The 109183-nt window shown below is 37.2% G+C and overlaps 2 protein-coding genes and 2 long non-coding RNA genes across 13 annotated transcripts; all 4 read left to right on the top strand.

The window, feature by feature from the left end:
* The first annotated feature begins 7867 nt into the window (after positions 1–7867).
* On the top strand, positions 7868–70368 carry OtopLa (Otopetrin-like a). Of its 10 annotated transcripts, none has more exons than XM_069499249.1 (16): positions 7868–8141; positions 53988–54143; positions 56533–56696; positions 62063–62247; positions 62343–62572; positions 62883–62966; positions 63515–63629; positions 63721–63881; positions 63961–64126; positions 64212–64376; positions 64498–64875; positions 65148–65364; positions 65592–65876; positions 66549–66786; positions 67051–67218; positions 67631–70368. In XM_069499249.1, exons 2-16 carry the CDS (start codon positions 54015–54017, stop codon positions 67769–67771), a joined length of 2826 nt encoding a protein of 941 aa, XP_069355350.1. In that variant the 5' UTR covers positions 7868–8141; positions 53988–54014; the 3' UTR covers positions 67772–70368. The 10 variants fall into 10 exon arrangements, with proteins under 10 accessions (XP_069355350.1, XP_069355351.1, XP_069355352.1 ...); XM_069499250.1 differs by lacking the exon at positions 7868–8141 and adding an exon at positions 28338–28356; XM_069499251.1 differs by lacking the exon at positions 7868–8141 and adding an exon at positions 33164–33371 and having other exon boundaries at positions 64215–64376.
* Positions 70369–72607: 2239 nt separating this feature from the next.
* LOC117982776 (uncharacterized) lies at positions 72608–81373 on the top strand. The gene is made up of 4 exons (XM_069499032.1): positions 72608–72825; positions 72917–73333; positions 74743–74950; positions 76071–81373. The coding sequence occupies exons 2-4, from the start codon at positions 72973–72975 to the stop codon at positions 76414–76416; spliced, it is 915 nt and encodes a 304-aa protein (XP_069355133.1). The 5' UTR covers positions 72608–72825; positions 72917–72972; the 3' UTR covers positions 76417–81373.
* A 1082-nt stretch (positions 81374–82455) lies between these two features.
* LOC138402464 (uncharacterized) lies at positions 82456–83206 on the top strand. Its single transcript, XR_011236845.1, has 2 exons — positions 82456–82845; positions 82927–83206. It is a non-coding gene; the product is annotated as an uncharacterized lncRNA (long non-coding RNA).
* A 5265-nt stretch (positions 83207–88471) lies between these two features.
* LOC138402445 (uncharacterized) lies at positions 88472–91148 on the top strand. The gene is made up of 2 exons (XR_011236822.1): positions 88472–90787; positions 90869–91148. It is a non-coding gene; the product is annotated as an uncharacterized lncRNA (long non-coding RNA).
* The last annotated feature ends 18035 nt before the right edge of the window (positions 91149–109183 follow it).

The following is a 109183-nucleotide window of genomic DNA, read 5'->3' as shown; positions in this document are numbered from 1 at the left end:
TTTCGTGTAGTTAAATACCTGGACAGTGACATGGGCTACTATTAATCCCAGAAAATCAAATATTCCCATAGGATTTTAAAAAACCTAAATCCACGCGGACGAAATCGCGGGCATCAGCTAGTTGGAAAATAAAAACTAGAAACATAATATATATACCTAGGTCCTAATCGAAAACGTTTCATCGATTACCTGAGTATGCCAAGTTGTTAAAGAGATTTTTTTTGTAGAATTACCTTAAATATTTTAGGCAGAATATAAGTCTTCTTCTTCTCTTCCCACTGCTGCATTCGCACTGAGTTACACACCTTACGACTTTCATTTACGAACGGGTCAGTATTTATATTTTACAGAGCCATTTAGTTACTCTGCTCTCTCATAAAGGGGAATGGAAATCTCCAGGTCGAGAACTACGCTATCCAGCTATCAATCTGGAGTTTATTTTGCTATACTTCTTAAGTAATATGACAAAGAGGTAGGTACCTAAAAGTTTTGTGAGTGTGCATGTAATCTCCGGAACAAATGATCCAATTTTGAAAATTCTTTCATTGATAGATCTACATTAGCCCGGATTTCTATAGGCTATAAATTATATATCGGGAAAACATGTTTACTATAATTTTAAGCCCGAAGTCCCAAGCTTGACATCCCTATTAGGATTAATGCAAGACTTAAGGGCCTTAAGGCGCTACGTGAGCGTATGAATGTGTCGCCTACACTATGGGAAGTGGAAACCTACTCACCATTATGTGAACCTTCGCAACCGATTATGGCTTTATGCTAATTTCGAACTAGGTATCTTCAAGTTTGAACTATGTACCTATATGGTAAATGACAATGATTTATATATTGTGGAACGAATAGGACTTTTTTTCTCCAATACAAGCTAACCATTAACTGCAATCTCACCTGGTGATAAGTGATGATGCCGTCTAAGATGGTAGTGGACTAACTTGGACGGTGTATGGCAGTTTTATTTAACCCTTATCGGTTTATAAACTGCATCGTAATGGAACGCTAAATCGCTTGGTGGCATCGATTTGCGGATAGGGTGGTAACTAGCTTTTAGATTTGTCAATTTAGTTGAGAGATTTGTGAAACCTGTAGTATGTGTTCCGCTATAAACAAGTCCCAGGAAAATTTATTTCTTTCCTTCAAGCAATAAAAATAAAACCTGTCTCTACTTCAAGCATAGTCGTCGATATGTTATGACCATGACATTACCATTGAATTTGTTACAATCTATATGTTACGCCCTTATAAACAACTTCATCAGTGAACAATCATGCCATAAGTTAGTGAGGTATACATAAAAGATTGACAGTGAAATGGTTAAAGCATCGGCTGTCTCTTTCTGTGAATTTACTGACTGCATTATAAGAACGCCTAGATATTCTACTGTGAACACTTTTTGTATGTATGGTTTATGTATGGTCCAACTGTGAGAAGTATTGCATCATCACTAACCTCTTAGTTTTGATTTTAATTAACATTGACGTATCTCCAATACGCCAAGTCTGCCAATCCGCAATTGGCCAGCGTGGTAGAAAAGAAATACTTATGTCTATTGTTTATCTAATCTCACTTCGGATTTGAACCTGTAGCTTTTCAAACCTTAATCCAGTACCTAATTATAATTTATTGAGTGTAAATTCCTACAGTTTTCTAAAGAAAGTTCGTGACAAAACAACAATAGTCACTACCCATATAAAAGCGAAAGTGTGTTTGTTTTTGATTAATTGGTTATTTCGTTTGTCCTTCAATCATGGCGCAACGGAGAAACGGATAGACGAGATTTTTTACATTGATATGGATACTATAGTTAAATATCTGGACAATGACATAGGCAATTTTAATTGTATTTAAACCTATACTTAAGTACTCTAAAACTTTACAAATGTAACCAAATATCAGTTGGGATAATAAGCAATTTTGAAAATTATATATTCCGAGAAACATCACGCGATCAATACACGATGTGCTCAGGGTATAGGAAGTGCAATGGCGGTTGCTTGCGCCACCATTCAGCCATACCTCAGTGCTCATACTTATGGAGACGGTTTATATTTTGTGGAAATAATGAATAAATAAATATCAACGCACAGACCAAACTACTGGACGGGTCGGGCTGAAATTTGGCATGCAGATAGCTATTATGATGTAGGCATCCGCTAAGAAAGGATTTTTGAAAATCCAACCTCTAAGGGGGTGAAATAGGGGTATGAAATTTCTGTAGTCCACGCGGACGAAGTCGCGAGCATATGCTAGTTTTAGAATGGATGCGTTGCTTCTTTTCGACTCCGCCGCAATGCTTAGAGCTTACGAATTTACCTACTTCATGTATGTACTCAAAATCATCATCAAACATCATTTAAATGAAAAATAATCGTCTATAATATAAAATTAACATTTTTGGTAAATGTTTTGTGCTATAAACATTTTGAAAAAATGTTCATAATGAGACAAGATGGCTCCTTATTTAGGACTTCTGTCACATGACATAAAATAAAATTCTCCTTAAAAAAATCTGTTCCATAGGTACAGCACGCGGCAGAAACTAATGTAATTCGGCCATCAGAATGAAATTTCGGTTTTTAAGAGCGTTGTCCCTGTCACTTATACCTATATGACGTTTTGTCGGTCTCAACGACAGAGACAATTGCTTTACAAATCTGCTATCTCCTTCTAAAGGTCGATATAAATTACTTTCTGTGGCATACTGTATCAAGTATTAATTTGCTTATAATAAGAAATTTTAATGCCTTATCCATTTAGTGATAGAGGTATGTATTTCTTCGATGCGTCTCTTCCTAACCTACCCCTCGCTTTGATTCGGTCCACCCCACACCCCAATATTTGAGTTTACCGCACAGCTCTATTTAGTTGCATAGTTTTATCAGGTCGGGCTTATTTTGGTCACGTGATCCGGGATGAGTACTTATCTTGTAATATGTACGAATTGACAGTTTAAACGTAGCATATTCATATTAGCTGTAACATAAAAATGCAACTCCTCAATATATCGAAGTAGGTTGCCTGCACATCGGATTGAAAGAGAGGTGATGCAAAATTATGTAGGTTAAGTAGTTAGGCAATAAGATTAAAACAATAGTATGTAAGATTTCATTATTGGTATTGTTAGCGCATAAGGAGAGTAGATCATAAGACGGCTCTCAATAAACATCTTTCACCGTTGCCGCATTTAATTATTACCATACGGCCACAACATATCTCATGGCGACCCTTGCCAGTCGGTGCATGCCTAATCTAAGTGCGTGCACCGGCTGGGCACCGATCAAGAAGAAGACTACAAAATTTTCAAAAGAACATCAAGATTCAAGACTCAATTAAAACAAAAAGAAGAAATAAAAATTCCACGGCCTGTATTAAAAATCAAGAAACACTAACATCAAGAAATAAGCCCAAAAATGAATCGCTTATGAACAGAAGACAATCTCAAGCTTCATTGATCGGCCCAGCATCATCGTGCGTCCAGGGTTATCCCGGCCACAACTAGGAGGTGTCCAGGGTTATCCCGGCCACAACTAGGAGGTGTCCAGGGTATTCCCGGCCCAGTTCGAGGAGTCCAGGGTTTTCCCGGCCCACTAAGATGCAGTAAAGAAGAGGCGCAGACTCCAGACCTCCGGACCTGACGACCAAAACCAGTCCTGACGACGACGGCGACTACACGGCGGTCACGAAATTGATTAATAAAATGCGTCGCTAACAGTTAAAGTAAGTGCAATTTATCTCTCGTAATGGGCAAATAGGTAGAATGTGTAGGTATTGTAATTTTTTTTTGGATAAATAATTTAATTTTGTACGTAGGTTAGGTGAATATTGGTTTTTTAAATAATAAATAATACTTGCTCCACTATCTACTCATAAGTTCCCTTCGTGCTTCATTTGTAAGATTTTATATAGTGTGTAGGATAGTTTAAACTAATAATAGATAATAATTAATAAATGAATAGGTCCTTAATTCTTTCGTAAATATTCGGTGTTAAAATCGAAATATAATAATTCAGAGAATTATAACGGTGTCATCGCGTGGTCAACGACACACGCGTACCCGAACATTTTGTATTGTTATACGAGACAATGGTTTTGCTCGAGATGCAATTTGCAAATACAAGGAAATGAATATGAAATAAGGAGAAATTTTTCCTTACAGACGTTTTTCGTCTAGTTTCGTGCTAGTTTTGACGATATAAGACTATACCCGGCTTTGACAAATTAGGACTCTGCAAACCAAAGGCTTGATCACCCTTCGGCTGTAGAAGTGCTATAGGTATAAAATATACAATATTTATTTTGGGATTGAGACATACTGACGTAGGAAGATGATTATTATTTATTTATTTGGACGCGATGTTTTGCGCATATTTAGTACCTCCTCATTCAACTATATATTTGTCTAGACTCTTGATCATTATCTACCGCGCTGGTGTTAGTGAAAGACCTAGAATTTTTATGAAAAGTTGAATGTTATTGAAATACTTATTGAAAGAAATAAGTTTGATGAAGACTATAAGTCTTATGAAAAATGCTTGCAAGCATGTTATGTTAAATATTTATTAGGAGAGAGTACGCGCCGCGTTTGTTGATTTGTTTATTTGTTTATTTATTTGTATTATGTGAAGAAGTAACTTGAAAGGAAGATGAAGACTAGGAGAGATTTATTTTGACTGTCCAGGAAATATAAATACCTGAGATGTTTACTTAATAATAGGTCTTACGACGATGCTAAAACGACAGCTGTATACTTATGATGACGACTATTTGATAGGTTATAGAATCTTTTGAAGTCGATTTGTGAAATCGATACCTCAGCTTATACATATCTAATACCTATGATGCTATTTTGAGATTATTTTATTACATATGATGGGATTTTTCGAAACTTTTGTAAAAGTTAAATCCTTGACTGCACTTAATAGATTACGATTTTTCTATTTATAAGTAAGGTTGAAAGTATGCCCATACGAAGTAAGAGATAAGATAAATTGCACTTTAAGCACAGGAAGTAACTAAAAAAAATGTTTCCTTACATAATTTAATTTTATTTAGCATTAGATTTTATTTTTGTGATTGTCATCATCTTTTCTTCTGATTCGATGTAGCGTCTAACATTTTTTTTCTTTTAAGGGGAGGGGTAACCGCATACATTTTCAGGGGAGTTGTAATATGTACGAATTGACAGTTTAAACGTAGCATATTCATATTAGCTGTAACATAAAAATGCAACTCCTCAATATATCGAAGTAGGTTGCCTGCACATCGGATTGAAAGAGAGGTGATGCAAAATTATGTAGGTTAAGTAGTTAGGCAATAAGATTAAAACAATAGTATGTAAGATTTCATTATTGGTATTGTTAGCGCATAAGGAGAGTAGATCATAAGACGGCTCTCAATAAACATCTTTCACCGTTGCCGCATTTAATTATTACCATACGGCCACAACATATCTCAATCTTAGTAGTCTTATCTCATAAAAGAGAGAGAGAGTAAGAGATACCTAAGAGTTTACACAATAAGCAGAAAGAGAAGCGTTTGTTAAATTTTAGACCGTATAGTAAGGTGCGAGCTAGCTTTTGCATTGAAACAAGAGTAGGTACCTACCTAGCTATTTATTTAAACGTCTTTGCGGACCTGTAAACTAGGTATACCTAAGTATTCTGTGGTTTTATCTAAATAATACTTCTTGTAATCTCTACATAGGTACTTAGTAATTAGTACTTAGTAACAAAGAACGGGACGGTGAACGGATGTACCTAATACGGTTTTCATCAATAGATAATAGAGAATTCCACCAAGAGGAAGGTTTATAAGTAGGAATAGGTAGTTTAATAATTGTTTTGTGTCAAATAGTTGAAATATGACGATCTTGGGACTTGGATTAATTACGATAATAATTGTTCAAGATGTCAAACGAAATCAAGCCGACTGAGAGCTTTCATCGTAAATGTTGTCTTATTCTTTTGAAATATAACAAAATAACCAACTGATACTACATTAGTATCTACATTGCAACCGTGCGAAGCCGGGGCGGATCGCTAGTAATGTTAATAAATGAATGAAAATATTTTAGGCCTTACTCATTTTCTATTACTTATTCGAAAAGTGAAATATAATTTCTTTCACATTTAATAGTTGACACGTTTTTTGAATTCAATTCAATGATATCTATTATTAACTTTAATAATGGCGCCACTAGGACGGACTACTTTCATTTCTTGATATCTAGGGCGTACGAAAAGCATTTTGTTCTATTTGGATACAACTTAATAATTGGTTTGGAACTTGGAAGGCATATCAATTTGACTGTCATCATCATCATCATCATCATTGTCGTTGGCCCACTACACAATCAAGGGTCTCCTCTCAAAATAAATGGATACCAGAGGGTAGAGCATATTCCACCACGTGGCTAAGTGTGGCAGAATTCACACGCCTTGGAGAAATCTCAACCACGCAGCTTTCCTTCATCGTTAAGAGCGGTTACGCACTCATCCGATCCGAGTCCGTGAAAATACGGATATAAAAACTCGGTACGAACTCGGATATTTTTTACGCACTAATACGATCTCTGATCCAAATCCAAGCTATTCAGTGGACTTCTTTGATATATCTAACGTCATACAGTTGAATCCGAGGCACATCCGAGATATTCTCACGAATGACGGAAGGAACTCGGATGACGGAAGTCGGAGCTAGTGCGTAAGCTACCATACAAATAGTTCTATGACTACTTGGAAACGTATTTTCACGGATTCGGATTGGGTGCAGTGCGTATTCGCCCAAGCGACTGTATTGTTTTAATATAACCTAGGCCTAAAATGTTAATTGCGTACGTCAAGTTGACTGTTATTTAATTTTTAGACTGTTAGTTAATTAGTGTAAGTCTTTGCGTAGCGTAGACTTTGTTTTTTAAAAAACATGTTTTTCAATTAATTGATTAATTAATCATTATCTTAACAATTGAAAATGGAACGGGTTTATAACGTGTAGTTAATTAAAAATTCCTCCGCTGTATCAATTTACTAGCTAGGCCCTTTCACTGAGAGCAGTCGTTCATAACGGTACACCTGATATTAACAGACAAACACTGCCCATAACTTACTGCCTACATCATATTTCAATCAATCTATAAGGCAGTTACTTACTCAACAAGTCCTCCTACTCGTACGTTACCTATCATGAAATTGAAATTTCAAATAGGTAGCACTAAAAAATATAAAAAAAAACAGAACCTCCGATATCAGTGAAAAAAGGGCTACTACATCCATCATATCGAACTCTATTGTAATTTTGGAATACTTAGCAATATTTAAAAAATAAGAAGAACGACCGAATACTAAAACCAGCTGAAAAACATAGAGCGTTCAGGAACGTTCCAAACGATGGCAACTTTTGACATATTATTATGTTAATTTTATTGTATGAAAATGGCAAAAAACATGAGATAAATAACAAAAATAAGACAACCCAGCAACCCAGAGACATTTCTGTATTCGGGCTTAAGTACAATAAACATTTATTTAAATAAACAAGATGTCTCTAATTTTATGAAATATGTACCTAAAGAAGGGATGTTGAGATTTAAAAACAATTGCCTAGCAAAGTACTTAGCTAAAATAAGCATAAATGTAGAAACTCTTTTGAATAAACAGGCATCGCCATCAAAACGTACGGAGTTTTACTCTACACGTGAAACCTGAATGGACGAAAATCGATGGGAAATAGAGGGAAGCTATAGCTATAGAGGAATTTTAGTTACGGGAGGAGGGTTCGCGTGTCTGGCTTCCACGGCACAAAGGACCCCATAGGCTTGTAGCTATAGATCCGTAGCAACAAACAACGAGAATCAACCGCGAGTTGGCTCCGAGCTTTGGTCTTGAACGCGCGCTAGCACCACGAATTGGAGCGCGCATAAATAAATCTAATTTAAAACTATAATCACGTATTAAACGCGGCCATTACCGGCCGTCACTCTATGATCTTTTGTTAAAAGTGTGCCAACCATAGACAAGCGATTTCGAATTCGGAACGTTTTCGTGTAGACAGTGAGTTCGCGGCTTTACAACGTTGAATGGACAATGGGACTTTTCTATTAGTGAGTTTCGAGTCGGGAAAATGAAAACGTAAGCATTGTGTTTGCTGATTTTTTTACCTTTTCTTAGCTAGACTTTATAACGTTGTATTGAGATATGCTCCAAGATGTTGTCTAGTTTTATTTTTTCAGCTTATATTATACTAGCTGATCCCCGCGGCTTCGCCCGCGTAGATTTAGGTTTTTAAAGATCCCGTATAGCCTATGTCACTCAGGAATAATGTAGCTTTCTACTGGTGAAAGAATTTTTAAAATCGGTTCAGTAGTTCTAAAGATTACCCCCTACAAACAAACTTAACGACATTACCTCTCAAACGTCCAATTTTAATCATTCAAAGACCAAATATTATCTCCATAAACTGTTCTTAGTGATGAAATCATTTATTTTGATAAGGATTAATAGCATGAGTAAAATAAACGCGTTTAAATGTAGTCCAAAAAAAATTCAAGATTTTTAAATAAAAAAATGGTTGCTGTGCCTCACTCGACATAGATGGGTATAGTGTGTCGCGGACTTTTTTGTAGATATTTATAAGATCTACAATTAATTAGAACATTTTATGGTTCTATCTTTTATAGTTTAGGCAGCGTACGCAAAATAAGTAACTTTTCTGGTTGATTTTTTACACCTTGTGTCCGAAAAACCCAAATATCTTACGGAACCCTATTTTTTTCCAAAATAAAATATAGCCTATGTTACTCGTGGATAATGTAGCTTTCGAATGGTGAAAGAATTTTTAAAATCGGTCCAGTAGTTTTTGAGCCTATTCAGTACAAACAAACAAACAAAGTTTTCCTCTTTATAATATTATTATTATTATATTTAAATAAAAAAATGGTTGCTGTGCCTCACTCGACATAGATGGGTATAGTGTGTCGCGGACTTTTTTGTAGATATTTATAAGATCTACAATTAATTAGAACATTTTATGGTTCTATCTTTTATAGTTTAGGCAGCGTACGCAAAATAAGTAACTTTTCTGGTTGATTTTTTACACCTTGTGTCCGAAAAACCCAAATATCTTACGGAACCCTATTTTTTTCCAAAATAAAATATAGCCTATGTTACTCGTGGATAATGTAGCTTTCGAATGGTGAAAGAATTTTTAAAATCGGTCCAGTAGTTTTTGAGCCTATTCAGTACAATCAAACAAACAAACAAACAAACAAACAAACAAACAAACAAACAAAGTTTTCCTCTTTATAATATTAGTGTAGATTGCAGTCATAAGATTTATGCTTAGTATCTAGTATACCTACCTAATTATTATTTTAGAATTATTTGTCGATATATCATTAAAGTCTTTTAATGATGTGCATGTTACTTTTAATTTTAGGTATATATACTTATCTGTCTGTAACTAAATGTAGGTATTTTAATGATGTCTTGTTATTTATTTATGCATGCATAACGCTAAAACCATTTTGATCGACCCCCCGGTCGAGAAGTAAGTTTTTTAATAGGTATGTTCAAGAACTTCTCTGTGGTGGGTAAACTTATACTTAAGTTATGACTCAAGGCGTTTGAGTCGTAACTTATAACTTATTTTGTTATATTAGTGCAGACAACTGCATTTAGTAACACCAGTTTTTATCCGACATCTAGATTCTAGGTTTTAGGTTATCGTATTTTTGTGGTAATTACTTACGTCTACTGTGCTGTGTTCTGTTTTATACTTAGTACGACTGTTTACCGACTACGATAGCCTGCCACTGGTGTCGTGGTTAAAAGTCCTTTTTCATTCTACATGTCTGTAATTAGTTACATGGGAATGAATAGCCAAGTAAATAAGATGTTTATACCTATTCTTGTTTCAAGAATCCTACTCATCTGGGGGTCACTGTAACCGCAGATTGATATAGACGCTGGTAACGGCGCCCCACCGCAGAACATCGATCTGTGATGAAGTTGTCGAAGCAAACATTTATCGTAATAAATATCAATCATTATCAGTACCTACCCTTATTATAAATGCGAAAGTGTGTTTGTTTGTTGGTTTGTCCTTCAATCACGTCGCAACGTTGCAACGGATTGACGTGATTTTTGCATGGGTATAGATAAAGACCTGGAGACTGACATAGGCTACTTTTTATCCCGAATGATCAAAGAGTCCCCACAGGATTTTAAAAAACCTAATTCCACGCGGACGAAGTCGCGGGCATCAGCTCATTCAATATATAGCTCATATTCAAGTCTATTGAAGAAGGAACAAAGGACACTGGTCAATAAAAATGTGCGATAAAATCTTTTAATGCACTGTAATCATAGACCACCACCTATAGACGCCTAATAGCGAGACATCAGCGATCGCCAAGCTTAAGCAGTTGCTTAGCATAAAAGTCGGCCCAACCCCGTTCGGTACCCTCATTCCTCACATTGTCTTGATAACGTGACTTTTGAGTAAACCAATCACAACAAAGCATTCTCCCCTGTCCCCCGCCAACATTTTACGATTTTGTTTTCATGCAAAATCTTGTATATGCGGACCTACTCTTGAGGTTGAATTCTCTGTGACTGTAATACATGTCAATGAATGCATAGGACTGTACGTAGGCAAATTTTAATTGACTCTTGATCAGTCTTGACCGAATTGCCACTTCGCATTTAAATTGCGTATTGTTGTCTCATATCAAGGCCTCTAGTGCAAGGCTGGCTTCAGTGATTTCACCTTTTTAGGGCTCCGTAGTAAAACAAGTAACCCCTTATAGTTTCATCCAGTCCGTCTGTCCATCTGTTTGTGTCATATTCTCTATCTATATAGCTCAATAAAACTCTATAGATAATTCTAATTAGATTCTAATTAGAGATACAAAAATTTTTTTTTTCTCCTAAACATGGAAAGCGGGAGTCAAAAATAAGTTTGTGTTAAGTAGGTATTTTAAAACCATTAGGTTTCTTAGGCCGATTTTGAAAAAACTACCGTTTAGGAAATAATCACCGCAAAGTTTTTAGCAACTAGCATGGCTACGGAACTCTAGCTATGCGTATTATGACAGACCACTTTTTATTTTATTTTCTCATCCATTAATGACATACATGTTGCATTGTGTTCTTCTTTCACTATACATTTTCTAAATAAATAGCCTACCTTTATCTCCTATGTCGCATTTAGTAAGTATACATGATTTTCATTATGTTGCCTTACACAATTTTGCTTTTTAGAAATGGGCTATAGAATAACGTACCTATGCCTAACTTTCTGCTTATAATCATCTACTTTTAACTAAATTATCTATACTTACTCAATATAATATTGTATTAGGTATAGATAATATACCCGAACCAGTTACAGAGGTAGATTTTTTGACGATCAAAACCAATTTTTAGAGCCTCAATAGCTCAACCAGTAAAGGAGTGGACTGAAAACCGAAAGGTCGACGGTTCAAACCCCGTCCGTTGCACTATTGTCGTACCTACTCCTAGCACAAGCGTGACGCTTAGTTGGAGAGGAAAGGGGAATATTAGTCATTTAACATGGCTAATATTCTTTAAAAAAATAAAAAAATAAATATTATAAGTTTATTTGCACAAGGAATCTTTCTACCTATTTCCATTTTTATAAATTCGCCAATTTGCTACAAACTAAAACTCTTAAAAACCTGTCAATTTACCCATGTTCATATTAACGTATTTTATTATAACACATATTATCATAAAATTCAAGGTTCGCGACTAAAGGCTTTTAACCTAACTACCTACCTACTTATCCAAGAAGTTCTCACAATTTGTAAACGTATTGTTTCTTTATTTTTCTGCCACAATGACGTTCATTCTATTGTTTCATATCGTAATCGTTTTAATTCATATGTGACACGCTATGTTACGCTTGCATGTTCTTAATGTTACACATTTTTTATTAGCTGTTTAAAGTACCTACGTCAGAAGTTGGAAATCAGTAGAAATAATGCCAGTTGTCCACTAGCTATAAAACTTGCGGCAGCTATCTCTGGAAATTCATTTTCACGTCATTGACACTGACATGACGATGTGGCTAACGGATCTGTAATCTGTCGATAAGTTACGTATAAGTTGTAAAAAACCGGTCAAGGCGAGTCATACTCGCGCACCGAGAGTTCCGTACTCGTGTATTTTATTCGACAATTTGCACGATAAATCAAAAACTATTATGCATAAAAATAAATAAAAGTCTGTTTTAGAATTTACAGGTAAAGCCCTTTCTTATCATACCATAGGATTATGTAGAAGATAACAATACAATTAAATCTGTTGTTTTAGTTTATTTTGATATCGTGTACAACATAATTAGCCACACTGATAGCACATGATATCTAACTTCTGCAAAAAACTTGCCAGTAGACACTGCCTTAGAACTATGAAGTAGGTATGCGATTTTTATAAGGCTTCGATTATTGTTTGTATTATTATTACGTTAAGCTGAAGGCAATTATCACCAGGTGCAGTGTGATGATCGCATATTAAATTGTTGTTATTATCATCTTATGCTGCAATAATTTAGTTACTTCTAACTAGCTCATGCCCATGCCTTTGCCTACTTGAAATTCGGGTACGCTGAAGTTAAACCGGAGTTTAACTCAACCGAATTTTGACTTAGCAGTAGTCCTACTTTGTGGCAGTAGGTCTGAAAATAATAGGTAAGTATTAAGTATGCTTTAGAACTGTGGAAGTTATTCTCATTCAGTTTAGTTTTCTACAAACAACATACTTATTTAGTCAAAAACAAAATCTGTTTATATAAAACTAAGTAAAGTATATCAACGCACAGCCTAAACCGCTGGTCCTAGAGACATGAAAGAGTGTGTTCTTTGTAAAGAGTAAGTATCCACCAAGAAAGGATTTTTCGAAATTCCACCGCGAAGTGGGTTAAATGGGGGTTTGAAATTTATGTAGTCCACGCGGACGAAGTCGCGAGCGTAAGCTAGTATTTAACATAAAGCGCGTGAAATTGACTCGCACTTACTCCAGCAATGCACGGGACTACAAAATACTTAGTAGGTATGTACTTACATGGGCATGATATTGTAGGTAAATTGAATACCTATTTGAAAAGAGCAACTGTTGAGTTTCTTGCTGGCTTTTCTCGGTGGGAAGGACATTATAAACCAGTGGTACCTAAATTCAGTGACGATTCAAAACCACTTGTAAATTCTTGTGTAAATACCTAATGTAAAAGTTTATCTTAATATTTTTCTATTTCTAAAATAACATAAACAGACAAACTGATATTATAGATTTCTTGAGTGTCTTTGATTTGTATTGATTTTAATTGTATATATAGTCAGTAGGTATCAAGTTCAAGTTTATGTGGTTGATATGAAAATAATTGCGGATATGCCAGTAGGTACTTACGTAATACTACAACGAGGAACTTGTTCGACCAGTATGCAAGAATTTGTGAATCTAACACAAATTATACTTCTCAACTGGTATTGCAACCAAGGCCAATGGTTCATGGTCTGCTCAATGGTGTATTTATAGTGAGAGAAACGTAATAACGAACACTTTTGTGTTTATCCATACCAATATTATAAATGCGAAAGTGTGTCTGTCTGTCTGTCTGCTAGCTTTTCACGGCCCAACAGTTCAACCGATCTTGATAAAATTTGGTATAGAGTTAGCTTTTATCCCGGGGAAGGACATAGGCTACTTTTTATCCCGGAAAATTAAAGAGTTCCCACGGAATTTCAAAGAACCTAAATCCGTTTAGAATAATATCTTAGGCGATATCACGAAATTAAAATAACGGCGACGGCCACGGCAGTCCGGCAGGGACAGGAGTGTAGAAGGCGAGTAAAGAGGCGCGAGGGGCACAACGGATCGATGTGACTTTTTGCGACCTGGGAGAGTTACATAGGCTACTTTTATACCGGAAAATCAAAGAGTACCCACGGGATTTTTAAAAACTTAAATCTACGCGGACGAATTTACGGGTATCGGCTAGTACACTTTATATATCGTGTTAAATCTTAAATGTAGGTTTTCAAACTAGTAGGTGCTCTGGTAAAGGCACTAGCCGCAAAGTGCCGCGCGGAGACAGCGCGGCTGCAGCGCTGCGGCCGAGCTGCTGTCACTAGGTTCAAGCATCATTTATGTTTGTAGCTACTTATGTTTAGTTTCGATCGATGAACTGATGCGCGGCTGCGCTTTTACAAAGCAGCGCAGATGCAGCCGCTGCCTCCGCGCGGAATTTTCGAATTTGAAGGCGCTCTTAGCGCTGTAATCTAACTAATGTACAGACAAACTTTGTCGACGACAGGGTTAACTGCTGCCGTCGAATGCGACGACGACGACAGTCTTAAGTTTGATAACCTTGGTGCCGTAATTAACATTTAAGGCCAATACAATAGGTACTGTGTCCTTTCTCTCGAGTGACATAACTTTATTTAACCGATAGTTAACCAGTACAGCAGGTACCTAATTGTAAATGCCATGGTTAGTGGTTACGCATATTGACTGGTTAAAATATACCTACTGACTCTAGTTATGTTGAAAGTGGACGCTATATAGCTTTGTTAAAAACAAGAATAACATAGAATCGTGATGAAAAATATAGATAGGTACCTACTAGTTACCTACCTACCTACCTAAGTAATATTTTATTTTAAAATATTCCAAGTTTTGTGTTTGTAAAATAAAATAAATATGAACATTTGGCCTGAATAAGTATAAAAAGTCGTATTCATTACCACCAATGCCAGTAAAAAATACTCCTTCAATGGATTCGGCAAATAATGTAATTGCTGCTTAGCCAACTATAGGTAACTACCTACTCGGGAAAATGAATTTGTTATTGAAATATGTACTCTACTGCTTGTTATTTAAGGGTTATATTACTGTCATTGGAACCGTGTTTAAATATTGTATATGATCAGCCCCTCGTTGTATGTGAACAGAGAGTTGATATTATACTAGAGCAGTAGTCTATTACTGCTCTAGTATAAGGTACTACTGCTTCCTACTCCTTGCGACTTGTCAGATGTCGTCCGTCCATCTAAATTCTAGTGGGAGGTCTTTCAACGCTGCGCCTTCCGGTGCAAGGTCGTAAAAAAACGTCCGGAAAATTTCCGTGGTGCGCGCTAGTTTAAAGTCTTTGTAATCGCATCCACAGGCTTCGAACCAATCATCGCATCGATAATGCCCAACTCTGAAGTACTACCTAGCTAAGTTTTTATCATTAAAAATTGACACCGTAAATCTGTCAAGAAAGCGTACGTACTAAATAGCAGATTTACTTATAGTTTACTTGAAAAAACACTTATAACTAGAGCCACTACGTAGGTCTGTTGCTCCATGGTTTAACCAGGTTAACTCAATGACTATACAAGTGCGAGGTTGGCGTCTCGCTGCTACTATCGGCGTCTAATTAATCTGGCTTGGAATCGGAGGGTTGTGTGGGGAGCGCTTTTTGTTCTCTCTATTTCGACTGCTCTTGTTGATAAATTAGTGAGTAACACGTAGGGGCAGGTCTTTTAGAGTTTAATGATGGAATATAAGCATGTTATCCATACTAATATTATAAAGGGAAAGTATGTCTGTCTATCTCCAATTTTTATGTATCGATTTTGACGAAATATAGTACAAAGATAGCTTGTGTCCTGGACACGAACGTAAATTACTTTCTATATCGGATAATCAGAGTTTCCACGGGATTTTACTATTAAAATTTCTTTCACATAGAAAGCTACTTTAGTCGGCAGTAATATAGGGCTATATATTATTATGGATAGATAGCTATAAGAACCTAATTACATCAAATTTCACCAGAGCGAAACCGGGTGGATCTTGAATAAGTCACGAAACAGTTGTATGAAAGGAAAGCTTTTATCTAGATTGCCTTTTATACACTTAACTTATTTTATGTCACAATAAAAAAGCTCTGGAATTATATGAACTGCATTAAATAATACCGTATGCGATATTGTATGAATCCAAACCGAATGTTTAAAAAGCTGCCATAAAAACTTTTCTCCCAGCGCGCAATAAAATCTTTTTAGGTCATCGTTCATGCAATACAGTTCTCAATCCTGTTACGCTTTGGGCGCTTCCAAACTAATTTTAAGCTCAAATTGCAAACTGAATAATAATTATATGATGAGTAGAATGATTATTTAATCAAACTAGCTTATGCTCGCGACTTCGTCCGCGTGGACTACACAAATTTTAAACCCCTATTTCACCCCCTTAGGAGTTGAAATTTAAAAAACCCTTTCTTAGCGGATGCCTACGTCATAATTGCATGCCAAATTTCAGCCCGATCCATCCAATAGTTTGAGCTGTGCGTTGATAGATCTGTCAGTCAGTAAGTCAGTCAGTCACCTTTTCCTTTTATATATTTAGATAAACTTTCACAAGTGCTTGTGCAAGTGCAAGTTGAATCAAGTGAATATATCACTGTAAAGGTAGTAATCAAACCAAAGTAGTAGTCAAACCAATATTCTTTCAAAACCCTCTACTAGCACGTCGCATAGGTTTGCTGGTGGCCGGAACTTGTAACCATGATCATCATGATGAGCAGGACGCTCACCCGCACCGCAGAAAACGACAGGAGGTAAGAAGGAGACGTTATGCTCACCTTCTTCCGCCATTACCATAGAACATAGGTGCAAACCCGTGGCGGTCCAACGTCGTCATACTTGACGTGAACTGTGCCGCTGGATTTTTCAGTGGCTATCCTGGCAGAGCCAGTGAGGTTATGTCTTTCATACTCGCTTTTGTGCGGGATGTCTAATTGCATTTTCCCCAGCGATAACAAAAACCCGGCCAAGTGCAAGTCAGGCGCGCGCAACGAGAGTTCCGCACTACAGTCGTATTTTTTGGACATTTTGCACGATAATTAAGAACTATGATGTTTAAAAATCTGTTTTAGAATGCACAGATGGAGTTCTTTCATATGATACACTTGATAAACTTCGATGATGTAACCACAAATGCACGGGTTTCAGATTTTTCCCCTAATGTCTGCTATAAGACCTACCTACCTGCTAAATTTCATGATTCTAGGTCAACGGGAAGTACCCTGTAGGTTTCTTGACAGACAGACAGACAGACATACAACAAAGTGATCCTATAAGGGTTCCGTTTTTCCTTTTGAGGTACGGAACCCTAAAAAACATACCTAATATATTCGCAGACATGCCATACAATGCTGCCGACTTTGCAATCAATGATCATCCATGTAAAGCCGGCGGCTTTGATGTGTATAGTCCTTGTATTTCGGTACAAGGTTTAGTCAATCAATAAAGGAGTTCGCTTAGAAATTAGAAGTGGGTATTGACAAAAAAAGTGTAGGGTGCTCTGATAAGGGTCAAAAAACAAAAGGCGAACCCTACTCACCTTCAAAAGGAGAGCTTTGAAAAATTAAGATCAAATTCAAACACCTACCAACTAAATACCGAAAAGTGACAAGCGTTTTACACACTTCACATTCTATTATCACAAGCGACAAGTTAGGTAACGGAACAAACGGTACGGAACGGTAACGAAAAATGGTTTTACCTTTTTTTGTTCGTCCGCGTGGAATTAGGTTTTTTAAAAATCCCGTGGGAACTCTTTAATTTTCCGGTATAAAAGTAGCCTATGTCACTCTCCAGGTCTTTATCTATGCCCATGCAAAAACCACGTCAATCCGTTGCACCGTTGCGACGTGATTGAAGGACAAACCAACAAACAAACACACTTTCGCATTTATAATAATATATTCTAAAATGTTTTGCATTCCGCGTGTCATTGCCGACAAATGTGTAATTAATAGCTATTTTTATAACCTAACTAGCGACCCGCCCCGACTTCGCATGGGTGCAATGTAGATACTAATGTGATGTCAGTGAGGAGATTATAGGCGCTGCGCACGCCTCGGAAACTCTCAAATGAGAGGATTTTTCCGACCTAATTCACATTATTTCAATATCCCTAGGGATCTCTATTTTTTTGAGAATTAAACTATACCTATAAACCTTCCTCTTGAATCACTCTATCTATTGGTGAAAACCGCATTAAAATCCGTTGTGTAGTTTAAAAGATCTACGCGTTCATACATACATACAGACAGCGGGAAGCGACTTTATTTTATACTATGTAGAGAAGTAGTGCCTAAACAAAAAAAAACTCTAGTGTTATCTAATAGGTACTAAGATCAAACACCGCATTTTACTGTCTTTTATGGCAATACTACAATAGAAGTAAGCTGTAATAGCCATCGATCGTTTTAAATCCCAGCAACAAAAGCCCGTATCGGGCTACAGGTGGCGGCGTTGTTTTGGTTCGGTCGTTGACCTCGGGGCGGTTTGCACCCTTGCACTTGCCAAAGGGTGTGCGTTGCCAAGAATTTGATTACGACGCTCTCTTGAATTTAGGTACAGGCAGTTAGGTAACTCGTACCCATATTTTTATGATGTACCTACTTACTTACTCACAAATTTTGATAGAGAAACGTAAAGTATTAGGTAAATAATAGGAATACAATCTCAATTCCAATTTTCTCCATTTACGTCTTAGAGTGATCACGCACTCATTCGATCTGAATCCGTGAAAATAAGGATATATAAAAAATGTTTATCTCATAAATGTCATAAGCTACCATATAAATAGTTCTATGACTACTTCGGAACGTATTTTTCGGAATCGGATCGGATGAGTGCGTAACCACCTTATCTTTTTTTTATTCTTTAATATTAATTATGTTTGAACCTCTACGGTAGTTCAGATGTCAGTCAGTTTTTAGAATAATAATATCATAAGAAGGTTCCTTTTACATATTCATGAGGCTAATTAAAAACACTGCAAATACACGGGTTGAAAAGTTTGTAAATTGATATGTCTTCATAAGAAATGACCGCACACATGCATCTTTCATCAATTACATTATTGTTTGTCAATACCAAGTCAATAAACACCACTCAGCTGTAATTTAAGATATGAGATTGAGAACATAATATTTCGAAACTTGCGCAATCCATTTCTTTGGATGATTTGGGCTGATTTAAACCAGACACTAAGCGGAAAATTGAAAACTAATTCCGCGCACGGAAATTCTCTTTGGTATTTTATCCGGACAGAAAGAGCACTTGCTTAACAATTCCTTACGAGACATCAGAGCGAAATCCGTACGTGTTTTCCGCAGATTTTTCCAGTCTTAGTCAGACACTTGTTGAGTTGGTTTAGGTATAACTTCTGCTATACTTACACGATCAAGCAGTAAACTAAAATAAAAAAAACTTTTGTCGTTGATTAAAAAGGCCATGGCCTATGCAATTTCCATAGCTATGAAGCATTGAATATGTTTTACTTACGGCAATAAACTTGCAGCATGAGCTGTCAATGGAGCATCAATATGCAACATGTAGGCACGCCCTGCCGGATATTGCCCCGCGCGCCGTAAAGTGTACCTAGGTATAGGTATACCTATATCAGACCTAATCACACCTGTACCTCCATAATATTATGTACAATATTCATACATACTATATTATGGAAGGCGATGATGGTGCGAAAGAGGGTTTTATAATATTACTTATCTTGTTATCCTTCGTAAACATTGGTTGTTACATTTCTTTGACGTCTATAGACTCTTTTTGCAAAGGGTGCCTCCCTCGCTTTCATATCTTGTTAAGGTTAAGGTATTTGGTCTCCGTTTTGGTAAAAATAAGCCATCACTAACCATATTATAAATGCGAAAGTATTTCTTTGTTGGTTTGTTCTTCAATCACATCGCAATGATTGACCTGCAATTTCGCAAGGATGCAGTTGAAAAGCTGGAGAGTTCTGACGACCTCCCTGGCGCAGTGGTGAGCGCTGTGGTCTTAATAGTGGGAGGTCCCGGGTTCGATTCCTGGCAGGGGTTTGGAATTTTATAATTTCTAAATTTCTGGTCTGGTCTGGTGGGAGGCTTCGGCCGTGGCTAGTTACCACCCTACCGGCAAACCCGTGCTGCCAAGCGATTTAGCGTTCGGGTGCGATGCCGTGTAGAAACCAAAGGGGTATGGGTTTAATAAAAACTGCCATACCCCTTCCAGGTTAGCCCGCTATCATCTTAGACTGCAATCTGAGACTTACCACCAGGTGAGATTGCAGTCAAGGGCTAACTTGTATCTGAATAATAAAAAATAAAAGAGTGACATAGGCTACTTTTATCCCGGAAAATCAAAGAGTTCCCACAGGATTTATGAAACTTAAATCTACGCGGACGAAGTCACGGGCATCAGCTAGGATTTATTATTAAAAAAAATACTAGGTGAATCATGGCCGATGGTACCTAGTAATTCAGATAATAAAGAATAGGCAGCCTTTTTGCTTAGTTACAATCCATATGACTACCCTAAAATATACCTACAAGAGCTTAGCTCTCAAATTCTCAAATCCAATTCATCATTGACCTATGCCACAGAGGCCCTAGAGAGTTGGAAGGTCAGATGTCCCAATGTCGACATCCCGAAGGAACGTACTACACAAAAACTTTGGGATTTGCCATTGGTTCAACTGACACATACGAATTTGGTTCAAAATCTTACAAGTGACAGAGATCGTGCCAGGCTTCTAGCATTATCCGAAAAGGAATCTGGGTATTGGCTGCATGCCTTGCCATCAAAAAATCTCGGCACACTTTTAGATAACGAAAGTTTTCGTGTGGCTCTAGGTCTCAGATTGGGAACACCACTGTGCCATCAGCACAGATGTCCGTGTGGAAAAGAGGTTGATAAATTTGGAATCCACGGACTCTCTTGCCAAAGGAGCTCCGGTAGGCTGTTTAGGCATGGCTCTCTTAACGATACAATTAAAAGAGCTCTTGCCACCATAAATATTCCTGCGCTCATTGAGCCGGCAGGGATTAGTCGGGATGATGGCAAGAGACCTGATGGATTGACGCTGGTTCCCTGGGAACGGGGACGGGCGCTAATGTGGGACGCAACTTGCGTTGACACATTGGCCCCGTGTCATATCAGGAAGACAGCATCAAGACCGGGAGCCGCAGCAGAAACAGCTGAAAACGGCAAGCGGCGCAAGTATGCCTCTCTTATAGAGAGTTACATTTTTGTGCCGTTTGCCGTGGAGACCCTGGGGCCATGGAGTCTTAGTGCTAAAAAATTTTTACGAGACATTTCACCGCGATTAATAGCCTCAACTGGTGAGACAGAAGGGCTGGCTCATTTTTTGCGCAGCGGATCAGCCTGGCTGTCCAGCGCGGAAATGCAGCCAGTATTCTTGGCACCATTCCACGCGGTCATGATTTATATAGTAATTAGATAAGGCTAGCTTTAAGTTTTATTGTATTAAAAAAAAAAAAAACCCTACATAGGTATATAGCATGCGCTAATAGACATTGTCGTGTCCGAAAATTAAATAAAAGCGAAATTATTATCCAACTGACACAGCGGGGGCGTAGAACTTCGTTAGGCTAACGTAGCAAATATAACTATTAAGGTGACGCAGTACGCTCGACCGAACCTATTTGCTTTTCACTTGACATTGTATGAGAAAGGTGAGAGGCACGATGATTTTCACCGAAATCAAGGGTTTAGGAAAAGTATTTTTGAGAAAAAACTACTGAATTTATGTTTGCAAAGTAAAGTTATTTCAACTAATGAATAAATAAACTATGTCTAATGATAATTTTTTTTAGAATTTTCATATCCCTAATCTTATTTATTTACGCCCAAAGTTGTCATAAATTTAGTGTAAAAAAGGAATCTTTTGAGGCTCTTAACTTTTAAATCAATATTTTTTTCAATGTTTTATATATCAATGAACCTAGATAAAGACGAGATAAATCGATATAATTCTTAGTTTTGTGCGTACAATATCGAATATTGTTGTATTTTCCCTCCTACGTTTGTATGAAGAAAGCAGTGAAGTGAGTCCCCTTAAGCGTTTTCATAATTTGCATATCATGGCGACACAATGATGTGTGGTATCTATCGTACGCAACAGGTCGAAATGGCAATCGGGGAGGGAACGTCCCGCTCATCTGCATAGCCCCCGCGCTAACCCGGTGCGGGCAAGTGCGGGGCGTCCCCCCACCTCATACCTCGATTGTCATCTCAACCTATCGCGGATTATACACAGTGTCACCAGAGCCAGGATTGTACGTTTTGGACCAGTTTTCTTTTTAGTTAATTAAAGATGTTATCATACAGCCAGACGCATTTTATTATGATTACATGAGCCGGTCGTTGACTTGCTTCCGGTGTCGGACCGACTTGTGTTTGGTCCCTTTGAAATGCAGATAAACTAATGTTATTAGTTATTACTTATTAGAAAGGGCATGTAATGTATTTTCCAGGGTCGGTTCTATCTTATGTAGCGCCCAGGTACAATCAATACCCTTCTAGTAGGCGCGCGATTAAAATGGATTAAGTAGGTACCTACTTACAGATTATTTCCCCAGCGATCGGAAATTCGGGTGCAAATGCTGCAAATGGAAGCAATAGCCAATACAGTTACTTCGCTTCCTGTCTTTGAGAGTGCCGAGAGCAACGCATGCTCTTTGGAGACTCTTAGTCCCTGTGCTGCACATCATGCAACATACGTGGGAATTGCAATCCAGAAATCTGGCGGAACTGGCTCATTTGATACCTACCGGATTCGGCAATTTTTTGCGAATCCGGTAGACACGAATATCGTTGATCTTTTCATGCCGAAATCCAATTACTCAAACGTCTTGGGTACTTAAAAACTTCATTCATAGGTGATAATCAGATAAGTGGTTATTTTTGGAATGCTATTTTTTGCGAAATGCCAGAATCAGCCATGTCAATGTGACTAAAATAAAGAAGCTTAACCGGAATTCATTGGCTTCTGATAATTCAGACGATATGTATCATACACAACCTTAATGCGTTGCATGAAGGTTGAATATGACACATATCGTTTGAATCGTTCTCTTAAGAAGCCCCAATTTTGACTATGAATTCTATTGTTAGTCGTTAAAAGGAGTTCCAGCAGATATTGGGTCGAAATATGCTTACATGTCAGCCAGTTCAGATAACATTGCCCCGGAGTGATAGGACTAAAGTGGTCGTGTTATAATGCTACTGTTATGGCAGCCGGTCACGTAAACTTTACGTGCCACGCGAGAAACTGTTTGTTTGTATCTGCCGACATCGGTCAATGGGTTTATACTGTCGGCTCTAAAGGCATCGACAGACGAAACGCGCGACTGAAACGACGCGTCATTATAGCATCCCTAGATATTTATCTATACTAAACATCTACACAACTTTTAAAATTTTTTTACAAAAAAAAAAACCGACTTCAATACACAAACATTAAAAAATAATTTAATTTATTATCGAATATATTATGTATACAAGAGTTAATATAGTTCCATAATAATACTTTTTGGTGCTGGTGCCAATTAGCTTTAGATCGAAAATAAAACCCGATAAATCAAAAAGTTATTCCATCGGATAAAAAAATCTATATCCACACGGAAGAAGTCGCGGGCCTCAGCTAGTTTATTCCTAATACTTACTTGACTGATATGAAGCCCACGGCTTCATCCGCAACGATTTTCGGTTTTTAAAATCGCGTGGGAACTCTTTGATTTTCAGGGATAAAAACTATCCTATGTCCGACGACAGTTTTTTTAATATTATATCTTATGTCCGATGCCAGAGTGCCGGGCTGACGGATCTCTGCAGGGTCAGACAGACACTATTTCGAATTAAAATAATTCTTAGGATTTGTATGAATATACAGACCTACATGATTGGATAGTATGGATAAATATCTAGTGACAACGTGATACTGTAATGCGTCCCTTTGTTGGTGCGTTTTGTCTGTTGAAGCCTTAAGAATAAGTGAGCCCATCCAGTTTAACATATTGAAAATCCCGTGAAAAATAAAAGTGCGAAGCATGAAGTATGAAGCACTGCATTGTGCAGCGGCAACAACGCGACTCCTACGCGCGTTTCTCAGTGTGAAAGCCTTTATAGTTCATACAGTTTCTTGAAGAAATAAACAATTTCTAGAAGCGGCGTGTAACACGCTGCCGTCGCGAATTTTGTCTGTCTAGGGCCTAAACATAGATGTGAGCGAGATAATGCACCGCGATAAAAATGGATCCGTAATGTGTTTTTAGCTCAGATAAACATCTGCCCGTTTCCTGGTAGGTTAAGACGTTTCACGAAAGAGTGACGAAAGGTTAAGAAAGGGTATTATTTTTATTACACTACTAATATATAAGAAGAAATATTTATTACTAGATGATGCCCCCCGACTTCATCCGCGTGGATTTAAATTTTAAAAAATCCTGTGGAAACTTTGATTTTCGGGGTAAACACAAACTTTGATTTTCGGGGACAGACAGACATACCCTATTGCATGTATTTATTATCTCTCTCTCTCTCTGGTCGTTCCTTCATTGCTGAAGATCGTGGTCCTGGCAAACTTCCCTCGAATGGATTATTATCTGTTTCCACCGGCTTTTGTTGGTGGCCATCTTAACTATGTGATAAAATCCACACCAGCTGGATCCCTTTAACTAGTCTGACCACCTAGTTGGTGAGCGGCCTCTCGTTCTTTTGCCCTCAGTATTGCCCGTCACTATGAGCTTTTCTAAGCTGCCCTCCCCCCGCCGTATGATGTGGCCGAAATAAGAGAGCAGTCGTTGGGAACGTATTTATTACATTAGCCTAGATTAGTTAATACCTCTCTTTTTTATACGGAATGATTGCTGCAGCTTCTACATAAAATAATGTAAGTAAAATTAAAAATTTAGATTTAGCAAAAAGCCTTTAGGTACTCTTTGGTCTACCTGCACATGTAAACATCTGACTTTTTACGATCGGGTTATTGTTAGCCGAAAAAGATAAAAACCGGCCTAGTGCGAGTCAGGCTCGCGCAACGAGGGTTCCGTACTACAGTCGTATTTTTTCAACATTTTGCACGATAATTCAAAAACTATCATGCATAGAAACAAATAAAAATCTGTTTTAGAATGAACAGGTGAAGCCCTTTCATATTATGATACCCCACTTAATATAGTTATCTTACTTCGAAAATTTAAAATACTAATTATAAGTTCATGACCACAATTTAATTTTTTTTGTGTGATGTAACCACAAATTCACGGTTTTCAGATTTTTCCTATAAGACCTACCTACCTGCCAAATTTCATGATTCTAGGTCAACGGGAAGTACCCTGTAGGTTCCTTGACAGACCGACAGACAGACAGACAGACAACAAAGTGATCCTATAAGGGTTCCGTTTTTCCTTTTGAGGTACGGAACCCTAAAAATGATCAAAGCGATGTGCACCTGCACTGTCGAGGATTTTTAATACAGCAGGTGCAATCGCAGCAACTCCAAACAAAATAAAACACCGCTTTATTTTTAAATGGTGCGTTTTGTAAGTTTTTCGGCGAATGTTCAGCTTGCACATGTACTTTAATAAAGTATATTAAGTAAACAGGTGTCTGAGCTGAGGTAAGGTTCCTACTACACAGAAACAAATGCTTAGGACTTTAGCTAGATATCAGGCCGCAATTACACCTGTAAGTTTTAATCACGTAAGTAGCTTAAACGATTAACTTACGACAAATTTACTAATGTAAACACTCTTATGTTTTTAATATATAAAAGGACTGACTGACTGATCTATCAACGCACAGCTCAAACTACTGGACGGATCGGGCTGAAATGTGGCATGCAGATAGCAATTACGTAGTAGGCGTCCGCTAAGAAAGGACTTTTGAAAATTCAACCCTTAAGGGGGTGAAATAGGTGTTTGAAATTTATATAGTCCACGCGGACGAAGTCGCGAGCATAAGCTAGTAACTTATAAGTGTCATTTACCTTAGTGAATGTGTTGTCAATTAATAACGTAAGCTACTTTCGTGAGTAAAATTTACAGGTGTAATCGCGGCCTTATAACAGAGTAAGTTACTTACTGTCAAAAATACCATACAATTTTTGATAAGTAACAACGTGTGGTATGGCAGATGATGTCCAGCACGTATTAGTGGAGTGTAGCAGATATAACTTGCGGAGGGAGATGCTGGTGCAGAAATATAACATGAATAAATATGACATAGGTGGTTTTACGAGTCTTCTCAGTGTACCGACAACAGAAAGTTTAAAATCAATTATTTAAATATTCCTGCATAAGCAGTAATATCTCTTCGGGTCTATCTGTTGCACTCCATTATGAAATTTAGATTGTAATTTAGGTTACGATGGGGCTGGCGTGTCCGTGTCGGGCAAAAGTCCCAATAAAATAAAGATTAAAAAAAAAAAAAACGTTGCTAAGTAACCTATCGACAGATTTGAGATAACAGATAGGATTCATCTTTAATTTGGGCCGTTACATAATAAGCTTTGATAATAATATAAGTCATCGGTTGTGTGACTTTTATTTCAGTGACAGCGTGTGACGTGAGCCATTACGAAACTATGGGACAATCGGAACCCCACACACGCCGCCCCCATCTGTTTACTATGGTGAATTACATCTTACATCCGATAATGCTAATGTGGACAGACTTATGAAGTTTGTTTCTATTTTCTATTTAATTTATTCCGTGTTTGATATAATTAGTATGTATGAAAAACTAAATCGAAATAGGTAGATATACTTTGTTTGAACTTTGGCAAAACAGAGATTATAGGTATTCCTATATTATTAACATAAAATTTATCTGCAGGGTAAGAAGACTATGGTGGTAGGTTAAAAAGAAATTAGTAGGTATACAGCACGATTACATTTCGTCAATTTAGGACTTCGACTGGCGTACGCTCCTAAAAGTACGTAGGTACTTAATTACCATCGATTTAGAAAGTAATCATTCATAGTACTTAAAAATTCTTTGGTACTTACCTACATACTATCTAATAATATCAAATGTCTTTGGCTGTTTGACATAGAGCCTACTATCATAATAAATACTATCTGTCCCGGCTATACTCACGTGTGTAGTCGACGTTAGCCCGACTAGTTTCGAACCCATACTTCTCCTCCTTCAAGGGAGGAGAAGTATGGGTTCGTAGGGAGGGAGGGTCCTTTTTCAAGGGAGTCCGTCCGCGCACGCGCCGCGGTTTTGACTGCCGCAGTCAAAACCGCGGCGCGTGCCTCTAGTCGGGCTAACGTCGACTACACACGTGAGTATAGCCGGGACAGATAGTATTTATTATGGAAATCACTCACGGTAGTTTAAACGCTAAAATAGCCTACTATCAATTCCCGGTTGAATCATATATTTTAGAAATATTTAGGTAGGTATCTTAATTTTTTTTTTAAAGAATATTAGCCATTTTAAATGACTAACATTCCCCTTTCCTCTCCAACTAAGCGTCAAGCTTGTGCTAGGAGTAGGTACGACAATAGTGAAACGAGCGGGGTTTGAACCGTCGACCTTTCGGTTTTCAGTCTACTCCTTTACCGGTTGAGCTATTGAGGCTCACAACTAATTATGTTTAATTTAACATAGTATCACTCTGCCTTACTCTACCTCTGGCTATCTGATAAGATTACAATTTTCATATGCTGCATGCATAATCCTGTAAAATACCTTCGTATCTCTAATATTTTTGGGTTTGAAAGTTAAGTCTTGAGTTAGGTACTCTGTAAGTTACGTTTGAGTTCTCGTTCCTGCTTGCAGAGCATACGTTTTATAGTATGCTATAATGGTTATAGCATACTATAACCACTTACTAATCTATGACTTTTAATATAGGTAGGTCGCCTTCAAGTCCAGAGTAAATAGGCATCTTCTAGGCAAGCACGCAGCTCGCTCAATTTAAGATTGCATCATTACGTGCTAGTAAATCTGATTGCAGCCTATAAACTAAAAAAAAAAAACTTAAAAAGTATTATGTAGGTATTGTAGTACCTACCTAGAAGGTATATCCATGTTTTACTAACGTCTAGACTCAAAAGGCAACGCCTCACGGAAGGAGCCGACGTCGGCCGAAAGTTTACGTTGTTTTTTTATTCTGTCTCGCTTACTCCAACAAAAACAGTAAGCAGTAAGCTCAAAGCTCCAATGCTGTAAAGTTCCCATAAAGTATAAACACTGTAGTAACACAGCCGTTTTTACTCGTAGTTCATGTTTGTTATTAAATAATATTATCGAGAACATTGCTTTGTAGTGATTTATTTTGAGTGTAAATAACGTTCGTACCTACTATTTCTGTTGCGAAGTACCTAGGTAAAACTTGAAAACTAACTAACTAGTGTGAACTTTGTGCATTTTGTTAGTAGTTACCACGTCATGTGGGTACAGTCTGTGCCTGCCTTTCATATCGGAAAAGTGGTTAAGTTCACTGACACGATGTGAGTTTATCTTGTTTAATTACCTATTATTATATATAAATAATCTTCTATAATATAAAAATGAATCACTAAATGTGTTGCTCATCGCAAATCTCGAGAACAGCTGAACCGATTTCGCTAATTCTTTTTTTATAATATTCCTTGAAGTACGAGGACGGTTCTTACGGAGAGAAAAATTTAAAAAATTTGAATCGACTGGTAGGCGGAACGAAGTTCGCCACGGCAGCTAGTTATACATAATTATTAACCATTTTATCAATGCATTTTGTTATACCTACCACTTACCTACTTCAAAAAATTTACAACTTCCTAAAATTATTTTTCGTGAAACTTTTGGCATTCCCTTGGCCTTTCAGTGGTAGCTGGTAATATTATCACGAAGTAAAATTACGGTCTTAATTTCGTATTTTTTATTATTGTGCGTTTACGGTTTTAAGCTAAGCCCTCAAGTTTTACTTTAAAGTTACCTACGAAATTGAACCTTAATAGGCCAAAAGTGTATTTCAAAATCAGTTCAGTAGTCCCAAAGATTACCCCCTACAAACGAACCTCTTTATAATATTAATATAGATAATAATAGCTTTAATAATCCGTCAATATGTATATTGCTAAAATATTATGTGTTATTTTATTATTTATCTCAGTATTTTTTTTCTATGAATTAAGTTTGTTAAGTCTACTAACAAAAAGTCCTGCTTCATTAATGCCAAGGAAGACCTACTTTAACGACCAGGTTTTAATTAAAAGCCTTTTAAGTATAAGCCATAATTCAAAATCCGCCACAGTATTGTCAATTGGCGCTTTACCTTTTGAATACGTATTACTTTTAGTCAACGAAACTAGGTCTTTTTAATTTTTTATACCTTTTCTTCTTCGCTGCTAATCGCGGTTGCGATTGATGATATTTCAATTGCAATTTAGCTATTGCTTTTAACTTAGTCATCATCATCATCATTATCAACAGATAGACGCCCACTGCTGGACATAATTATGTCTATTGTAGACTTCCACACACCACAGCCATGCGCCGGCTGAATCTAGCGGCTCCCTGTGACTGGTATGATGTTCGTTTGTCCACCTAGTGGGATGGCGGTGAGATCTACAACAAGAGACCTATGTCCAGCCGTGGACGTCTATTGGTTGATGATGATGATGAAACTTAAACATAATCAAAGGAATTTTACAATTTTTCATCTGAAGCAGGATCATGTTCGCGGCAATGGAGTTGTTTATTGTGGTTGTAATACAGCCAGAGACACGTGTCACCATAATAGTTTGGACGGCAGCCAACGTTTACCCGGCGATAGTATTAGCAAGAATAAATCCGCTTTTACCGGACATTCCTACCACGCTCTTTTATGGAATGGGTATTGTACTTTTTAAGCACGACAACGACGTTTTACGTAACTATAATTAGATTTGCAGCTCATTGGATAGTTTTAATCTGTGTCTACCTACCTTCTTATAGAAAAAAATACATTTTGAGCCAAAATCATAATTTACTTCAGTATTTCATGTAGGTATAATATAGAGAGAGCCTGTGAGAGTCAGACCTTCGTTATTTTATAAAAGCTGAAAATTTCTCTGCGCATTGTTCCCAACACAGCACAGGGAGGAAAGATGAGCGACTATGAAATTGGGATCATCGTGGCTTTGGCAGATATATATATAAAATTCAAAGTCCTGACTGACTGACTGACTGACTGACTGACTGACTGACATATATATCAACGCACAGCCTAAACAGCTGGTCCTAAAGACATGAAATTTGGAGGGTCTATTCTATGTAAAGAGTAAATATCCACTAAGAAAGGATTTTTCGAAATTCCACCCCTAAGTGGGTTAAATGGGGGATGGAAGTTTATATGAAAGTCCGTCATTTTTCAAGTTATTTGCATGAAAATTGGTATTTGGGTTCTCGGTCACAAATGAAGAAATACGTGTTTCAGGATTTTTGGAAAATTCACCCATAAGGGTGGTAAAATAGGGGATGAAAGTTTGTATGGGAAAGTTTTAATTATTGATATTATTAACTTGAAATTTGGAACGTAGGTTTTTTCTTGAGGTTAGGTGTCACCACATCAATGGTGTCAGCTAAGAAACGACTATGAGAAAATCCCCCCCTAAAGAGATGAAATGGTTATTCGGTGCTGTTCAGGGTGCGCGTCCTGATTTTATAATGTTTGTTTCTAAAAAAAATGCCATTTGTTTCCTGTAGGCCACGCGGGCGAAGCCGCAAGCAGAAGCTAGTCTATAATAAAAATGTGTAAAATCTTTCGTCAAAGTAATAAAGTAAATGAAACGTAATCCGTAGGTACCCTTATTATAAAAACGACGAACATAAAAATAAATAATAATATCGGTCTCCCTACTAAGGTCAATTGCGACACCCAAACTGGTTATCCATAATACTTTGTACATACTTAATATGATGTAGTTTATGGAAATGCAATAAATGAAAATTGAAATTAAATGCGAAAGTGTGTTTGTTGGTTGGGTTGTCCTTCAATCACGGCGCAACGGTGCAACGGATTGACGTGATTTTTTGCATGGGTATAGATAAAGACCTGGAGAGTGACATAGGCTACTTTATTCCAGAAAATCAAAGAGTTCCCACGGGATTTTGAAAAACCTAATTCCACGCGGACGAAGTCTTGGGCATCAGCTAGTTTTTTATATTTTCTTCGGAATAGTATTAGAAATCACGTCATACATTGCCAGATTTAGTGTCTGGCAACCCCCTGCCAGACAACCTTAAACTTTAATAATTGTTGAAGGACGCAGGATAAAGTATGAAATTCCTGGAAAATCCTGAACATTTCTTTCAACTGGCAACCTTACTTATCTAGTTTCAAGGCGGACAACATAATTGCCCCTGTGATTTAACTGTGCCTTGAATTTTCTCCATTCCTCGACTTTTCTCTATAATGTCCCTCATTATTTTAATATCTACGCACGTTGCCAAGGGCTTCTGTATCACATTCGATATTCAAACTACAAAATACTTACCTATTAGTTATCATCCCTCAACATTTTTGAATTTATTTTTCTATCCTGTCTTTTAGCTACACCCGTTTTGGGTAGTGTGTACAATCGTGTCTGTCTGCTTGCGATTTTGACGTGTACCTATACAGGGAAAGGTTGTATACCGGAGACGGACCTATGTCATCTTTTTATCCCGGAGTTTAAAGAGTTCCCGCGGGATTTTTAAAGGCTCATCCGTTTAGTTTTGTCCAGAGATAGCTTACATCCCCAAGACGGAAATAATCTACTTTTTATTCCGGAAAATCTAAGAGTTCCCACGAGAAGTTTGATCGATTTCACATATTTTGGTACAGAAATTGGTAACAGCCAGCGTAGAATACTTCTTAGCTCAGAAAATCAAAGAGTTCCCATTAGATTTTTTTAAACCCAAATCCACGCGGGCGAGACTATGGGCATCATTTAGTGGTGAAAATATTTTCATTCTTCTATCTTTAGATAGGTAGGTACCTATAGGCAAGAAATAGGCCAGTGCGTTTTGTTGTATACCATTTCCGGAAATACCTAAAACGCATCGAGAAAAGGAGGACACGCAGTCGTCATTACTAGGAAGTGGATTGTTTGCCGACGATCGACATTTTGCTGCCTGTTGACTGTTTACAATTTATTGCAGCCGACTGTACCTACTATTTATGCGTTCTTGAAATAACTGAGGACAGTTTCTACTCGTAATATGGCGGTAGCGAGAATTAGGTCATGTACGAGCAATATGCTTTTCATACAAGGTATTATATACCTATCTAGTTTATTGTCAATCAGTACCCTTATTATAAATTTGAAAGTGTTTGTTTGTTGGTTTGTCCTTCAATCACGTCGCAACGGTGCAACGGATTGACGTGATTTTTGCATGGGTATAGATAAAGACATGGAGAATAAGTAACATAGGCTACTTTTTATCCCGGATAATCGAAGAGTTCGCACGGGATTTTTAAAAAACCTAATTCCACGCGGACGAAGTCGCGGGCATGAACTTGTACTTACATATTTCTAGAATGATGATGGAGTCCTATTATTCCCCCGTGGAACTTAGGGCTGCAGCAGCTGTTTTCCATATCTCCGTCTTTGGCTACTTGCCTTGTCATGGCTCTACATCTACGAGAGTCCCACTCTTTTAACTCTGCCTCAATGGACCTCCTCCAGGCGTTAGTGCCGGTAGATATATATACCCGGACTCCTTTGACCCACAGCCAACAGGCTGCCATTTGAACGCCACTTGAGCAGCATGTACCTCCGCTCTTCGCCACCGCTATTCGGTTACCCATCCAGATACCAACTGGGGTCAAGAGTCGAGACTGATAAACGTTGTCGCAACTAGACTACACCACCTTCATCTTAAACAAAAATATTTTTTTCATTTACGACCAAAAATTTTTCAACTGATCCGATACCATAATATTATGAATCATTGTACTTAACTCAATCGCTTATTTATTATGTTAAGCAATTATCACATGATTTTAACGAGCAATTGATTAGATATCGACATTTGGCAGGAATTCTTTCATTAGGTACCTGCGCTAATACCCACTATTACCTAATTTATTAAGCAAATCCTCATCCTCGCAAAATTAGGTAAAGTATCTGAATCCTGCGTTATACCTGCGATTGTGCAACACGAGGCTAAACTACTTTTTTGTACCGAAGTTGCGCACATCTTTACTGTCGTGCGGCAACAGTTCAGTATATCGCTGGCGCTGAAAGGCGCACGGTTGAATAGTGGCCCAGCCCTCACCGCTATTTGCAGAACAATACAGGCTTGATGTGCGCATGCCAGTGGGAAAGCGCGGGAGGGAAAACGCGCGAACGGTACGACCGTGCCAGTCTAGGCCCGCGAGCGCGATCGGCCGCGCGGCGAACAAGCCAGCCACGCCTGCGCCCTGGCGCTCGACGTACGCCGCGCTCGACGCGGCGTCACGTTTTCCGAATCGACCGTAGATAACACAGCCGCCGTGACTGAATTTCAGTGTCAAAAGGTTGGTGACCCACATAGTGCAGTCCAAAATCGACCCAATACATACATGTGCAAAGTCCTTTCTGCTATCCCGAGAGGATTATAACTGCCACTTCCAGCGCGCAAATTCCTCGTGAGCCTCAAATGTCAAAGTAATTTTGAAGTAAAAATTCGTGATACCACACCAGATATCACATACGACTACAATAATTGTTTATGATATTTGATACTATCTTTCAAAAATAACCAACAACTATTATGTAGGTATATAATTTTATATTTATATGAACCACTTGAACTTTTGCAAATGTTATTAAGTACCTCAGTATAAGCAAATTATTTTTTCTTCCTATAGAGGTGTGTCAGTTTCTAACTCAATATTCTAATAAAAGATCGTCTTGAATGCGACAGTTAATCGAATAATGAGTAAAAGCTCTGCGTGTAGGTATTGTTTAGTTATTCCGTACGCAGCTTCTCAGGATGACCTCATTTTGCGTAAAGCTTCCGGTGGTCCTTGTAAACTAACATTTAAACGTATTTGGGCCACTCAATTATATCGATTTCTCGGTTTTCACTTCTTGTTACTTCGTCCAAACATTTCGTAGGTACCTATCAGTACCCTTATTATAAATGCGAAAGTGTATAATCACGTCGCAACGGAGAAACAGATTGACGTGGTTTTTGGCATGTTTATGCTCAAAAGACCTGGAGAGTGACATAGGCTACTTTTTATCCCGGAAAATCAAAGAGTTCCCACGGGATTTTTGAAACACTAAATCTACGCGTACGAAGTCGCGGGCTAGTTCACTATAATTTACAGGCTACTTGGAATATAAAATCATCATTCAAATTTATAAAAAGCGATACGCCGCGACCTAAATGTCAAGTCTGAAACTGTATTTAGAATGCATATAAAACAGAGTAAATAAACCACACCACACCAAGGGATATGTCATCTACCAAAAAGTAAAAGCGTAATGGTTGAATGCGAACTATGAATTGATGAGATCACCGCGTGTATCGGGGCTAAGAAAATATAATTGTCATCGATGTTTATTTAGATAATGCATCAGCTTCTTTTGACATTCCGACTCTATAATATCATTTATTTACTATTAAGTTCGATGCGATAAGTAGGTACGTCATAGTCAGTTTTACTCTAAAATGCATTTGTTAAATTTCGACATGCTCACTGCTTAGACGTGTAATTAGCATCCATCTAGTCTCTTCAGGTTTCAGCAAGACGGAAGTTCTAAGATGTTGCGCGAACTCCTAGACTTTTTCTATCTTGTTCTTCGGTAAACAAATGATTAGATAGTTTTCTAAGCTAGACAAGGTGTCAAATTAAGCATTTTGTAGGCACCTCATTTCAAAAGCACCGCAAGTCAAAAGCTATCATGGCAACCATTATACAGTACGCGCGGCGAGAGTTTGGCTTTGACCGTTATTGCGCAGAAATCAGAAATTGGGTATCAACGGGCAATTAGTGGGGTGCGGGGCGGGTGTGTAGGCGCACGCGGTGCTCTGATTGGCGCTCCACTGCTCCAGTCGTTCCCTGCCTCTGTTTGTACAATCACGTTCACAAGTGAATTGCTATTTTCGTTAATTGTTTATTATATAAGAATCTGAATAGCACTGCTGCTAAGACTTTTTTTAATGTTAACTTTTGTATTTAATAATTATTTTAAGTTTTCTTTTGTTTGTATGTACCAATTTTACATGTATCTTGGAATAAATAATTTTATTAAAAAACAATTATTTAGAATTTTCATCGCTGTCTCTGTAAACTTTAAAAGGAAATAAACATTTTATATAAGTAAAATAACTATCAATAGTTTTAATAAATGAAGAAGTTTATCTATTTCGTATTATTTTCTAGCATTATTACCACTGTACATGAATTTTGACCCACTCAAATATCCAACCTGGTACATAAAAAAGGAAAAGTATTGTGTGCGTGACAGTACCCATGCGCAGTAATCCCCTCCACCCGAAGGTCAAAGCCAAACTCTCGCCGCGCGATCTGTACATACCTATAGTCCGCGACAGGTCGGTATATGAACGAGGGGGCGCCCCGCACACCCGCACGTCACCCGCACCGGGTTAGCGCGGGGGCTGTGCGGATGTGCGGGCGTTCCTCGCCCTGTTGCATACTAGTTTTTCACACTGATCTAGGATGCTATCTATGATCTCAAAATACAAACGGCACAAAGAAATATGTAATTACAAAAACAATTTATGTTTTAGGCTTAGGTGGCTTTGAGTTCTGTTCTGTTCGTGCGTAGCTACAGTTACTTATTTAATCAATTAACTAGCTAGTTAGTAACTATTCACGTAGGTAGGTAATTATTTGTTGTGTACCTAAGTATTGTTTCAACTTCTTTCTTCGGGTGAAGGTCTCTTCTATCATTTATCGTAATCGAACTTTTTTCGTAAGAGATTTGCCTTTGATAATATCTGGCTTGTTTTTTGCTATTTGTTTAATTTGATTAAAAAATTTTGTTTGAGTTTCGATTTTTGGGATGGGAATATTTTTGAATTGAGTAGGCAGGTAGGTAAAAGAAGGACCTAATCATAATAAAACACCTTTTTATGAACTTTGTTAATAATATGAAACTGTATTTTTAACATTTTGTTTGTGTATTGTTGTGTGACAATAACCTAATGTAACCACTTGTTATTTTTTGAAAACTTCATAATTATTTTGTACTTGCTGATTCCTGCGACTTCGTCCGCGTGGATTTACGTTTTTTAAAATCCCGCGGGAACTCTTTGATTTTTCGGGATTGTTGTCGTTGCTACCTACAATATGAATTCACTATGAACACTTCCTGAATCTTGATAACTCAGGCGAGCAGTAACCCTGCAGTATCAGGATTAAGGAGTTGAATCCAGAATTTTTTATGTGACCACGACGTAAACTTTTTTTCGTTGATTTAAAAAATATAATATTTGCAAATCGGTCCAGAAACCTCGAAAAAATCGATGTAGAAAAAAGAACCACCTCCTTTTTGACAGTCGGTTAAAAACCGATGACCTTGAAATATTTACGGAACAATCTTTAAAATATCCCCTTTCTAACAAAAAAAGAATGAATGAAATCGGACTACGCGTTAATGAATTACAACTCAGTACACATTTTAACTTTCGTCCCCTCTCCTACGGGAACCATGCTGAATTTCTGGATAAAAAGTATCCTGTATTCTTCCTCATAGTATGACCTCAAATCGTACCAAGTTTCATTGGAATCCATTCAGTAGTTTCAGCGTGATGCGCGGCCGTGATACAGACAGACAGACAGACAGACAGACAGACAGACAGACAGACAGACAGACAGACAAAAATGAAAAAAATTACAGTTTTGGGTTCAGTATCGATTATAGAGTGCCCTCAAAAAATTTTTTTCAAAATATCTTCAATGTACAGAATTTGACCTGTTACAGTTTTATTATAAGTATATAATATATGATATATATATATATATATATATATATATATATATTGATTTTAAACAATAAAATATATAAGTGTTGTGTCGTTATTTGGTGGGAACATTTCGTTTCTTTCATAATAACAATAACCCAGTTCTCACAATATGTTTATATTATCGTAATGTAACAAAGACCTTATTGCAATGTTTGCAAAATTTGAATATTTTTTGCCCTTCGTAATTTTTATCGTTACGTATAATTAATTTGGTAAGTACGTAAGTACAAGGACGTTACTAATAAAGAATTCCTACATAATTAGTGTCAATTGGATTAAAATATTAGCTACTACTACTTTACTATTTACCAAGTCGCAACTCGTGGCCACATCGGTAAGGAGTAACAATTGGGTAATAGTAACAGAACCTTCTTCAAATCATATGGTACCTACCTATGCGTAGTATTTTTAAGTAAGTTGGTACAAGTAATTTTTTGTTTGTTTGTATCATCATCATGATCAACCCATCACCGGCTCACTACAGAGCACGGGTCTCCTCTTAGAGTGAGAAGGGTTTTGGCCATAGACTACCACGCTAGCCATGTGCGGAGTGGTAGACTTCACACAACTTTGAGAACATTATGGAGAACTCTCAGGCATGCAGGTTTCCTTACGATGTTTTCCTTCACCGTTAAAGCAAGTAAGTAATATTTAATTAATTAAAAAGTACATAACTCCGAAAAGTTAGAGGTTCGAGCCCGGGATCGACCTTCGATTAGAAGGCGGACGTCCTAACCACTATAGGCTATCACAGCTTTTTTTTATTAGTATAGCTTTTTGTATTTTGTGGTGACATAAAACAGCTATTGTCCAGCTATTCTAGGAAATACCTACTAAAATAAAAACTTCACATAAAACACATAAAAGGCGTTTTTTAGCGTTTATACAAAAGAAAATTTCGAAACTGTCGCTTTGATACACCTACACTTATTGTTGAAAGTCTATATAAAAGCATCTTTTGTTTCAATGCTCACTATAGGCAGATACCTAGATCATGTTTTTTCTTGTAGGTAGGTACTATGTACCTATTACCTTTTGAACGATATTGATGATGATAAGATGTAAATGATTCATAACGCTCTTTTTTAGGCACTTGTCCCACCGCCGATGAGAAAGCAACTATCTATCTATCGACTTTTTTCTCGCTCAAGAAACGTAGGTATTACTGTTGATCGCCGACTGTTCACACTTTCGGCAAGAACTAGCTCCACTAGCTTGTCGCAAACTCGCTCATAGCCCAGTAACAAAACTACTCGTATCCCAACTACATGCCAACACGTGTCTTTAGCTCAACTCGTTTCTCGGTGATCGTCGGCGGCCGGACAACTGCTTCAATCTTCCTTACTACTACTCGTGCACGATAAGTTGAGACTCGCCTGGAATGCAACCCTCCGCCAGCTTGCCCTGTAACTTCCCCTTAAGCTCCCGTGTTGTACTGTAGACAACGTCATTTTTTTAACATCTTAGTCTCGTACTTGCTTACGTCACGCAACGACGACGCGCTCTGATTTTTGTCTACAGTACAACCCCGCGTCTGTGGCGTCACCGCCCCCCAGGTCTCAACTTATTGCGCACGAGTAGTATGTGTTTATTTACTCTTGCCTTGGAGGATTTTCATGAAAAGGCATCATGTACGAAGCTCAGCATTTTAGGTCAACTGCTACGAAACCTTTTAAAGTTTTTTCTCTATGATTTTCTTGCAAGCAAAAGAAATACTTACTTACATTACTGTAAGCTATGCTCGACACCTTTTGAAATCTTTAGTAAGCAAAAGAGTGAGTGTATTGAGTTATATTATTATTTACTAGATGATGTCCGCGGTTTCGTGGCGTGGTTTTAGGGTTTTCAAATCCAGTGGGAACTCTTTAATTTTCCGGGATAAAAAGAAGCCTATAGCCGTCCGTGAAAAGCTAGCAGATAGACAGACAGACACATTTTCGCATGTATGATATTACTATGGATTAGTATAGTATTAGTATGAAAATGGATTAGTTTGCTTAGGTCATCAATTTAAGTCATCGATCAGCATACTTAGACAATAATAGCAACTTTACCATGACATAATAGGAACCTATTGTTGCTGATTGATGTTCCAAGCGTAACCGAGGATTAGCAAGCGGAAAATTGAGGCGTAAACATATTACGACGCTCTAATAAGCAAAGCTTGGCTTTGGCCCGGAGAAAATTGTTCGTAAGCACAATCTAATGTGTTCCATGGTGTTATAGCTTTCACTTTAAACCATCTATAGAAGAGAAATTTATGTAAGAAGAAAAGAGAAAAACAATAGGTACTTATCATAATATTATTAGTTTCTTACTGTAATGTAAAACTTTTGGGTAAACTACATCGGTAAACATTTAAAAATTCCGCAAATTAACGATAATAAAACATTTTACTTACGTAAGTAGAAACGGCGCAAAAATATAACATTTTAACGTAAAACGGAATTAAAATATGACTAACTCGACCGTGAAATGAAAGCGACGAAAAATTATGAACACCGAGGTTCCGTAACAGGCAGTTTCAAAAGCCAGCCTCAAACAAAGTCAAAGTAGAGGCAGATTTGTTGCCGACAGAAATGATTTTCAAATCTCCTTTTAAGTGCAGTTTTACAAGTTTAAATTTAATTGTCGGGAAAAATGTTTTGATTTTTGAAGTAGTCTAGATACTTAGGTAAAATTTAATTTTTTTAAGAATGAAAAGTTAAAAACTACCTGTAAAACAATGTAGCGATCGGCTTCTATTTTTAGGGTTCCGTACCTCAAAAGGAAAAGAGGAACCCTTATAGGATCACTTTGTTGTCGGCCTGTCCGTCGTGCTTGTCAAGAAACCTATAGGGTACTTCCCGTAGACCTAGAATTATGAAATTTGGCAGGTAGGTAGGTCTTATAGCACAAGTAAGGGGAAAAATCCGAAAACAGTGAATTTGTAGTTACATCACACACACAAAAAAATGTGTTCATGAACAATAATTAGTATTTTCAACTTTCAAAGTAAGATTACTATACCAAGTGGGGTATCATATGAAATGACTTTACAGTTTACCTGTACAATCTGAAACAGCTTTTTTAATGCATAATAGTTTTTGATTTATCGAGTAAAATGTCGAAAAAATACGACTGTAGTGCGGAACCCTCGGTGCGCGAATCTGATTCGCACTTGCTCGGTTTTTTTTGTTTCAGTAAGAATTTCACAAGTACCTAGACCTACCTACTTAGATACTTTCTTACATCATTCTATACCTATTGTTCTCGTATGACGCATTTAACCACATCCTAAAGCCTACATAGGAATTACGGTGTATGTAATGTGTAGGTATGCAGTAAATAAGTTGGCATGTTGTGCAGTTTAATTTCATCACAACAAAAAATGTGTGGTCAAATCTAAAGTTATTGAAGTAGGTAGGCACCTACTCCCAACGTTACGAGAGTGATACATAATTAGACAGTTTCATTTTTTACATTATTATCTTAAAGTACCTACTTTCGTAGATTTCTGAATGAAATGCAAAAGAAGGCTTTTGTTCAACAATGGAACATTTAATAAGTAGTCTGCTACTGCACTTAACTTGACCTCATCGGTAATCAGTTTATTAGAACGCAAATGCTACGGACATTTCAAACATGAATCCTCCATGAATCATTGTCATGCATCGTGATTGTATACAATTTATGCACCCAATTCCGTTATGCAATGCATTCACAAATTTGATAGGTAGGAAAGTTTAAAGCAAACATCGTTGTACAGTTATCGAATAGTAATTCAAAACAGTTGCCAGAAACAAAATTAACAATCGCAATATATTTCAACATCATCATCGTGTGCCTTCTTCGAAACGAAGATTGGAGGCCATAATGCGAAAAGCTTCTCTATTTAAAAACGCCTCTTTTATCTTTGGGTAACTTACGCCCTGTCCACCCTCTTATATCGTCTAACCATTAGCGTCTTTAGCGACCTGGAGCCCCTTTGCCTTCAATTCTGCTTTCCAAAACTAATCTTGGAAATGAGAATTGAGGCTCCTCTTTGTAAACAACAACCTATAGCCGGCTCAAATTCATAGAACTATTCGTTGGATGAGCATATATACTATTTAATATGCTAACGGCAACGTTAAATGGCATTAAAAACAAAATTAATATTTCCCGCGTTTACATAGAATAGAACTCATTAGTTTCCTCACAATTTACCGGAAAATAACAATATTTTATAACGAATTCGTATTTATAATAACCTAATTCTGCTTCCTATCTTTGAATCTTTGGGGCTGTGCTATTTACGTATTAAGGTTCGGAAAAGTGGGTCCCATAATAATCAAAGGTTTCACATAAATAACAGTATTTGATGTTAAATGTCAGTTATTTATAATAGAGTGTCAATAAGCTATTTTAGACAGATGTTTTTATTTATCTACCAACTTGAATGTTTCGGTGATTGTCAGTTTACAAATCGCAGAATATGTTTTGAATGTTTTGATCAATAACTACAACGTCAAAACATTACTTACTTTTCTGAAAGTCGGAGTGCTGATTTTTAAACACTAGGTACTCTATCCCACACATTTTGTTACTCAGAAAATAAGGCAGGTCTGGCTCTGTTACTAAAACGGAACAACGGTACCTACGGTTTCTTTAGTTGTCTTCGTATTATCTTACCGTAGTGTTTATTTAATAACCTCCAAACGGACTTCTGCTAATTGCCTATATTTATATAGGCACATTGTAGTAGACCTCATAACCAAGTTATATCACCATAATGCAACACTGTTATTTCCGATATATTTCCACGCTTCGCAAATAAGTTATATCAAGGAATTCCTAGTGCATAGCTGAAGTGTATTGAACTTAAAGTGGAATACCTGTTGATACTCAGTCATCAGGCGATCAACAAGATATTGAAATGTGGGCGTTCGTGTTTACAATGCGCTATTAATGGTCGTTACTTCACACCTGACCCAATTTCTTTATAGCTCTTGATATTTTTATTGGTTACTACATGAGCTATAAAAAGTACGAAAATATTTCAACTCTATCAATAACTGTCAGATGGTTCTCTGTTGTTGAGTTCATCACGTGGAAATCGCTGTTTTTACTACTTACCTTCAAGTAATAAAAACAGCGATTTCCACGTGATAGATTCCACGCTTATTATTTTAGCGGGTTTGCAGAAATAGATCTTATTTAGTAGTTATCTTAGTGACTGCGCTCAGTAAATCTTCTTTACCTATTCCCTACCTCGAAGAATTTCGAAGAATCCTGTCTTATCCCTTTTCTTCATTATAAGGTGAACCTCTGTGCAAAATTTCATTCCGAGGTCATTTCTAGGTCCAAAGGTTTGGACTGCGTCAGTTAAGACTATGCTAAGTGCTAACTAAAAAGACCGAGAGCAGATTTTCTTGGGAGTAGGAAAAGCATTTTGCAACATGAAGAGAATAGTAGGTCACATGTAGTAGAAAATAAATAAATAATCTGCTTCTGTTATATAGACAAGAAAATTACGCTTAAGTTACGCTTAAGTACCTATATATACAAGGGAAATATAGAGGAAAAACCAAGACTTTTCGCAATCGTCATAAGCTAGTAAAAAATAATGGACATAGAAAAAGTAAAAGTGCCAAAACCGACAAAAAGAAGGTCAAAAGAAATAAGTAAATAGGATTAAGCAATTAACCACCCACAAAGCGGCAGTCTATTTTCGGAAGTACCTATCTAATCAGTAAAACCTTGTAGCCTATACTGTTTGCTCGCGATTGTTAATCAAGCACCTGTTGCTATTGCCAACACTGCCGCGGGCTTACGCATCGAAGCCTGCTTAAGAGCTTAGGTCTTGAAAAAGAATGTCAAGATGTCCTTAAGTGGTTTGTCTCCGTTCGAGATACTTTGGCACGAAAAATGTTCAAAGCCTTCACTTTCAATGAGCTTCCTTTTATGGAGTCGTTATTTTTCGTAACCGTCTTCCCTCTCGTTTAGTTAGTACTTCAGTTTCTGGTTGATGATCCGTATCGGATTAGTTTAGATGAATTGGATGTTTGTATTTTTAATGCCTCTAAGATTAATCTTCATCTCAATTGAGTTCTTTGTGTTCGGCATCACTAGATCAAATTTCATTTGCCTTGACTGTAAATTAGAAACTATCAGCGCAAATGATCATTTTCCTTCCAACTACGTACACACCGCCAAAACCTTTGTCCACAATTAAACTTCATACGTCATTAGGCCCTTCTAAATACTTGTCGAACGATTGAACCAACAACTGATGAACACATATTATTGGCCCAGGCATTGGTACTAACATGTGAAGTCGTGATAAGTTTCTGTCACTGTGCAGTCCAGTGACCCATTGACCTGATATACTGAATCGATTGTGTTGTCCTACAGCTAGTGTGGTAGCAAAAAGCAAGTGTGTAGTATCAATCTTTCGCAGAAATAATTTTTACCATCCGTTAATTATAACTCGTCAGTTGTTTTGTAAAAGTATAATTTTTATTCATAGTAAGTAGGTACAAGTTGGAAAAGAGAACAACATAGTACTTTATCTAATAACTGGTTCCAATGTTCCGATTGGACTGAAATTTCGGAGATACGTGCACTTCCGGCGACAAATCGAAATCACTTTTCGGTAGGTATCACGGACGCGGACGGGCTAATAATAAAACTGAAAAGCTGGCACTAGCTCATAGTAAATAGATTCGCATGCATAACAATAATAATTGCATCATTAAATTAGTTTCATAATATTGTGTAGGATAAAAAATTAACACATTACTCTTAGCATTAGATAACCCGTATATATATTCATGGTAGGTATTCATCTACTTACCTACATCTATATTGACGGAAACATAAATTAATTTCAATTAGTGAACATTTTTACTAAATACAATGAATCCAACTCTATAGTTGTTGATATTTCAGAAGTCATCCTCCTGTTTTGAGAGTAAAGGTTTCTATGATGAGGAACCGGCTTAGGTATTTACTTCATCATGGGGTACCTAGGTAATAAGCTACATCGTCGTATTGAGAAACAGTTCCGAAGGGATTAAATAAAACTCCAAGAATCCATTTCCAGATTTTATATTCATGTTATGATCCTTATCGTTCCCTTCTTGATATCGTTATTTAAACAATAATTTTGTAATGTCACCCTGACCCTTTATTTACATTATTGTGGTTTTATAATCAACAATTTATTATCGACTAAACAATATATTATGTTTTTATTATTGTTCTACTTTTCAAATCATCAAATCTCAACCGCAGGCCGATTGCCGTAAACTGACATGTGACATCTCAATAGAAATATCCTTAAGAATCGTGATCGTTACAGTTGATAAATTTGCTATCGCGGACGACTAATGCACTATATCGCATTTGGTCATTATCGACATTTTGATGACGTATTGGTAGCACGGACCTATTTATAACCCGACTAAATCGAATATCTATGGTAATCACTTGGTAATCTAGCAATTTACATGGACATAACAGTCTCCTAAATTTGGCTACGTTACTTATTACAAATAAGTAGTTAGTCTGTGGTAACTATTTAGAACCCCAGACCACAAAGTACAATTTTTTGTTGTTTTTCCTTAGTTTACGCGTTTGTTTTTTGTGATTAATTCTGCAACTTTGCTTGCTCCTCGGACTCCGGAGACTTAGTTTTTCTCACTGAACTTATACGCAAATGCCTGGGCACTGATTTGCCTAAGTATTGGGACCCTTATTGACGGAATGTGGCTGCTTGGAAGTTAAAACTCGTAAGTTAACAAACGTTATCATTCAATACAAGTAAAAGCTCTCATGCGGGTTTCCTCACGATCTTCCTTTTCCTTCACAGCTAAGCAAGTGATATTTAGTTGTTACAATGGTATTAAACTCCGAAAAGTTAGAGGAGTTTTAACAGCGTTTCATAAAGTACCTACCTATTATACAAATAGGCTACTTGACAATTTTTTTAAGTTGGTCTTAAATGGTTAATATTTGTCCTATTATATCAAAAAAATTAACACTATATTTTTTTGCGCCCTTTTTTTTTTTTTTTTTTTTTTTTTTTTTTCCGTTCGGGGAGGAGGAAAATCCTCATGGATGCCTCCGGCATGCCCGACTCCAACACAATGGCCTACGGACTAAAAACCTCCTCCCCACCTCCGCTCTATCTTTCAGGTAAAACCTTTGCATTGCATCTGAAAGATGGCTGTCTTTACAGTTTAGGCTTTATCTTTTTTCTGCCTATCCCATTCATCCGAGATTCTTCTTTTAATAATAGCACGCAACATTTCAGTGCATGCATTCCACTGTGATTCGCTTGAGAGCATACGAGGGACAAGATTTGTAGGCGTTATTGATTCGCCTTCTCCCTGGGCTTCTTTTCTTTTGTGCTCGAACTCCACACACTGAAATATTGCGTGCTCTGGCGTGTCTTCTGCACCGCAATACGAGCATGAGTCACTGGGCGCTTTCCCAATAGCATGGAGGTAGGTATTAAACACACCATGGCCACAAAGTGCTTGAGTTATAAACTTATCCACTTCTCCGTGTTTCCTTCCTATCCAGAGCTTTACGTTGGGGATAAGTTTTCTCGTCCACTGTCCTTTTCCTCCCTTTTCCCACTCCGTCTGCCACTCTTCCATTGTACGGTTTCGCTCTTCTTCTGGTGTCCTTTGGTCTTCACTGTTGTACATTCTTGTACGTTCCCTCGCCAATCTTTCGATAGGTATCAGGCCAGCTATTACCAACACCGCGTCCAGCGATATAGTTCTGTACGCACCGCAGATTCGTATAGCCATCTGCCTTTGTACCTTGCACAGCATATGTTTGTATTTAGCGCAATTCAGTACTCTACCCCATACCGGGACTGCATATAGCATTACAGAGTGGGAAACTGAAGCTAATACTCTCCTTTTGCTAGCCCTGGGGCCTCCTTGTTTAGGCATTAAGTGGCTCAGTGCCATTGTAAGCCGATCTGCCTTCTCCGATACTTCCTCAGCATGCTTGCAGAAAGTTAGGCTTTTATCAAACCATACGCCAAGGTATTTTAATTTATCTTTAGGTTTTATCCTGACCCCTTCCAGCAAGAATGTAATGGGCTTAAATTGTCTGCGTCCACTCAGCATAATAGCTTCAGTTTTTTCTGGAGCTAAACGCAGCCGCTTTCGCGCCATCCATCCGCTTATATTTGCCAGTGCCTTGTTTGCCTTTGTCATGAGATCGTCCTCCTTGCGGGCAGCCACCACCAGCGCTAGGTCATCGGCAAAACCCACCAAGTGAACATCCTCCCCGAAGTCGGTTCGCAGTATGTCATCGTAGAGGATGTTCCATAGCGTTGGTCCGAGGATAGAGCCTTGTGGTACCCCGCTAGTCACTCGTATGTCCGTACTCTTACCTTCACTGTCGCGCACTATTATTTGTCTATCCTGTAAGTAGCTATTTATAATGTTGTATATGTAATTCGGAAAGCCTCTCTTGTTGATTTCTTCCAGTATTAACTCCCATGGGGCCGAATTAAAGGCATTCCGAACATCCAGTGCTACCAATGCGCAAAGTTTCTTTTTACGGCGAGTACCTTGCCTGGCCGCCTCAGCGATGGTTATCACTTTATCTATTGCACCGAGTGTAGACCTACCGCTTCTAAAGCCATACTGCGCCGCTGCTAAGTCGCCATGGTCTGGTAAGAGAGTTTCCATTCTGTTCAGTATGATTCTCTCTAACAGCTTCCCATAGCAGTCGAGTAAACATAGCGGCCTATATCCCGTTGGGTCGTCCGCAGGTTAAATATTAATATTATAACCCTGTGGTTATACTGTTGTTTACAAATGCATGACGTCAGAGCACAGATAATCTATCGGCCAAACATGGCCGACAGTGTTTTCACCTGTCTAAGAAAAATATTTTTTTAAATTAAAGTTTTACGGTTTTTAGGGCGCAAAAAAATATAGTGTTAATTTTTTTGATATAATAGGACAAATATTAACCATTTAAGACCAACTTAAAAAAATTGTCAAGTAGCCTATTGAGTCCATTGCTACTGGTGGTTATGACTTCATAGTAAGTACCTCCACACTACAAGTGCTTTCTCGAGTATGTTTCCTTATGTATCTAGAGCTGCCTAAAACGTTGCTCTTCATATGAAAGTTTGGATGTTTCTTACTCCTTCGCACCACAAATATTTGGAGATAAGAAACAATTTGGATTAGCTAAATTAGTAACAAAGATACCATATACACTGATTCTAAAGTCTTCGCAGACAACGTCATACCTAAACAGAAGCTGGTAGTGCCTAGTGGTATAGATTAAGCAACACAGTAAGTGGTCACTTGCTCAGTTATCATAATTTTTTTTCAGGCAAAGGTGATACAGTGCTGCATTCATTTCTTCATCCTGACAAAGATATGGATTGGGATATGTTGTGAACTCGAGCTCTTGGACCCCGTGCAGAGACAAATAAAATAATGAACGGTGCCAGATTATAAGAAGCAGATGGTGATATAATTAAAATGTCTGAATCTAATCTACTTTAATAAAAGAATACATAAAAAATCATCAAACTGTTGTTTTATTTGCCTAAATAATTTAAATTCCAAAGTAATTTCCAAAGCTAAATCAATTAAATCAGAAAATGATTTGACTTTTGGACATTACTTTGGGGAATAATTTTAGAAGTTCCCCGAAGAGCCTAGTGGTTAGGATGTCCACCTCTGAATAATTGAAGGTTGGGGGTTCAATTCTAGGTACGCATCTCTAAGAGTTATGTCCGTTTTAAACAATTAATTATACTTAACTTGATTTAGCGGTGAAGGAAACATCATGAGGAAATCTGCATGCCTGAGAGTTCTCCATATTGTTCTCAAAGGAGTCAAAGGTATACTATTATGTTCAGCTTGTCGCTGGCTCACTATAGAGTACGGTTCTCTTGAGTGTGAGAAGAGTTTTGGCCATAGTCTACCATGCTGGCCAAATGCGGATTGGTAGACTTCACTTCACACACCTTTGATAACATTTTGGAGAACTCTCAGGCATGCAGGTTTCCACACAATGTTTTCCATCACCGTTAAAGCAATGGTATTTAATTATTTAGTTAAAATGCACATAACTGTTCTCCAAGAAGTTATAGGTGCGTGTAAAAAGTACTCTGTGATTCTCGTTTCTCAGTGTTAGTATACCTCTATATTTAATGTACTCTGTGCATCAAACCTACTAATGAAAGTCATCACATATTCTTTTAAAAGTACTTATGAGACTTACATTAATCTAAAAATACTTTTATACTATTATACTAGCTTCTAAAATTAATAATTGATTTTTTATCTAGCAGAAGAATTACTATAGCCTTTTTTAATCCCTTTCATAACTTTATTTTAATTAATATGAGTAGTAAAACGATTTGCGGATAGCTTATGTCACTGATAAAAAACACCTCTCGAGTTGTTTCAATGAAAACCTCATTTGACGTAACATTTGTCGAGGTTCTTATATGACATCAAACTTCAAAACGCGTCCGCAATAGCATTTTTCATACAATAAATTTTATCGATAGTGTAAATGAACTGTCAAAACATTTTTTTGTCCACATCTATCCTTTGTGGACTGTCTCACCGAACCGTAATAGGAAAACCATATTTTGACATTGATGCTGTCATTAAATGATAGATGCAGTCGATTCGCAATCGGCCCGCCGGTCTAACTGGCCGTCACAGTGAGAATGCGTCTATGTCCATGGTCAAGAGCGGAGTATGGATATTTCAAGCCTAACCAGAAAAATAAACCACCTCGCCATATTGCTGAAAACCCGTGTAACTAATTTTAACAAGACCATAAGCTTTACAATACTTAGTGACCATAATATACCAAATACTAGTGGCGCCCCCAGACCAAGTTTTTATATTTCTGGTCAGGGATTACATTAAATAAAAACATTAACAAAATAACAAAGGTGCGATGTAATAGATATCAGTAAGGATAGGCTGACAATCGTAACTAAAATAAAACTCCAGAGTTAATGTAAATTACTTCCGTTAAGTAAGGTCCACTCTCTCTTTATACAGGTAGTAACTACCTTTTGATCAGCTACAAAAACGTTAACAGCATTTTGATGCACATTTAGTCTTGGCAATAAAGTAATCACGAAATTAATGCGTCTTTAGCAGCGACAATTATGCCATGTACGGTAAGAGTAAGCCGCCACCCACATTCAGGCGGATGGGTTTGTCCTAGAATTTACTTTCATAAGGTTTTATTCACACCCACACAAAAATGTCGTACAAATGAAAACGTGACGCTTTAGAATTTGAGTTAAGAGTTTGACCACAGTTATAGACAAATTAGCTTTGGCGCAAGTAAGCGCTTACAAACGAACTTGCTAATGTAGTTCTTATTCATCCAAATAACTACAAAGTACAATAATTCAGGATAATTCCTAAGGATTACCTTTTTTTTACGATTAGGCTCTAAAATCTTCAGAAGTTTTTGACACAAAACGTTCACTTTTAAAACAAAACTTTCACAACGATCCACCATTTTCCTTTACATTTTGATATATGTATACCTACCTACCCATTTCTGTACATCAGGTACTAAGACCAGCCATTGTGCCAGATCTTATCTTCCACGCACTTGCAAATTTTGGAATAAACTATCTTCGGCAATGTTTCCACTAGATTCAAGGGGAACATAGGGCTATTCAAAGAGTAGATCAACAAATTCTTGATTGGTGGTTCATGGACACATTGGTGGTTCTTCTGGTGCTGAAAAAGTTCATGGGCGGTGGTAATCACTTAACATCAGGTCATATATTAAAAAAATCTAACACACTGAAGGCAGATTCCAATTCAATTACACGGCAGTCACTGCGGATCTGTCATTACATGTGGATATATCTTTACGTGAAGCGTTTCACTCCGCAAAAACAGCCGCTGTCCGCTTTTCTGTTCAAAACGTTTGATACCCTCGGTGAAATTAGAAACGTGTTGTTTTTTAAACTTCAATCTTGCTCATGCTTTTGTTGTCTCCCTGTTTCATCAACAGAAAATGTAACCGTTTCTATAGATATATGAGTGAAAAGCATGTATTATTCACTTCACTACTCTTGTATGTAATTGTATTTGTATTTTTACTTATGCGTAGGGAGAAAATAGTCAAGTTCATTTCAAAAGCAAAATTGTAATTTCTTCCATTCGACGCCATCCTCAACTTTGAAAATAACTTCTTAAACAATTTTAACAGGAATTGGGAATAAATACGAAAGGCCTATAAGACACGAAGTGCGTCGACACATTGATTGTTCTTATATTCCATCTCTATTGGCCGCTGTTTTATATCAGGACAGGGAGACAGCATAAAGATCAGGTGCCGCAGTTGATATTGAGAGTTGAATACATATTTATATCGTTCGCATGGAGACTTATAATAATAACATTAAAGTAGTTAAAGTACTCTTTTAATCAAAACTAAATATATTATGTTTAGCCTCTTCTCGTTTTGAAGTTGCCAGACGTGTTACGTAGGTACGAGGCTAAAGTCGCGACTAATGCATCGTTTAATTTATTATGACTAGCCAGTCCAGTGATTACTAGTTATTGAGCACTATTCTAGTGTCGCTCAACAGGTTGTGAGCTTATCTATTGTGCCGAAATGAGCAGCTATTTGCATTTGTATACAGTTAGGTCATTAACTGAGGTATATTTGCTTATCCTAATGGTAGTTAAACAACTACCTATTTCTTCTAGGTATTACTTTTCAAGTAGGTACCTACGTCTAAGGTTCAGTTGCATAACAAGCGGAGTTACGTTACGGTTATGGTCAAACTTTGGCCGTTAGTAAAAAATGGGTTGCACAAGTCAAAATTAATCGTTACCTTTGGACTAAGTAATATTAATGATTGACCACAGTGCACTATGTACACAGGATACTCACATAGTACAGCGCTGCTAACTCCGGAATCCCACTTCAATATTTTTCATGAGATTCTGGTCCCCCTATAGAATCTAATAGTAGTTGTTAAACCTAAATTGAAATCTACCAGTGGTACCAATATTCAAGTTATGATGCTTGTAATTTTTTAACCGACCGATTTATTAATTTCTTTAACGGTTATACTTAGTATTGTTTATTGGTTCTCGTTTGGCGCGCGGCTTGTTCTGCACGCGTCATCTCTATTAAAATAAACGCATTTATTAAAGCTATAATCGCATTCGCAATCTAGACGCACATTATCGACGTTTTATGTGAATAATGATTATTTATTATCGGGCATCTTGTAGTTACAATACAAATTTAGTTTAACCTCTACTATTAATGGATTGGTCTGGTCTTGGCCGTGTCTGGTTACTAAATACTATCCTACCGGTAAAGATTTAGCATCCCGATGCGATAGGGTATGTAGGGGTAGGTAGGTACCTATAGAATATTGTGTTTAATAAACTTGTAGGTATATGAAGCGCTAAACCCTATCCAGGTTAGCACGATTCAATTAAGTCTAGCCGCTAGATTCAGGCAGCGCAAGACCGTGGCGTGTGGAAGTCCCTACAAGAGACCTATGTCCAGCAGTGGACGTCTGTCGGTTGATGATGATGATGATGTGGTGAGACACTTACAAATAGGTAAAATCTTAGATAGCAGAACTATAATGAAAAAACCCAGCGTTACTGTTCTGTAATTTACTCAAAAGCAAAAGCTTAAGTATGTGAAGCAATACAGTTTTGGAGATTTTATGAATCTATTTTGAACCTTCTAACAAAAGCTGACTCTACGGATAATATTTCTGACTCGATTTAGTCAACTAAAAGTCAGCCCTTTCGATCTTATCAAGGGAATCTAATATCTGGAAGATTCTGTGATATTTTTTTGACTTTGATAGGTAGGTACGATTAAATTAATTTAGGTTTCAACTATAAACATTCAATAAACTAGTTATCAATCAAATATTCCTAGGTTAGGTTTTACAGGCATTATAGTCACGTCGCCACGAGGTCAGTAATAGAGAGAGAGCCAGCGCGTGCCAGACCTTCGTTATTTTATAAAAGCTGAAAGTTTCTCTGCGTATTGTCTCCAAAACAGGGAGGAACGATGAGTGACTATGAAGTTTGGATCATGGTGGCTTTGGGAGATAACAGATACTTAATAAAGATGTAAAATCATGTCATGCCTTGCCAGACAAGTATCGTGGCAACCCCCTTCCAGACACCCTTAAAATTTTAAACTTCGAAGGCGTTTGGTAGGGGGTTGCCACGATACTAAAAGTATCTGGCAATCCATGACGTGAAATCTAATTCCGATTCTATTCTAATATTACATTAATATTGACATAAGATTTTGTTCACCTGTTATCTCCCAAAGGCACCATGACCCAAACTTCATAGTCGCTGATGTTTCCTTCCTGTATTGGAGGAAAATACGCAGAGAACCTTTCAGCTTTTATAAAATAACAAAGGTCTGGCACGTGCTGGCTCTTAGTCCATAAGGAATCAATGTCACATTTGTACATTTGTATAGGCAAGTCTCCTTCATAATAGACGATTTGCTTTGTAAATAAACGCCCTAGAGACTGTACTGTAAACGTTGAATTGTGAATATAAGTCAGTCGTGCGTTGGAAACGACTTATTGATGGAAGGAAATCGACGTGTTGGTTTCAATTCACAAACTTAGCTGGATTGTAATGTTGTTAGAAGTGACGTTGATTTGAAGATGCATTTTTTTTAATCAATAGACTAGCGCTGTGTTGCAGTTAGACCTGCTTGTAAGTGATGATGCAGCCTAAGAAGGAGTGCGCTTGCCCAGGAAATGCATATTCAATCTTGACTTGAAGGTATCTATATTAAAATTGGAGGTGAAAACTGATGCTGGAAGGCCTTCCATATCCTACCGGTTCGAATTAGAAATGTGGAGGCAAATCCCTTCGTACGTGTCCGTGGAATTTTGACTACGTACAGGTGCAGAGCTTAGCGATGCCTTGCGGTACGATGTTTGACTGATACCCTGTAAATCCTGTAGTAGTCAGCCAAATTATCCGCTTACATTTAAAATTTGCCTAGCTCATCGTAGTCATAATATCAAAATTAAACTGTAACTGGACGAATTTACATTCAATGCAACGGATCGATGTAATTTTTGCAAGGATATCAAAGAGTTTTTACGAGATTTTTTAAATTCTAAATCATCTAGTTTTACATAACTTTCAAAATGACTGAACTAACTGATTCAACCATAGATTCTATTAATCGAAAACACTGTTTAAGCATTTGACGACGAATGTCGGTCTGATGTTCCGACCTATAAAGGTTTCCTGTTCCGAGTTACTATAACGGGTCACGGAAATTAGAAGACAATCGCTCCATGCAGAAATCGTACTCTAGTAAAATAATAAATAGGGTTTGGTTGACTAATGATTCATCCTTATTAGCTTGGTGTATCCACTCTCAGCCAGATATTTTCGGGAATACCTGAAAGCCTCTCGCATTTAATCGATATAGTTGGTCCGACAAAATCTACGAAAACTGACAAGACGCTCCCACAAAAATCGCCGTATCAGAGTTTCAAACAAAATTAGTCATTTGATATTCACAGCTCGTTTTTACGTTGAATTGCATTGTGATTAATGGAAAGAGGATATGACCCTCAGCAATAAGGAATACGAAGCAAAAAGAGAGGGAGTTGCATGTTGGTGGATTTATTATATTATGTAGTGTAGTAATAATTGGTACAGAACATAATCTCCTCCGCACCGAATTCCATCTTCAGAGTAAAGCTATTTGCGCGAGAAATATTGTATAAGTGCACTAGTGTAAGCACAAACCAGTTGCACTCTAGTCCTACTACTAGTCTAGGACTTCTAGTCCTTGACTCTCATAGCCCAATCCGACAGGAACGGAGGAAGATAAGGCACCGGACCGGCCGCTTTACGTGCTTTTCGAGGCACGGAGACAAAACACCGTCAACTTTCTAACCCAGGACGAGTAGAGAGGTTCTTGACAGAAAAACCCAATACCGATTATTTTTGGCCCCGGTTTGGAGTCGAACTCAGGACCCATCATCGTCAAAGAACCTTTAAGTATATGGCATTCTAGCCGCTCGAATCTATGATCTAGTTTGTTAGTTTGAACACTTTTACACTCGGGACCCTGAGTTATCCATTGAAGTACTAATTAATATTTTTTGCCATAGGTGCGCGTCCGCGAGTTCTACATCGCGATGCAGCGTTGCCCCTACATCCACGAGATGAAGGAGCGGCTGCTGGGCGCGCCAGTCGACGGAGTAGAGCGCGATCAGCGCACGCAACACGAGCCGGTCCCCGACCCACAGGTCGGCACTATCGTCAAAGTTGGTACACTTCACAATCGAAACACTGTAAATAATCAACCCACCACCTCCCCATGGCCCCAGCAACCTCGCGGTCATATGGGCTGAAACGCGGGAGGGCGTCCGTTCGATTGATACCTACTTGCTCTTGGCGTGTTTCCCGGGGTGCCTTCTTGACTCCCTACAAATTATTTTCTTTCTACTTCCTTGTCCCTATGGGTCACTCTCCCTTTTCTGGGGCAAATGTCACGGTCACAGTTTCCGCACCATATCTTAGTGTCTCCTGTTATCCACTATCCTTGCTCCCGCTCTCGCTCCTTTCCTCCGCACTCATCCCATCTTTCTCCTCGTCTTCTTCTCCGTCATCACCGCCGTACATCTGAGCCGCTCCACCTCCTACGCCACGTGAAGTTCGCATCCGACGAGACGCCTTCCGATTCAGATAGTACACGAGTCATAAATTCCAAGATCGCCCATGAGATGGATGGATGAAATAAAGGCTACAATGGAAATCAAATTACACGAGTCTGCAAGAAAGGCAACCGGCAGAGAGGAGTGGAGACGGATTGTCAAGTGAGTCACAGCTGAAATGACCGCTGACCACGACCAGCCTACCAAGACTGTAGAACCTAAGAATGAGAAATTCCAATATATGTACTTACCATAAGGTTACCCTTCTACCATGGTTTCGAGGATATGTGTAAAACGCACAAATAAGGTCGTTTCATTTTCCAACTAGACATACGCGCAATACCTAGCTCCTATTTGTAGATAGGTACTTACTTACCTTGGTGGAAAGGCAGCCTTACACTACTACAATCACATATTTATGAACTTATAAAAGCGTGTAAAGGTCGATCTTCACGGAAACAATATATCACAATAAAAGTTACGATGGATATTAGAATTCTAGAGAGGTCAATTTTTTATGAAAATACGTTGCTAAAACTGAAAAACAATATTTTCAAATCAAGAGTTTTGACCTTTGGGATACTGACCCATTTCTTTCGCCTATGTTACCGTAATCCATATTCCATATTCATCATTTCACGTCATATTAATTACTAGCAGCATGCGAGGTCGTTCAATAACACGAGAATTTTCATCTCTAAAGAATAAATAAATTTGAAGAGTACTTAACCCATTTTTGCACTTAATCGAGTGACTTTCACAGAGTTCATGTAAAAAAATATCATAAAATTTTAGTAGGAAGCCAAAATTATTTAATTACATGTAATCAGGTATTTTCAAGAAGGTTAACTACATTGTACATATCTGCCTGCTTTTTGATTAATTGGGCGTAATTAATTTTCTCCTCACCAAAGATATTTCGCGTCCTTATCACTGTCTCTGCCAAGGAACTACAATAATTAATTTTTTACACCACTCGCTCGACAATACCTTATTACAGACCTGATATCTAAGGGTTAAAGTACCTATGTCATAACATTCCTATGACTTAGCCAGGTTGTAATGTTGTACTGAAATCCATTACGCCTGGGATGTAATGTAATTTGAATTGAAAACATGCCGCATTCGAAGCAAATTATGTTCCTTACAAGGAGTTTTTTAGTTCATCAACTTTTGCTATCTCGCTATGACGTATGATGGCGTCCCTCTCACTCGCATGATTTAAAACTTGAAACACGAATCACAGAGTAAAGACGAAAGATTACTGAAAATTCCCTCCAAAACGTATCTGCGAAACGTTATACTGTAGTCACGGAACAGACTGTAGTTAGACAACACCCTCGCTACGCTCGGAAGTTACTCTATAATCCCTCGTTACACTTGGGATCTATCCCGGGCTTCCCGGCGCCCGTGACGTAAGACATTGCATTACCATCATATTGAATAATCTACTATTATTATTAAATACTCAGTGGCATTGGTAGCTTGATTCTGGTAGTCAGAAACAATACCTACCTACTAGCGATTTCAATAGTAGCTATTATTGCCGGGTAGTTTCCTACTACCACTCACTGGCGACGTTGTGCTGGTTTGGCACGAACAGACTAAAAAACCGGCCAAGTGCGAGTCAGACTCGCGCACCGAGGGTTCCTTAGTAGTCATATTTTTTCGACATTTTGCTCGATAAATCAAAAACTATTCTGCTTAAAAATAAATAAGAATCTGTTTTAGAATGTAAAGCCTTTTTACCCCAGTTGGTATTGTAATCTTACTTTAAAAGTTGAAAATACTAATTAAATTTTTTTTCACGGTTTTCCGATTTTCCCTTTACGTCTGCTATAAGACATAGGTACCTGCTGAATTTCATGATTCTAGGTCAACTGGAAATACCCTGTAAGTTTCTTAACAGACACGACAGCGAAGTGATCCTATAAGGATTTCTTTTTTCCTTTTGAGTACGGAACTAGATTATGCTAAGTGTGCAATTTTATCCTTTTAGCTGAATTCCGACGGGTACGGTTCGCACACGTCGCCGGCGCGCGCGCCTCTCGTCGCTGACGAGTGCGAGGCGCCGGCGGACGAAACAGATGCCCTCACCCCTACCGAAGCAGTGCTCCGGTACCGCGCCTGCTGTCAACCTGACACCAAACCTAAAAATGCCAAGTAAGTTCCTTCACCTTTCTACTATCGTACCGCAAGACATCGTCAAGGTCTGTAGTCTGCACCCATACGTAGTCGAAATTCCACGGACACCTACTAAGTGATTTGCCTCCGTTTCTAATTCGAACCGCTAGGATATGGAACGCCCTTTCGACATCATTTTCCCCTCTCATTTTAAAATGGGTAACTATAAGTCAAGAGTGATCTTCTAGGCAAGCGTGTTCCATCTTAGGCTGCATCATCACTTGCCAGCAGGTCTGATTGCAGCCAAGCGCTAGTCTATAAATTTTAAAAAAAGTTTCCAACAAAATATCGAAGATAGTGCACAATTTCTAAATCATTTTCGACCAGCCCTCCAATTGTGTAAGAATAACCATTTCATGGCTATCGCAATCGTCAAGAAACTCTGCCATTTGATTGGTTGATTCGCTGTTTACATTTTTTCACAGCCAATCAAAGGGCAGAATTCTTGACGATTGCGATAGCCATGAAATGGTTATTCTTACACAATTGGGGGGCTGCTTGTCGATTCCAGAAAAACTACATCAATCATTATTACAATCTCGATTGTTGTGATTGACTGAATTTATATTATTCTTGTGGCTACAATGCATATTAGACAATAGCGAGCGAGTGTTGGCCAATCAGAGGTGATCGCGTCCGTCCGTCTGTCTGTCAGCGGGCTGTATCTTATGAACCGTAAATAGGTATATAGAAAATTTTCACAGATTGTAATATTTTTTAAGGCCGCTATATGTAAATAAAAAAAATAATTAGTACATAGACTTGTACTATGGTACGGAACTCTTCGTGTGGGAGTCCAACTCGTACTTGACCTGTTTTTATTTAGTTTTCAGACCATATCATTATCAATTTTGCCTAGGTGTGCCATTTCGTTTACGATTTTTATAATATTCTAATTTCAAACTAACAAAACAAGTACCTTTATTAAACCACGACTCGTGATAGTATTTTTCAGAAGTTTTAATACAGTTCTAGCGGTCAAGCAAGTCATAAATTGACCTATTAAGTCATAGGGGACAAATAAACCGTCATAAAAAAACTTCAATAGACAATTTAAAAATAAATAAAGGGGAGGAAGTTGTAATCAAAGCACATCCACGTAGAATGGATGGTCAATCGATTAAATGGTTCCTACATAGTACATACCTACATCAAAAGAACACGTGCGGAAGGAGATTATTTGTAAATGTGTTTAAATTACAAGTTGTAGAGTCCATTTTGCAAAAGCAAAAAAAAGTTGAATACGTAAGCCTGTTGAGGTGTAATCTCGAAATGGATGTCCCTTGATAATGAGGGATGGGTTCCAAAATCATAACTTAGGTAGAAGTTTACCTTTGTTTTGGTACACCTTGCCTGGCATCCGAAGTAAAGAAATTAATGTACATCGGCTTTCAGAATGACATTTCGGCTTTGTAGAGCGTTGTCTCTGACTCATACCTATATGACGTTTTGTCGGTCTCAACGACGGCGACAATGCTCTACAAATCTGCTATCTACCTACCTTCTAAAGGTCGATGTACACTACTTTCTGCCACGTACCGTAACTAACAGTCTTTTCGCTCTCTAGACTGAATGTTCTCCGAATGTAATTTCATCAAAGATTAATTTAGCCACAAGTTCTGTTAATTAAAAAACCGAAACTGGATAATGCATTACCTTTACCTACGAGTTTAGAAAATAATTTTCTATCAGAATATTATATCTTCTACCCTTACACCTACTCATACTTTATTCCTGCCTCTACTTCGCACGTCTGTGTTTGTGATTTGCAAGTCTAACGTGTGGCATATTTTTGACGATATCAGAAATCAGAATATTATCTACTCTAACAAAATTCTTCACATCAACATCATACACATTTCATGTTTACGTCATTGTTTCTCATGTTTCATTAATGTTATGTACTCAATACTCATCCATAGTAATGAAAAGCATGAACAAATGTTTATCACTCAATCGTTTTACAATCGCATTATGCCTACATAATATTATATCTTGTATAATTTCTCGAGGGGGTAATTTTTTCGCCAAATAAACTGTGAAATTGAGTATCTTTTCCTTTCCTTTTATCGGTTAATGTACGATTAGATGGTTTAGTATTAGATGGGAAACCTATGGAAGGGTGCAGGAACTACGTCTTTTAAAAGAAATGTAACCCATTAAATTACACATTGTAAAGCAAATGAGAATTGTTTATTAAGTGTATTATTGTGTGATACGAATACTTGAACCCATGACAAGCCTACTGGATGATCAGAACGATAAAACGTAATGCCTTATTTTGTTCCGCCTGTCTGTATACGGATTTAGAGCCAGACACTATAAAGTGTTGTAATGATGCATTGTATGCAAGAAACCACAAGGTTACCGGTATTATGTCATTGACAGGACAAACTTAATTTAAATGACTACGACGTAATAGAAGTAATTAAAATAATTGCTATCAAGTGTGGCTGTTTTTATTGATTAGCTGGTGTTAAGTTGTTGGCAGCTTTGCTATGTGTTAGGTTTATAAATGATTTTATTCTTACATCATTTCAAACGATCTTGATGCTATCTAAGTGCCCTCTTATATTTGACTGACTCTTCCACTCGTTCCCAAATTATAAAATTATGCCCTATCTGGTTTACATCTTTTGTAAGCATTCTTTATATTTTTATCAGTGCTGAGCCACCCTCTCGTAGGTATTTATAATCAGCCTTATCAGGGTTCGTCAACAGCCCTTTTTGATCTTCCAGTCCAGGCAATTTCATGGTTGAAGAACTTTGTAAATTAACTTTTAAAAAGGTATGACTTTATATAACTAACATCACATTAAAAATGCGTTAGACCCGACTGTTCCCAAATAGTAAAATAATCTGACTGTCGTGATCCCTCGAGCGTCTAGCCATTCTTTTTTCCTCTCTGCATCTTCATTTGATAAATACAACTTATTTCTTGTTCAAGCTTTAACCATATTAAGTTAAACAGGTTTCACAAGTTGCTGTTTAGAAGGCATGTGACGATATTAACGTATCGACTGAAGAAGTGGAGCACTGCTAATTAAACTAATGCTCGCTTGTAATGTAACTAAATACCTACGTCTGGTTGCGTAAGTCGAGCTCAAAAGTTAACAACTACTTTAATTTTGGCCTGAAGCATAACATTTTGTACTGAAAATTAGTTTATTGCTATATTATACATATATTTTTATTATGTATTTCCCTTCAGTAAAAGATGATGTCCACGTCATCAAAAAATATTCTTCTGATCTCATAAATATCAGACTTTGGATTTTTATTGTACATATATTTTATTGGAAATGCTTTGATCAACTCAATTTCACGAAGGGTTATTGTATTTTCGTATTGTATTGGAATCCCGAATGTCTCAATTTAGAAAACAGTAATATCTCCTAATTTTAATTCTTCTGAGAGTGAGTTCAATCATACTGGTATTATCTATCGGCGCAGCTATTGCAGCAAAAAAATAATAGCAGAAAAATTAGTATTCCGTTGTCCTTTTTGGATATTCTTTTTTTCCTGACCAGTGCCTCCCACTTACCGTCTTCCCATGAAGGCGATTATTTAGGATCTATATTTCTGTCCATCGCCTACACCAAAACTGATGATCAATGTTGTTACGATTACCTGCCTATTACAAACAAGAGGGGTAGCTTAGGTAATTTCGTTCTTGACCGTTGGGTATTTTAAGTGGGTGAGAGTTTTACGTGTGTTGTGCTTGCGATCGAGTTCAGCGACCCGTTACGGCCACTATTCAATCTGGATCGAGCATGCGCGACGCTTTCATCCTTTGAGACACCTATTATGTGACTTTTAGGTAGTAATATGCGACTAATAGTCGGGCATTGAACTGTGCGCGTGCATATTATGAGATATCAATTAGGGCTGGCACGCATTCGACAGTTGATTACGAACTAAGGGTGTTTTGGGTGTTTCAAACTTAGGCCAGGTCAGTGGGTCGCGCAGCCTCCCGTAGCGACTGGGAGAGACGCGCCTCTATCGACCGCGTGCCGCCAGATTTAGGGCTGTCAGTTTTGACTTCCGCGTTTCTCTGGGGAATTTTTTTGCTAGTACCTATATATTATAGCTTTAACTATTTAATTAGGCGCTCTAGCGCGCCTCTGGTCGACTCCAGGCGTAAAACAGTATTAATTATAATGCCATAAGAGGATATAAAAATCACGTCAATACGAAATGTAGAGTATGTACAACTTTTGTCACAAGAGACTACATATTTAGAAAAAGATCAATAATATTTTAAAAGAGCAAAGTTCTTAGAACTCTCATTGTTCATACCTTTTAGAATAATTTACAATACACGTTCCATGTATTGTCCAAGTGTTCCCCTCATGGCCACCCCATGGCTAAACAATAAAAATCCCTCTCACTATTAGGAGTGCAATTTATAATATAGGGGCGTCGTTGCCGCCCCTGATTTTGGTGATCTTGCGCGCAGCATCCATTTCTGCGCAACTCCCGGCGCAATTCAGCCGCGGGTACGGCCCTTCAAAGCCGCACCTTCGTACTTCCGGAGTCTCTTGCCTAGAAAAGGCTCCTCGCGAACCCTTCTTAACCAGCTTCTTATCCCTAACCTAGTGCCCTGTGCTATGTCCACCTTTTTGTGAAGTGTCCCCGAGTTTATGTGAATAGCCATGGGCAAGGATAAACACCAGCCCACTGAGGCTGAAGTGAAGGTGGCCACAGTGGATCTGGATGTCGTGGATAATATGGCGACGCTGCCAGTTGGCCAACATCGACAACAGGGCAGTGATATTGCCATCGCCGAAAAACATAACAACGCTAACAAAGAGATGGAGTTGAAATGCGTTCAGCCGAAGCCGTCGAAGAAGTAGGTCTTGATAATAATAGAAAGTTTAATCTCTAATCGAAAGTCATGATCCGCGAGACAAATTGGTTGTGATAGATTAGTTTATTTATTGAAGTTTAGGTACTTATTAATAAACGTTAAGTTAACAAAGTTATTTTTCAAAATAATATTGATAAATAAAATAATTCCAAATAGATAAAATTAAGCATATGTAATGGTAAAAATTATCTACGGTTACTCTTTGCAGTGCTATTAAAAACTGTGATTAAAATTTCCATAGTGGAGCTCTCATCTCGCGCTCGACTTTTCACCTTCTTTTGTCCATGACCCACTATTATAATACCGCAGTTTAAGTAAGCAGTGATTTCAAAGATATGAAAATGTTTTCACCTTCATGTTACTAATCTTAAAGTAAAAGTATTATATAACCAAGTTTCATTATTACGAAGTATAAAACATGAAACATAAATTCTATCACTATAAAATATTTAAGCTTTACTTTCATTTGTTTCAGAACTTCACTGTTCATCATTTCAAGTTTCATCTATGCGAAACTACTGGTGGTCGTGTGTATTGCATATGTTGTTAGTGATGTGATTACACATAACTTACCGCTCTACTACTATGAAGGATTTTTCACATATTTATATGGCATGAGTATATTATTCTTGCTATACGTGTTCTGCTTTCTTTTACAAGGTACGACTATCACTCAAAATGATTTTATGTATAAAATTATACTTTGGTTCTTTGATATCTCGTGATACATCTACAAAATGTTTTTTTATTTCTAGAAAGCGCATGCTGCAACGGAAGTCCTCCAAAACCCAAACCTCCTCCAAAAGAGAAGAAACCGAAGAAAGAAAAAGAAAAGAAGACCAAAGACAAAGAAGGTAAAGACGGTAAAGATGGCAAGGATGGAAAGAAAGATGGCAAAAAAGATGGAAAAAATAAAGATAAAGACAAGAAAGAGGATGCTGGAAAAGACAAGACCAAAGATAGCAAAAAGCAAAGTCAATTTCAGGTACACCTTATTTCTAAGCGTGGTCAACAGCACATCACCAGCACATCCAATACATTGTTTATAACATACATATTTATCACATTATTTGTCTTTTCTATTTATCGTTGTGTTAAATAAAATAACTAATTTACTTATGAATCAAATTACGTGATTTTTGTCCGTTTTGGGACTTTAGCACTCTATCGCAAATTTTTTATTGGCTTTCCACTGAATCCACGTTTTCGTAAATGCTTTGTTAGGAAGTTACTGGCGCATGACCCCTTTTTGTTTATGCTGCCTACTTTTTGTTTTTTCCATATCATTTGGGCAGGAGGTGTATCCCCGTAAGATGCGTGATAAAGTTCGACAACAACAATTGCAAATGCAAATGGCGCAATATTATGCCTCCGAACAGGTGAGGTATACTTACCAGAATCCCGCTTTATCATTTACGTATTTTATGACCACCGAACGCTTTGGATGTGCTGTTGTACTTTTGATTGTTTGTAAAAACATGTATTCAATGCTTTATACTTTAGTCGCCTATTTTACTGTCTTTTGCTTCGAAATTGATTAAAAACTAAATCATTAATACCAAGCCGTTATAAGAACAGCTGTATTTTTAGTCCTGATAATTTAGTTTTACTTTGTGTAACAGTGTACCCCAGAGTTATTAGCGTTTACTGAAGAATAAACTGGAAAACTTCTTTTTATGCTCTTGTTACAATAACAATAATATTTATCATTCCAAACAAATGCATCTTCATAAAGTACAATTGAACGGTAGAACCATTCGCAGAGCCAAATTATAAGACAGACTGATCTACTGATCTTCTTATTTATGAGTTTTTGTTTGTGCCTGTTAAATATAAATTGAATTAACATTTGTTCAATGTCTTTGTAAGAGAAGATGTAATTGATGATTTGTTATCAATATTTTCTAAATGCTATTTTATTCTATAGCAACAAGATGTGGTGGAACTTGAAGCAGGTCCTGTTGCACGACCTATGCGCCGTCGCAAGACTTCCCAGAATGAACACAGTCATGGCAGTTTTTTCCTTAGAATCGGTGCTATTGGTAAATAAAAGTTTGACATTCGAAAAAGAAATATTTTAACAGTGCTTATTCATATTTGTATTAATATTATCAATGTTCATTTTATTTACAGCGTTTGGGCTTGGTACTATGATTTATAATGGATTGGAATTCGGGACTTTCTTTGAGTTGCCACTTGAATCCCCGTGCTATCTAATTTTGAAAGGTGTAAACCCGGTTCTACAAATGGTTTTTACATTTATGCAAATGTATTTCATATTCATGAATTCCCGAGTAAGTAGCCACATCTATTTAAATTACGTAAATTAACTTAGTACTGTACAAATATACTGATATTATGTTATTATTACAGTTAAATATACACCGATTTAAAGTTATCGCCCGTTTTGGTTTGATGCATGTTGTTGCTACCAATATTTGCGTATGGATACGGACACTGGTGCTAGAATCTTTAAAAGAAATCACTGATTATCATGTAAGAAATCCTCAAGGTGTTCCTGGAGAAGGCGTACTTGGAAGTATGTTTTTTTAATAAAGTAGATATGTATTTTTTAAAACATAGTTTCCAAATTTTTAAATTAATGACAATACTTTTTTGTTCAGAAGTTATCCGAAAACATACCTTAAGGCATTCAGGAAAAGTTTTCGGGGCTGTTGCAACTGCCACAACAACAATAACTACTACAGCTGCTACAATTGCCAAATCGACTGGAGAGCAAATATTAAATGCAATATCATCGACAGCTGTGCCTACAACTACTCCGACTAGTAAGTATAGGCCTAAGAAACCTTTTTATTTAGATTCGACAGAATTGTCATTATTATTCTCGTACTAACCCTTCATTTTACTGCATGTATGTTATTAAAAAACCTTGGACTAACTTTTCAGCGACTACTTCCTCACCATATCGTAATATCGGTGGTGGTTACGTTACTAAATCTAAAGTAATCGACTCTATAAAGGCTACTTTAGGGTATGACAATGGAGTACTCTACGATCGGAATTTCAAAAGTGCATGGCCAAATGATAACCCTTTCACAACTACCTCCACAATATCACCAATCACAGTCGAAGCCGACAAAGTAACACAAACACAAACAGCAATGTTGGAAGTATTCCAATGGCTGTATTCATCGACTATGAAACCGATTATAAGCACAATGTCCACTTTGGTGGCATCCACTTCTTCTGGATCACTGTCCGAAAAAGATGAATGGGGCAATAATATCGGAACATATCGTGTAGATGAACCACCGCATTCGCCAGGTTTGTCGACGGAGTATCAACTACATATCATCTTCACATTTCGTTCCCCGCCGTAGAAATTTTGTTTTGCGTATTCTGTCATTTGTGTTTTTCACTAGTAGGTCTAGGTGCACTAATAATTAATTGAATCGATTGGATTTCATATTAGCATGTTTGTGTTTAGTTTTAATTATTGCACAAAAGGATTTCAAGTACTATATTTTATTATATTATTTAAGGAGGTTTTAATATAATTCGCAATTGTTATAGATCCTTGTTATTTATGTTTACAGTTAACAACTCCACAGAGATTTTTGAATCTTATGACTCTCTTAATCCTGCTGCATTGATTGCCAACATTGACAACACTACGGTTTGTGGAAGAAATCCGATAATGGGCACAATAGTTTCGGATTCGGCTCCTTATCTCTATCCATTTATAATTGAATATTCGTTAATTGGAGCAGCTGTAATATACGTTATGTGGAAGCATATCGGTAGATATCCCAGGTAAATATTCTTATTCCTATCTTAAAACGGCGTTTAAACTAACGTAGTTTCAACCATTAACTTTTGATATTCATAAATCCATATCAAAATAATTCATTTAGAAAAAACGCAGTAATTTGAAATGTATAGTTAATTCTAGTTTTATCAGACATTTGCACGAATAGTATAGCATTAACACCAAAACCATCGCATACGTTAATGACGTGTGCGTTCGCGTTTGGTTGCAGCGTGGCCAACGATGAAGATCTGGAAAGACGTCTGGAGGCTGTTCTGTCCCGCAGGGCAGCAGCGTTGGCGGCCGCTCAGCGTGGCAATCGAGTTGACTGTGCCGGTGCTTCGAAGGGACTCTTCTGCGGACTTCTTCTCCTCGTCGCTTCTCTCATCTGCTTGATCCTGTTCTTCGTCCTGATAAGACATCAAGAACTGAAACGCCTCTCTATTTACTTGGCTGATGTTTCTCATTGTGCTCTGATGGTGCTGTCCATTTTGGCTATACTGATAGGATTTATACGGTAAGATTTAAAAACACAATTCCTACAAAAAAAAACATGTTGCTTTATTAAGTTTTTATTCTATAAAAGCGGGCAAAATTTTAAACCTCCTCCTTTTTGGAAGTTGGTTAACAAATTTTAGCGCACAGATCACTGCAATCTCACCCGCACTTTCGGTGTGAACACGCACTAAAGTTTACAAAATATTTTTCTAGCTACTTTAAGACTAAATGTGATAATTAAATTCTTGCATTTTAAAATTTAATTTGAATGCGAATTACCCAGTTTAGTCTGCAATCTGCATGTATTACTGTGAAAAAAAACAGTAAGCAAAAATGATACAGCAATTTTTTGTTTTATGTTTAAAAAGCTTGAGTTTTAACATTTATGTTTGTTTTTGTTTTTATAGTTTCGTTAAATTTACTTGTTTAGATTCCCTTTTCTTATAAGAATTTTTTTTCCCTTAACCCTATCATTTCCCCCACTTTGACTTTCCCGGCCTCCTTGCAACAATTCAAAACGCTCCACCCACCTCCTGCATACTTCATGCATTTCACAATTCACACTTGAAAATACAATATTGTGGTTAACTTATAATTGTTTACACTTATTATTTACTTTTGAACATTATTGTTTTCCCTTATTTTAACCTTTATGTTCACCATATTTGGTTTTTCCCTTATCACCAAGTAGTGGTAGAAAAATGAAATGGAGCTCAAACCCTTCCTCCTGTACCGAACCTCTTCGCAGGGTGCAATCGTTGAAGTTCCGCTCAGAAGAACAGTCAGATCTAAATGATATACTGCTACGTGTCTCTGCATTTGGACTCTTCGTGTATGCTGTGTTCAGCGTGATCGCTGGTGGAATGGGAGCTTTTACTCATGAACCCAATCTCTTAGTCATGATTACTGGATGCTTGAGCGTTTTTCAGGTTGGTATTATTTTTTTCACGTATAAAAAACTTAGTTAAGGAATGCCACTTTATTTGTTTTGAAAAATGCAATAAATCTTTATGTAGATAATGCAACTAGAATACGTACAATTTTACAGGAGTCAGGACGGATGCAATTTTCACATGCAATTTTACAGATATATTTTTTAAGAGCAATCATATTTTGTCTCTAAATAAAAAGATCATCAATGCTGAAGTGATTTGAGCAAACTTATAATTTAAATGTTTCTTAACATTTTTCAGGTTGTATTGCAGCTATTATTTATTGCGGATGTATCCCGTCGTCGCGTCCATCTTCCAGAACAGGAACGCAGCAAGCCTGCTCGTCAGGCAGTTACCTTTTTGCTGATTTGCAACGTCACCATGTGGTTGATTTATACTTTTGAAGCTCAAAAAGTCCTCGCCAATCCGGTAATTATTTTGAAACTTTATTTTAAGCCCTTTTCTTAACTTCGTAACACCTGTGATACATCATATTAAAAATACTGTTGTTTTAAAACGTGATTTAGCGTAATTTTTATACATGAAATGTAATCGCGATTTAATTAAGAATGAGATAAAAATACAAACCTGAATCCTATGCATCATTTGGGTTAAGATGCCTAGCCCTATTTTTATTTATTGGAACAGAAATTAATAGTACCTGTGAATAAGTTTTTTAACCATTTCAGTTAGTCTTAAGTTAAATTAGTGTTATTGTGTATGACTTCTAATGACACGTTTATTTTATTTTATTGTAACTGAAGCTTTTTATCATAATTATGTCATATTATGTAACTAATAACTTCAAATTTCACTAAAGTTTTTTCAATTACTGTTTCAGGTTCAACTAGATTTCTACGGATTTGTTGCCTGGTCTCTCGTCCAGCGCTTCACTCTTCCGCTTTGCATCTTCCATCGTTTCCACTCAGCTGTCACCCTAGCTGAGATTTGGAAAACCAGCTACAAAGCGCGCTTGGAGTGAATTACTTCGACTACTGGATGTTTAAAATCTTAGTCCAAAATTGATCGCCCTAAACTGCGGGGTAAAAATTGATTTCGTCCTGGTCCGGGACAGCAATTTAAAGTTAGGATGGATATTTTGCCGCCAGTTCCATATTTACGATAGTTGATTTTCCATTCATAGTTCGTAGGTAATAGTAGGAGGCTATAAAAAGAATGTTTGATATATTTTACGATAAATCAAACTTATCCATAATTGCTCTCCCGGAAAGAGTCGTAGGTGACAACAGAACAAGGCGAATAATATGAACCTAGCAATCGAAATATTAATCGAGATAATTTGAATGTATTTTGGATTTTGTTTTTATTTTGTATATCACATTCCACAATACAATAGTTTTGCATTACACTTAATTATTTTGAAGACTGAATGAGCAGATCGACATGAAACTTACCTAAATACGTATTACCTAATTGCTCACGGTGAAACATATTATATTTAAACAAAATTTTATAATCTCCAGTTGTGAAAAGATCCCTCCTTTTTTAGACATAATTTGAGTGCCATGGTTATAGGATTTAAGAACTTTTTAAAAATTGACAATATTTTACAATTTCGTTAACACGACAGTTAGGTTCACGAACACAACATGCAAGCAATAGACTACCTTTGAAGCCTTAATTTAATATCGTCTTTAGTGTAGAATAAATAATTTCCACAACTATAAAGAGTTTCCGTATTTGAGAAGCGTAGGATATTTTTAAAATTAGTATTAATATTGCTATGAAAGTATCAAAAGATTTATTAGAGCTACTAATTATTTGAAATAGTGTAGGGTAATTAAATACGAATATTATATAGTTGACGTGTCGAAAATTAATATCTTATTATAATGTACTTAAAGTTACAGAAACACCAGGTCGTATGATACTTATACAAGACACACAGATAGCAGTAAACTGCTGGTTACGGATGAGGATATTTGATTTTATTGCCAGGGGCCATGAAAAGTCTTAAACATTTAAATCACTGTCGCACTCTTCTGCGTTGCGTGTATTTTTAGCATTTTTGGAATAATGTTTATTATTCTAGATATTATATGACCTTTTGGAATGAATGTAAGTCGGAGTTTAATAGGTGTGAACAAAAGTTTAGCTTCTAATTTCTTACCGGATGGTTTCTCTTTAATGTTTGGTGTTTTATAACTACCTACTTTTGATTAATTTTGGTTAAAATCTCACTGCAAATATTTTCGTAACGAATTTTACGTGCAATCTATTTTTATAGGCTGACTTGTTTTACATGGAAGGTGAATACTTGTGTGTATCGAACGCGTTAAGCGTAATATCATTTCTACTTTACAGATTTTGTATAAATAGGTCATATGAAATTATTTATAATATATTTATTAATTTTGTAATTAACTTTAAGGTTTAATCGTATCTGATTGCTCTGGAATCAGAGAGTGAAGTGTGCTCACTTTGTGAGGTTTTGAGTGAATGTAGTGCGGACTTTTTGACTGTGTATGATTAATATTATTGTATAATTAGTGTATTGTTGAAATTTCGTCATTTAACAAAATTGAATATAGGCCTATTCACACTTATTACTGAAGTCACAGTACCGCTATAATTATTATTGTTTCAAAATAAATTCTCTATGAAAGTGTCCACAGTCGTCAGTGCAGAAAGCACGGATGTAATTTGGCGACGACGATATTTTTTGCCGGATCACGGACGCCGCCAAAGAGTTACGGCGGTTACGCACTCATCCGATCCGAGTCCGTGAAAATACTTTCTGAAGTTGTCATAGAACTATTTGTATGGTAGCTTATGACGTACTTAGATGTTTGTTATATCCGTATTTTCACGGATTCGAATCGGATAAGTGCGTGATCGCTCTTACACGAGTTCTACTCTTGAGATCCGCAAAAGTACCTACTGAGAAATCACTGACATAATTATGTGAATTGAAGCCACTGTGGTATCACTGCAGTCTGATATGGAACTGTGGATATCGTGCCAGAACAGGGAATTAATGAGTCCATTGATATGTGTGAATAAGCCTTAATTATTTGGTGATCTCTACAGTCTGTGTATTAAGGTACATTTTTAAAGTGCATGATAAATATCGAAAAGTAGATAGGATGTCTAGCAAAAGACAAGAGCTGTATATAAGATGGTTGCCACGCCACGTCGTAAACCATCTTTGCAGCCTTTATGGGAATTAGCAATGTGATTTATATAATGCGCTTCTGAAACCGTACCTTAACAATACCAAATTGTACATTAATTTCAATGTTCGGCGGTACAGATCAGAATGTATGTTTGGCTTGTTTAATCACTGCCGTATTTAAAACCACTTTTAATTGTAAGTCTTTGATAAATCTATACTATTTCTAACTTGTTCAATTTTGTAGCGATATTTACTGTGTACCTAAATGTTTGGAACAAAGTGTACCGATGTTTGTATCTTTAGGTTTAAACATTATTATGTGGATACTCAGTCAGTGTTATAGATACTTACCAAAAATTAAAATTTGGAAACATTACATACTTTAAATATATAATTAATATAAATGTCTATTTGAGTAAATTAAATATCTAATACTTATGTGATTGTGAGTTTTATTTACAGCCATGCAGCAGGTACCAATAATATACATAATTATTATTATTATTATTTATTTATTTATTATTTAATTAAAACGGCCATAAAGCCAATTACACAAATTAAACTACGAGTACAAACTAACATAAACATACTTACAAAAATTGTTAAAATTATAAATTTTAAAAAGCAAAATTATAAATTTTCACAAAAGTGCAAGACCCATGAGGTCAGCCCATTGCCTTATGAAAGTTATTAATAAAGATGCCTTTACCCAACAACTTTACAGCACTACAACCAACATATCTAAAATCTTCTTACTGCCCAATAATTCTAGAACTTTAAATACATGTACTTAGACCCAAAATTAATATTCAATCTATCTGTAATCTGTTGATAAGTAAAATCAAATATTGACAACTAGATGATACCCGCGACTTCGTCTGCGTGGATTTATGTTTTTAAAAATCCCATGGGAACTCTTTGATTTTCCGGGATAAAAAGTAGCCTATGTCCTTCCCCGGGATGCAAGCTATCTCTGTACCAAATTTCGTCAAAATCGGTTGAACGGTTGGGCCGTGAAAGGCTAGCAGACAGACACACTTTCGCATTTATAATATTAGTATGGATAACGACATAGGTAAATAAGTAAGGCTAATTCATTTTGGCTGTTAGTCAACTCATTATATTACTTTACTAGCTTATGCCCGCGACCTCGTCCGCGTGGACTACACAAATTTCAACCCCCTGTTTTACCCCTTAGGGATTGAATTTTTAAAAATCCTTTAGTGGATGTCTATGTCAGCCAAATTTCAGCTTGATCCATCCATGGTTTGAGCTATGTGTTGATAGATCAGCCAGTCAAGTCAGATTTTCCTTTTATCATATATACCTATTTCCTTTCAGATGTAGATTAGGCTCCAGAAACCAGTATGGTCAATTATTGAAACTACATTAGTATGTTAGTACTAGGTAGGTACTTAAACTACCTATAGAAGAGTTTGCCTGAATCTTAAATTAAGGATAGATACCACTGTCTCGGAGCGCAGAAGTGAACGGGACAAATCCTTAATCAAAGGACTGAAATTTAGGTAGGTAACAACCTACCAAAGTTAACACTTAGATTAGAAAAACTTAGGCCTAAATAACTTAGCAGCTACTCACTAGTACTGTATAGTGCGCTAATCAATCGTGAATCGTGTCCAGGAATAGGGACACAATATACCTTACAGGTACTTACCAAGGTAATAATATAGGTAGGTAGTTACATACTACATACCAATTTATAGAAATGAGAGTAATGAGAGGTAATCCGCACCGCCCAGCCACGCTAGTATGATTCACGAAAACAGCACTAAGGAAATTTTGAGTATTTTTTACTTTCGTAGAAATTAGAAAAATAATTCTAGTACATAATAATAAAAAGTGGCGCGAAAATCAAAATAGCGTTCAAACTTCAAAAGTCAAAAAGTCTGTCAACTGTCAAGCTAGTGTCAAGTGTCAGTTAGCAGCGGGGCGATTGTCTAAAACCTGCATCAATCATTATTACAATCTCAATTGTTCTGATTGGCTGAATTTGTGCGATTCTTGTTGCAACAATGAGCAACAATGCATTGTGGCCAATAGTGAGCGAGCATTAACCAATCAGAGATGATTGCGATCGTGACATTGTAGCTGTCAAACAACCGCGGTAGGGCCACTGAAGGTTAGCTTAAAATGTTATGATGCGTTCAAAATATAATGCCACCAACTTAGCTGTGAAGTGGTGAAGAGGAATCATACAGTAGAATGGGTAACATTGATATAATAGCGGGGGTTTTTATAATGTCACTCACAGTGTTGACGACAGCTGTTATGAAACGTGTAACAAAACCTCGAGGCTGTACCTACACTGACAGGCGTCTATATTATGTAGGCTATGAAATGACTAGATAACATATATTATTGTGACATGGACCGCGTTGCGTTCGTGGCATCGTCGTCGTGTCGTGGTAAATACTAAAATATTTTTAAATCTTTGATTTCACGTCACCTCCTAGTGCACCTAATAAAATGTCGTTTATTATTTTGTTTGTTGTGCCCAGAGGTTACTACAAATATTGTTCGTCACGCTCTAAAGTTAACCATTCGTTTCTAAAGTTACCCATGACCACTGTGTACAAATTTTTGAACGCAGCCAAAAGATTTTGTAGGCTGTGGGCTATAGCAAATAATCTGTGAGCAAATATTTGTCAATCTTGCGTCATTCATGTCAAAATGTCAAAACACCACCAAAAATATTTTATTTTCCTCCTCATTACTCATTAGGGAAATTGCGATTAATCTATCCTGAATATTATCAGTAAATTTTTAAACAATTTTATTACGCACTAGCTATCTAAATATTTAATAGGACACTTCCTTTTAATAAGTTACAGTAGTCTTGTGAAGTGATATTATGAAGTTGTAACATCCCGGTAAAATAGGTAGGTACCTACATATATTAATTACATGCGTGCGTATGCGAAGAGGATAAAGTAGCACTAATTAAGTACATACCTAAATATAACTTTCTAGTATTCTCTGAATAAGAGGCAGGATAAGCCGATGCACCGGGAAAATATTCATCCAACATGATTATATGCACTGGTATTTTGTTGCTCCTGTTTACCTATGTACAAACATCGAATTTTTATAATGAAGTCGAATATAGTGCACATGCAGCGAACTATGAGCTACCGATTTACTCTCATAGTCTAAAACTTCGGAAACGCGAGGCTGATCTGCCAACAGGTCAAAATATAAATGACAACAAAAATGATACAACTATAAGAAAGGATACAAAAGAAATACCTAAAGCTGAAGGTGTGCCGAATGCTATTGGTCCCAGTGAAGGTGGGGATGCTAGTCTGCCATCTGCAAAGCCTGAATATAATAGCACAACTATTAAACCTGATACAACTAAAGTTGATACTAAATTAGATCCTCAAAATGGTAAGTGATATTATTCTATATTTTAAAAGATTTTAAATTTTTTCTATCTACAATAGTTCTATGTGAGTGTTTACTTACAAATTAAGTTTCTGCTTTTTTTTCTAACTAAGTAAATGTAGCTAATTTACCAAATCCTAGATGAACCCCATACTTCCATACTAATATTATAAATTTAAAACTGTGTCTGTCGTCTAGTTTTTCACAGCCCCTCTGTTTAACCGATTTCAATAAAATTTGGTACAGTGTTAGCTTACATCCCGGGGACGGATATAGGCTACTTTTATCCCTGAATATCAAAGAGTTCCCATGGGATTCTTAAAGGCCCATCTGTTAAACGATTTTGTATGAAATTTGGTACAGAGGTAGCTTGCATCTCGGAAATTGACATAGGCAACTTTTTTCCAGAAAATCAAAGAGTACCCACAGGATTTTTAAACACCTAAATCCATGCGGACATCTATTTACTTATAATTGCAAAAGTCTGTCTAAGCTATCTGTTTTTACTTTGATTGGTTTGACAAGGTTTCATACACAAATAACTTTCGAGATTAAGATTAATTTTTAATTTACATAAAAATATGAGATTTCTATGCAGAAAATGATTAATTGAGAAACATGGACCAACCATTTTCCTTCCCTGTAGAGTTTTGGTTATAGGAAGAGCACTGGGAATGTGTAGGTTTAAAGTAAAGATCAACCAACCAACTGAAGACAACGTTTCTAAGTATCTAAGATATATCTAGTTTATTATAGTACCTATAGAGAATTTGCACTCTATTTAAAAGGTTAGATTAATTTTGTAAACAAGTGTAAATATTTACATTAGTGTCTTTGCATAAAGAATGGCATTGGTTGCACCCACGCTACATTATTGTAAACTGACTCACAGCTATTAACAGCTATCTCTCAGTGACCTTTCATCACTGACCCCTACTAATGCAAGTATGCTGGATCTGCAATAATTGGGATGATGACTATTTCAAAAATAAATTATTTCTTAGGCATTACTAAATAGAGGGTCTACCATAATTCGTAAACTCCACGTCCACTGTTAGTTTTAAGTTTGTTAACCATTTGACACAAAGTTTCAATTTTAATTCCTAGTATGCTCAGTGGAGTGCTTTGTACCGGTACAAAAAAGTAACTATTCTGTATGTCTTGAATTGTTGCAAGCATCACTACCCAAATTATAAAGGTTATGTTGGTTACTCTAGTTCTCCTACGGATCTCCTCATTTCTGATTTGATCACGTAACTCCAAACATAGTTGTCTTCATCACCTGCTGAGTGACTCTGGGCTTTCTTATGAGACCCTTAATAGATAAATGTATTATATGTATTGATTTGTTTTAATAATATGTAAATCTCATTGAATAGCCAAAGTAAAAATTGTTAATATTTCTATTTCAGGTAAAAACATCACATCGAACGGCACTGTCAATGCATTAAAAAACAATGAAACATTGTCCACGACCCCTAAACAAAATGAAACTGCAGTGACCAATTCCACTTCCAGTGATGTGGAAAGTGCTCTCCAGAGCCCTGGCGTAGTGAAGCGAGGACTTATTGTTTTTGGCGGTTTTGCCCTCCTTGGTGTTGCCTACTTTGTGTTTTACAGGTACCAGCTTAAGTTTAAGTAAACCCGTATACTGGCACCGATTCCGTTGTCTTTCTATAAACTAAATTTAGAGTATCTGCATCCTTTTCTTTTTAGCAATGCTAAAAAAGGACAGAACTTTACATTTAAAAACTCTAAATTTTAGTGCACGCTACAAATTTAAACAGTAGGCTCGCGACTGCGCTAAATCACGGGGTTTAGGTACCATCTAAAAAATAAATATAAAACTGTCAAACTGCGCCTGTCCTTTTCATATTACATTAGTAAGAAGAGGATGCGAATACTCTAAAATTAGGTTGTGCTCAGAATCAGTAGCAGTATATCCTTAATTGGAAACTGTGACAGTCCAGTGCAGGGGTTCCCAAAGTGAGCACCGTGGCGCCCTGGTGCGCCATAGAGAGTAAAAATGTGGCGCCATGTGGCACTCCTGTATATACCATTCCATTAACACGTCGACCTCCGATTCAGAGGAATTAGGGCTCGAACCCATATCTCTAATTTTTCGGAGTTTGTATTAAGTAAGGAAATTATTCTGAGGGAAGTTACATGCCTGAAAGTTCTCTATGATGTTCTCAAAGATGTGTTAAGTCGGCCAATCCGCACTTGGCCAGCGTGGTGTCCACCACACTGGCCTAACCTATCTCATTCTGAGAGGAGACCCGTGTTCATTAGTGAGCCAGCCAGTCAAGTAGTGAGAGTTGAGTCAAGTGATGGGATGATGATGATGAATCGGTTTCTACTTTCTATGCTGCCTCATACTGGAACTCTAAATTGCTTACCAGCACAACATTGAAGGTACGGTAAGGTAAGGTAGGTAAGACCTGATACAATTTATACAAAACTAGCTGATACCCACTACTTCGTCTGCGTAGATTTAGGTTTTTAAAAATCCTGTGGGTTCTCTTTGATTTTTCAGTATTAAAGGAGCCAGTCACTCTCCGGGTTTTAAATTATACCCATGCAAAAAATCACATCAATCTGTTGCTTCGTTGCGACGTGATTGAAGGTAGTCCTTCAAAAAGCAACAAATAAACACACTTTCGCATTTATAATATGGGTATAGTGATTTGGCCTCTGATGAGAATAAGTACAAAATTAATTTCAATTTCCATACTTTCAGGAAAAAGGGCAAGAACTACGATGCAAATAATTCACACAACACCAACGATACAAATCAATTTAGATATGGTGTCCTCCAATCAGACGATCGGAGAGACAACCTTGAACTGTCTCGAATACCCTTAACCATGGAATCTGACGAGGATGATGAAGAGGATTTGGAGATCTTTGACTTGGAGCAGAAGAAGAAATCCCTATCCTATGTTAATCTCCAGACGAATGACGAGGATGTTGTATTACACCGCTCAAAGGACGAATCAAAGAACAATCTCTTATTAGATATAGAAGATGGGCCGTCGGACACTTTGATCAACTGGTCTAATACCAGTAGCAATTCAATATTATAATTGGTTTTTGAAGGTTATGTGATGGCGCGTACAAAGCTAATACATGTGCGTGTGTCAAGAGTTGAATAGGGTCTTGGATTGTAGTAATAAAATGAAGTGACTTTTTGTATAGCGGTAGTTTATAGGGCTAGAATTCATTATTAAAGACTAGCTGATGCCCGCGACTTCGTCCGCGTGGATTTAGGTTTTCAAAAATAATGGGGAATGGGAATGTGGGAATTCTTCCCCGGGGTGAAAGCTATCTCTTTACCAAATTTCATCAAAATCGGTTAAGCGGATGGGCCGGGAAAGGGTAGCAGACAGACAGACAGACAGACACACTTTTGCATTTATAATATTAAGTATGGATTAGTATGGATAATAATTTAAAAAAAAACATGATTTACATTCATTTTTAACATGAACGTCACGCTGTAGGTGCGGATGGTGAATAACGAAGTCACAATCCGTAAATTACAATTTTTTCAATTTTTTGACGTAAAAATAGAGTAATTTCTGCGCGAAAATATTTTTATGTTAAAAAATTAAAAATATTCGTCGTTTAGGCCATGTGACGTCATTAATCGCTTTCCGTACAGCGTGACGTTAATAATTAGTTATTCAAAAAAAAACATGATTTTTTAAATTATTATATTTAATAATGAATTCTAGCCCCATAAACCACCGCTATACAACAATCACGTAATTTTATTACTGCAGTCCAAATTTGGCTGTATTATAGGATGGAGTGGAGTAGGTCAGGTCTAGGCCTTGACTGCTCCTCAAACTATCATAACGCTTTTAGTATACCAACGCATTTGAACGCAAAAATAAAACCATTAACGCTTATAACATTAACGTATACTGTACCGCACGTTGGGTGCGAATGCGTCAGTATGCTAAAGGCGTAAAAGTGACTTCGAAGCGGTTTTAACTTCTGACATACGAACTGTACTAAATAATTCTGTTGTTAAGAATGCAGACTTAATTTTGTTTACTTATTGGAAAGCTGGCGTTTAATATGACGAATCGAATTTCTATAAGATAGAAATTAGTTTTTGCATTACATTTTTTTATTAGAGTAAGGTAAATTACTAGACTAGGTAAAACCGGGTATACTTACTAGTGTGAAGATTGACGCATTGTATCATGCGAGTAAGCCGGTTTTGTTCACTAGGGTTGTAACAAACTTAAGTTGTTCATTCTATATTGACTGATAAGCAATAATGTCATGTGTGGTATTGGTACACTAAAAATGACCAAGCAATAAAAAATATTGACTCAAACTGAAATGGATAAATATACAACTGAGAAGATTGATATGATAGCCGTTATAGCCTAGTGGTTACTACTAAAATATCACTCGCTTTAACAATGAAGGAAAACATCGTGAGGAAACTGCATGCCTGAGAGTTCTCCATAATGTTCTCAAAGGTTTGTGAAGCCTGCCAATCCGCACTTGGTCAACGTGGTGGACTATGGCCAAATCCTTTTCACACTGAGAGGAGACCCATGCTCTGTAGTGAGCCGGCTATGGGTTGATCATGATGATTTTTATAAAATACCTCTTAAGTACAATATTTCGCTATACTTTCTATTTTATTTACAGTATGAAGTATTGTTACATCCCTAAAAAAATCCTAAGAAAAAGTTCTATATATTTTATTTTTAGTTTGTTAACTTCAAATCACAAGTTAATTCTAAATTTCCTACTTAGGGCCGATTTTTAAATTGTCAAATAACTTTTATCTAATGAATAACTTTGATGTTTTGACAGACTTTCAAAAAAAAAAGTGTCAAAAACCTCAAATTTATTCCCTAGATAAAAGTTGACGACTAGATAAAGACGATTGAAAAATCGGTCTCTAAAATTGTTTTGTTGTGTAATAATTAAGATTCTCTATTATTAAGTAGAAATTCTACTAATAAGCATAAGTAAGATTTCTATATTAATAGCATTTCTTTCTTTATATTGTTAATTATGCAAGATAATATTCTTAATTTCATAAAAGTTTCTAAGTGCTAATTCTTTTGTACATAAAAACGTAAACATACTCGTCTAAAAAGTAGCTGCCATCCGTTTCACAATTTTGCTTGCTGAAAAGGATAGCATGAGAATTGCAGACGGTTTCCGAAACGCTTCGCCATTTTTCTAATGAGAGTCAAAAATATGAAACACATGAAGAACAAATTACAACATGAGGTTAAAATAATGAAAATAATCAGCAGACAACAAAAAATTTGACATTTATTTGCATTTGTGTATATTTAAATATTTTTGTATAATTTTTTATTGGAATGAAAAGTCTAGTGAATGTGTGACGTCAGATGGATGTGATTATTATTATCACTTCAACATTTCTAAGTTACTCTATGTGATTCATTACAATGCTATTGTTATGACGTAGCGTTAAAAAGCTCTCGTTTGAATGTGTTCTAAAACTTATGTTTCCGTGTAAAACAATCGCACATTGAAAACGAAAATGGCACTACCCAAAAATCGGCTGTTCTGATTTACAACTTTGTAAGTATAGTCAGCGACAGGTCGAGATGGCGATCGGGGTATACGTGGCCCGCACGCCAGCTTCACTCGCCCACACCGGGTTAGTGCGAGTGTGCGGGGCGTTCCTTCCCCGATTGCAATTTCGACCTGTCGCGTACTATGTATACTTATATCAGATGATCAGCTGTGAGAAATAAATAACACGTCATAAAGATCCTTGTCTCGGTAACTTCAATATTTTGTCTAGACGATACTAGCACTCTAGTGCTCTCTTATAGTCCTTTGTCCTCACAATAAGTTAAATTGCTAAATACAAATCATTACATTGAAAAACGGACATTTTAGATAGGTTCCGTTCTGTTTTCAATGTGCGTAATGTATTTAAAAACAACATATCAATATAACAGTTTATTTAACGTCAAGTTTAAAGAGTGTTATAAACTCAACGGTTGTTGAGATATTTATTTTACAAATAATAATTTATGGTATACTTATGATTCAGACTACAGAATATGATCTAGATAAAATAGTAATACTTGATAAGACCTAATATTTATAAGCGCTTTATATGTTGTGATGTACAGTAGAATTCTTCGTGTATTGGTTCCTTCCGCACTATTGACTAATAATTTGTATTATACTAACTGATCTAACGAGTTGCAGCCTGCAATTTTTTTTGTTCAGAATGACCTGTCTATACCCTATCCGCCGAATAAAGTTAATATAACGCTCTCTCTGTTTGGTTCTATCATTTGTATGGATACGTAACAGAGAGAGCGCTATACTAATTTATCTGCGGAATGAAGTTAGTACCCGCGCCCTTGAAAAAAAATCCCATTGAGTCACTGTGTTACTCAACGGGGGGAAAATCCCGTTGAGTCACACCCCCGTGAGACTGACTCAACGAGATTTTTTTACCCCTCTTAATAACCCCTCTGTTTTTGTATGGGATTAGGAGGAGAAAGCGCTATACCTATTAACTTTATTCCGCGGTTAGGGTATAGTACGTAGTTCTACATAGAGGTCATTGTGGAGACCTTTTGCCTTCTTAGTCCGTAGAGTAAAAAAACTGAAAACAAATCTTTGTGTTCTCGATCTGTGTGGTGTTTAAACAGACGGACTTTGTTCTGTATTTAGAATGCATCATCATCAACCGATAGACGTCCACTGCTGTACATATATCTCTTGTAGGGATTTTACGGTCTTGCGCCGTCCGTCCACCTAGTGGGGGTGCGAGGCGCCTTCCGGTGCGAGGTCGCCATTCCAGCACCTTGAGACCCCAACGTCTATCGGTTTTCCGAATTCAGCTTCGCAACCCGGTGAGCTATGTCGGTTACTCTAGTTCTCCTACAGATCTCCTCATTTCTGATTTGATGACTTAGAGAAACTCCGAGCATAGAAAGCATACTGAATACGAAATGTAGTTTGGATGCAGTTTTATGAACTCATTTGTTTCCTATGAAGTCCATCCAAACTGCACTGTCTGTGCAGTATAAATGCAGTCAGTCTGTATACACACAATAAGCTTTGGACTGTGATAGTAGAAGAGAGACTATTAGATGTATTGTACATAATATATTTTTTCATGACTCAACAATTGTTTGCGTATTGTAAATTACACGGTTAAATACGCGACAGGTCGACATGGCAAATCGGGTATGAGCATAGTCTTATCATGGGTATGAGGCGGGGGGCGCACCGCACACCCGTACGTCACCCGCGCTTGCCCGCAACGGGTTAACGCGGGAGCTGTGCGGGGCGTTTCCTCCCCGATTGGCATGTCAACCTGTCGCGCACTGTAAGTTCGCTCTACTTCGTATGTCTAACTGTTAATTACTTCTAGGATGTAAGAGCTTATTTACATTTGCTATGTTACCGTCGATCGATTGATTTGTTTGTGTATCCATACTCTATCCACGGGAAGAAGTTAGTATACCACTTTCTCTATTATGTAATCCTATACAAGTGACTGGGCCAAAAATCTCAGTGGGTGTTAACCGTCCTGAGCCACCAGCCAATCAGAAACATGTTTTTAAAAACATTTGAAATTCAATTCGAAAATGTTTTCAAAAAACATTCGAAAATATAGTTTTGTTTGTGATTGGTCGGTGCCTCAAAATGGTTAACGCTCACTGAGATTTTTGGATCTGTCATTCGTATGGGATTACAAAACAGAGAGAGCGCTATACTGACTTGTTTTCGTGGATAGAGTATAAAGGTCATCACTCATTTATCCCGCACCGCTTCAGAAGCTGTCCAGAAGCTATTTTTTTATCTTGTTTTCGATAGGTGTTTAGAGTATACGTTCAATACGTTCAAATTTTTTGTTTGTTTATTCAGAGTCGAGCTGTCTGCGGTGCGATGTAAGTCAGTGACGACCTTTATATGGACGCTATGGCTTGCCCAATAAAAAGGCAAGTGTAAATAGTTCATAAGGTTGTTTCTTATAGATTAAAAAGATGTCTAATATTTTAACATATCGTTTTAATTACTAATTTGCTTGAATTATATAGTCACTTATTACCGAGCGGCATATACATCATCTTAAATATATAAAAGGAAATGGTGACTGACTGACTGACTGATCTATCAACGCGCAGCTCAATTTACTGGATGGATCGGGCTGAAATTTGGCATGCAGATAGCTATTATGACGTAGGCATCCGCTAAGAAAGGATTTATGAAAATTCTACCCCTAAGGGGGTGAAATAGGGTTTTGAAATTTGTGTAGTCCACGCGGACGAAGTCGCGAGCATAAGCTAGTCTTTTAGTAACAGTTTGACCACTACAAAAATATGCTAGGATTTCTTAGGTTTTCTTTTATTTAAGAGGAACCTTTTCATGAATCAAAGTACCTGCTAGCACTCCAAAAATAAATAGAACTAATGGTATAAAACAACAGGATAACCTGACTAGACTTTTCTAGATCTGTCGTGGATCTCTACATTTTTCGTAGGTTGCTTATATTTTTTATTTTACCGGAACGAATGGCGAGGCACGTACGCAGCGTGTCCGTTCGTTGCACAGAGAGATAAAGGAACTTTCACACTAATCTGCTACAAAATCTTGCCATTTTTATTTTATTTAAAAACTTAGGTAGGTACGTGCAATACTAATATTTGATGACCTCCCTGGCGCAGTGGTGAGTGCTGTGGGCTTATAAGTTTAGATCCCGGGTTCGATTCCCGGCAGGCATAATTTCTAAATTGTGGTCTGGTCTGGTGGGAAGGCTTCTGCCGTAGCTAGTTACCATCTTACCGGCAAAGCCGTGCCGCTGAGACATTTAGCGTTCCAGCACGATGCCGACACGGGATTAATGAAACTCCCATATCCCTTCCAAGTAAGCCCGCTTCCATCTTAAGACTGCATCATCATTTACCACCAGGTGAGATCGCAGTCAAGGACTATATTAGATATTATATCAAATTTCATGGTTCTAGTGTGACGTTGTAAATTTTGAACTACTAATTAGCGTTTCGCTTTTAATTAAAATCTATTTTGTTCAAAGTATGTTGGTGCCACCTAGCATCAAGGTGCAGAACTACGCGTGGGTCGATGTTCAGAGTTCATTCGAGCCACAATAGATGGCGTTTGCTTCGTTGTCAATTGTCGTAAAAATAAAACAAAATAATTAAATAAAACCATAATATCATTTGTTTATTGTTAAGTCATTAACAAAACGGTTCTTATAATATATCCTTAGGTTCCGCAAATATTCAAAAATGAATTGGCTTTATGATCAAACTAACTGAGAGCGGCCACACTCGGGTTGCGTCTGGCAACACCGATTGCTGAGATTTAGAATTTTCCTGGAGTCAACATGTGAAGACGAATTTTTTTCGTTCCAGGAAAATCTCACTTCTTTTCGCCCATGGCTTCGCCTGGAAAAATACAATAGTCATAAATTTTAGTCATCCTAACGTATTTTCAATGTTTCATCAGTTATGGTGAGTGAAAAATCAAGTAATGTGGATTCGACAAAATGGCGGTTTGGTTAGAGAAAATCCTAATCTCATGATTTCTTTCAGTTCCAGTTATTTTAACTTCCCAAATAAATGAGGATAATGGGTTGTGGGTGGACTTCTGAAAACCATTGGTGGCCAGGAGTTCAATAGGTGAGTTGTGTTTGATCGGGAAAATTCCACGTGTCGAAATTTTCACACAGCACAAATTATAATCTTGTTTTTCTTTGTTACAGGGTTTACGTTTACGTTTTACGTTTAGCTTCAGTTTTCCGTTTTAGTTTTCCGTTTGCGTTTTCGGTTTTCGTATTTATTTCTTTTGCACATTCACGTTGACAACTTAATTGCTATGGATAAGACTTGGTGAAAATCTTTGTAATGAAACATTTCGGTTGTGAAGAATCAAATAAATTGAGTTTTGGATCTTGGCCGATGCCGTCCAGCTACCTTGCAGTCTTCGCACCTACAAGTAAGCAAATGTTTGTATCCTGCAACAGTTTAGTGAACCTTCTTAGTGTATGTGTACAGTAAGAACCCTGTCTTTACTACTGAGCTTTTATTTTGAAACAATTTATGAATTTTACTGTGTCATTGTCTATTCCATGCCAATGGCATCTTAAATTTAAAACATAGATTTTATGTACTATCTACCTAAGGCATTCTAATGTATCTAAATTAAGTCTTGGCATTAAGTTAGAATAACTAAGCATTATTAGCCATCACTATGTATTAAGCGACCCCGGTAAAAGTTACATTAAAAACAATTTTGCCTAACATCTAGCAAATTTCATTTATAACACCTCATATGCATTACAAGGGAGTCGACGGCTAGCTTCTATTCTTTACTAGGTAGATAGATCAAGTAAAGTAAATTAAAAATATTTTTTTTTCCTCTAATCTTTGTAAGGTGGTAGATTATTCCGTATCCGGGTATATTTCTATTCCGCCAATTTACCACCCTTACAAATGGCGCCCGAACGTTTTTTTATATAGTTATTTTAGTATATTTTGAGAAATTTTGTGAATTTTATGAAATGTACTCCGCTGATTGTACAATTTTCTAAGTAGTGACACATTGCAAAGAGCACTAAGCTGTTTTTATGGTTAACTAACTAAATAATAACTAATAGTTAAAAATTTTATTTGATAGTTTAAGTAATTTTCTGAGTATAGTCCAACATTGGTTTTTTTTTTCTTATTTAATTAACACATTATAAATGGTGCTTATGCCGTTCAATTATGTTATTTGACTTACCTTGGAGGTGTATAAGTGAATGTTTGCCTTCAGTTTAGTAATAAACATTGCTTAACTGAGTTGTTGTTGGGTATTGCTTTCAATAGTAAGTACATCTTATGTTTGAAAATTCCGGTAACTTAGTATAATTAAAGTTTTGAAACGCTATGTGCTGTTAACTAGTTACACACATACATTTATAAATACTAAGAGTTACAACTTGTGAAACTAAATATATAAACTATATTCAGAGATTACATTAAGTTCAAGTAGGAAGTTATGAACAATTTTTTTTCAGTGACTTGATACTTCATTATTTTGTTGAAATTTTGTTTAGAGCTGTGTTAAGGTTATGATAAAAGCTACTTCACACACAAAACATGTTAAGTTTAATTGAATGCTGGTAGTTTAAAGTGACATTTAGAAACAGATTTTGTTGTATTTTAGGTTATGTGTTAAAAGTGTAAAGTAACAGCCATCAAACCATTGCACAATCTCTTTGTTTTTTTTTTTTTTTTTGAAAGATAATATGCTAGTCAGAGTTCATTGCAACTTTGTTGCCTGTTTACTTTGTAATTGTAAAGGTTGTAACACACTGTGTACTCATAAAGGTGATACTGCACCTTACAATCATTTATTCAATTTTGGGAAGTTTATTTTGTTATATTTTGTTTACTATAGTAATAATATGTGCTTGTATTATTAACAATATTTTGGAATAGGAACATAATTGATAAAATAGGTTAGGATAGACTTAAGAATATTGTTTTTGTTGTGTATTTTGCTTGTGTATATTTAATAGTTTAAATAACTTCTTTTGTGTTTGTGTTTAACCAATTTGTATAAGGCTAAACATAGACAGTTACACAAGCTCGATATTTTGTTAAATGTGTTTTGACTTAACACAATGGAACAGACTTTTGCCCAGTTTCATTCACTTTTGAAGGACGAATTGTGTTATGAGGTATCCATTCGTTCCGAAACTCCAGCACCTACAGTGCTAGGTTTAAAGAAACAGTTAAAACAATTAATTCAGGAAATTCCTTCTGAATCAATTTTAGAGACAGATTTCTCTTCTGAAAGTGAGTTAGGGGTTATTACTAAAAAACTTCAAGACTTAGAAGATTTATTAAAAAAGTGTTCTGACACTAAAGATAGACATGCCCTCTGTAGGTCTAAAGCTTTAGCTTCACATTTGTACTTTAGAATTTTGAGAATACAGTGTTCCGAACTCAGCTTAATAAGTAGGAAGAGTGAATTACATACAAAGTTGCAGAGTTTGATTTCCAGATTAGATGCTGACAATGAGTCGTCTCACGACGAATCACTGGATTCCGAGAGTACCGCCGTTGACTGCACTGGTGATAAAAATGTTGCCAAGTGGAAGTTAAATTTCAACGGACAGGGTGATCCGCGCAGTTTCATCGAACGCGTTGAGGAATATAAAAGATCTTATGGCGTTTCAGATGGAAAATTATTTGTTTCTGCATTTCATCTTTTTACAGGCCGAGCATTGTTATGGTACAGAGGCAACAAATGTCAAGTTTCGTCTTGGTCAGAATTGAAAACTTTATTTTTAGAGGAATTTGATGCAGTAGATTATGACTACAGGTTGCTAGGTGAAATTCGAGCAAGAACACAAGGCTCTGAAGAACCTGTGTCTATCTATTTCGCTGTAATGTTTTGCATGTTTTCAAGGTTGTCAACACCACTTTCCGAAGAACAAAAGTTACAAATTTTATTACATAATATTCGCCCTTTTTACTCAGAACAATTAGCTCTTGTTGACATTAAGTCTGTCGCAATGTTGAAGGAAAAGTGTCGCAAACTAGAGGCTGCGAGGCAGCGTTCCGCCTTATTTTCTGAGCCTACTAACAGTAAGGCAACTTTAAGTTCAGAGTTTGCTTACAAACAAGTGACAAAACAGATAAACACACTTTCAGTCACACCTGCACCTAAGGTTGATACAAGTAAAGGCACTGATTTTTCGAAAACAAATAAACAACTATGTTACAAGTGCGGCAAGGGTAACCATTCCTTTAAATTTTGCAGGACAGTTCCGAAATTTATTAGATGTTTTTCGTGTGGACGTCAGAACTTTACAGTAAAGACATGTCCAAGTTGTAGTAAAAAGGCGATTAGTAAACCCGCTCCGGACAAAAATTCAAAAAACTAATTAGTAAGAACTGTGCAGAGACACAAGTAAAGAACTGGGTCATTAACAACAAAACATCCCTTTTACCTGACACAGTTCTGTATTCAGTGGATAAACGAGACTTTAGGCCACATTTAAAGGTTTTTGTTGACGGTTTTGAGATTACAGGTTTACTAGATTCCGGTGCTTGCGCGTCAATTTTGGGTAACCAGGCGCACAAGGTTTTTTTGAGATTCGGTTATAAATTGCATAGCAGTATTGATACCACATTTTCAGTGGCAAATGGAGACAAACTTGATTGCATGGGTTATATGTTTATTCCGATTACTTATAATTCCGTAACTCACATAATAAAATTTTTTGTAGTACCCTCTATAATAGCGGATGTTATTTTTGGCTGTGACTTTTGGAAAACATTTCAGTTAGCCCCTGGCATTTTTGATAATTTAGAATTAATTAAGGCACCTTCTCAATTTTACAATATTTGTGCGATTGATAATAAACAAATTCATACCATCACTTCTTTTGAAAACTTATCATCTCAACAGAAAGAATTAGCCCAGTCTGTAGTAAATAAATTTTTAGATATTTCTTCAGAGAAAATTGGATTGGGTAGAACAAAATTAATTGAACATGTTATTGACACCGGTGATGCCTTGCCAATAAAAATAAAACAATATCCACTTTCTCCCGAAAAGAAGGAAGCTTTAAGTAAAGAGTTAGATAGGATGCTGGAAATGGACGTAGTTACTCCGAGTGAAAGCCCTTGGAATAACCCAGCAATTTTAGTGAAAAAGGCAAATGGAGACTGGAGATTTTGCCTAGATTGCAGGAAATTAAATTCAGTGACAAAGGGGGATTCATACTCAATACCGTACATTCCACAAATTCTAGATAGCTTGAAAGAGGCAAGGTTTTTATCATCGATTGATTTAAGTTCAAGTTTCTGGCAAATTCCGTTAGCTAACGACTCTCAGGAAAAAACCAGTTTTACAGTTCCTGGTAGAGGGTTATTCAAATTTAAAGTCATGCCGTTTGGCCTATGCGGTGCACCAGCACGACAGCAGAGGTTAATGGACCAGTTATTTAATCAAAATTTTTGTAGTGATATTGAAAATGGAATAGTATTTTGTTATATAGATGATATTGTTATTTGTTCTGCTGATTTTGAAACCCATTTAATTTTATTAAACAGAGTTCTGGATAAACTAAAAATGGCTCAACTATCCATAAATTTTGATAAATGTAATTTTTTTAGAAACTCTTTGAAATATTTAGGGTATATAGTGGATGAATTTGGTTTACGCACAGATCCTGGAAAAGTTGCCGCAGTTTTGAACTTTCCGACCCCAAAAACTGCACAGGAGGTAAAGATTTTCCTAGGCACTTGTTCTTGGTACAGGCGCTTTATTAGGAATTTTTCAACCATCGCTGCACCACTCAATAGACTAACGAGTAAAGGAAAGAACGCACCTAAATTTGAGTGGAGCGAACAGGCAGAGGTAGCATTTAATACATTGAAGAATGCGTTGGTAACCGCACCTGTTCTTGCGGTACCGAATTTTGAAAAACCATTCAAAATACATTGTGATGCTTCTGCATATGGTGTTGGCGGTATGCTAACGCAAGAAACCGATGGTTGCGATCATCCCATTGCGTATGTCAGTAGGAGCCTAAATAAAAACGAAAGGAATTACAGCGCGACGGAACGCGAGGCTCTAGCTGTGATTTTTGCAGTGGAGAAATTTCAGGCTTATTTTGGTTCCAAGCCAGTCACAATTATCACAGACCATGCATCCCTAAAGTGGTTCTTAAATTTAGAAAATCCCTCAGGACGACTCGCCAGATGGGGTTGTAGATTATCACAGTATAATTTTGTTATCGAACATAGGAAGGGTTGTGATAATGTAGTTCCGGATACCTTGTCGAGACTCATACACGTAGATGTAGTTGGTGATCGTAATGATAACTCTAGTCAACAAGTTTTGGTAGATGACTGGTATGACAAAACATTTAATGGCTGTAAAATCAATCCAGCAAATTTTCCGAATTTTAGTATTTTGAACGATAAACTATATCGTTACAGTAAATGTAAATACCAGCTTCTCAGTGAGTTCGACTGGAAAGAGGTAGTCCACAAGAACGACATCCTTAGAATTATGCAACAAAACCATGCAGATGCAACTGCAGGTCATTTTGGTGTGTTCAAAACTCATCGCAGATTATCCCTCAGATATTTTTGGCGTGGTATGTATAAGGACGTGGTTGAGTACGTTAAGAATTGTGATACTTGCTCTGCGTATAAACACACGACATCAGCCACTCCAGGTCTGCTAGGGAAGCCTAAAGTCTGCGAGAGACCTTTTCAGGTCATTTCGGCTGATTTAGTCGGACCTTTGCCTAGGTCTAAATCAGGATTTACATTTCTTTTTGTGGTGACGTGTTGTTTTTCGAAATATACAATGTTGTTTCCGTTACGGCGTGCCACAGGTGCCGCTGTTGTTAAAGCGCTAGAGAATTTTGTATTTTTGAACCATAGTGTTCCAGAGACTGTGATTGTGGACAATGGGTCCCAATTTACAGGATCTGAATTCCGTAATCTCATTAAGCGTTATAATATTCCGAAATTACACTACACACCACTGTACACTCCGCAAGTTAACCTTGTTGAGAGGTACAATAAGGTTGTTATGACTGCTGTAGCCGCTTTTGTGAAAGATAACCACAGGTCCTGGGACGAAAACCTGTACAAGGTCCAGTTCGCCATAAACAGTGCGGTTAATGAATCCACTGGATTCTCCCCGTTCTTCCTTGTCCACGCTAGAGAACCGGTTTTAAATGGTTCCTTCTATAAGGACACGGATAAGGAGTACGAGGCCGGAATTCCAAGGGAGGAATACGCAGGAAAGTTTGGAACTTTGGAGGACATATTTGGTCAGGTTAGGAGAAATTTGTTTCAGGCTCATGCAGAGTATGCAACGCATTACAACTTAAGGCGTAGGTCTGCAAGCTATTCTGTTGGGGATATAGTGTGGAAAAAGACCTATCCACAAAGCGACGCTACAAATTTTTTCGCAGCTAAGCTGGCACCTAAGTATGAAAAGTGCAGGGTTGTCAAGGTTTTGTCACCTTTGGTTTACGAACTAGTTAGAGTAGCTGACAACCACCCAATAGGCACTTGGCATATTAAGGATATTAAGAAGTAGATATTTGCCATTACTTAGTTTGGTCTAAACTGTTTGAATATTTAAGTTATCAATATTCAATTAGGAATTTGTATGAGTGTAGTGATGTTCTGAATTAACAGTTACATTACCATGGTTCAGTTGAGGAGGAATGTAGTGGATGTATGTAGGGATGAATATGTGATGATTGGAATGCTTGTGGTAGACCAACCGGTAGAGAAAGTAAAAATGCAAATATCGTACTTTGGGGATAACGAAAAGGGGGGGGTTTTGTGTTTTGTTTTCGTTTTCCTTCTAGATAATGGATCATTTCTGTTATTTTTCCGATTCTGTTCCGAGATCTATTTTCTAGGAGAGTTATTTCGTTTTTTTTTCTCATATTCCGATTTTGATTCGGTTTTATTTTTCCGAATGGGATAGAGAACGGTTGCCATATCAGATGGACCCGTTCACAACCAGATTTTCCGTATTTGTTGAGTAACAAATATTACGATGGTAGTTTAAAAGAGTGAACCACCGTAGGCCTAGACGCATTCTATCAGTCAGCTGAAGAATGATGCCAAGATGTTTCCACTCAAGTGTCTTAGACACCATGAAGTTTTTTTTGTATATATTCTTTTTAGAAGTTAGGGTTGTGTAGTTAAGTATAATGTATAAAACCTTACACTGTTTTCAGTATATTTATTTTGTTAGACAATTTTCCTTGTTAGTAGTAGATGTGCGTTCACGCGTAACTTCTGTGTTTTTTTTTGTTTGTTTGTTTCAGGCAAATTGTTAGTAGTTGTTGGATGACGCTGAGGGCAGCGTGGTTCAACCTGTTGAACCTTTTCGTAGGAGGGGAAGTATTGTGACGTTGTAAATTTTGAACTACTAATTAGCGTTTCGCTTTTAATTAAAATCTATTTTGTTCAAAGTATGTTGGTGCCACCTAGCATCAAGGTGCAGAACTACGCGTGGGTCGATGTTCAGAGTTCATTCGAGCCACAATAGATGGCGTTTGCTTCGTTGTCAATTGTCGTAAAAATAAAACAAAATAATTAAATAAAACCATAATATCATTTGTTTATTGTTAAGTCATTAACAAAACGGTTCTTATAATATATCCTTAGGTTCCGCAAATATTCAAAAATGAATTGGCTTTATGATCAAACTAACTGAGAGCGGCCACACTCGGGTTGCGTCTGGCAACACCGATTGCTGAGATTTAGAATTTTCCTGGAGTCAACATGTGAAGACGAATTTTTTTCGTTCCAGGAAAATCTCACTTCTTTTCGCCCATGGCTTCGCCTGGAAAAATACAATAGTCATAAATTTTAGTCATCCTAACGTATTTTCAATGTTTCATCAGTTATGGTGAGTGAAAAATCAAGTAATGTGGATTCGACAAAATGGCGGTTTGGTTAGAGAAAATCCTAATCTCATGATTTCTTTCAGTTCCAGTTATTTTAACTTCCCAAATAAATGAGGATAATGGGTTGTGGGTGGACTTCTGAAAACCATTGGTGGCCAGGAGTTCAATAGGTGAGTTGTGTTTGATCGGGAAAATTCCACGTGTCGAAATTTTCACACAGCACAAATTATAATCTTGTTTTTCTTTGTTACAGGGTTTACGTTTACGTTTTACGTTTAGCTTCAGTTTTCCGTTTTAGTTTTCCGTTTGCGTTTTCGGTTTTCGTATTTATTTCTTTTGCACATTCACGTTGACAACTTAATTGCTATGGATAAGACTTGGTGAAAATCTTTGTAATGAAACATTTCGGTTGTGAAGAATCAAATAAATTGAGTTTTGGATCTTGGCCGATGCCGTCCAGCTACCTTGCAGTCTTCGCACCTACAAGTAAGCAAATGTTTGTATCCTGCAACAGTTTAGTGAACCTTCTTAGTGTATGTGTACAGTAAGAACCCTGTCTTTACTACTGAGCTTTTATTTTGAAACAATTTATGAATTTTACTGTGTCATTGTCTATTCCATGCCAATGGCATCTTAAATTTAAAACATAGATTTTATGTACTATCTACCTAAGGCATTCTAATGTATCTAAATTAAGTCTTGGCATTAAGTTAGAATAACTAAGCATTATTAGCCATCACTATGTATTAAGCGACCCCGGTAAAAGTTACATTAAAAACAATTTTGCCTAACATCTAGCAAATTTCATTTATAACACCTCATATGCATTACAAGGGAGTCGACGGCTAGCTTCTATTCTTTACTAGGTAGATAGATCAAGTAAAGTAAATTAAAAATATTTTTTTTTCCTCTAATCTTTGTAAGGTGGTAGATTATTCCGTATCCGGGTATATTTCTATTCCGCCAATTTACCACCCTTACACTAGGTGAACGGGATACCCAATAGGTTTTCTTGACAGACACACCAGACAGATAACGAAATGATTCTATAAGGGTTCCTTTTTTCATTTTAAGGTACGGAACCCTAAAAATAAACTTACTGTTGGTTGGTTGGCTATTCCTGTCCTCAGGTATGGCGCTGAAACGTGACTGGCAAGCGACAATGAAATTATTTTTAAAGAATATGGCAATGATGACTAATACTCCCCTTGCCCCTCCAACTAAGCGCTAAGCTTGTGCTAGGAGTAGGTACGACAATAGTGCAACGGGTGGGGTTTGAACCGGCAACCTTTCGGATTTTCAGTCCGCTCCTCTAACCGTTGAGCTATTGAGTCTATCAATTAGAAGTTGTTCAGCAAGCGATGAGAGGGCCATGTTAGGGGTTTTCCTGAGGTAGGTATAGATCTGAAATTAAGAGATCCGCAGGAGAACCTTGGTTACTGACATAGTTAGATGTAGGTATACCTACTTACTTATCTATTGACGGGGTCACGGAAAGTAGGTAATATAATGGACTAAGAGCCCGTGAGGACCAGACCTTCGTTATTTTATAAAAGCTGGCGAATTGTCCACAACACGGGGAAACGATCAGCGACTATGAAGTTTGGATCATCGTGGCTTTGGCAGATGACAGGTAACAATTATTAAAATCTTTCGTCAAAGTCAAAAAATAGCTGGTATTAGGTAGGTACTACTGAAAGCCACAAAGCAAAATAAGACGAAGTAGGTAGGTACTAAGTACCTATGACTCGTACAGCACTGCCAGTAATTCTTGTTCTAGTGCCTCCGCAGCGAATTCCCATACCTATCCATTCTGATATCATAAATGCGAAAGTGTGTATGTCTGTCTGCTAGCCTTTCACGGTCCATCCGTTCAACCAATTTTGACGAAATTTGGTACAGATATCGCTTGCATCCTGGGAAGGACATAGGCTACTTTTTATCCTGGAAAATTAAAAGATTCCCACGGGATTTTCAAAAACCTAAATCCACGCGGACGAAGTCGCGGGCATCATCTAGTTAATTCTAAATACGGAAACATTATCTCCCAAATGCCAATACATTTCATATTTCCCCTGTGATAAGAGGTTGCGTTTAAAAATTGATTACAGGCCTTTACCACCTACTGACTCAACCTATAAATAGGTAGGTATGGATATATTTGATTCCCCATATAGGACCCCCTGTGATGAAAACAAAAACAGGCTGTGTACACAGTTGATTTGGTAAGTGTTAAATGACATAGAACATGATTTCGATAGGGAATGAGAAAAATGCGTTTCATACATTTCAGTGACTTTTCAAAAGAGCTTCACCTACCTATCTATAAAATAGATCGACTTGTACCTACTTACTAAGGTAGATGGGTAACAATCGCTCTCATCTGTCGCTGCTTTACACTTATTGCTTAAAATACTTATTACCTAACTAGGTACCTATATCTATATTAAGTAGGTATGTTATCTTTCTTTTCCCTACCCCTAGGTATTCGCACTGCCAGTTACAAACGTACCTACCTACTTATTTAATGTAGGTAGGGTAATTCATGCGTTAGGTTAACATTGTTCACACTGTCAAACTTTTCCTTTTTCCCCACAAGATCTTGCCACATCTTTAACTAGCTACCTACCTCCCTTGGTGTTAGGCATGTGCCTCAATTAGCAAGATCTAGCGTGTTTTAACAAAATTGGTATAAAATAAACCTATCTTATAGTACATAAGATACCAATCGGGGAGGGAACGCCTCGCACACCCGCACAGCCCCCGCGCTAACCCGATGCGGGCGAGCGTGGGTAACGTGCGGGTGTGTGGAGCGTCCCCCCGCCTCATACCCCGATTTCTATTTCGACCTGTACCGGCCTATCCATAGGACTTTTTATTTATTTATTGTGAGATAGACTTCACGGATAGGACGACAATCATGCCTGAGAAATAGAGCAATGATGAGGTCTCGGTTGGAGCGCGCTTTGGTACCTTCAAGCCTTGATTTGACGGTACCCATGGCAGTCGCTTGCCTAGAAGATGCCTATTCACTCTTGTGGATAGGTAAGCATCTTCTAGGCAAGCGCGCTCCATCTTAGGCTGCATCATCACTTGCCAGCAGGTCCCATTGCAGTTGCGAGTCTATAAATTTAATAAAAAAAAGTTCGAGAGACTCCAGCATGCTTAAAACTGCCAAAATTGTATAGAGATGCCAAATCATGGATAATTTCCCGAAAGTACAAAAATACCTATTCGCCATAAGTACTAAAATACAAATGCTTTACAGTCACGCTTCTAACTTGCACCTGTCCACATGCAGTCCGTATTTTATAACTTGCGCCAACAAGGGAGGCCCGCGGGCCGGAGGGTTCGCCGGACCGGGCGGAAATGAAAAATAAACACGTCCGGACGACGCATGGCGCCGGCCGCGGAAAATGAAGGGGCGCGACTGCCACTATGAGCAGGCTCGAAATATGACTTGTTGGTTGTCACTCACAGATTTCCTTGGGTTTGTTTCTTATAGTAGAACTTACCTAACTAGGTAAGTAGATTCCTATAGGTTTTTAGATAGCTGTGGAGAGGTACAATACCTATAGGTAAGTATTAGGAATTTTCCAGAGAACAAGATTCGAAATGAAGAGATTCGCAGGAGGAACGAGGTCACTGACATAGCCCAAACCATCAGAAAGTTGAAGCCGCAGTGGGCAGGCTATATAGGTACATGACTTAAAAAGCCATTGAAGCCAGATAATCCAGATGTTACTAGGTAAATGCAAAAGTGTGTTTGTTTGTTGATAAAATGGTTTGTTGGTTGGTCCTTCAATCACGTTGCAACGGAGCAACCTATCGACGTGATTTTTTGCTTGGTTTTAGATATTAATTAAAGACTTGGAGAATGACATAAAGGCTACTTTTTATCCCTGACCGACATGCAATTACATAATTTTTAAAATCCAAAAAACGGCTCTTTCATATTTTTAAGTTTTCACCATCGGCAACTCGGCAGTTCCCACACTCCCCACGACTGACTGCAATTTTTTATTTTATTTTAAAAAAAGTTTAAAACAATGCCAGACTTTTGAGTACAGGTCCATAGTCTACCACGCTAGCCAAGTGCGGATTGGCAGACTGCGCACACCTATATGTTTCGTGTAATTACTAACACCAATATGATCCTTGTTGGTCGAAATAAAAACATTTTATTTATTTATTTATATAAACCGAACCTGCAATAAAGATTAATATTTCCAGGTAGGTATCAATAAGAATTGTAATTTGCACAAGAACTACAATTAATTTAACCAACACCGACCGTGTTCCGTCAAAGCAAATTAATTGCAGTGATTAGTCAATAGATCGCAGTCGATGCCGCCGTGTTTGATACTGACTGAATTAATTGTGCGCTTTCATCAAACACCACCAAGATTGTAAGATATCAGATACCTAGGTGAGATATTAAACTATTAATATTAAGTAACTACTAGCAGATACTAGATACTAGATACTAGATACTAGATATATAACTACTAGATACTATATAGATAACTACTAGATACCCACGACTTTGAATGCGTGGATTTACCTACGTTGTTAAAAATCCCGTGGGAACTCTTTGATTTTCCGGGATAAAAACTAGCCTATATGTCCTAACTCAGTACCAAACTTCATTAAAAGAGGTTGAACGGATGGGCCGAGAAAAGCTAGCAGACATACAGATAGACAGACAGACAGGTTGACACACTGGCGCATTATGATAATGCTAGCTTATTCCCGCGACTTCGTTCGCGTGGACTACACAAATTTCTAACCCATATTTTACGACGTCATAATAGCTATCTGCATGCCAAATTTCAGCCCGATCCCTCCAGTTGTTTGATCTGTGCGTCGATAGATCAGTCAGTTAGTCACCTTTTCCTTTTAAGTACATACTTATTTAGATTAGTATGGATGATGTTTTGATCATGTGGATTGTTTGTAATCTCGTACCTACGTTTGTTCTACCGGAATTTCATACTCAATGTTGAAGTAGCGCTGTTTGTCGAAGGTGTACCTACTACGCCGCAACTCGTTTGGTTTGTGTTGCCAGCAACTTTGATTGAAACTCTCTTTATTCTGGGAAATTGGTAAAAACTTCTCCAATTGCTTTTCTCTGTATATTTTGTGAACACAGAGCCTTTACTTTACTGAAAACTGTAACATTTTGTTATTATAAAAGTACCTATCTGTGTGCGCGACCAAGCTTCTTTCGGTGTCTTTCGGTTTGATTGGATGCTATCACCAAAATCCCGCAGAAAACTTTTTTAATTTTTTTTAATTTTTTTTTAATTTATTTATTTTTTCAACTTCTTAAATCTAGCATTACAGGAAATGGTCCTAATGCACTAGATTAAGCCTTAAATATTATCTAAATCTAAACTTGGAAAGACCTAAGTACATTCATTAGAGCAGTTTCTGAGAAACCAACTTTTCCTTGAATTCCTTAGTGCATTTTCGAAAGAGTTAAGTACCTACTTAAACTGTACCTACAAATTGGTCAGTACTTTATAAATCAATCCTGCTGCATCCATACTTGATCCAAGGAACAAAAGACAAAAATAATTAAAAAATATATAAACAAACAGCGGCCTTTTTGCATGGCTAGCCTTCGTCTGCTATTGCAAGCATTTTAATTATCTTTCGATATACGAGCTTAAGAGCTACCGCAGACAACTGATAAAATAAAATTTATCGTGACGGAAGACATCAAACCAGAGGAGTTACCTATTGTTTTATAGTCGAAGACCCGTCTAGTTGGTCAATTGACGCATATAACGCGTATTTAACTCCTGACGCGCTATTTTAACTTTATGTGTCAAACATGTCAAAAGTGCGGTTTTAGTAATTTTAAAGGTAAATCCGTTTTTTTGACATGGCAGTTAACCCACAGTGTCAAAATGGCGCATGAAGAGTCATTTTGTATGGACTATACAATTGCGTTGCTAAAATTGGAAAAAGTAAAATCAGAAAATTTACATGAGTAGGTACATAATATAAGTACTTAGGGTGTATAGTGTATACATGTGTGCTTTACAGCACTTTGAAATTGCGGGCAGTGAACTAAGTATGTTGGACAAAATCCGTAACGAGGAAATCCGAAGGAAAACCAAAATGATCGACATAGCCCAACGGACTAGCAAGCTGAAGTGACAGAGCACAGGCCATATCTATCGCAAAACCAATGGCCGCTTGGAGACGCGTTCTGGAGTGGAGACTGCCGACTGGGCACCTACTTGCTAGCGCGACTTGGGACAATCTTTAGTCCCATGGACTGAAAACCTTAAGAAGAAGGCAGGAATAGGGTGGATGAGAAAGGCGGGAGACTTCTATGTGGTGGCAAACAGGCTGATTAATTGAAATATACATACGAATGAATACGAGTAAAATCAAAGATTCATTGAATCAGCGTCAAATTGGACAGCGCTACTAGTGACGCTGTCGGATAAAAATCGGTCTCAGATCAAAATCGGTTATCTGCGTTATGATTTACAGAAGAAATGTGCAAGAACGACTCACAATGAGAAAATAATAGCAGGCGGATTAGCATTGCGTTCTTCAGTGCTCGGGGAACTATGGCATTATTCTATGTTTTTATTGAGCAATGCCGACTCGTGCATTTCTTTCTTTGAATTTGCAAACATATTTTGCTATAACTTAGTAAATATTTACCTACATTATTAACGTTTCCGTATATTATAGTCTATTATTTTTTATCTGCTTGGCGATATATCACTAAATACAGCAGCTATACTTACAATTATTTATACGTATCTACTACTGTAGAAAGTATGAAAAAACTAGCCAAGTGCGAGTCAGGCTCACGCAATGAGGGTTCCGTACTACAGTCGTATTTTTTCGACATTTTGCACGATAATTCAAAAACTATGATGCATAAAAATAAATAAAAATCTATTTTAGAATGTACAGGTGAAGACATTTCATATGATACCCCACTTGATATAGTTATCTCACTTCGAAAGTTGAAAATACCAATTTTATTAGTTCATGACCACAATTTAATTTGTTTTGTGTGATCTAACCCTAAATTCACGGTTTTCAGATTTTCCCCAAATGTCAGCTATAAGATCTACCTACCTGCCAAATTTCATGATTCTAGGTCAACGGGAAAGTACCCTGTAGGTTTCTTGACTGACAGATAGACAAACAGACAGACAGACAGACAACAAAGTGATCCTATAAGGGTTCCGTTTTTTTACCGTCATTTAAAAATGACGATTTTTTGCCGCATAAAGCTCATTTTAAAAACATTATACCTATGCAGGGTGCATTAATGTTTAGCATGTCGCTTGCTTGTATAACTTTAATGTAGATACCTACACATTTACGCGCGCGTTAAGTGTGACGTTCTGAAAAATACCTACGTAAGTACTTAGTTGTTCCCACTCCCAGACCGCGCTAGTTAGCTGTACTTAGTTATTTTATAAAACGATCACAATTCTATTCAACGTATTAACAACATTATTAAGAAGTAGACGGACTTCTTCCATCTTCCATAGGTAGGAAACAAGCTGCTCCGTAAAACTTCTTAGAAAATGTTCTAGATGAAAATCGTAACAAGATACTGGCCGGGAGCACATTAAAATTAACTTTTCCATTTTGCCTGCCTCTTAAACCCCTACATTACCTCTGAATACGACCACGGCAGAGCGTCGCTTAACATTGCTTTGTTCGGATTTGTATGAAACGAAAGTTACTTAGTTGTTCAGTTAAAATTTTGATCGCAAAATTTTGTAGTTGGATTTAGGGTACTGTTTCTAAACTGATTCGCATGGCTACGCAAAAGGCAACTTTACAATACGGAACTAAAGCAAAACATCAAAATGAACACTCGTACTTCGTAGTATTCGTTTATTGTCCGTGGGAGGTACCTACTACCAATATTACCTACATACCAACCCGTACCTAGTACGCAATTAATTTTTAATAATTCAAGGTGGTCCTATACAGCAAACAGTTACCTCTTAGTGACTATTTTGTTGGTAACTTCTCTTTCTACAAAAGCCACTGGAAACCTTTTGAGACATCACGCACATCTTAGCAGGTTTCACAAGTTGCATCCTTATTGCAGCATGCACATACCTACCTACTTACCTTAATTCAGCAAAAAAAAAACAATTGCATTGTACGTCAGTACATAATATCACACGGGACAAGAAGTAGCTTATGTCCTTCCCCGAGATGCAAGCTATGAGTTCGTCAAAATCAGTAAGGAAAAAAGGAAATTAAACGTATATAAAATGGAATAAGTACTTACTATGTTTTCCTACTCTATCAATATTATATTGATAAAGAAGAAGGATAATAAGATTTTATGAGAAACGGTCAATGGTCCTCGGAGTCTTTCACGTCGATTACGTCGGAAGGACACACAATTTTTACTGCGGCATGACTGCGGCCGATAAGTTAAATGTTCAATTGTCCGGAACTAAGTGGTCAGCTTTTCAAAATGCCCCGGATCCAACCAATAATAATGAAATCGAGGAAAAAATAACAATCAAATAATATGTCACTACCCATATTACTTACATATAAATGCGAAAGTGTGTTTGTTTGTTGGTTTATTGGTTTGTCCTTCAATCACATCGCAACGGAGCAACAGATTGACGTGATTTTTGCATGGGTATAGTTAAAGACCTGGGTTTAAAAAGGCTTCTTTTATCCCGGAAAATCAAAGAGTTTCGGGATTTTTAAAAATAAAATCCACGCGGATGAAGTAAAGGTAATTTAAGATACAGACCTATCATAATAGGTACTATGTCGTCAGTATAAATAAAGTGATGTAGATCATAAGCTTTCTACCTAATGGTGTCGTTAAAATTACAAGCAGATTGTCGTACGTCCAAGCGAAACTTAAACTATTATATTATATTATCGGACAAATAAGTTGTCCGAAGTTTGCCGACTCGAGAACTAACGCTCCTCGTTATTGCCTTCGGACAATATTTTTGTTGCGGATAGACGAGAAAACATTGTTACAAAGCTATTATATCAGTGAAAAATTAGTTGGACTATTTATTATATTATGCACATTATTACATTTTCTTTCTTTTATGATACCAGAAACTCGAGTTAAACAATATGTACTATGCAGGGTGGCCGGAGATGTGACGTCTAAAAGAAAAAATTTAATACCTTATATTAAGGGGTATCCAAATCACCCCCATGTATGTTCAGCGATTTTCAATAGTTTAGGAGCAGCGGCGTGCACGTCATAAAGGCATAAATGCACTGCTTACCCCAGTTGTAATAGCTCAATGCATATTTTTCATTATGACCTGCATGTAAACAGCCTACCTAACTAATGCCTACCCTGGCTTCGAACACTGTGCACGCCACTGTTTAGGAGATATGAATTTTTTAATGATTTTTTCATAATTTTCATCCGTCAGTGGTTTTTCTTTTTTTTCTTTTTCTGTAGAACGTTTTTGGACATTTTTTCGTGGTAATTAGTAACCATAAGTTCAACTATTGCCTAAAATAACGGTTTACCTAGGCATTAGGGAACATGACTAAAATTCCGTACCAGAAAGGTGCCAATGGGACCCTATTACTAAGCCTCCGCTGTCCGTCCGTCCATCCGTCCGTCTAGACGTCTGCGGGCTGTATCTCTTGAACCGTAATAGGTTGAAATTTTCACAGAATATGTATTTCTATTGCCGCTTTAACAACAAACAATAAAAAATTTGAGCGTTGATAAATTATTCGAAAAGGTACGAAGACTTTTCCGTTTTATTTTCACTTCGCGAGAGGTTAAATAATAATTGGTTAAAAAATTAGTTTTAGGTGTGTGGATAGTGCTTATTTTACAATCCAAGATGACGGAGATAGACTACTTTTATTCCGGAAAATCAAAGAGTCCCGCGAGATTTTTTAAAACCTACATCCACGTGAAGTCGCAGGCGTCTCTTATGAGATAAGAAACTTAAAACACCAAGCTAAGCTAAAAAACATCAATTTAATCGCTGATTAAAACTCCTAGTCCATATTTTCTCCTATCTTAAAATAAAATCCTTTCATTTGACTAATTAATGCTTTCTAAATAGTCTTTTTCCTCTAATCGTCAGTTTTGTTCCCGTTATAACACAGCTCGTCTCGGGACTCGGGAGAGTCGGGTCGGTACAACGGCTGTCAGCGTCAGGTTCGAACAGGTAAATTAATCTGAAGCATCCAAGCTCTAGACTTGAGTAGACAACTATTTACTACCGTTATAGATTTATCCCAAGGTTCAAAATATTTTACTCTTATGAATATACTAATATTAAAATATTATATTATGAGGAGAGAAAATATTTTAATATTATATTATGAGGAGATACCTACAACGGCGACAGTCGACACGGCTGCTGCTAAATTATGCTAATTTTTTTATTGTATAATGTAATCAACCGCCGAGTTTCTTGCTGGTTCTTCTCGGTAGGAAAGTCATTCCGAACCAGTGGTAGATGCATCCGACTATTCGAAAGTACTTGTAAAAGTTTATTTGAATAAAACCGATTTTTATTTTATTTTTATTTTTTGTACTTTTCGAAAGTTCGATACTCGAGATCCCAACACGCAACAACCAAGCTTATTCTAAACAGAGAGTAAAATTAAGCTTAACTAACATAGACCTACCAACCTGGCTATAATAACCTCAAAAGAACTAAACAGATTTCATTCAAGTCTTCATAGTTCTAATAAGTAGAGTTATCTGCTACGGGATGATAACCACAGAAATAACGAGATATTTGTCACGACCATTGTGTTATCATGAAATAAACATCTTGTATGCTTAGCAAAAGTGATAGCCAGGCTTCGAATTTCCCCATGTATCATACTGGTCAGGGTTTGAAAGTGAGTCTTTGTAAAGAAAAACAAGGGTTGAATCTGCTCATTGATGCCCGCCTCACGAACTCACTTTGTTAACAAAACACCGCCCGCCCTTTGATCTGCAGAGTGGGAGGTTTTTAATGCATTTCTTGTTGGGAATTATTGATATCGGTTGGATAATCAATTTAGCATCCTTGACTTTTTATCAGTCAATTCTGTTACCAATTTTCAATATTAATATTCTTTCAAAGTCTATCAAATCCTAAAATTACCAAAAAAAACTAGTTTTTGCTAGAATCGGTCTAAAGGTGACTATTTGCACTAAATTGCCCTATCTTGACTTTGAATTTCACAAGCTAATATTACCCTTAGTAAACAATTTAAAAAAATGTTTTACTAAAATAACTATTAATCATCAAATTTTTTTTTTTTATTAGTTATGTTTTTTTTTTTTAATACAATAAAACTTAAAGCTAGCCTTATCTAATTACTATATAAATCATGACCGCGTGGAATGGTGCCAAGAATACTGGCTGCATTTCCGCGCTGGACAGCTAGGCTGATCCGCTGCGCAAAAAATGAGCCAGCCCTTCTGTCACCAGTTGAGGCTATTAATCGCGGTGAAATGTCTCGTAAAAAATTTTTAGCACTAAGACTCCATGGCCCCAGGGTCTCCACGGCAAACGGCACAAAAATGTAACTCTCTATAAGAGAGGCATACTTGCGCCGCTTGCCGTTTTCAGCTGTTTCTGCTGCGGCTCCCGGTCTTGATGCTGTCTTCCTGATATGACACGGGGCCAATGTGTCAACGCAAGTTGCGTCCCACATTAGCGCCCGTCCCCGTTCCCAGGGAACCAGCGTCAATCCATCAGGTCTCTTGCCATCATCCCGACTAATCCCTGCCGGCTCAATGAGCGCAGGAATATTTATGGTGGCAAGAGCTCTTTTAATTGTATCGTTAAGAGAGCCATGCCTAAACAGCCTACCGGAGCTCCTTTGGCAAGAGAGTCCGTGGATTCCAAATTTATCAACCTCTTTTCCACACGGACATCTGTGCTCATACTCATAATGTTTTACTTATATTTGAAACAAAATATCATAAGATAAAGTTCTTTATTTAATTTTTATGAATAAGCTTTGAATAAAGGTTCACAAAAGCTTACGAAGCGAGAAAAGTTATATTCGTAATGTAAATTTGAATATTCGCACCATTGTTTGCTTAGTTAATTTAAAAGTTGCAGATTTATTCAAATACCTACTTACTTTAACGGGAACAATTCTTTCTATGGCCTACCCACACACTTTTTTAGCTGTGAACGAAATCTCATGGCGGCGCGACGAGCGGCAAATCAAAATGTGTAGTTATAACAAACAATTGTACTTATGTATTTATTGTAATGTGTGTATTTTAATAAATTCTATATTTAGTACAAAGAAAATAATAATAATTTATTAATAGGCAAATTTACAACTTGAGCGTCCCTTGGTAACTTTTTGAGTTTCCGGGATCAAAAAAAACTATCAAAAACTTCCTTCTCCGCGATATCTGATATCTCTGTACCTTTTTAACTAATATAATGTATGTAGTACTGTAGGAAGTATGGATGTGTTCGACGCCCACCACAGTCGCTGCAGCTATCATATTATTATTGTCTACGGAGTATAAACATCACTTTCGGCAATGAAAGTGTATATGAATTTGTTAGTGATTCTCTCAAATTGTTATAGTTTTAGGTTTAACTATGTACTTAGTTTGATTTTAATATAATTTGTAACGATGGGGCTTGCATGTAAGTCACCTCACCTGTCCCGTTAGAAAATATATCAGACTAGCTGATGCCCACGACTACGTGCGTGAGTTTTGGTTTTCAAAAATCCCGTGGGAACTCATTGATTTTCCGGGATAAAACGTAGCCCGGGATGCAAGCTATCTCTGTACCAAATTTCATTAATATCGGTAGAACGGATGGGCCGTGAAAAGCTAGCAGACAGACAGACAGACAGACGGACAGACAGACAGACAGACACACTTTCACATTTATAATATTAGTATGGAAGTATGGGTTAAAAAAAACATCGCACTGCCCAATGCTGCTTCACTCACCCAACCAATGGGTAGACGGTATCGAAAACTTAACTCATTTTTCAAAAGTAACACCCTTCCTTGGTGGAGGTAAAACGAAGGTTCGATTCCGATTCTTATCCTTCATTCATTAACAAGTTCCATCAGAAGGCTGCAGTCTGTGGTTATTTATTACTTTCTATGGGCCCTAACAATTACGGAAAAGGAAAAACTTTCTCCATTACTAGCCCTTGGGAAGGCTTTCATACAAAAAACGAAATTGTACCTACACGTTACCTACCGTGCCCCGCGTAATGGATTCCCAATCTCGATTTCTATTTCGCCTGTAATCGATAACCGGGACAGTGAAATATATTCATTGGATTTTCCACATCAAAGATTTATATTTTTAAGTGCTATTTTTTTTGTAACAAAATCTGAAAAAAATGGGTTTAAATATCTCGTGGAACTGAACTCACATAGAATTAAGTATAATCTTACTAGACCGCAACTTTATGTGGATTTAAGTTTTTTTAAATCGCGTTTTTTAAAAATACAAGAGACCTATGTCCAGCAGTGGACGTCTATTGGTGATGATGATGATGAAAACTATCTCTGTCCCAAATTTCGGCAAAATCGGTTAAAAGGATGGGCCTGTAAAAATTACGTGGGAACTCTTTGATTAGTAAGTTAGAATTAGTACGGATGTAAGGCGTGGTTTACACAGAAGTATAAGCACGGGCTCAATTTTTCATAGATGTTCGATTCTGTTCTACGTAGTAGGTATATACCCCGTATAGTTAAACTAACAGGAGACCTATACTTCATTAATTATCGTAGATATACGTGTATTCTGCGTCACTCGACGTCACTCTCCGTCACTCGCCATCTCTAAGCTAAAATCGTCTGCATCACTAAATATTTATCTCTTGTTCACACCTTGGTCGGAGTGGATTAGAGTGAGGGCACTCGCAGTTTGATCCGGAATCGACGATAATATTATTATGTCAAATATTAGGCTATGGTGACGTAAAATCAAAGAAAAATAGGGCTACCTGAGTCAAATGTACATTAAGACGCCTACCAGTCGTTTACGTCGAAGCATCGACGTTGTGTAAGTTCCCAAGTCGAGAACTGTGCCTTTGTTCAGATATGAGTCCTACTATGATTACGTTTTGTTCGACACCTGCGTCGGTCGTTGGGTGAGTAAAGAAAACATGTAACTTAACTGCTTATAAGAAATTGCCTACGTCAAGCGAAATACAAACATATTTTGGCCTTCTCAGAAATCGCGTTGCATGTTTATTTATTTTCTGTATGTATGTAACTCTGATAACTTTTTTGTTTTTTTTGTTTTGTAGAAATCGACTTTATATAGTCTGGTAGTCATCTCATGTTGCAAAGTAGTATGTAGTTTCGCTTTGCATTTTTTTCAGAAGTACTTGGAGGTTACCTACCTAGAAAATGTACTCTACATTTTAAAAGATAAGAACATCGTTAGAATTCCCAGGGAGTAGATTATCACGTACCTACTTTATTCCGCGCAGAAATTCTCTCAACGCAATTTTACACAACTGTACTGTACTGTAGGTATGCCGTATTACTTTACTAATGTAGTCGGTACATCTGTGGTGTTTCAGCCTCCGGGCACGGGTAGGAGTCGAATATTTAGGGGGCGGGGACTTGCGTGATGTTATTATCTCATTAGGAGCCTTTGCCTTTTTTGGTTTAAACACCTGTTTTAATATAATTTCTCTTAAACTCTCAGGGATAAAATTCCAGAAGAAGCAAATTAGCAGAGGAACAAAAGCGTCCCATATAGCTCAAAGGATTAACAAGCTAATGGCAATGGGTAGGTCAATATCTGTCGCAGAACCAACGGCTGATGGGGCAGACGTGTACTGGAATGGAGACCAAGTCGGTACTTGGTACCATTGGTTACATTTGGCTTACCGGTGTAAGCGCAGCCCGCTGGACCGATGATTTGAAGAAGGTGGCGGCAAGCGGATGAATGACGAAGGCAGGGGACTGTGTTTGGTAAAAAGCCTATGCCCAGCGTCAAAAAGTAGCCTAGATCCTTCCCCGAGATGTAAGTTGTTCCAAACGTCACAATCGGTTAAATGGATGAGCCATGAAGACGTAGCAGACAGACAGACACATTTTCGCATTTATTATATTAGTATTTTGCTTTTTAATTTTTTGTGTTACTTTTGTGTCGTTCTTTTTATAATGGTGTAGGCACAATAAAGAATATTAAACTAAAACTTACCTATATCAATGACAAAACGAAATGTTATTCAAAACCTACGGATACAAAAAGCCAATAATAACAAAACAACAGCGATATTTACAACGATTGCTAGGGTCCTTATTGCCCTAAGTTAGACAGTTAAAATTGTTGGTTTAAATTCGTTTATGCGTCCCAATTCGAGGCAGGGTGAGGCTCAATCGCTCCCGTGACGATCCGAGTTTCAGGTAACCCGTATACTGTTAACAATTGAGAAAATTAGGGCAATTGAAGGTATAGTACGACACTTAATGATACCGAGATTTTCTTCATATTATGTGTATGTGTGTGATAGATATAAAATATTCCTTTTTTTATTTCTACACTAGTACCCACGACTTCATCCACGTAAATTAAGGTTCTTTTAAAATCCTGTGGAAACTTTTTGATTTATCGATGCATAAAAAGTAGCCTGTATTTGGGATGCAATGCTAGTTATCTTTGTGCCAAACACATGATGCCTGCAACTTTCTACAACAGAGTTCCCACAGAATAATTTTAAAAGGCTAAATGTTTTTTTTAATTTTGTGAGAACTCTTCGATTTTCAGGGACAAAAAGTAGCCTATGTCCGTCCCCGGGATCAAGCTGTCTGTTTATAAACGTCAAAATCGGTTACACGAATGCAGGGTTGTGAGTGTGACTCGTGAAAAGCTAGCAGATAGACGGACACACTTTCTCATTTATTATATTAGTATGGATCAAGGTAAAGTTGCAGTAGGTATGCTAAGCAAGGTTGGTTTTTAAATTTGAAATGCCTATACACCATTAAGTATTCGTAATTAGCTAGGTATAGGTACTGAAGTCTTTACACCCTATCATCTGGGTATTAGCTTTCAGTCAAGTTTTTTCCCGTTTAGCTTGATTGCCAAAGTATTTGAGATATGCACGTAATCTTTCGTCAAATTGAATGCAGGTTATAACGCGTTTTGTCTAACTTTCTGAAACTCCGCACTCAACTGAAAAGTTAAGATCGGCTATTAAACTTTACGAGCCGTCGCGTCGTGTCGGTAAACTTTTTAATAAACTCATCCATCCGAGCTCAACGACATTACCGACAGGCTTTGAACGACAAAGCTGAGGCCGTTCGAAAGCCGTTCTGTCATCTATCAGAGTGACACACAATCAAACAATAAGTACAATAAAATAAGGGGTGTGGGTTTGATAAAACGGCCATAAACTTAACTAATTAGCCTGCTTCCTTCTTGCACTGCACTATCAGTTACCACCAGGTGAGATTGCAGTCAAGGGCTAAGTTGTAATCACTTGTAATGGAATAAAAAACCTCTGCCTAAAATACTTGAAAATAATTTTTCATTTAAATTCAGGAGGGACGGGGGCTGCTAGTGTGTTAACAAAGACTCCGGAGGTAATAACTGCTGGCTTCCGTATTGTGCACGTTTCGATAAAGGTAAGAGTAGCAGAAACAGTTAAATGCATTGAAAGCACTTTAGAGAAGGATTTATTTCTAGAACTCACGAGATGTTTTATTGTGAACCGTCTATTATTAGAGGTCTGGAAAGCGTTCTTGGCTTGTCAGTGAAAATTGATGGTCTAACGAACTTACGTGTAAGTGAAGTTCTATCAAAACTAGTTCGAAGTGATTTGGAGCTATTGTAATGGGTACCGATGGAATGTAAAACTTGTCAGATAAAAGGCGTTAGTATACTATACATAGTTATATGCGCTCTATGTATCTTACCCTCCAACTAAGCGTAAAGCTTGTGGTAGGAGTATGTACGACAATGTTGAAACGGGTGGGTTTGAAGTTTGAACCACTGACCTTTAGGTTTTAAATTGAGGTTGTTCTATGCTTTATTGCGCCTCCGCTCTATACTCTACTCGCGTGTGGGCGTAGTGCCAATTTGCCCTAAGTGACAAGATTACAGGCTCGGCCTGAGATGCTCAAATGGATTCAAAGGAGATACATTGTACAAGCATAAGCCCCAATCACAGATGTCGACGTCGTTATCCTTCAGGACTCATAACGTTAAATTGATGAGTCATTACTGTGATCACTTTAGCTTTGCATCACCTGTGTACCTACTACCTATCTACCTATTCGAAAATCGAATTGATTTGTAGATATTTTTACGAACGCGAACCTTTTGGACTTACGCCTATTTGTGAAAATTTGAACAAAATTCCTCCAGTATTTTTTGAGATTAGCGCTCTCATAGAGATACGCAGCGGCCTGTTTTTACTCAGTAATTATTAGTGGTTTGGAAGGACTTCCTACATATCTACATAGTAATAAATGAAGTGGACATCGGAGCAGATCTCTTATACTTACCTAGTTCTTCCAGTTCCCCAAGACTTATAGTAAAGTGGTACCTTTGATATTATCTATAATTAAGATAATTTGTACTATATTTGTAATATTATGTTCTGCAAATAAACTAAAGTACCTAGTAGTTTTTGGAATTAAAAAACTTCGGTAACGCTGCAATAAAATTCCGGTAATTTTAGGTTTCAATTATAAATCAGTCGCACACAAGAAGCTACGAGTACATACAGTGTAATCTTTTCATTATACATACGTCATTATGCCACGGGGTCGAGTCAAGTTCCGTTCCATATTAATGCCATTTCCGGTACCAAGTGGAACGATCCCTTGTGATTCATATCCATTGCCGCTGTTCCGGCGATGGCGATGATAATCGCTGACGTATGCAGATTACCACGATTGTTCTGGGAATTATGTGCGTGGATCATGTACCTACATGCTGATTACTACTTAAATATTCTGAGCCCACATATTTGGTGAGATTTTAAGTTCGCTTCTCTTATCTCTAACGTATAGGAGCACTACACATTCCGATAATACTTTTAGGTTTGTGTTCGGATTTGGTTAGGTCAGGGTCAGGCGCTGGGTTTTAGTGGGTATTCTGGTCCCAGTGAGTCCCACATAATTATGCAATGTGGAAAATCTGCGTTGCTTCCGGGGGGGGGATGCGTAAATGGATTTGCTTTGGGATTAGCGTGTCGGTGTTTATGGGATTTCGGTGAGATTCTGCTCACGAACCTAGGCTAGATTTGAGCTAGGTTTGGTTGATTTTGGTAAGGTATCGGTAAGATTTCGGTTTGGCCGATTTCCCGTCCCCTTTCATTAGTAGCATCCTCCTTTTATAATTAAAGCAAAAAAATGATTACGAATCCTTTCGGAGGTCAAAATGTATCTAAACCTAGTTATCTACAGAATA

The sequence above is a fragment of the Maniola hyperantus genome, chromosome 6 (assembly GCF_902806685.2).
Source record: "Maniola hyperantus chromosome 6, iAphHyp1.2, whole genome shotgun sequence".
Lineage (NCBI taxonomy): Eukaryota > Metazoa > Arthropoda > Insecta > Lepidoptera > Nymphalidae > Maniola > Maniola hyperantus.
The sequence above is the reverse complement of the archived record's forward strand: the minus strand, read 5'-3'. Positions and strand labels throughout refer to the sequence as shown.

Excerpts from the sequence above, each read along its gene's own strand:
- OtopLa (XM_069499249.1), top strand. The coding sequence starts at position 54,015 with ATGCAGCGTTGCCCCTACATCCACGAGATGAAGGAGCGGCTGCTGGGC. Across the intron at positions 64,377-64,497 it reads GCCTACAACTACTCCGACTA|CGACTACTTCCTCACCATAT; the intron begins GTAAGTATAGGC and ends CTAACTTTTCAG. Across the intron at positions 64,876-65,147 it reads TGAACCACCGCATTCGCCAG|TTAACAACTCCACAGAGATT; the intron begins GTTTGTCGACGG and ends TTATGTTTACAG.
- LOC117982776 (XM_069499032.1), top strand. The coding sequence starts at position 72,973 with ATGATTATATGCACTGGTATTTTGTTGCTCCTGTTTACCTATGTACAA. Across the intron at positions 73,334-74,742 it reads TAAATTAGATCCTCAAAATG|GTAAAAACATCACATCGAAC; the intron begins GTAAGTGATATT and ends TTTCTATTTCAG. Across the intron at positions 74,951-76,070 it reads GCCTACTTTGTGTTTTACAG|GAAAAAGGGCAAGAACTACG; the intron begins GTACCAGCTTAA and ends CCATACTTTCAG.